General features: G+C 47.2%; 1 protein-coding gene across 2 annotated transcripts; it reads right to left on the reverse strand.

Annotated features, from left to right (window-relative positions):
* Positions 1-1,554: 1,554 nt before the first annotated feature.
* VIPR2 (vasoactive intestinal peptide receptor 2) lies at positions 1,555-68,025 on the reverse strand (the record flags this gene model as incomplete). Of its 2 annotated transcripts, XM_079710854.1 has the most annotated exons (13): positions 67,899-68,025; positions 65,424-65,523; positions 46,947-47,054; positions 43,383-43,480; positions 24,744-24,841; positions 14,086-14,227; positions 8,795-8,945; positions 8,089-8,149; positions 7,095-7,164; positions 6,439-6,530; positions 3,310-3,439; positions 3,190-3,231; positions 1,555-1,731 (listed from the first exon to the last, which is right to left on the reverse strand). In XM_079710854.1, exons 1-13 carry the CDS (start codon positions 67,959-67,961, stop codon positions 1,555-1,557), a joined length of 1,332 nt encoding a protein of 443 aa, XP_079566980.1. In that variant the 5' UTR covers positions 67,962-68,025. The 2 variants fall into 2 exon arrangements, with proteins under 2 accessions (XP_079566980.1, XP_079566981.1); XM_079710855.1 differs by lacking the exons at positions 14,086-14,227; positions 24,744-24,841.
* Positions 68,026-144,179: the final 76,154 nt, after the last annotated feature.

Raw genomic sequence — 144,179 nt, forward strand, 5'->3', positions numbered from 1 at the left:
TGGCACAAATGCAGTTAGGGGTTAGCTCACAGAAGGCACACACACATACGTGCACATATGCGAGCACGCATGTGCTCAGCCCTGGCCCTAGTTAGCAGGTTCTCAGGTTCTGTGGAGCTGTGGGGTGGGTGTGTTGGGAGCCGCAGGTGCGCCCCACCCTTGCAGGGCTGCCGGGCGCCCCGTGCATCACCTCCACCGCTGACCGGATGCTGCAAGGAGCACGTCCAGGCAGGCGGCTAAGTGCCCTGGGGAAGGTGGCTGCTTCCAAAGGCCGCAAGCTGCCACGTGCCCCTCTCCCCACCCCATAAGCCATCTAGGCCCCGCTTTAGGCACAGGAGGATTTCCTCCAAATGTCCTCAGTTTGAGGTCCTGGGGCCTCAGCATTTGCTGGTCAGAGTCACCCAGCGAACAGACACGAAATGGGTTTTACTCAAGCGGTCACACGTGGCGGCTTGGGGACATTCCACACACGTTTACAACATTTTATTTGGTCACCCCCTCCTCTGCTAACAGTGAGTGGTATTCACTCTCCCCTCTGCTGTCGGTCAGGCCAGACCGCCCAGTTCCAGGCCCGCGGCCTTGGCTCCCGGCAGCTGACGGACGTGCAGGTGCACATCTGACGCCCGTGCTCCACCGATGGCCCCGGGCACCCTGGGAGCTGGCTCTTCAGTTGGTCGTGCAGATCTGGTCGCAGCAAATCATCTGAGCTGGGGAGCCGGGTTGCAGGGGGCTCCGGGTGGACGCTGCCACTCTTTGACCAGGCTCCTCTCACAAGGGGCCTGGGTGCACACCCCAGAGGGACGCTGCAGGGCGACGGCCTCACGGCGCCCACCCCCCGTCCTCGGACGTCCAGCCCGCCTCCTCAGCCCGGCCCTGCCTGCCAGGCCCCGCTCCCTGGACCCAGTCATCCCGATAGCTGGCACCTGCGCTCAGGTCTGTGATGCCTCAGGACGAAGACTCTGTGGCCTCATTGTTAAAGGGGACCAGTGTCACAAAGGGGTTGGAGAACCGAGTGCAGCGGCAGAGAAAGAAGAGCCCGGATGGCGGTGTGCGCAGGACTGGGGCAGGTGGGGCCCACCTGGGCTTGCGGGAGAGTTCCACGGAAGTCCTCAGCGGGCGCCTGTGTGTCCTGCACACAAGGGGCTGCCCTGTGGGACCTGGGGGCTGAGGCCGGCGATGCAGGTCATGCAGAGGAAGGGTGACCATGTCACTCAGGACCATCATCCCAGCTCAGGCCTGTGCCCCCTGAGAACAGGCACTGAGATCAGAAAATCCCGCGTTTTCTTCCACAGTCGCTGGACCCAAGTCCTGGGCTACTGCCACCTTGATCTTTCCTGATCTCTTTGAAAATGGGTCTGTCTGCACGGCCAAACAACATAAAGAACAAAACTACCTAAATGCTGGAGTGTAACAATCGTTAGATTTAAACCCCGGGCGGTTACAAGGTAAGCCGGTTCCATGCGTGGGATAAGCCAAGCCCAGCTCCAGTAGGTCCAAGCTGATTCACCCCAGGCACTCCTGGCTGGGGGCTCGGGCTGCGGTGTGGTGGCACCTCTAGATGACCGAGGTCTCCGTCTGCAGGAAGGACAGGGCGCGGGAGCCGCGGGGGGCCTGCAGGGTGCCCTCTGAGCCGTTCCTCGAGATGGACCAGCTGTGCAGCCTGCAGTCCCGGCCGGAGGGCCGGCTGGGGCACAGAGTCCGCCGCCACATCCTCCTCAGCTCGCTCTGCACCTGGGGCGGGGGCGAGAGCGAGAGCAGGCGGGGCTCAGGCGGTCGGGCAAGCCGGAACCGAGATCCCAGCTTCCCCCTAGAGCGAATGCCCGTGGATGAGCGCTTCCCCTTCGGCCCTTTTCTGGGTGTCGAGGGTGTGATATCCATGGGCGCGGGGCGGGGACAGACGGGCCTGGGAATGAAGAGGCGGAGAAGGATGCGGGACCAGACGAGGGACCAAGAGAAAGGTTGTCAGACTACGGAGCCCAGGGCTTCAATCCAGAGGCAGCGGCTGCTACACCCAGAACCCGAGAGGGCTAATTCGGCTTTCCAGAAAAGACCTCCCGTGGCAGCCGGGACCCCGGCGCTTTGCCCTACAGTCCTGGTTCTGCTCCCGGTGGGCGGGGGTGTCAGGGGTTCCGGAAAGAACGAGGGGAGGGAGTGCAGGAGTCGCTCAGACGACATGGGACAGGGAGGCACGGAGCGCTCAGCAGACGCTGGCTCGGCCTGGGGAAGCCGCGCCTCCTGGGGAGCGGAGAGGGCTGGACACAGCCGGGGTGGGGCCCGGACGGGGGACCTGGGACGCCCCGGCGCAGGGGGCGGGGCCGGCTGGGAGCCATGCGTCCCCTGTCCGCCTCCGCGCCGCCCTCGGTCCAGAGCTGGGGTTCTGGGCGCGGAGGGGTCTCCAGGCTGACCCCTCCCCTATCTGAGGACTCTCTGTGCGGAGCTGCTGCTTAGGGACGGGAAACGTTTATTTACAGAGCAGAGCCGGCGCTTTTCCTCGGCTGGGAGTTTCCTGCTACTCCCGCCACCGATGCTGGCTGGCGCTCCCGCTTGGCAGCCCCGAAAGAGGCGAGGAAAGCGATGGAGTGAGGGGACCCTGAGGACCGCGCGGGGCGACAAGGAAGACGCGCGAGGCGCCGGGCGAGCCGCTGGAGAGGCAGCCGCGGCCCAGGTGAGGCGAGGGTACGCGGGGCGCGGGCGCCGGGGGGGGCGGGGCTGGCCGGGGGGCGCAGCCGCCGGGGGCGGGGCTGGCCGGGGGCGGGGCTGGCTGAGCGCTCGCTGGCGGACAGGCTCTGGGACGCTGCGGGCCGGCGGGGGCGGTCGAGGTGTGCGGGAAGACGGAGCCGAGCGCCGCGGGCGCCGGGCGAGCCGCTGGAGAGGCAGCCACCGCCCAGGTGAGGCGAGGGTATGGGGGGCGCGGCGGAGGCAAAGCAGCGGGCGGGGCTGGCCGGGGGACGGGGCGCGGGCGCCGGGGGGCGGGGCTGGCCGGGCGCTCTCAGGCGCACAGGCTCTGGGACGCGGCGGGTCGGCGGGGGCGGCCGAGGTGTGCGGGAAGACGGAGCGGAGCGCCGCGGGCGCCGGGCAAGGGCACTGACCCCACAGCAGGGCGGGCCCTCCCCAGGGGTTTCAGGGGCGTTTCAGGGACTCCCTCACAAGCCGAGAACCTGTGCTTCCCGAGGAGGTCAAAGGACTTACTTCACTGTTCAGAAAGCAGTAGAGGACCGCCACCACCAGGCCCTGCAAGCGAGAAGGGCGGTGGGTCAGAGCTCACTCACACGCACCCCTCCCCGGGACGCCCAGCCCCTTCCCACGCACCTGGAAGGATCCGATGCACAGTTCGAACAGTATCTGGTATTTGGAGGAGATCCCGATGGGAAGCACGGCAAACACCATGTAGTGGACTCCAAAGAGGGGGATGAGCAGCAGGGTGGACTTGGTGAGCCTCCTGCACCGCAGAGGAAGGGCCTGAGCTCCCGTGGTGGCCCGATGGTCACTTGCTGGCCAGCCCAGGGCCCCCCTGACTTTAATACCACCCCACCCCGTTATGGGCAGAGCGTGCAAACGCGATGATGACCACCACTTTGCCTCATAAAGCAGCAAAACTCTTACAAGAAATCCTGACGAGTTTGCCAAGGATGACATTGGTTTGAGCAGGTCTGACGGCCCCGTGTGCCACTGGTTTTAATAGCAGAGACCCATCCCCAGCCTTTGGAGGATGGGAGCAAGTTTTACTTTCAGATCAAAAGAGCAGACGCAGCAGGGGTGGCCCCCTGAGCACAAGCGTGACAGAAAGTGTTCCCACAGACGGCTGTTTATAGGTCCTGGCAGGCGACCCTGCTCTGGATCGCACAGAGTCTGAGGAATCGGGGAACCTGGACCAGATCTAATTTCTCTGCCTATCAAAGAGCTCTTACCCTCCCTAATCAAAGAGCAGATTTTCTTCTCACTGCATTGGTGTTGAAAATAAAATAGCTCACCTCAATCCCCCCTCCCCGCCTTTGAAGCCCCTCCCGCTCCCCGAGCAGGTACAGATCACATTCTTTTAACTCAGGGCTTCTCAGGCCCCACCTGCACCAGAACCACCTGGAGGTCATGTTAAAACGCAGACCTGAGAATTTGCTCTTCTATCAGGTGCCCAGAGATGCTGAGGCTGCTGTCTGGAACCCCACTTTGAGGACCACTTCTATAAGGCACTTCTGACTCTCACGGCTGCACATGAGAATCATCTGGGGGGCTTTTCAACCTCTTCAAGTCCAGGCTGCCCCTCATCCAATTAAATCAGGTCTCTGCAGGTGGCCCAGCATCTTCCCAGGTGACTCAACCTGGCCATATTCAATGTAGCAAGCCCAACATGTTCTGAGGATCAGGAGCTCTGGGATCACCAGGGGGCTGGTCAGGAATGCAGGGGCCCCCAGGTGGTACGTGTGCATGTCCAGGCCCCTGGGTGACCCCAGCAACCAGCAGCCACTCCAACGACCCGCCTCATCCTGGCAACTCTGAGCTGTGGAAACTGAGGCGGGAGGCGCCTCCGTGCTCCTCCTCCACCTCCTCTGCTTGGTGGACCCCAGCCCACGCTTGGAAAAGAGTCACCATTTGCTTTACATATTTTTGAGGCACCGTGGCATTTACAACAAGATTTCCTCTGTACTGGGCGATCTGCACAAACTCTGAATCCCAGCCGCTCTGCACCAGATGTGAGCATGTCCTGGGCCTTGGTGGGCAGGGAAGGCCTCACTGACCACCCAGCCGCCACCACGTGCAGCTTTGAACATTTGACTTTGCAACACCCACAGTGCACTTGCTGCCTTCACCACCTCGGGCCTCTGTCAGCCCAGTGAGTGAAGGATGGGATTCTGCAGGGAGCTGCCCTTTAGTTAAACGTTAGAGAGAACCTGCCTGGATTCTCATTATTGATCCATCTGGAATTTGCTGTTGTGCTAGTCTCTAGAAAAGGGATTTAGAAGCTGGACGCCTGGGGCCCTGTGCCTGGAGATCTGCCACTCCTGTTACGAGACAGATACACAGAAAAGATGTGCTCTGCCTTTTTGTTATCCTGGAAAAAGGACAGATTCTATCATCCCCACTTTATTTTGTTTCCAAAATAAAAGCATCCATCTCTAAGATCACTCCCAAAAAGCCCAAAGGAAAGGTCAGTGTGGCCCTGAGTGAGACGTGCAGAAACTGCAAGTGCAGCTTGCAGGGCAGCCTGAGCTGCAGGTGTGGGGTGAGTCCAGGAACCAGCCCAGCTTCTCACCTGAGCAGTAAAAATGCTACTTGGAAGGTCTGGCTGAAACCACTTTATCCTTTGTGGTCTGACGTGGATTCCTATCTCTAGGCCTGACCTCTAACGTGGGCTGGGCAGAGACTGTCACACCTCAGGGCACAGTTATATGTATATGTTTACCAAACGCTATCGCAACACTTGCTGGTGCCAGCCACTGAATGTCTTTTGAATATTAACTCTATCAATCCTTATAACCTTGTGACAATTATTATTATTATTTCCACTTCACAGGTGAGGAAACCGAGGCAGAGCAGTGCAGTTACCTCCCCCAGGCCTCCAGCTGGCACATAACCCAGCACTGGGCTGCTGACCACAGGGGATGCCACCTGTCTGTCTCCCCAGGTCCACCCTGCTGTCTAAAGGAGGGGAGGGAAGGAGACAGCTGAGGGGGGCCCGCCCTGCAGGGGCAGTCAGGTAACCCGCCCCGGGTCACGCAGCTTCTGCAGCTGCAATTCCAACCCCAATCTGCCTGAACCCAAGGCTCCTATCAGCTGGACCAACCACTCCACACTAAACTAGCTTTATTTTATACTCGAGTTGTGGGCTTTATCTTTTCTTTATACATTCTTGATAGAAATTTATATGATCTTCGAGTTCCTTTACAGAGTTCTCAGATCCTTATTAATTAGCTGGATGACCGTGAGTGATTTACTTAACTTCTCCTCCCATGAGGGAGATGATGATAACTGTCTTCACGTTATCATCCAGGCAACAAACATCAGCTGAGTTATTATTATTATTAAGTACAAGGCCCGACACGAGGTGTGTCCCCTGGACCCCGCGGTCTGATGGGGAAGAAAGAACTAAATATAAAATACAAACAACGTGTGGCCAAGGAGAAAGAAGTCAGATTACAAAACAGGAGAGTGGGCAGCACACTTCAATAAGCTGTTCTCTAGAGGACATCCACGCTGGAATGAAGGAGAGGAACACGGCTTGAATAATTGCCATGGCAACGCTGGCCCTTGGACAAGACAGTCCATCTCTGGGGGTCCCTGTAAAGTGGCCAAGAGCACACTCCTGCAACTAAAGGAGAAAAGCTGGGGTCATTTGCAGGGTCCTCGCACCCGTTTTTGTGCTCTCCACACATATACTCAAAGTTTCCAGGCTGCCTGAGGTTGGTGAGGGTGGCTCAGAGCTGGATCTAAACAAATACTCACTTGTACTGTGACTGGTCATTGCCGCCGACATCTGGGGATGTCAACTTCTGCAGTAAAATTCGTATAATACTAACAAAAAGGATGAAATTGACCTGCACAAAAAAGAGACGACACGTTTGTGTGTGAAGTCCCCCTGCAAGGGAGGTGGTGTGGCCGGGATGTGTGTGGCTCAGCCCCGCCCTAAACGGGGCTCCAGGCACTGCTGTTTCAGAAGCACCAGGGCCCTGCCCCCCTGGTTCTGCTCTTCCCTGCCCCGCCCCCCTGAGTCAGAGCCAGACAGTGTCTCTCTGCTGCATCACATACGTTCAGACCCCAGGCTGAGGCAGCTGAGCTGAGAAAATTAATTTTGAGACATGAAATCCGCAGGTGGAAATCCAGTCCTGCTCTAAGGCTGCACACCTGGGGGACCTGACTGTGACTCCCCCCAACACCCCGAGGTTCCCCTGGAGGACTGTCTCTTTCTCGCCCTCCGCTTCACTGAGACTTCATCCTGAAGCTGGGCCAAGCCCACCATGCAAGAGCTCAGCCTCAGGGTACTCGTCTCAGAAGACCTAGTAGAACGGGCCCTTTATATTTACTACCAGACAGCGGGCTCCCTCTCTGCCCAAGTGTGCAACCAGGCAGGCAATTCGCATTTCAATACAGAAATGACTTACTATAATAGAAATTAAAATTGGTGTTCGTATAACCCACCAGGGAACACTGTGGTCATTGGTATCCCAGCAACTGTTGAAAAGAGAGAAGGAAGATCACGTTACCACCAGTTCCATCTACAAACCAAGCACACTGCAGACTCACCCTTTACACGGGGGCTTGCCAAACAAAGCGCCCCCTGACTGTGAGCCCTTTCACTCACGCGGCTGGTCAGGTGGTCCCTCCTGACTGCCACGCGCTCTCTCCAGCAGGAAGCTGGGGTGGGCGGCTTGTAAAATGCCTCCGGCTCACTCCATCACCCACAGCCCTTCCCAGCAGGCGCAGAGACCCACCCTCCTCCTGGATCCTAGCTGGTTCTGACAGCAGGATGTGGAGTCCTTGGAACCCAGCATACGCCGTCTAGACCCACGGCCCTGGCTGCCCCTGCAGGTGCCTGTGGCGTGTGAGTGAGCCAGGCTGAGGCCAGGAGAACTGCCCCAAGTTCCAGGGACAGAAACACACCAAATCAACTGGGACTATGTGAGCTCCCAGCTTTGGGTGGTTTGTTACCGGTAGTGGACAACTGGTAGACCCTGGGGTCCTGCATGAGGCACAGCACCGGGGGTGGGAGCTCTTGGTGCTTGAGTCTGGGCCGTGGTCTGGCTCACTGTGCACACAAAGCAGAAGCGCTCTGGGCCCTGGTCCAACTGCACTACCTCAGAGAGCTGCGCCCCAGCTGGCCGTCTCAACCCGGCCTCCTCGATGGGCTGGCTGCTCCATCTCTGCCTGGTTGACCCCAACCTCAGCTCAGCTGCCAGGCCCAGCTCAGCCCCACCTGTCCCTTGGCTCTTCTCCAAGCACTCCAACCCGTGTTCCTCCCCATGAAGTTCAATGTCCTCCCCATCGGTGTCCAAAGGCTGCCTTTGACCAGATACGAAGCTTTTCTCTGGTTTCCCAAGACCAGTGATGCCAGGACCTCAGTGTTGCTCGATCTCTCTTTACAGGCATAGCACTCACCCTGTGTCTTCTAGTGAGAGCCTGGCCGCAGTCCACGCACCTGTGCAGACGGTGGGGATGCCTGCAGAAAGACACCTGGTGACCACAACCCCGTGCTGGGTACTTGGACCAGCCCAGCAGGGGCACACGTGGGAGCTTTCATTAGCCTGATGGTCAAGGACAAGGGCTTTCTGATGAAAAGATTAAGTGGAAACTCTTCATAAATACATACAGGCTTATGCTCGTGCCTTACTAAGCAGTGAAGATAACTGAGTATGTGTTTGAAGGCTTCATGGTCCTGAAACGCATCTCTGTGTTTCTGGGTGTCGGTATCAACGTGCTGGAGAGGCTGTGTTCAGACTTGGCAAAGACCTGAAGGGGAGTCCCTCGCTGTGAAGGTGGGGGTCCTGCAGCTAAGGCAGAGCCCTGCTCATGGGCACGTTAGTGGGACCTCATGAGGGACGGTCTCCCTGCTTCTTCTCCTCCCAGGCCCCTTCCTTCTGACTTGCCCACCATCAGGGTTCACCCCAGGAATGACAGAGCAGTTTTAAATCAGGTCCTGGCTCCCAGAAATACTAAGCTGTTGGCTCTAGAAAAGCTCTTCCTACAGGGGCGGCACAGCGTTTTTCTGAGCTTGAAAGCATCTGCATTTATAGGTCAGAGAGGACAGGAATCAGGAACCTGGTGGCTTTGGGGGTGGCAGTGGGCTGTCGGGGGGAGTCCTTACCCCATCCGATCAGGAGATAGGCCACAAAGCGCCGGCTGGGGGAGAAGATGGCCACCAGGAGGGTGTGGAGGTACAGCCCCTCCACCAGGAGCCAGTAGAAGTTGGCCATGATGCAGTACTGGAAGAAGACCAGGCTCAGCTTGCAGCCCACCTGGAAGCCACAGACAGAGTGAGAGAGGACACTGCGTTTGGATGAGGACGTTCAGGGCAGGCAGCCCGCTCCGGGTCCCAGCGGCAGCCCGTGCTGCACGAGGCGCGTGGATACTCAACACAGAGGTGCTGCCTGGAGACGTGTGCTTGTTCAGGTGAGGCCCTGGAACTCGCTGGAAGGTAGCATGGGGCCCAGGCAGATGCACACAGTGTCCCTGAGGGTGACATGTAACTTTGAGAGTGACCATGTGGGGCCTGGCACGCTTGGCTGACCTCCCTCTCCTTCTTCCTGACCCCTCTCCTCCCTGCATCCCCTCTCCTCCCTGCATCCCCCTCCTCCCTGCATCCCCCTCCTCCCTGCATCTTCCTCTCCTCCCTGCATCCCCTCTCCTCCCTGCATCTCCCTCTCCTCCCTGCATCCCCTCTCCTCCCTGCATCTCCCTCTCCTCCCTGCATCCCCTCTGCTCCCTGCATCTCCCTCTCCTCCCTGCATCCCCTCTCCTCCCTGCATCCCCCCTCCTCCCTGCATCCCCCTCTGCTCCCTGCATCCCCTCTGCTCCCTGCATCCCCCCTCCTCCCTGCATCCCCCCTCCTCCCTGCATCCCCTCTCCTCCCTGCATCCCCCCTCCTCCCTGCATCCTCTCTCCTCCCTGCATCCTCTCTCCTCCCTGCATCCCCCCTCCTCCCTGCATCCCCCTCTGCTCCCTGCATCCCCTCTCCTCCCTGCATCCTCTCTCCTCCCTGCATCCCCTCTCCTCCCTGCATCCTCTCCCTCCCTGCATCCCCCTCTCCTCCCTGCATCCTCTCTCCTCCCTGCATCCCCCCTCCTCCCTGCATCCCCCTCTGCTCCCTGCATCCCCTCTCCTCCCTGCATCCCCCCTCCTCCCTGCATCCCCTCTCCTCTCTGCATCCCCCCTCCTCCCTGCATCCCCCCTCCTCTCTGCATCCCCCCTCCTCCCTGCATCCCCCTCTGCTCCCTGCATCCCCTCTCCTCCCTGCATCCCCTCTCCTCCCTGCATCCCCCCTCCTCTCTGCATCCCCTCTCCTCCCTGCATCCCCTCTCCTCCCTGCATCCCCCCTCCTCCCTGCATCCCCCTCTCCTGCCTGCATCCTTACCCTCCACTCACTTCCACTTTTCCTCCTCTGTTCTTCCTCACTGTGCACTCTTAACAAGAGATGAAAAAATAAAGGAATAAACAAGAGAAACCCACCAAATAAATTATTTCCCCAGGAGTTTTGAAAGGGAAAAATTATGTATTACATAAAATAAATGCATTTTTAATCTCTCAGACCTTCATATAAGTAAACATATCAGGTATTTCCACGTCATGAGCAAACATGAAATTGAGGCTTTAAATCACTAAGCTTTTATAAGTGAGCTGAAAAAAAGAACAGTACTTTTATTTCTATTCTTCTTCTATACCTTTGCAGCCGCCTCCCCTAATATGTGTATGTGGATGGATGGGTGTATGTACTTCCATATATGTGGACATACTCTTATACGTGTATGGGGGGGACAGAGTTGCAGGAAATGCACGGCGGCCTCTCAAGCTGGCTCCCCGGGGTCGTGAGGAGCTTTGACTCCCAGTGGCTCCATCCTCTCCAGGACGCTCCAGCCCCTTACCTCGCACCAGGTCTCTCTTGCCTAAGTGGAGTGTGGTTCCGTCTCTTTCTAAAGTGGTTACGGTTTACTGACGCTGCGGGCGGGGAGGGGGTCTGCATGTGGAGGCGGCCCACTGGACATCGGGGCTGGGCCGCCGTAAGTGGAAAGACGCCCATGACAACACTGCTGTGGAGACAGGAGAAGCGAGCCAAGACCTTGTTGGAACAGTGACAGAGGTGCGTGCTGGGTGTCGAGGAGAAAGAGCTCCACACCCACGGGTGGAGGGAATCTGTGGTGAGCCCTGCTGGCCGGCGCGGGAGGGCACGCCCTGCACACGCAGCACCCGTGGCATCTCTGCCTTTGGAAAGCTGTCTAGCTCTATTTGTTGCAGTTTAAACACACGTGCCCTTTGGTCCCTCCAGTCTCTCTCCAGACCCACCTGACTGAGGTTAGAGCACTTGTGCACGAAGATACACGTACACTGACGCTTCTGGGAACAGAAGATACAAAAACAGGGTGTGCCTGTTATTGGTGGGACGGTCGCACAGATTATGTCACACCTGCACGGTAGATTCAAAGCAGACCCTGAGACACCGCTAGACTCAGAGGATTTCCAAGATATCCTGTTGGAGGAGGAAGGAGGGCACAGTGTGTTTAAGATGATTCCAATTCCATTTTCTTGATAAAATGTTGAAAACGCCATGTCTGCGTTTCTTTCCTGTTGCTCATCCACCATCAACACACTCTGAGGACAGGAGGTTTTGGGGTTGACGGGCTGTCAGCTGACCCCGTCTTCTTTAGCGTGGAGAGGTCGATGGCCATGTGGCCGGGACAGCGCCCCGCACAGACCCCAGCAGGATCTCAGCCAGCCCCATCCCCTGTCTCAGAGCTTCCATCACTGCTCACGGCCAGATGTCCAGGGGGCCGATCTCTGTTGTCTGGGGGGGTCCTGAAGGTCGGCTTCAGGTGGCCCTCTGGTCGCTCATTTTCTCTAGACTGGAGCACGGTTTCCACAGGTTTAGATCAAACCCAGACCAACAAGTGCAGAGAATGAGGCGCCCACACATGTGCAGGCTGGCCTTGGTGGGGAAGGAGGCAGGGTTTCTGTCTCCTGGTCCACGTTTTGATCCAATAAAGACACTGGCTTCTTTGAGGCCCAACTCCTTGAAAAGGACGAGAAAACAGCACCTACCACAAGGGTTGTCAAAGGCAAAATCAGGTGTCACACCTGGAAATACGTGTCCTCTCAGGCTCTACGGGGACAGATGGCATTTCCCTAGAGTGCTGGGGAGACTTACAGCATCTGTAGGTGCTGGCTAAGACCAAGTCAACAGGATATTTTATTTAAACGTGTGAAGATGACAGCTGCAGGGCTGGGGATATGGGCCTTGGTCCCTCTGTGGGTCTGATGCCTGGAGCCCTCAGTGCGCAGCGAGCAGCAGAGGTGATGGCCATGGTGATGTCCACGTGTGCAGTTTCACTCGTCCTGTGTCCACAGCTGCTCCACACTCGAAGACATGGGCTCCCCCAGCACCACGCAAAGCCCCTTCCTTTGGAGCCGTCTTTCCAGGGACGGAGCCAAACTCGTGATGGGACGGAGTCTGAAGGGTGTGTGTGCGCCTGGGTCTGTGCGCCTGTGTGAGCGTACATATGCCTGTGCATTTCTTTTTTTTTTTTTTTTTTTTTTTTTTTTTTTTTTTTTGCATTACGTGGGCTTCTCACTGCTGTGGCCTCTCCCGTTGCGGAGCACAGGCTCTGGACATGCAGGCCCAGCAGCCATGGCTCACGGGCCTAGCCGCTCTGCGGCATGTGGGATCTTCCCAGACCGGGGCACGAACCCGTGTCCCCTGCATCGGCAGGCGGACTCTCAACCACTGCGCCACCAGGGAAGCCCTGCCTGTGCATTTCTGCGTACCTCTGTGGGCATGTGTTCTGCGTGTGTGTGCACTTGTGCACCTGTGTGTGTTGATGCGCTCTTCTCACTTCCCCTTCTCCTGCCCACTCTGCCATTCTGACCTGGGCTGTGGGCCTACATGGCAGCTCAGTGGGCCCAGGACCCTCTGCAATGTGCAGACCCCCAGCCCAGCCTCCAGCCCTTGTCTCTGGCTCTCCGCCTCCCCACAACCCACCCGGGACAGCAAGCAGCAGCCTGGTCAGCATTCAGCTTTGGGCCGGGTGCATCCCTGTTTAGATGCTTCAGCCTCACTGCAGAGCCCAGGGCCTCCGAGTTTACCCCTAGGCAGGTGGGACTCAGGGCAGGGACACCCAGGTCCCTGTTGCTCTCTGTCCCTCAGCCAGATCCTCCGTCTACACAGCAGGAGAAAGTTGAGAGCACTGCTCCAGGTCAAGGACCTGCTGTCTGTGGGTCCGTCAGGGTTACTACATTCTTTAATGAAGAGCTAAGTAAGGAGGGCTTCTTCGAGCAGAGCTTTGAGACACACAGAGACGGGACCGAAGGCTCCTCAGCGGGAGGACAGCCAGGCACCCCTGCTCCAGGCCTGCGGGTGCACCCCCAGCTGTGCAGCGAAGGCTCGATCTAGGGACGAGAGCCCAGGGGCCGCACTTCCACCTGCGGCTGGGACTTGCCAGGTGGAGGATCTTGTTGCTAATTTCTTTATTATATTCAGTCCACATGCCTCCTGGTCAAGATTATCCCAGGAGTATATTGATATTTATTGCACCTGCAGACCTAAGAAGCAGCTGAAGTTCTTCGGTGTGATAAAGCCTTTACTATGTTAAAACGACGTTGACTCAAATCTGCTCGGTCCAGAGCAACGGTGCCAGCACATGAATCCATCCGCTTGGGATGCGGGTGGAGAACAGCACTCCGGCTAGTGTGGAAGAGCTGTGACCAGGACTAGGGTGATGGGTAGAACCCAGGTGGAGGGTGCGATTGGGTGTCGGAAGACTGGGTAGAAGGACTTGATCTCAGAGGAGCTCAATATAAACGCACTAAACTGAACTATGCCCTAAAGGCCCACTAATGTCCACCACAAGCCAAGCCTGCACTGTAGAAACTAACAGTTAAGGTGATTCATCCTCGTGCAAAGAGCTGGGCCCGCGGGTCATGGGCGTGCACTGCGCTCCCAGCAGGTGCCGCGGGGACGCACTCACCGTGCAGGTGATTTCCACCCAGCAGTCGGGGGAAGCATCTACTGCTCAGAATCCCGGACATTTGCGGAGAAAACCGCGTCGTGCATGCCCACCCGTGCCAGGATCGTCCGGCTCGAGCTGCCGCTGGTGCTTCGGGGCAGCGGCCTCATGGGAGGCTGGCTCTGCCCGGGGTCAGCACTCCGGCCGTGACCTCCCACCGGGCAGTGCTCACGTGCCCACCTTGTGTCTCTGGCCACCGTGGGCCTGCTCCGAGCTCAGGCCCGCTCCCGCGCCCTGACGGGGACCACCGGCTCTGGGACTTCTTCCCGATGCCAAGTGGAGATGGAGCAAAGGGATGGGCGGTGGGGAGGGAGGTCGGTGGGGCTGGAGTTCACACAGGCACCCGCCCCCCATGAGAGGACCCCGCCCACAGGGGCAGCCTTACCCAGGAGGACGGCTGGTCGGGGCAGTGCAGAGTCCCTGAGCTGGAGTACAGAACGTCGTCCTTGACCAACACCGAGATGGCTCGCAGGATGAAGGAGAGGAACAGGTTCAGGTGGATGTAGTTCCTGGTGCAATGCAGCTTCCTGCGGAGGGGGGAGGCGGTGGTGGGAGAGGAGAGGGGAGTAGAATGGCGGGGAGAGGGTGATGGGGGAGGGGGGGAGGCGTGGATGGGGACAGAGGGGAATTGGAGGGGGATGGGAAGGGGGAGGAGATAGATAATCAAACACTGATTTGGGGCACACTTTCATAGTCGCCTGTGTGGCTTTAATCTTAAGGCTTCTTTTTTATGGAAGTTAATCATTTATTTAACTATTCCTTATTGTATATATAAGATGTTTACAGCTTTGCATTATGATAAATATTTTTGTGCATAAACCTTTTCCCTTAGTTCTGACTTAGCGCCTTAGATCAGAGTCCTAGAAACAGGATTTCAGCATAAAAGTATGAAGTAAAGCCGTGCTGAGTCGAGCCTGCAGTGGCATGCCCCCACTTCACGGATGTGCAAACCACCCATCTTTGCAGCAAATTTCCGGCAAGACCCACATCAAAGGACCTGTCTCTGAACTTAACTTTATGTGATATTTTGCTTCTCTAAAAAATGCTCAGAACATTTTGTTTACAGTTATTTTACAACACTTAAATTCTGCTTTGGAGAAGACTTAATTGGATATTTGCTTTAACTCTGACTTTTAATTGTTTGGAGTCTTTAAGAAACAAGCTGTTCCACACAGATGCACTTCCAACGTTGTTAAACATTAACTCTTTAGGTTTTAGTAAAGTTTACAATTTTTGAAGAACATTTAAAAATGTATACTAAAATAGATTTCCACCTGTGGCTACGAAGAGAAGCTTATCTGACTTTCCTCCCACTAGGGGGTCAATGTGATTTAAAAAATTATCTACTTGGAGAGCAGCGGAAGCAGCTAGGACTCGAAGGACAGGGCACTGGTGAGGAGGGAGGCACTGAGGCTCTTTGGGCACCCACCTCCTCTTGTCTCCTGGGCTGTTGGTCAACCTATGTCTCAGGGCACAGCAACCAGTTAGAGAGCAGGGGCCCAGAGCTTATAACATCATCACTGGACGGAATGGACAACAAAGGAAGTTAAGGTCTTTCAAGTTAACAGACTCCAGGAGCAATGATTCTGGAGAAAAGGAAAACACAGAGAGCCCAAAATTCAGCAGGCAGTTATCTACTGAGGTTTTCCTTTCCTTTTTCCATTTCCTAAGGTGTTCATGTGTTGGATGAGTAGAAAGATTCCCAGGTCTTCATCTGAAACCCCTAAAAGGCTATGACGTAGGAATAATGACAAACCAGCCTTCACAGAGCCTGAAATACGGTCTCAAGTCAACTCAATCCCTGCCTGGCTCAGGCTGGTCTGCCCATCTTGCTAGAAAAATTAAATCCCCTCTGTAGTAAGAGATCATCTAAAGTCTCTACAATTTAATTATATGTAATTTCAATAAATTAATAAGTATGCTATAAACAGTAACAAGTGATCAAATACAGTTAAAAAGGAAAAAACAAAAACAAATATAAACAGAGAATAGAAGGAGATCCAGATGCTGGCATTTTAAGACATGGACTGTAAAATTACTTTGATTAATATATCCAAGAAAATTGGTGAAGATATGGAGAACCTTATTAGAGGATGGAATTAATTGTAAAAATCAAATGGAAAATTGAAAACTTAATAACGCTGAAATTAAGAATTAAATAGCTGGGTCTAACATTAGATTAGACACTGTAAATCAGAGTATTATAAGTTGGAAAATAGGTCAGTAGAGTACATCTAGATGAAAATAGAGAGAAACAAAATAATGTAAAATATAAAGAAATAGGAAATATATGGGAAATGATGAAAATGTTAAACATACATGAAAATGGAGTTTCAGAAGGAGAGGAGAGAGAATAAGGTAGAAGCAATATTTGAAGAGATACTAGCCAAGGATTTTTGAAATTGATAAAATACAATAACAGATTAAAGAAATTCCACCAACTCCAAGAAGGAGGATTACAAAGAAAATGACACTAAAGCCCATGATAGTATAACTGCTAAAAACCAAAGACAAAGAAAAAAATCTTCAAAGCACCCAGAAAAAGACTCATCCTTCAGTGGAATAATGGTGAGACTGGCAGCTGACTTTTTCAAAAGAACTAATGATGTACATCTTTAATGTGAGGAAAGAAAATAACTGCCAACAAAGAATTCAATACTCTCAAAAATATCCTCAAAAATGAAGGTAGGGCTTCCCTGGTGGCACAGTGGTTGAGGGTCCACCTGCCGATGCAGGGGACGCGGGTTCGTGCCCCGGTCCGGGAAGATCCCAATGCTGCAGAGCGGCTAGGCCCGTGAGCCATAGCTGCTGAGCCTGCGCGTCCGGAGCCTGTGCTCTGCAATGGGAGAGGCCACAACAGTGAGAGGCCCGTGTACTGCAAAAAAAAAAAAAAAAAAAGAAGGCAAAATTAAGATGATTTCACGCAATCAAAAATCATGAGAATTCACTCCCGGGAGGGCTGTGCTGAAGGAAACACTAAAGGGAGATCTTCAGGCAGGAGGAAAATGATCCTGGATGGAAACACGAACATTTAAGAAGGAATGAAGAGCACCAGGACAGACAGACAGGCAACTGTAAATAAACACTGACTTCCAAACAACAACAGTAATCATGCCTTGTGGTACATATAAAATGCTGTGAAGTCTTGAGTTGACTGGGAAGCAGTAAAAATAGTAACTGGAGGTTAACACCTATGAGACAATAATGATGTTGTTAATATGGGGTGAAAACCAGAAGAAGAACAATAGAATCTATAACTAACAATCTGAAAGGGGAAAATTGGAATAATAAAAATACTTGACAATTTAAAAAGAAACACAAAGTGAGTGCAGGAGCAATGAAGCAGCTGAGACAATTGAAAGCAAAGAGATAGAAGACGGATTGAAACTCCAAGTTGTCAGTAACTAGTCTAAATGTGAGTATAAAATACTGTATGTAAAAATAAAAACAGACTGGAAATAAAAAGCAAATCTCAATTAAATGGAGCTTGTAAAAAAAAATAAATGGAGCTTGAAAAACACTCAAATTAAAAATAAAACAGGGACTTTCAAAGTAAAAGCACAGAAAATATATCTTGCAAATATCAAATAAAAGAAAGCTAATATAACTACATTAATATAAAAGTAGATTTTTTTAAGTCAAGGGACATTACTAAACATGTACAGTTTAATAGGAAAATAAAACATTAAATGGGTATGCCCCTAATAACATAACCTTAAAATATATAAAGCAAACAGTGAAAGAAATAAAAGAAGAAATAGACAAGTCCACAATTATAGTTGGAAATTTTAATACATGTCTGTCAGTAACTGATAGAACAAGTAGTTAAAACAAACAGTAAAATTTAGAATATTTAAATAACATGATTGACAAAATTATGTAAATGACATATGTAGCATACAAACCAATAACTGTGGAAATTATATTGTCTTCAAATGAAAATGAAACTTTTACTAAAATAGACCACATTCTGAGCATAAATCAAGTCTCAACAAATTTTAGAGGATTTAATTCATGTGGTATGCTCTCTGATTACCATGAATTAAGCCAGATTACCATGAATTAAGCCACAATCCAACTTGTTACTAATTTTCTATTCAGCTTAGAAATTAATCTATAGTCTTCTATAGCCTATGAGTTAAAAAATAATTTAAAAAAGTTTAGAAAAATTAGAACTCAATGATAATGGAAAACACATATTTAAACGTAAAAGATGGAACTAAAGCAGGTCTGAGAGGGAAATGTGTAGGTATAAATAAATGCATTTTAAACAAAGGAAGGCTGAACATACACCTAACTTAAGAAGCTAGAAAAAGCATACCAAATAGAAACCAGAGAACGCAGAAGGTAGGAAACAATGAAGATAAGAGCACAAGTCAGTAAATTAATAAATAAGCATACAGGAGAGAAAATTAAAGTCAAAAGTTGGCTCTTGGAAAGCACTGATAAAACTGATAAAGCTTTATACAGTAAGATTCATCAAGATACAAAGAAGGAAAATAAAAATTACCAATGCCAGGAATGAAAAAGGAGATATAAGTATAGCTCTTACATACATGAAAAATATAATAAGAGATATAGAAATGTAGATGAAATGAATAGATTCCTTGAAAAATACAACTTATAACTAACATAGGAGAAACAGAGAATCTGAATTGTCATATGTCTGTTTTAAAAACTTGAACCTAAAAAGAAAACCTTCCCACATGACAACTCTCCGCCCAGATGGCTTCACTGGTGAATTCCACAAATGCTACGGAAGAAATAGCACCTTATCTAACCCACACTATTCCACACAATAGGGAAGGGGGGCACTTTCTTATTCACCTATGGACCAGCGCAACTGTCATATCAAAGCCTATCTTACGAGAAAGGAAAATTATATCAAATTCACGAATGTAGACACAAAAATCCTCAACAAGACATTCGTAAACTAAACCCAGTTATATAGTAAAAGGATAATATATCACAACCAACTAGGGTTAATTTTAGGAATGAAAGGTAGATTTAATGTCAGAAAATATCATAAATTCAGCACCCATTCATGATTAAAAACTCAGAAAGCTGGGAATTGAAAGGAATGCTCTTCATCTGGTAAAGAGTATCTTCAAAGTATCTGCAGCAAACATCATGCTTACAAGTGAAATATTGAGAACTTTCACTCTGAGCTCAAAAATAAGAAAAGGTGGTCCTCTATCATCACTTCTATTCATACTGTGCTTCACAAAAACTTGAGTTGCATATAAGAAGAATCCAGATGAATTTACAGAATAATTATAAAATTCATAAATAAATTTGGCAAGTCTGCTGAAGCAAGATCAATAAATTTGGCAAGTCTGCTGAAGCAAGATCAATATATCAATATCAATTCCTTTTCTAAACGTTATGTATACACAAATACATACAACAGCATAAACAAATACCTCAGCATGACTATCAAAAGACGTCCATGATGTTTACTCAGAGAACCGCAGAATATTATTGAAAGAAATTAAGGAAACCCAAACCAATGGAAGGATCTGCTATAATCACTGATTGGATGATTAAAAACTGTAAAGAGGTCCAGTCTATCCAAGCTGATCTACAGATTCAATGCAATCCAAACTGAAATCCCAGAAGAGTTTTTTTTTTTGCGGTACGCGGGCCTCTCACTGTTGTGGCCTCTCCCGTTGCAGAGCACAAGCTCCAGATGCGCAGGCTCAGCGGCCATGGCTCACGGGCCCAGCCGCTCCACTGCATGTGGGATCTTCCCGGACCGGGGCACGAACCCATGTCCCCTGCATCGGCAGGCGGAGTCTCAACCACTGCGCCACCAGGGAAGCCCCCAGAAGAGTTTTTTTAATGGCTACTGACAAGCTGATTAAAAAAATTCACATGTAAGTGCAAATGACCAAGCTCTTCCTAGTGAGAAAGAAGAGCTCACAGATTTACACTGCTGGAAGTCAGGGCTTATTATAAAGGTACAGCAATTACAGCAATGTAAAAATGGCACGTGATAGATAAAGAGGGAAATAGGACAGAACAGGGCATCCAGTCCCTTGATACACAGTCACAAAGATGCCTTTGCAACGCACTGGCACAGGTGGGCTTTCCAGGTAATGGTCCTGGAGAAACTGAATACACATACAGAGAAAGCAAATGAACCTTAACCCCTACCTCACACCATACACAAAAATAAATCACCAGTGGATCATAAACCTATACATGAGAAGTTACAATAATAAGAATTTCTAGATGATAACAAAGAAGAACATGCCAGAGATATTTTAAACAGGCTCAGGAAGCTCTGACCATAAAGACAGATGGTCAATAGGCTTCATTAAAATGAAGAACTTTTGGGCTTCCCTGGTGGCGCAGTGGTTGAGAGTCCGCCTGCCGATGCAGGGGACACGGGTTCGTGCCCCGGTCCGGGAAGATCCCACATGCCGCGGAGTGGCTGGGTGCGTGAGCCATGGCCGCTGAGCCTGCGCGTCTGGAGCCTGTGCTCCGCAACGGGAGAGGCCACAGCAGTGAGAGGCCCGTGTACCGCAAAAAAAAAAAAAAAAGAAGAACTTTCGCTGATCAAAAGACTCATTAGGGGGGTGTAAAGTCGAATCACGGTGCTAGAGATAAAATCTGTGATACCCGTATCTGATGAAAGGCTGCTTTTACAGGACTCCTAAAAATTAACTTTAAAAAAGAGAGACAGCTGAATAGAAAAATGAGCAAACACTTGAAATGGTCCTGCAGAAAAAAGTTTCCAAACACATCATATGATTATTCACCAGGGAAATGCAAATTAAAAACACAATTCTATATTATTATAGACAATGGGGGTGGGAGGTGGAGTGGAAGGAATCTCCGCAAGGCAGGTGAGCACGTGCAGTACCTAGAGAGACTACACCTGTGCATGGCCTATGACAGGAGAGACATATAAACATAAAATAAATGTGAATATAAATGTAAGTGTGCACACATACACACACACATCTGAAGAACTGTGTACACGCGTGCAGGAGAGAACTCACAAGAATGTTCACAGCAGTGCTGCTTGTGGTCGTCCCAAACCGAGAGGCACCCACGTCTCCGTGGACATCGAATGAATAAATGAGTTGTGTTATCTTCACACAGCAATAAAAAAGAACAGGGTAACCACATGCAAAAATTCGGATGAACCTCCCTGCAAAACGCTGAACTGGGGAGACTGGGGCGTTCCTTCTGTAAGATTCTAAAATAGGCAAAAGCAACGTGTGGTGTCAGAACTCTGAATAACGGTCACCTTCTGGGAAGTGGGTGCTGACGGACACGCAGCGGCCTGGAGATCAGCTCCTGGTGCTAACCCTGCTGGATGGCGACCTGGGCACTGTGCTCTCTGGGGACAAGCATCGCGCTGCACGTGGAGCCCTGCCCACGTCCCTGCACGCACACTTCACTCAGAAAAGTCTATTTCTCTGTATTCAGCATGGCCCCGGACCTCAGTAATGACGACATTAAATACGACACAGGAGCAGTTCTGAAGCTCAGTGACCCTGCACTGTGGTCCGACGGCTGCAGGCTCGACGCTGCCTCGGCTTCGTGTGCTTCTCGTGCTGGGAGCCCTCGTCTCTCCAAACCCTTTTCTTTCTTTTCTTCTTTTCTCTGCTCCTCTTCCCTCTTTCCCCCCACTGAGTGGGGCTGGGGTTTGTTGCTGTCCCCCAGGTGAGCACAGCCTCTCCAGCTCAGCAAGCTGTCCAAACGAGTCATGTTGCCGGGTCTCTCAGCAACGCCTTCACCACACATTTAAAGTTTCACTTCCAGGTACAGATCTAACGGATGATGGATGTAACTGAAAGTGTGTCTCCAGACGAGCCAGGCTGCAATCCGCCCCCTGATGGTGGCATGAATGGACTCCCGAAGGTGAAAGGGGTGAAGGTGGTGGTGGATCAGGGCCCTGCGCTCATCCGCTCAGCAGCCTGGGACACATGGCACCTCCAAGGCCTCCTTCTCTAACTGGCAAAGCTGGGACGTGACAGCACTTACCTGGTGGAGGTGTCGTAAGGACCAAATTACAAGCCCCTATGAAATGCACGGCACAGTGTGTTAGCAATTACTGCTGCTATTCCTGGGCCTGTGAGGACCGGGGCTGCCTCGTCAGTGCCTGGACCACAGGCCGCACTCGAGGATGCCAGCAACAGTGACCACCCATGACTCCCACACAGAACTAGGCCCTGCGTTTGATACCCAAGTCTGCATGACCTTCGGGAAAGAAAGAGATGAAGAAATGAGATGCTCCATTTCTCCGCTGTAAAGTAAGAACCTAAGTGTCCATTGACAGATGAATGGATAAAGATGTGGCACATATATACAATGGAATATTACTCAACCATAAAAAGAAACAAAATTGAGTTGTTTGTAGTGAGGTGGATGGACCTAGAGTTTGTCATACAGAGTGAAGTAAGTCAGAAAGAGAAAAACAAATACCGTATGCTAACACATATATATGGAATCTAAAAAAAAAAAAAAGCTTCTGATAAACCTAGGGGCAGGACAGGAATAAAGACACAGACGTAGAGAATGGACTTGAGGGCACGGGGAGGGGTAAGGGTAAGCTGGGACGAAGTAAGAGAGTAGTATTGACATATATGCACTACCAAATGTAAAATAGACAGCTAGTGGGAAGCAGCCGCATAGCACAGGGAGATCAGCTCAGTGCTTTGTGACCACCTAGAGGGGTGGGATAGGGAGGATGGGAGGGAGGTGCAAGAGGGAGGAGATATGGGGATATATGTATACGTATAGCTGATTCACTTTGTTATACAGCAGAAACTAACACAACATTGTAAAGCAATTATACTCCAATAAAGATGTTAAAAAAAAAAGAACATGGTTGCTTGATGCTTTCTTAGCTTAAGGGCTATATTTTGGAGAATAAATGTTCGATGACTGCAAAGAATTCTGTTTCCTGGGTGTAATCACCATGACAATGGAGCATGTTATTTTTCCCCCTCCTCCCTGGAGCGTGTTATTTTTATAACATGGATTTTAGAATTAACTCAGTCTCTCAGCTCTCCAGGGAGGTGGCATCAGCAGACGGAAGTGGGAAGGGTGCCCGAGTTGAAGGCAGAACCTGGGACTGTACTCCATCCCTGGGCTCTGGGCACTTTTTCCTGGGATCATTACACACTGAACCAGCAGAATGACAGCCAATGCAGACACGTCTTTTTTCTAACTAAGAAGTGTCACCTGCAGGTGAAGAATGACGTCCATGTAAAGAAGACTGTGATATGCATAAAACCATTTGAGATTCTCTTAATGGATCATGACCATATTTGTAATAATTCCAAAATGCTATTGCTGGCTAGTTAAATATGTCATGAAGTACAAACCTGAGGAAAATTGCTGTGTCAATAACATGGATTGCTCAACACAGGAGCTCTTTAAAAACAAACTGAAATTTTTCTAATTCAAGTTACCCTGTGCTGGCTTACCTCCCTAAATGTTTCCTTTCTTTTTTATATTTAACAATTTCAAGATTTAAAAATGTACAATAAAATACAGAAGATAGCAGAACAAATATTAATATAATACCGGTGTTTTTTTAAGAACCTTTTTTTTAACATATAAAATATTATACATCTTCCCCACACTTTTCAAAGTGCAGTTCTGGATTAAAGGCATTGCCTCATTCTTTCTGAGAATTATCAACTACCTGACTCAGCCGAGATGCCTGAAACTAGAGGAGCACCACTTAACGTCTGCTGAGATCTCCACTACCTGCTCCATCACCTCCACTCACTCATTTTTCTTCCAAGTACGGATCTCCTAATGTTCTAAAAACACTCCATTTGTTATATCACTGATTTTATATGAAGACTGGCCAACATTTGAACTATATTTTAGCAAAGGGAAATAAGATATGTGGTGTGTGGGAGGGAAATAAAAGTGGAGTCGGTGTTGCCCAGAGAACCTCCAGATGGAGCCAGAGGCCGCGAGGAAGTGAGGCCACCACGTCTCAGCCGGACCACATCTGAGCTCTGACCACTCACTGTCCTGATGAGGCGTCCAGAAGGTCTGCACAGTGTTCCAGAAACTCAGATACATATCAGACCCCACCCCCTGAACAACTTGTGACAGCCTGTCCCTTAAGGACAATATTTCCTTTTGCATCAGAGCCAATCCTAACTCTTGCCAGACAATTTTAACAACCTGTGGCTTTTGCCTTTACAAGCCCCGACTCCTTCTCTTCCCTGGAACCCTCTCAGTTTTACCTGAGTCTGTGTTTCTCGAATTGCATTTCCTGAGACCCCCAAATAATGCTCTCTCTTCCCTACAGATTATTTTTGACAGGTGATCAAAACCCTGTTAAAATAAGCTGGATATCACCCATTTTACTTAAGGCTAGTAATGCTTAAGACACAGATTTAATCCTAAAAACTAGAACCTTTTCCCAGATAGAAGTGTCGACCTCCCCCCTTGAATCCTGACCACCAGCCACACAACGTCTGTCATTAGCTCCCAGAGACCTAGCACAGACCTAGGAGGGTCCAGGAGCAGGGGAAAAACAGGCGCCATTCAGAGAGCACCTCCCACATGCCATGTAGGCTCCATCAGCCTCCATGTAGATGCACAGAGAGGTTAAGCAATTTGTCCAAGGTCACACAGCTGCTAAGAGACTGACCCAGGATTTGAACCTGTCCTCATGCTCCTGAACACATGACAGTGTCTCTTTAACAGAGCACCCACTGTGAAGCCCAGATGTGGGTGCTTCTGAGTGGGAGGGGAAGGCCAGGGTGCCTCTGTATTTTCAAAGCATTTGCATATTGCTGTTTAGTAAATAACAGTTGAACTGCATTCTTATCCATGGTCAGTACTGTCTCCTCATATGAGAAATGCAGAGTATTTAAATACAAATGTCAACATTAGCATCATATTTCATGTTGGCATTTTCCCAGGGAGTTTGGTTGGCTCAGCACAGAGGAGGGCTTGGAGTAGTGGTTTCTGCCCTCCTCTGATGGGCCGAGACAGCTTAAATGGATGATTTCCTGTCTCACGTTTTTGGCAGGATTGCTCATTTCTGCCACTTACCTGAAGAGGCAAAGAATTATGCTTCCGGTTGTAAGGGAAATCAGAGAGACACTGTAGCCCAGGGTGTAAATGGTCTTCACCAGAATATAAAACGTGATCTGAAAGAGAGGAAAGTGCATCTGTAAGCTACTGGTGGCTGGCACTGGACAACGGGCCGGGTTCCTGATCGCATCGTGCGTTCCCTTCAGGTCGGGCTATGGGCTGCTGATGCTGGAACACAAGAGGCAGCACTGTCTTGAAGTTCCACCTCCATCCTGAGCCAAAAATGGCACTCTAAACACCAACCTGTTCCCCTATAATTCATTGTGAACAACCTGGGATGGTTTCCATAAAGCAAACCTGCATGGAGGGAGCCGCCTGGGGAAACAAAGGAAGCAAGCACCTGGGGACCACATTCAGAGGAGGCCTCGAGGCGCCGCCCCGAAGCCGCAGGTTGGATGCGCTCAGCCCTCCGGGTGGGAGAGAGGAAAACCACTGAGCTCGTCTTAACCTCCAGGAGCGAGCAGCCCGCTGAGGTGGGCGCTGGCCCAGCCCTGCGGTCTTCCCCGAGGCCACCCTGCCAGCTCCTGCTAGAACCAAGCGGGTCTGGACCAGGAAGACAGCGCCCTACGTAGGGACTGCCGCCTGCCTCCCGCAGGGTGCGTTCTTGCTCCCCCAGTGAATTCCTGGTGTGATCTGGGTCTTAAGTCAGCGAAGACGGTGGAGCTAAGTGTGAAGAAACAGCAAATCCTGCCTCGAGTGACCCTGTCTGAGGCCTCGCAGGTCGGCATGTGGGATTTGTCGCTTCGTGGCTTCCACCCTACGGGGGAGAAAGCAGAGGGCGAGCTGGGCTTCTGAACCGTCTTTGGAAACCCTGATTTTAGGTTCTGTCCCTCTCCTGTTCTCCTCCTGACTCAGGATTACAGGCAGGACTGGCGTGTTCGGAGCAGCTACCACCGCGTCACCTGAGGCAACAGTTCAGGTTAAACAGTTGGAAAATGAAATATTTCAAACCCACTGAAAGCACAGGAAACAACGTGATGACCACACACGCACCTGCAGACAGACGCCAGAACCAAACCGGCAATTGAGTAAAACCATGGGGGGCCCACTGCCGACCCTGAGGCTTGACCCGCCCCCCGTGTGCCTTCACACCTTCACGCGTGTGTCTGTGCTGCGGTCTCGATGGGGTTATTGGGTGGTTTCTGCACACGCACCTCCATCCTCATCAGCTGCGCTGCTTGCTGTCCTGCGCCGTTTCACCCTGTTTTTTAGCTACCTGCCCTTCATTATTGCTTTAAATTGTCTTTGCTGGGTTTCCCCATGTTTACCTTTTTTTCTCACATTTTTCTTGATTCTCAGTTCTTCCTTCTGGTTTCTTCTTTTCCCTGAAGCACACTCCTTATGCACGTTTAGTGGGGGTCTGCTGGTTGTGGACCCATCGGGTTTTGTTTCTCTTTCAATTCTGAGCAGCAGCTCAGCGGGTGGTTTCTGGGTACCGACGAGTCCCCCACTTGGGAGGCGGCTGCGTCTCCGCAGTCTGTGGGTGGGCAATCTCTCTTTAAGATTCTCCGCAATTTGGTATGTTCTAGTTTCATCACAGTTGCCTGGCTGTGGATTTTCTTTTATTCACGGTGCTTGGGGTGGTCAGGGTCTCCGTTTCTCCTGCTGAGACTGTGATCAGATTGATGCTGGGCCTCCACCTGATGCCCAGAAACTGCTCTATTTCCCCCCGCCCCCTCGTCCCTCTGCTGCATCCAGGCAGTTTCTTTGGATCTACCTTCCCTGTTCCAGAATTCTCTTTTCATCTGTATCTGATTTGCTGTTTGATGCACCTACTTGATTTTCATTTTTTTAAATTATAGTTGATTTACAATGTTGTGTTAGTTTCAGGTGTACAGCAAAGTGATTCAGTTATATATGTGTGTGTGTGTGTGTATACACACACACACACACACACACACATATATTTTCTATTTCAGGTTCTTTTCTATTATAAGTTATTATAAGATACTGAATATAGTTCCCTGTGCTACACAGTAGGACCTTGTTTATCTATTTTATATGTAGCAATGTGCATATCTTAGTCCCAAACTCCTAATTTATCCCTCCCCCACTTTGCCCTTTGGTAACTGTAAGTTTGTTTCCTATGTCTGCGAGTCTGTTTCTGTTTTGTAAATAAGTTCATCTATATCATATTTTAGATTCTACATATAAGTGATATCATACGATATTTGTCTTTCTCTGTCTGACTTACTTCACTTAGTATGATAATCTCTAGGTCCATCCATGTTGCTGCAAATGGCATTATTTCATTCTTTTTTATGGCCGAGTAGTATTTCATTGTATATATGTACCACATCTTCTTGATCCATTCATCTGTCAATGGACATTTAGGTTGCTTCCATGTCCTGGCTATTGTAAACAGTGCTGCTATCAACATTGGGGTGCATGTATTTTTTCAAATTATAGTTTTCTTTGGATATATGCCCAGGAGTGGGATTGCTGGATTGTATGGTAATTCTATGTTTAGTTTTTTAAGGAACCTCCATACTGTTCTCCATAGTGGCTGTATCAATTTACATTCCCACCAACAGCATAGGAGGGCTCCCTTTTCTCCACACCTTCTCTAGCATTTATTGTTTGTAGATTTTTTTTTTTTTTTTTTGTGGTACGTGGGCCTCTCACTGTTGTGGCCTCTCCCGTTGCGGAGCACAGGCTCGGGACGCACAGGCTCAGCGGCCATGGCTCACGGACCCAGTCGCTCCGCGGCATGTGGGATCTTCCCGGACCGGGGCACGAACCCGCGTTCTCTGCATCGGCAGGCGGACTCTCAACCACTGCGCCACCAGGGAAGCCCTGTAGATTTTTTTAAATGATGACCATTCTGACCATTGTAGTTTTGATTTGCATTTCTTTGATAATTAGCAATGTTGAGCATATTTTCATACACCTATTGGCCATCTGTATGTCTTCTTTGGAGAAATATCTATTTAGGTCTTCTGCCCTTTTTAAATTTTATTTATTTATTTATTTATTTATTTATTTTTGCGGTACGCGGGCCTCTCACCACTGTGGCCTCTCCCACTGCGGAGCACAGGCTCCGGATGCGCAGGCTCAGCAGCCATGGCTCACGGGCCCAGCCGCTCCATGGCATGTGGTATCCTCCCGGACCGGGGCACGAACCCCTATCCCGTGCATCGGCAGGCGGACTCCCAACCACTGCGCCACCAGGGAAGCCCTGCCCTTTTTTAAAAAAATTAATTAATTAATTAATTTTTGGCTGCATTGGATCTTCATTGCTGTGCATTGGCTTCCTCTAGTTGTGGTGAGCAGGGGCTACTCTTCGTTGTGATGCACGGGCTTCTCATTGTGGTGGCTTCTCTTGTTGTGGAGCACGGGCTCTAGGCACGTGGGCTTCAGTAGTTGTGGCATGGGGGCTCAGTAGTTGTGGCTCATGAACTCTAGAGCATAGGCTCAGTAGTTGTGGCACACGGGCTTAGTTACACTGTGGCATGTGGGATCTTCCCGGACCAGGGCCCGAACCCGTTTCTCCTGCATTGGCAGGTGGATTCTTAACCACTGCGCCACCAGGGAAGTCCCTGCCCATTTTTTGATTGGGTTGTTTGGGGGTTTTTTGTTGTTATTGAGTTGTATGAGCTGTTTGCATATTTTGGAAAGTAAGCCTTTGCTGGACGCTTTGTTTGCAAATATTTGCTCCCATTCCGTAGGTTGTCTCTTCGTTTTGTTTATGGTTTCCTTTGCTGTGCAAAAGTTTATAAGCTTGATTAAGTCCCATTTGTTTACTTTTGCTTTTATTTTTATTGCTTTGGGAGACTGACCTAAGAAAACACTGCTTTGATTTATGTGAGAGAATGTTTTGCCTATGTTCTCTTCTAGGAGGTTTATGGTGTCCTGTCTTATATTTAAGCCTTTAAGCCATTTTGAGTTTATTTTTATGTATGGTGTGAGGGAGTGTTCTAACTTCATTGATTTACATGCAGCTGTCCAGCTTTTCCAACACTACTTGCTGAAGAGACTGTCTTTTCTCCATTGTATATTCTTGCCTCCTTTACCAAAGATTAATTGACCGTAGGTGTGTGGGTTTATTTTTGTGCTCTCTATTCTGTTTCATTGATCCATGTGTCTGTTTTTGTGCCAATACAATGCTGTTTTGATTACTGTAGCTTTGTAGTATCATCTGAAGTCTGGGAGGGTTATGCCTCCCCTTTGTTCTTTTTCCTCACGATTGCTTTGGCAATTCTGGGTCTTTTATGCTTCCATATAATTTTTAGGGTTACTTGTTCTAGTTCTGTGAAAAATGTCATGGGTAATTTGATAGGGATGGCATTAAATCTGTAGATTGCTTGGGTAGTATGCCATTTTAACAATAATAATTCTTCTAATCCAAGAGTATGGGATAGCTTTCCATTTTTAAAATCATCTGTAATTTCCTTTACCAGTGTTTTATAGTTTTCAGCATTTAAGTCTTTTAACTCCTTGGTCAGGCTTATTTCTCAGTATTTTGTTCTTTTTGATGCAATTTTTAAAGGGATCTTTTTTTTTTTACTTTCCCTTTCTGATATTTCATTGTTACTGTAAAGAAATGCAACAGATTTCTGTATGTTTTAATTTTCTTTTTTTTTTAGGTCTATTTTTTCCCCCAGATCAGGTCCTTTTTAGAGTATCTCATTTTTTTTTTTTTTTTTTTGCAGTATGCGGGCCTCTCACTGTCGCGGCCTCTCCCATTGAGGAGCACAGGCTCCGGACGCGCAGGCCCAGCGGCCACGGCCCACGGGCCCAGCCGCTCCGCGGCACGCGGGATCCTCCCAAACCGGGGCACGAACCCGCATCCCCTGCACCGGCAGGCGGACTCCCAACCACTGCGCCACCAGGGAAGCCCTAGAGTATCTCATTTTTGGTTATTTTCAATTTCCTCTTTTTTTAAAAAAACATTAAAAAAATTAATTTATTTATTTTGTTTATTTTTATTTTTGGCTGTGCTGGGTCTTCGTCACTGTGCACAGGTTTTCTCTAGTTGCGGCGAGTGGGGGCTACTCTTTGTTGCGGTGCCTGGGCTTCTCATTGCAGTGGCTTCTCTTGTTGTGGAGCACAGGCTCTAGGTGTGTGGGCTTCAGGAGGTGTGGCTTGCAAGCTCAGTAGTTATGGCTCATGGGCTCTAGAGCACAGGCTCAGTAGTTGTGGCACACGGGCTTAATTGTTCCATGGCATGTGGGATATTCCTGGACCAGGGCTTGAACCCGTGTCCCCTGCATTGGCAGGCAGATTCTTAACCACTGCGCCACCAGGGAAGCCCTAACAAAACATTTTAAACGCACTTATTTGTGTTCTTTGCCTGATGAATCCATTGTCTCCAGTTTCGAGGATGTAATTTCACTGTTCATCATCTGCTGACTGGTTCTTTGTGTAGTTTGTATATTTAGGTGTGAGCTCATCTTTGGGGTTGATCTATGGGAATTTGGGAGGCCTGGGCAAGGATTTTCTTCCAGAAGAACCCGTGTTTGCATCTGCCAGGCTCCCCAGTGCTACCAGTTCAGGAATGCTCTACCTGGATGTCTCAGCTCAGAGTTTCCATAGTGGGCAGCATAACAAGAAAACCCAACTTGGAGGAAGGCACACCTGTCATGACAGATTCTCAGGAAAGCCTGGTAGATGGGAAGGAAGACATCTCAACAGGGGAGCTGGCAAAGGAAACAAGTTAACCATAACCTAGGAAAAGCCTGAGCCCATTAGCAATGAACCAGGTGCAACTAAAATAATAAGATAGCATTTTTGTTTGTTTTACAAACTTGGTGATAACTGAAAAAATATGAAACTGCTGGTGAAGGTATTAGCTAAATGGGCATCACATCTGTTCCTAGTGGAAACATGCATTGGCACATTTTTTGGAAAGCCGTTTGACAGTATAATTAAAAACATTAAAAATATCCTTGTCTTACTTCACATCCTTTAACCAGAAATTTGAGATTTGTGCACAGGTTTATTGATTAAAATAACAAGATATTAGAAAAAACCTAATTTGAGAACAATTGAGTAAATTCAGCTTATTCATAAAATAGAATATCACACTGCCCTTAAAAATCTTGTTTTCGAAGGATACTGACTGATTTAAGAAAATGTTCATGATATATTTTATAAAACAAAACAAGTAGAGTGTACATTAAGTACAATGGTAATTTTGAAGTAACTACATAAAAATGGGGAAGAGACGGGGGTGGTGTACTGCTCATGTGTTCCTCTTGGAAGGTCCCCTCTTTCCTGTTCACACTAGTGCATGTATGATCAGAGGGGCAGAAACGGGAGCTGGTTACGCACGCACCACACGAGAACAGTGGCTGTTCACGGGTTTGTAACAGGGCCTTCATCTTCAGTTCCTGGTAAAATTACTATCAAGTCCCTAAGGGAGAAAATACCTATTTTCTTTATCACCTGTAACATCCATAATCTGCACCACAAACTTCACAAAACAGAACTAAAGGTGCAAATCCTTGGGGGAAGCGCAGTGATTCCAGTGCTCATCCTCCCCTCCTAACTTCTTTGAGATTAGAATGTGCTGCTCCTCTTCAGGGTGAGGGACTTATTTAAATGATCCATTGTAATAATTTTTTTGATACACAAAAGATTTATTCCAAATGTCTGGCTGAATTTAATATTCATTTTTGACCCTATCAGGATAATAGGATGACATCCTCCCAAAACTCATTCTTATGAGCTTTATGAGTTTATAGAAGTCTTAGGACTAGACATCTATAAGGGCTTGTTTTCCTTAAGCCAACAAAAGGTGATCACAGAACATGTAGGACACTCTGCAGGTTTTAACTCTTTTCTTGTAAGTATTTTGGGCATCCACCGTGCTTGAGGTCCATGAAAAGGAACCTGCCATCTCCTTTCTTATCCTGAATAAACATTCACTTTTATATTTAAGGTTGTATTCTTTTTCTTACAGAAAGTCCTCATACTGTTGAAGCGTGAGGCCCACAGGACGATTCCTGGGCTTGTGGCCTCACTCAGTGTGGAAAGCAGAAGAGAACCTGGGTGGGGGGCACTCGCGCCCGAAGGTGATTAAATGACAGGTGTCCACGAACACCGGTCCGCACAGGTGGGCCTGAGAGTGTCGCCAGTGGGACGCCCAAGGGGCAGCCGGGGGACACATTTCCAGGGCTTCGGCATGAGCCCCCCACCGACACCGGATGCACACGTACCAGGATTCCTGTCACCGCGAGGTTTTACCAGGGAAGATGCTCTCAACCAGTCACACGTTACAATTGCAAGTTTGAGACTGGATTTACTTGTAAAAAAGTAGTTGAATATGTGTTGCCATCATCACATGATCAGGCAGTGAGGAAAACAGGTCAGGAATGCTCCCCTTCCTCAACGCTTCTGAGGGGCCTGCGGTGGGCAAGCACAGGACCCGCCACTCTGAGCCTTCCGTTGGGGATCCTGCCTGGGAGGAGATGGCGGCCCTTCCCCACTGGCTGTTACCCAGGGCGGCTTCCTAGTCCCCAGCAAGTGTGTGGGACCGAGTGACGTGCAAGTCCTCTTCCAGCTCTAACTTTCCATAATCATACATCGCCCTGGAGCTACACGGCAGAGCCCTTCTCAAGGAACACCGCGGGCCGGCCAGTGTTTCCAAACACTGAGTCATAACTAGGCGACTGAAGCCTCCGTTTGCCTGGGCCAGGCCTGGTTTATGTCTGCTGTCCTGGAGTGACTATTAATAGCTCCCCTTTTTCTCTTGAGAGGCCAGGTTTGGCTGACCTTTTATACCATAACCCTATTTATAACTCAGTAGTGGGTCATGCAATCAATTTCCTAGGTAACAACCAACATTTAAAGAAGGTAGCACAGAAAATGTGGCTTTGTGAAATGTTTGTGTTGGGTCACAGTGTGAAATGCATTTCTAACTGTGGATTTTAATTTTAAAAAGTTGAAAGCCCCTTGGCTAGACCGGAGGCTCCTGATTCAGGAAACTTTCTGATTAGAACCTTGCCTGGCCCGTCGCCTCACTCTTCGGCTGATGTGAAACACCCTGACGTGTTCTCTTCTGAACCTGCTGATGCCACGTGCATCACTGTCTGGGAAACAGTGGCTTCTCCCAGACCTTTTAGTAAGGATTAACCTCCACATGAAAGGCCGAGGGAATGCAAGTGAAACCACCATTGCTACCCGGCATCTGTCTAAGGACGGGTCCCCCTTGAACAGAAGGCACAGCCCCTGTCTCTGGGGTATGTAGGTCTTGTTGGGTAAATAAGACCAACACAGACCCCGAAAAATGCTGACCCGTGTCTCTTACTCTGAACTCAGAGCGAGTGGTTGAGGCATGAGCAGGGCCGGAGGGCAGGTGGTGGAAAGGGCAGCACGGATGTGCGGGTGGCCCGGAGGAGATGTGCCAAGTGCTGGGGACCCGGGTGACATCGCTGGCCGGTGCGGCAGGGTCGTCTGGGCTCCCCGTGGAGACATTAGTCACGGATGATGCTCACTCTGCTTCTCCCCGGCTCCCTGACTTCCCAGGGCAGCACCTCAGCTCTGATTCCTCGGCCAGGTCTTTGGGCTCCTCGGAGAAGGCGCTGCAGGGGCCCACACACGCCATGTCCTGTGTGGCAGCAGGCAGAGGGCCGAGCGGGCAGCGTCTGCTTCACTCAGCACAGCACACTGAGTGGAGTGGCCAGTCCGGGGCCTTTTCTCGTGGCAGCTTTGGAGCAGGGCTGCGAAGGATCTCAGAGCCCGTGGACCAGCAGCCTTCGCCAGGGCCAAGGGACAGCCTCTGTCTCGGGTGCAAGGAGGTGCCTGTTCTCACCTTAAAAATGGAAGGCTGAGGCTTCTTTGTTTTAAAGCAAATGTTTTAGAGACCATCAGAAATGACAGCCTGTTTTCATGGGAATGTGGTCCAAAGCGCACGCAGGTCATCAAAGCTACTCCCCAGACTCAGGCACCATCTCAGATTCAGGATGAGTGAGGCTCACTGTCACACTTGCAACAATGTTATGAGTTGAATTTTTCTGCCTGAAAGTGGTTGGCAAATATCTTTTAAGACTCACCTATTCTGCTTAGGAGACTGTAATGATAACCTAACAGTGCTGGGTGCTTTGCAATTTACAAAATATAACACAAAAGTTAATTCATTCACTTCTCCCAATGGCCTGTGAAGCAGCAGACGGAGTATTTTTGCCACGTTCCCCTTATACAGATGGGGGACCTGAGTCTGGGGGTGACAGGTCAGTTTAAGAACATGAGGCCACCAAGGTGCAGGGCTGAGAGTCCACCCGCACCCCAGTGTCCCCTCCCTCAGAGGGCGCCCTCCCTGGGAGACGTTACTTGTCTGTTTCAGCTTCCTTCCTTTAAGAGGAATTGGTCAGTTTTGCATGTAAGGAGCGTGGACATCACCACTGCATCCTAACAATGAGTAGAACTCTGAAAGGACTGGAACATCAACCATCTCCTTGGGTCCACGAGAGAAGGGAGGACACAGGACAAACTGCTGCCCCAGGACAGTGGGGGGACAGGCGGCCGCAGGAGCTGGGGGCTCCCAGAGCAGAGTCACGAGACTGACTGTTAAGCTGCAGGAATGAAGACACTGGTGTGGCTGAAAGGACAGACAAGCACGTCAACGAACAGAATAGAGCAAAGAAACAGACTCATGTGAATAGTCACTGGTCTTCGACAAAGAAGCAAAGGTAATACAATGGGGCAAAGACAGTCTTTTCAACACATGTTGCTGGAACAACTGGACATCCACATGCAAAAAAATGAACCTAGACACAGACCTTACACTTTTACAAAAATTAACTCAGAATGGGTCATAGACCTAAATGTAAAGTGCAAAACTATGAAACTCCTAGAAGATAACATAGGAGAAAACCTAGATGACCTTGAGTTGATGATGCTTTTTACAGCACCAAAGGCACCACCATTCGTGAAAGAAATCATTGATAAGGTGGACTTCAATAAAATTAAAAAATTCTGCCTTGTGAAAGAAATTCAGAGGATGAGAAGACAAGCTACAGACCGGGAGAAAATACCTGCAAAAAGGTACATCTGATAAGGATTGTTATTCAAAACATACAAAGAGGGTTTCCCTGGTGGCGCAGTGGTTGAGAGTCCGCCTGCCAATGCAGGGGACACGGGTTTGTGCCCCGGTCCGGGAAGATCCCACATGCTGTGGAGCGGCTGGGCCTGCGAGCCATGGCCGCTGAGCCTGCGTGTCCGGAGCCTGTGCTCCGCAACGGGAGAGGCCACAGCAGTGAGAGGCTCACATACCGCAAAAAAAAAAACAAAAAACAAAAACATACAAAGAACTCTTAATACTCAACAATAAGAAAACAAACAACCCAAATTAAAATGGGCCAAAAACCTTAACAGGCACCTCGCCACAGAACAGACCGGATGGCAAACAGGCAAATGAAACGATGCTCCACACCAAAGCACAGACCGTGGTATCATCAAGCTGGACTAACGCAACCAAGAGTAAAATCCACAGCGGACGGGAGCACGGGGACTCTGGGGCTTGTGGTTTAAATTCTATTCGCTGATGAGATTGTGGATTAGTGTCCTTCAACCATAAGAGGCTGATGAAAAACAGCGCGTTACCTCATGGGCTTGTCGGGGGATTAAATGAGGTAATCCATGTAAAGAGCTTGTAAACACTCTTAGTAAATGCCCCTAAGTGACTCACGTGACTGGGTTTGATTTTATAATGAAAACCACTTTTATGATGGAAGAGACCTTCAAGGTTATTAAGTCCAACGACCCGAGTCCTCCTGAGTCAAGCCTCTTTGTGCACAGTCTGCTTCGCAGTGGACCTGGAGCCCCCCATCCCTACGCTCAGCGTGGTTCCCGCTGCCCGCGCGGCCCTGACAAGCACTGCGGCGGAGGGTGAGGGGACGGGTGGACTCAAGGACAGGTGGACGGGCAGAGCTCCTGCTGACGGCGGCGCCCCCTTCAGCCTGTGGATGGTCAGAGGCACTGCAGGAACCCAAAGGGGAGACGCAAGCACGCTGGCTTCGCGCTGGGGCCTCCTCCAGTCTCGCTGCAGCCCTCAGGGCCGTCTGAGGAAGCGGACTGACCCCAGGGGGGCGCTGGGCTCTCAGGTCAGAGAGCGCTGGACGGCACTGCCCTGGGCGGAAGCGACCAGGCGCCCGTCACAGCCAGTCTGGGTGACACACAGGTGACATAGCTGTCCTTGTCCCCGATATCACCTCTCTCCTGAGCGCGAGCGGAGACGTCGGGAAGGTGTCTGATACTTCGTGGAGGGGCAGGAGAGGGCGGCGTCCGGATGGTCACCACGACTGATGCCCACTCGCCACAGCGCTGATTTCCCATGGGAGCTGCACTGCTGTGTAGCTGGGAGCGGGGCACCTGGCAGCTCTGGCCGTGGGCCCAGCGGTGACATCTCAGAGGAGGTGGCGCTGGGGGTGCCGGTCTGAGCTGTCGCACGGTCGCCAGGACCGCGTGACCAGCTGGCGAAGAGCCCCTGTTTTCAGTCGCTACGGGGAGCAGTCCTTTCTTGGTGTGAACGTGTTAGAGGAAAATGGATTTTCTTTTAAAAACACAAATACGACGTTTCTGAGGCAAAGAAACATCCACAGATATTCTGGAGCAGTTTCTCCCACTGAGACCTATTTACAGCCCAGAGTTTATGATAAAGAAAAGGCAACTGACAGAGGGATTGGGAGCCTTTGTTTTGCTACCAAGCGTCCTCAACTTTGGCAGATAACCTGCATCTGATTCTAGAAACATCAGACAAAACCCTCAGAGAGCCTGTGAGGTCTGTGAGGTTGAGGCCGATGTTCTTCAAACATGACACATGAAAGACAGAGCAAGGCTGAGGGGTGGGAAGAGGCTGGGTCACGTGCGCCAGTGCCGCCTGTGCTGGCAGACATGCCCTGAGAACTGTCCTGGGACCGAGACGGCGGGTCAGGTGACAGCTGTGTAAAACTCGAAAGCTCCCAGGTCTGGTACCAGTGCTGAGGCTACGTCACAGCACAACCCCCTTGAGGAAAGCCGGCCTCGCCGTTCACGAGCTGAGGAGGTGCACGTGTGCAGCTCGGGTGCCGTGTCCGCGTGCACGCCCACGCACTGATCGCAGAGCCGCGGGGCGCCCCGGCCAGTCGGCTGCCCTGCCCCATCCCAGCTACTACATCGCTTCAAAACAGGTTTCAGGAAACGCATGACAGAGGGAAGTTTCCTCGCTGTCCTGTCGGCGTCCCTGGTGGGAAGCAAATGTCACTGAGAAATGATTTGTCAAACAGCATAAATTTAAGTGTTTTGGGGGGGACCTAAAATTTGATTTTATTTGAACACAGGAGTAAAGTATTTGCTGATTTTTGAGAAGGTAGAAAATATAGCCAAACTGTTAAAGGGAACCTGCAGTAACGAGGCCACTGTTTGTCCTTCATCAGCACATTTCCTGGCTTGCGGCCTCTCCAGGGCCATGTCCAGCCGCTCAAATTCCCCAAATCACACCCATGTGACAGGTGGTGTCAACCTGACAATTGGTAGGTGAGCCTTTCCAAAACTCTGTCTTCTTTTTTCTAGGTTTTCAACAGAGATTGCGAGTACCCAGTAAAGCAAATATTGCTAATTTCCATATTTTCTTCAATTATCTCTTAGGACCACAAACTTTTAGTCCTGAACTTGTACGTCACATGGAGAAACTGACCGGATTGTCCAGTGAATGTCCTGGTTGCCCCCAACCTGCCCCAGAAACGGTGCCTTCCCTCCCATCCCCACCTCGAGGGCTTGGCTGGGACGGCCGGTGTGCCCAGCTTTGCCGACTGCCAACCGCCTGGGCCCCAAATGTCTGTTTCCCCCAGGCAAGGATGTCATGTACAAGCCCAATGAAGGGGGGTCATCAGGGAGATCGGACCCCCCCCAGAGACCTGTTCCTGGCTGAGACCGGCCTGGTGCCCCCAGCCCTCTGCTGGGGCCCAGCCCCGAGTCCTGCCTGATGCCCCAGCCCTGTGGACACGGCTGGTCCCCATGGTTGTCTTACAGAAACGGCCTGGTGTCCGCAGTGGGGTGGGCTCGTGGCTCGGCCCCTCACCCCTGCAAGGCTGGAGCTGCCTGCCTCGCAGGCACCCTGCGTCTCCTTCCCTGAAGACGGGTTGTTTCTCTGTATTTCCCTGGACACCTGTATTGCTTCCTACGCGCTCCTGAGCTTTTTCTCCATTATTCGACCCTAATTTCTGTGCCCTCATCTCCTTTCTTGTAGGAGAACCTCCCGGAGCCAGGCACCTACCCCGCTTCTGTAGATTTCCTGGCTAACCTCCTCTCCCTCACCCTGTTTCTCCTTTGGCCTTGGAAAGACTCACTCCTTTATCGGGCAAGTGTTAAGCGTCACGCTTACAGGTTCAGGTGAAACTGGCTAATAATCGTGTCTGTCTCGCGAATCTTCTGATCACGCTTCCGCCGGCAGTCAGACCTCTGCCTGGACCGTCAGCAGGCGGCATGGTGTGTAGCGCTGGTTACGGCTGCTGCCCGGTCCCGCTGGCACTGCTTCCCCCGTCCTGAACCCCCAGGTCCTGCCCTGCCTGCCTTGCTGCCGCTGACCCAACCCCCCACGTCTTCAGTCCCTGTGGGGAGCACTCCGTTGTTGGTGCAGACGGGTCAGAGGAAAATGGATTTTCGCCATCGTTTGACGAGTGGTCCACGCGGGAGTGTGGCCCTCACGGGCCCCTGAACACCACGGCGAAGCTCCTTCCCGCAAACTGAAGCGAAGCCACCGCCCTCGGTGCTTGTTCGGAAGCGGAACGCCATCGGCCACCGCGACGGAAGTGAGTGTGAGGCCCCCCTGCACCTCCAGATGCTCCACTCCTGGTCCACTCCTGGCCTCCACCTCCCACAGGCTGCTCAGCATGTCCCTGCCCGACCGTCCTCTGACATGGGGACATCAGGGGTCCTGCAGGGCCTGGGAGTGAGAGGTCGAGGGCGCCTGACATGGAAGGACTGAGCACGCCAGGGACGGGGACCCTTGGGGAGGTGACATTAGCGGTCAGTGGGAAAGCGTTACTGCAATGGTCTGAAAGCTGAGAAGAGACTGCAAAAATATTTTTAGGAATATGGCATAACATGGAAGAAATGTGTTCACTCGAAGCATGGGAAGGTTGAAATGCCAAACAGTTCTCTTGGCTAAATTTAGCGGAAGTGCTCTTTATTTAAGAACTATAGTAGCAAATCCATAATGCAGGAGACGTATGGACTGCTTTGCTTGGTGTGTCCACACAGCACAGGGTGCCTGCGTGTCACTGACGCTGCTGTCCTTCGGCAGGGCGGCGGGGCAGCAGGCCGGGTGCAGAATCCTATGTGCTGACTGAGTCGTGGGTGGTGGCCATGGAGTGGGGACAGCCCTGGGGTCCTTCTAGATTCATCTGGGAGACTCCCATAACAGGGGAAAGGAGACCACCCTGGGCCCACAAGACTTGTCATGGGTGCTCATTTCTAGCACTTTTCATGTTTTGCCAACTCTCAGCATCCCTGGGAGATCAGAGAGGCAGGAACACTGGGCAGCGGGTGGGACACTAGGCAGGGAGGCTGGCCAGGGGGCGCTCTGGCCAGAAGCCTCCAGACAGCCATCGGTGGAGGAAGGAGGTCAGGACACCAGGGTCTACCCGACGGGCTGCAGCAGGAGCCACCGGGTCAGGAGAGCCCCCGGGTCTGGGGCATGATGGGTCAGGGGGCCTGGGGGGGCAGGTGACCAGGCAGACGACACCAGGTGGAACGACCGCCCGCCTGAGGCTGAGACCTTGATGCCAGGACAGCCTCTTCGGCTCGGGAGACCTGTAGGCTCCCATGATAAGGGTGGGGGCAGTGAGAGGGGCTCGTGGTCTCCGGCTGGCCTGCTTCCCCCGCAGGCTTCAGCAGGCTGGGACAAGGGAAAAGGGGGAGAGGAGCTGCCGGTGTGGCCCCTGTGGGTCTGGGGTTGGCAGGGGGGTCCTGAAAGCCTCTTAATGGGATTAAACCCTTTATCCAAGGATTGAAAGAAGAAAGGCCTAAGACGAAGATGCGCACACCTGAGGCAGGTTTTGCTGGGAGAGCGACACAGACTGGGGAGACCTTGCTTTATGGAAAGCGGGATGTGGTGACGGGGCGCCCCGAGCTGAGCCTGGCTGGCGTCAGGGTTTCAGTGCACCAGGACACGCAGGCCCGGGCCACCGCCACCACCACCCCCATGACTCTGCGGGCTCCCCTGGTCCAAACGAGGAGCAGCTTCGCAATCACGGCTCCCGCATTGTCCAAGGGGTCCTCTGGGATCTTCAAACTCTTTTTTCCTTCACAGGACTCCCATTCCCGACTGCTTTGTCTCTCAATTCCCTCACTGTATGTGGCTTTTGTGGAAGCTAATTTTTTCCCTTGAACTTAATTAATTTTGAAACCAACAAAGGTTGCACACCTGGCACCCAGGGCAGAGTTTGGCTGCACGAGCACAGGAAATCCAATTAAAATCGTAAAACTGGGAAGAAAGAGAGTGGCTGATGAGATGAAGAGTGACGTGGAAGCAGGAGTCCCCATGGATCGAGGGGCCGCTCCCTCCCTCCCCCCGGGGAAGACCCGTCCGGGCCTCGCTCTGGGCAGCTCAGCGTGCTGCGGTTTTCATCTTCCAAGCGACTCCTTAAACAACCGAGAATTCGAAGCGTGAGAGCAGTGGAAGCTGCAATCAGGAAGAAAATTATTCATTTTGGTCTTGTGCCATTATTTTCTTCGCCTTCGCACATTAAAATATTTTGAGTTTCTAATCCATTAGCAGGGAATATGCATTCATGATAACTGCAGAATCTCTGAAATGTTTAATTGAGAACAAAAATAGCTCTTCGCACCGGACAGAAAAGCACTAGGAGATCACAGATGCTCTGTCCTCATGGGCTCTGAGCTGACATGGTTCCCACGACGATGTCCTTTACAACCACCCTGGGCTCTCTGTAACCCGAGGGTCGGAACGTCGCAGTTCTGGGAAATGTTTACTTGTGGAACAAGCACAGGCTCTGAATGAATGCTGCTGGCGAGGCCTCAGGACGCTGTGTTCTTCGCCCTGACGTGTGTCCTGAGACCTCGGAGGTACGAACGCTGGGCTGGCTGCCGAGGTAGAAGGGAGACGTGGGTGATGGAAGGTGGCTGCCGGGGCCCCACCCCAACCACCCCTACAGAAGTCTGGACACACTCCAGCCGCTGCCCCCGTCCTGCAGGGCCACCTGGGAGGCAGGTGGGATGTGACAGGGTCCCGGCCACCGTGGGGCTGTCATCACCCCTGGTCAGAGTTCAGGGTCTTCAGAACAGGGCCTGGGACGCTTTTCTCTACGGAAACAGCCCTGAAACTGGGGTTAAATTCTACACGAGTTAAGGTCTTATTCTTAGACACCAATAGGATGATTTCCTGGTTTGGTCACATTTAAGTAGCTGAACAGCAGTTTGCTATGAGTCTGGAACCCAGATCCCCTCACTGTCCAATGAAAACGTGCTCGGACCCTGATTCCACGAGTGGCCTCTGACCCGGCTGTGCACCCGGCCACCGGCAAGCGCGTGGGCAGTGGCATTTACGTCCGTCCTCCAGGGAGCGGAGGGGAGGGGGGGAACGGCTGACGGCGGAGGAGGCTAAACGCTGCCCGAGCCTCGGGCTCAGTGGTGGGGGGGGCTTCACCATTTGTGCTGCTGTCATGGGGGCCACGCGAGACCTGCCTCTTGGCCACGCCTATGGGGAGAGGCTGGGCCTTCTCTGTGGGATCCTGTAGAACAAAAGGGGTTTGTGCAGAATGCCCCAGGGGCACAAGTCCACGGGGGGGACAATGGCTGGGAAGGGTCAGCACAGCCCTGGCCTGGCTGCCCGCCCAGGTGTGTCCCAGGCCCATTGCTGCTGCTTCCACCTGTGTAGGGAGAGCAGGGGGGCCCGTGAGCGGTCCCTGAGGAGGGGGTCAAAGGGGCTGGCTCTAGTCAGAATGGCGGGGCCCTTGGCCACGTCACATCATTTCTCTAAACCTCAGCTTCTCCATCTGTAAAGTGGGTTGTCACCCAGACTGAATGAGATGAGGGTGGGCAAATGGGGGGGCATCGGTCAACAAGCACAAACCTGCAGTGATAAGATGAATAGGTTCTGTGTCTCACCAAAAGCAAACGGAGGGGCTTCCCTGGTGACGCAATGGTTAAGGATCCGCCTGTCAATGCAGAGGACACGGGATCGAGCCCTGGTCCTGGAAGATCCCACATGCTGCGGAGCAACTAAGCCTGTGCGCCACAACTACTGAAGACCTCGCACATAGAGCCCGTGCTCCGCAACAAGAGAAGCCACCGCCATGAGGAGCCTGCGCACCACAGTGAAGAGTAGCCCCCGCTCGCCACAACTAGAGAAAGCCCGCGCGCAGCAACAAAGACCCAACGCAGCCAAAAATAAATAAATAAATACATAAAATTTATATATATATATATAAAAAAACCAAAGGGAATCTGTGAGGCGATGGACTGGGGAATCATCTCATATTGTATACACGTGAGAACATCACATCGTGTACGTTAGATATACACCACGTCCATCAGTAAGAAGCACACGACGTAGGGCTCAGAGCTGCACCACAGTGGTCACCCTCACTGGCCACTGGTGACAGGTCCCTTGTCATCCAGTTAGAGGGGTACCGGCTAAAACACAAGGAACTTCCTTTCCTAGGGTTTACTAATTTGGTAGGAAAAGAATCGGCTTTAAATTGTAACTCTTAGTGAGGAGGGCAATGAAAGTCCCTCCGTTACCCAGGAAAAGTGATGGGACGGCCACATCCCTAAGGGCCTCACTTGGGGGCAGGACCCAGAGACAGCGGAGGTGAGGTGGCATGGGCGGGGGGCAGGATACGGGCCTCGGCGGCACAGACACGGTCTGCCCGCACCTTGTGGGCTCAGGCGTTGGGGGCAGGCTCTCCCCAGGGCCTCACACCCGTCGTCAGGGAGCACGTCTGAAACAGCCCGGCTCCCAGCTCCCAAGGCCCTTACCCATCCACACGGGGTCACAGGACGAGTGATGGGCTTCAAGGGGAGACACTGACCTGGCTTCCCAGTGGCAAACAAAACAGGCCCCACCACGGGGTACGGCCAGGTGTGGGTGCCGGGCTGAGGGTGCTCACTGCTTAAAGGACCGCATTTCCGGAGAAGGGCTCTCCTCACACTATGCCTGCCCCACGCCAAGTCCCCACCACGGCCTGAGAGAGGCACCAGCGGCCAGCCGAGCCTGGGCAGCCCACACCAGCGACACGGGCTCTAAGTCTGCAGAGATGCTCCAAGTTTGGTTCCATCCCCGCTGCCGGCTCAGGGCTACGAGAACAGCCGCATGGCTTCTCGACAGCCCACGGGTGGCGAGACCTTAAAGGGAATAAAGAAACCCTCGTGGCAGAAGGGACACTGGCTAAGCTCAGTTCGGCAGGTAGAGCCACTCTCGGTGTCACCTTCCAGATACAGCACAGCAGGTGGAGAAAACCAGCCTTTCCAGCTCCAACACTACGGAACCAGCACAAAATTCCAAAGGCCGCGCGGCTGAACTGAAACCAGGGACCTGGCGGGATTTGGCCAGAAGTGGAAGAACACCTGAGTCAGGCTTGGAGCAGCAAACGGTCGCGGTTTACCAGGCACCTCGGAAAAACGACCAGAAAGGGAGGCCCACGCAGCCCTTACCTTGCTCTCATCCTCGGGGTCATTGTAGCCGCACGCATCCATGAAATCCGGGAACGTCTCTGACCACCCGTCACTGGTGCAGTTCTTGCTTATGTTTCCTGGAAGGTAAAGGCCAGGTGTCTGATCTGCGCGTCAGGACTGGCCTGGGTGACCAGGGCCCCCGCCTGCACCTACGCCGGCTTGAGAGGCTCCCTCTCCCTCGGGGCCGGCGAGGGGCCCGGGCCTGAACCCGGGGCAGCTGCTGCTCAGGGTGCGTCCCCCTCCTTGGCCTCCTCACCCACGAAGCCTGGGCAGCGGCCCCTGCAGCCCCGGGGCCTTGGCGGCTGGAGGGAGTGGATTCTGCGCCAAAGCACGGGCGTGGTGTTGGGGGCAGTTTTGTTGGGACAGAGGTGCCGGTGTGTTCTACTCGCTACGGAGCGGGGCGGAAGCCCACAGTGAGAGGCGTCGTAGGCAGACCCTGGCCGTTCTGCCCTGCTCTGCCCTGCGCTTTCCCGCTCCCCTGGGCCAGTCCTCACCTCGCTGCCCGAGGCACAGTGACCGGAGCAGCCAGGGCAGGCACCACTGGTCACTGTGGTTGCAGGAAAGACCGTGGACGTCAGATTTGCGTGGCATGAAATAAAGGCAGCTTTGATTTTACACCCCCACTGTTTGCTCCTAAGAACCTAACTTGCACGTCAGACTCAGCAATGCAGGGTCCCCTGCACAGGAAGAGGCGCCTTTAGCAGATGACACACGGGGTGGTGAGGGGAAGGGGATGGACCTGCTGGGTGGGCTTTGGGAGCTCGGACCCAGGCTGGCGCGGTGACTTTGGCCCTGCTGTCTCTGCTTCCTGCTGGGACCACAGGCCCAGGGCTTTCAGAATAGCAAATGTTTCCTCACACCATCTCTTTTTATTTGCACACTTGGTGGCATCACTGTTCCCATTTTATAGATGGAAAAGTGAGGCTCTGAGGGTCAGCAACAACTGAGTTTTGGGATTCAAAGTCCCTCATTTCCTCTACCCCAGGGCAGCCCAGCTGTTCACCTGCTCTGACTGATGAATCAGGTGGAATCAACAGCGCAGCGCATCCACACTGGGGAGGAGATAAGCATAAGCCACTCTGCTCACCGCGGGGAGAGAGGCCGGGGGAGTCCAGGCCCCAGTCCACTGGAGAGGAAGTGGGTTGGGTCGGTTTCAGCAAAGCCCTGGAAAGCAGCACCTGGGCTCTCCCGGCCCAGCCTCACTCCCGCACCGCCACCCCCTGGGTTCTCTGATTCCAGACCCGAAACCTCCCGCTCCAGCCCCCGGGGGGGCCTGTGGGCATCTCGGGCACAGGGACTGCAGTGCTGTGGGCAAGACAGAGCCCTGAAAGGGGCAAGGTTGCTGAGGTCTGGCTCCGCTGCCCCACGTTACAGAAGGGAGACTGAGGCCCACAGAAGAGAATGACCTGCCCGTCAGGGTCGAGAACAAGAAAGAACAACTGGTCGGCAGCGTAGGGCTCACCGGCTCCGCCCGGCTCTTCCATATTTAATTCATGCAATCCTGACAGCTACGTGAGGAGGCCCTTTGATGATCCCGTTTTACAGATGAGAAACCTGAGGCTTAAAGAAGCTGGGTCACCCGCTCAAAGCTACACAGATTACAAGCGAGGTGCCCGTGTCAGACCTGGGCAGTCAGCTCCTACCTACCTGCTCTTGGGACCTGTACCCTAAGCTCTGTGGAAGGGCAAGGAGTGCTGAGCTGGCCATTCCTCACTTCTTATATGGCAAACACTAAAGAAGACATTTAAATAAACCTCATCCGATGAAGTCAAGACTCACCCACAGGGTTGTCATCTTGCCTGGCTTCACACTCCTCAGTGAAACCTTAGGCAAAAGTGGAAGGTGGGCTTCCAGGAAATGCTTGAGACGGTAAAGTCAAGAGAGGGGCTGGGGAGGTGATGGAGGGGTCAGGGAGGTGAGGGACGGGTCGTGGATGTGAGAGATGGACAAAGGGGTGAGAGCGGGGCCAAGGAGCTCAGGGAGAAGGGCGTGGGAGGTGAGGGAGAGGGGTCGGGGGGGGAGGGAAGGATCTGGGGGATGAGGGAGAAGGCAGGGAAGTGAGGGGAGGCATGGAGGTGAGAGAGGGACCTGGGAACAAAAGTGGGGCACAGCTTAGGACTCAGAAGTCTGGTCACCTGTTGTGAGGACCCCCGCAATCTCCATGCCTCTCCCCACCGCAGCCCCAATTGAGCTGCAGTGTTGGGGCCTCAGCACGGTGGTGTAGGCAGCCCCACCCCAGCTCCCTAAAGCTGATTGCACACTCCTGTCCTCGGTCCTTAAGTGCATGTTTGAGTGTGACTGTCCTGAAAAGGCCACAGTCACACGTCTGGCCCTGAGCACGGCCACCTGGGCTCAGACCCTGTCAGGAGAGTCCTGGCTTGGGCCGAGGCAGGAGTGATGCGCAGGCTCCAGGTTGCGGCCGGTCCACCGGATGTGCTCCCATTGTGGACCGTTTCAGGCTCCGAGTCAGGGGCGGGCCAGGGCCCTCGCAGCCCTCTGGGGACTGGCCAAGCGGCTTCTGGAGAGGACGGGGAGCAGAACTCAGAACTGGGCTGCCTGGCCGAGGGCACGGGCTCCTGGCCGTGTCGTTGTTGGACGCAGAGCATAGGCGCCTTCTCCCCGGCTGAGAGAACACTAATACTTGAAGGCATCCATGATGCCCTAAGGCTCCAGTTCGTCAGAATAAACCTCCGAGTCCTGGAACCTGGCCCTCCTCCACCTGATGGCCTGATACTGTCTCTTGCAAAGACCTGCTCTCAGAACTGTGCCCAGTCCCCCAGCTCTCCCCTCCCACAGAGGTAGAGTCTCCCACCCGCCTGTTCACATCCCCTTTCCTAGCCCGGCTCAGGGGGACCTCACGTGGGCCCCAGGGCTCACCCGCATGGGGACAGCAAAGCAAGGTGCTGGTTGCCATGACAACATGTACCGATGTGTAGAGAGACCCCCCAATTTCCCACTTATAACTTTTTATAAAAAACAGGTTTATTTCTCGAACATCTGGGTTTCCAGGGCCTGTGTGCAGAGCAAGCCCCGGAAGGAGGGGGCGGCCCATCCCGGTCAGCACCTTCTGAGGCGGGAAGCTCCGCGACTGCAGGTGTTCAGGTGACAGGGGGCCGGGTCAAGGGTGGGGCTGAGAACCCAGAGAGTCGGTCCAGGAAAGGAGATGATTCCTGTGAAGGAGAAAGTGCATTCCCGGCCGGGAAGGGACACCCTGGAGGACGCTCTCTGAGGGTTACGGTGCCCAAGTGCAGCAGGTGTTTCTATTCTCTCCCTGCCTGGTGCCGCGGCCCCTCGTCTGCGCTGGGCATCTGTGTGTCTGGCTCCTGCCCAGGGTCTCCTGTCCGCCCCACCTTGTGTGCTGTAGGGCGGACCACCTGGCCGGAAGGCTTCTGTGCTCCCAGTCTCTAAGGCCAGCTCAGCACAGCCGCTCCCTGACTCACTGGGCCAAGGAAACCGACACCCCGCTCCTTGTGCCTTCATGGAGAAGCCAGCCCCTCATATGCACCCCACCGCAAAGCTCAGAAACAACACAGACGACAGTACCTGGTTTGCTATAAAAATTGCTGAACAGTTTTGGACAGGGCACCGTGACAGTCTCGCCGACATCCGCGGGGAGCCAGCACGTGATGTTGTCCCAGACGCCGCTGCAGGCTGGAGGGGAGACGGGGGTGAGCAAGGCCCTCTGCCCACCACAAGGGCAGCACGCTCAGGCCACACGTGGGGTGCCCAGGGTGGTGGGACTGCATCTGCTCAGAAGCCTTTCAAATAGAAAGCCTGTTAATTAGGTAATTATCTTGCAAATTATGTTTCTGTGAAACTCGCACCACGATATTATTGAGAATATACTTGGCATGGGTTCATTGTAATCAGCTTTGGAGGAATAAGCAGATCTGTGGTAGAACGTTTCTGAGGAACCCAGCATGCACTGCGCACTTTTGAATTGTAGTAGAATCATTACTTTTTCCTCCTGAAGTGCTTCCCCCCCACCCCCCATGTGATAAAATGGGCAACACTGGGTATTGTGTAAGTCTTAGAGGTAAGGGTCCCCTAGATGCACATACACTTGTGCGTTTATGGATTCTGACTTCAAGGACAATTTGCAAATTTAAATATTTGAAAAGATTTAGTGGATTTCAGCAGTCAAGACGACCTATTAGCGGTGAAATCTTCGGTTACCCTCATGGAGTTATCAAAACTTAATTTGCATAATGTTATAGCTTAAAACACTTTCTCTTATTTGGTTTAATAACCACCCCATGACGGTAATTCATACCAACACTGTATTAATCATCTCACTGACAAAGAGCACTGAGGTTTGAATGGTCCAGGGGCCTCTCGACATTAAACAGACAGTAAATGAATCCACGTTTGAACCCAGGAAATTTTTATCACAAGTCCAAGGTGCTTCTACTATATTTTGTGACCTCTAAACTTCTATACTTCATTTAAACTTCAGTATTGGAGGAGCAGGGTGCTAGCCTCAATTAAAACAAAGAAAGAAACAACAGTTCTGCTCTCTGACACGCCACCCACACCTGTACAATAACTGCGCAAACACATCAATGGAGTTATGCATTTTTGGTTCGACCACGGAAATGTTTTACTTCTAAGAACAGAGGTAATGAAAAGTTGGCTACAAACCAAGTTTTGCAAAAAAAAAGATGAAAATAGGGACTTCCCTGGTGGTCCAGTGGTTAAGACTCCGTGCTTCCACTGCAGGGGGATTGGGTTCAATTCCTGGTTGGGGAACTAAGATCCTGCATGCCGCACGGTGTGGCTAAAAACACACCCAAAAATCCATGAAAGTACTTTCTAAAGCCTTTTTTTTTTTTTTTTTTTTTTTTTTTGCCGTACGCGGGCCTCTCACTGCTGCGGCCTCTCCCGTTGCGGAGCACAGGCTCCAGACGCGCAGGCTCAGCGGCCATGGCTCACGGGCCCAGCCGCTCCGCAGCATGTGGGATCTTCCCGGACCGGGGCACGAACCCGTGTCCCCTGCATCGGCAGGCGGACTCTCAACCACTGCGCCACCAGGGAAGCCCTCTAAAGGCTTTTTAAAATAAAATGAAAATACATTCATCCTAAGAACTGAATTACCTACCGAAGATTGAGTACATGAATTCATACTATATTAACATTCTTACATATTTAAAGAAAATGTTGCTTTTTGAAAAATTACTTAGAACACATAATCAAGGACAAAGACATCACTAGAAACACACCTCCAGCCCGGTGGGCAGTGCAGCCTGCAGGCCTGGGAGTGTACGGATGAGCAGGGTGGTAAGGAGGGATGTGCCTATGCGATGCGGGCAAGAGACAGACAACTGGGGACATACGAGCTTCTTGCTCCATTTCCCAAGTCTCATGAAAATGGCAGTTGAGGGCTTCCCTGGTGGCGCAGTGGTTGAGAGTCCGCCTGCCAATGCAGGGGACATGGGTTCGTGCCCTGGTCTGGGAAGATCCCACATGCCGTGGAGCGGCTGGGCCTGTGAGCCATGGCCGCTGAGCCTGCACGTCTGGAGCCTGTGCTCCACAACGGGAGAGGCCACAACAGTGAGAGGTCCGCGTACCGCAAAAAAAAAAAAAAAAAAAAAAAAAAAAAAAAGGCAGTTGAGAAATTTGAAATGGCAGTTCCTAGAGATGTCATAAAACGGAAGACAGACAGCACGTATGTGTGTTAAAGATTCAGGTGGAGCAAAGGGGGCGGCAGCCCAGCCCGCAGGAGGTGAGCAATGGGGGTGCCCTTAAAGGGCACAGGTGGCCTATGTTTGGGAGAATCACGTCGAGTTTGAATTCTGAACTCTGAGAACTCCAGACTTCCCTGCCCTGCTGGGTGTTTCTGGAAGCTCTGTTGGAGGAGCACCAGGGAGCCCCGGACCAACCAGGCTGCCTGGCAGGGGACGGAGGGCGCAGGAGTGGCTCCGAGAACAGCACTTGGTGACCACCCTGTGTACTACATCATCGCGAGTGTCTTGCCATTGTTCTGGTACAAAGTTGATGCTAATGATTGATAGAGACATGGAAAACTAACTTAGAGTTCCAGGAATAACACAGAGCTACACTGGAAAGGAGACTGGGACTGTTACAGGGTCAACTGTGATCACAACAGCGTAAACCACAAGCGTGATGGGACTCTGCGGGCGGGGCAGGGGGGCAGCTTGGAGAAAGGGGAGAGAGCTGACAGGCGGGGGCCACTCCCGACAGAGTTCAGCTGGAGCTAAGGCAAACCGGGGAGAAAAGGCTTGTTTGAAAACTGGTGAATAGTCTAGACTGCGTGAGAAAAAGTGGCGTGGGTGAGGCAAGCAGGGTCTGCGTGAGAATTTATTTTTGTTACACTCTGGTAGCAACCTAGATATTTGAGATGGTGATAATAAAATCAAGGCTCAGTCTGCAAAGAGGAAAATTTTGTTCACATCAATAGACTGAAAAGTTACTTGATGAAATTCAGCAGCCATTCCTAATTTTTAAAAGCTCTAAATAGAATAACGAAATACCGAGACTGCCTTAAAATAGCAAAGACCATTTATTAAAAGAAGTAGCTATTATTAGAAACGGTTAAGCGCAGTGTACAGCCCAACCCAGGAACCTACTGGGCACTTGCTGTCACCTTCATGCTTCAACAATATATTAGCGCTTTAGCTAAAACAATAGATAAAGTGAACTAAACAGATTTGCTAAAATAAAGAAGAGAAAAAAATCCTAGAACTGCATTTTGCAATAAGGTTACCACATGTGGCCGTTAAGTTTAAGCCTAAATCGACTGAAGTTAAATGCAATTGAAAATTCAGCTCCTCAGCTGCAGTGGCCACACTTCTAATGCTCAGTAGCCACATGTGGCTGGTGGCTCTCACCTCACAGCTCAGACACACATTTCCATCATCCCAGACAGCGTCACCCTCGAGCTGTAGCTAAAACGAGCAAAAAATAAAACTAAAAAGCCACTCTTACAAACTATCAAGAAACAAAGCAAAGAGAGAAAATAACAAACCCATCATTACTGTACATAAACTATTGCTGGGGGTAAATTAGCCCAAACAGATGCAACTTTCTTCAGGTCATGGTTTTTCAGCTAAAAATGGCCATATAAATTACCTGAAATATTTTATGAATAAATTATAAATGAGAATGAGAATTTTTTGGTAAAAATTTATCACTTATCACACAAATCTTCTCCGTCTTTCAAAACCCAAAACAAGGAGGAGGAGGTCTCTTATCCAAAGTGGGGGTCAGTGGCTTGGGGAAATGAAAAGCACGGTAGGTGCTTAATGCCTTAAATATCTGCCATTAGTTGAAACACAAAGTGTGTTTCTATTACTTCAACATAGAACACAAAGCCAAAGCCTTTCCTTTGCATGTGGGCTTGTTGACTGGGCTCCTCTTTGCTCTTCTTGTGTAAATCACACTCTGACCTGTCCTCGGTGATTTCCAACCTCAGAGCACTGAAAGCGGGCTGACTCAGGCTCCCGCAAAGCTAGGTTTCCAGAATCGATCCTAGCCGCCATTCTCACCTCCAACCCTACGGCTGCTTAGCAACTCACTTTTTTAGTTTTTCCAAAGCACACAAATTGATTTTCCCAGAAACAAGTGTTTTTTTGTACTCCTCAGCTTCCATACTGTTTAATTTAGCACTTGGGTGAGTAACAGACTTGGGAGGCACTGACACGTTGTAAACTTGGCAAAGTGTCCCAGAAGCTGCAGAGAGGAGGTGGCGGAGGAGCCCCGACCAGGGCCTGACCGAGGTGCCTCCGTGAACCAACCGCCAGACTTCGCAGGAAAAGAGCGCATAGGAGCCCAGCGTAAACCGGCGGTGGTGGCTTCCTAAGTTCCTCTTGGGAAGACAGCTTAGTCCCCTGAAAGGAACATTCTAGATCAAAAGGTTCAGAAAAACTGGTCTTAGGCATGGTGCAACCTCCAGACATTTCTTAAACTTCACGGCAACTTGAATGGAACATACTCAGGACATGGATGAGTTGTGCTCAGGAAAGGCTGCTATTAGAACACGTGCCTGTCAATATTCTGGAACTCAGAGGAGACAGCTGCAGTTCACCTGGCCCGATGCAGTCTTACGAAGGGGGAGGAACTGACCACCATGGAAAAGAAACTTGTACCCGAAAAACCAACTCTCTTTCCAAAATATCCCCGGGCAAGTCATACTCTCACAGACGATGGTACACGTGTTGCTTTGAGTCCCGGGTTTATTTTCTCATTATTTCAATGATATAAACAGCAATTCGTTTTCAAGAAAATCAGGTGAGTCACTACTTAGGTGTTACACTTCGTCTAGGGCAGAGCTTTTACAAACACTGTGTTTCCTGCTCTGGGTTTGCAGAGCGAGGTTGGGGCCAGAACCCGTCTTGCTGTCACTGTCCTCTCCGTGGAAGACCACTGTCCCCACTGACCCTCTGTGACCTCCTGGGACGTGGGGAGATGTGTTACTACCACTCCAGTCTTCCACGTTCAAGGTGTTTTATGATGAAAGCCCTGGACACAGAGCCAGAGGCATGAACCGAGTCCAGATGCGCAAGCAGACAAAGGACGGCTCTGAGCACTCATCCAGCGAATGCAGGGCTGATGTCTCAGGTGAGGCTGTGACCACGACTGACGTGGTCTGCCGCCCTCTCTGGGTGAGGTTCCTGGGGCATCCCCAGGATGCATCCCCACAGCAGTGGCTGTGCTCCGATCTGTCCACATTTTTACCAAGAGAGAAATCCAGTCCCCTACCAACACCGACGCACAGAGAGACACAGCACAGCAGTGGGACAGTGGAGGAACCCAGGCAGGCTTGACTCTCGACGATGGACACAGTGTGATGGAGGCGCTTCCCATCGAGGCCAGGAGCTCCAGGGAGGGGTCTCCGCTCCTGCGGCCCGGCCTGCGAGGAGAGGGTGGGCGGACCAGCGCCTGGGCATCCAGTGGTGGGAGGCCTCATCCCCTGGGTCACCTTGCTCAAGATGGAGCGTTGGGGAGGTGCTGCAGGAGCAGGCATGGGGAAAGGAAAAGGAGAAAGAAAACTTTCTGGCACTAACGTATGAGGCCAGGCAACAGCTAACATTACCAATAACACCTTCCATTCAAAAGTTTATTTTAAATTTGAAGTCATAAGTGGCAAAGCTTCTTCCAGAATCAGAAGCTGCAGGGAAGCCCAGGAAGTGCTCTTGGGCTCCAAGGCCAGAGCCGTGCTGGTCACTGGGTCCCCAGCCCGCAGACAGCAGTTGCTGACCTGGTCCATCTGTCCTCCTCTGTGATGGGCTGGTGGGACCTCATCACCGGGTGGGCAAACACCCCTCAAGCTGCAGCTCCTGGGGTGGAGGTCTCACAGTCCCACTTCCTCTGCCCCCGGTGATGAAGCCGGAGCTCCAGCGAAGCCCAGTCCAGTCCCGTCAGAGGACTTTCAACTGCCTGGTTGTGGTGGACACAGCGCTGGACACCGTTTACTTGTTTCCAGGCACTTCTGTGCATCAGCCACGCCTGTGTCGGTGCACAGGTGAGCACAGGCGCAGCGAGATGGGAGGAAGGACCCATCACCTCCTCTCCTGTCTCCCGGCTCCGACCCCGGTGGGCAGGCGGCCGAGTGCAGGGGTCAGTGTGAAGACGACACAAGGGGAGACGGCGAGGGACACTGAACAGCGGCTGCTACTCGACAGCAGGTAGAGCCACGCAGAGGCCTCGGTTTGGGGTCAGCTCAGCTCGCCTGGCCTCCCCACCATGACGAGCACACCCTCCAGGCCAAGTCCCTTCATTATGGAGATTTTGATTTGCTTTTTATTTTTTTAGCCCTGCTCGAGAGGAAGCAGAGAAATGGCACTTCTTGCTCCCTGGTCACTCCTTGTATAGAATTTGCCGTGGCCAGAACGACGCGGTCTCCAAGGCTCACCTGACCAGCAGCACCTCGTGTGCCCCGTGGACGACCCCGTCAGAGGGCAGGTCAGTGCCCCTCAGCCCAGGCTGGTGATGGGGCAGCCAAGCGGCAGTGGAGGGTGTGCCCGGCTCCTTCCTACATGCCCCCGGGGCCCGCTGTCAGTACCCACACCCAGGGCTCCGCTTTGATTCCCCCGGACAGCACTTCTCGGTTTTTAAGATTCTTAGAGGTTCCAACGTGTACCCAGGGCTGAGACCCACAGTCTCAGGCGCTAGACGGGACCTCAAGGATTACGAGTGCGGGTGCTGATGGGGCCCCAGAGCAGCAGCCCCTGGCGACTTGTTAGAAAGTTCCCGTGCCCCACCCCAGGCCATTGCGCCAGAGACCCAGGCTGACCCCCGTCCCTGCAGTGGTGCTGAACCGCTCAGGGGCTCATGGCAGCCACGCCCTACCTGGCACGGGAAGGAGGGTGGGCTCGAAGCCCACAGCTCGCCAGGCCACAGCCCCGACCTCGCTAAGCCTGGCTTCCTCCCGTGCAGGGCAGGTGAGTGCTGGTGAGCCCACCGGGCGGCTCGTCAGGGGCCTGCTTGGCACAGGGAGGCCTGTCTGACCGGCGGGGTGCCTCCCGGTCTCACGCCGCCGCCGAAGGGCCGGGCATCCCTGGACGCCCCACCCGACGGCCCCCAGCACCTCCACAGACCCAGAAGGTAGTGCCGATGACCAGCGCATCCCACGAGCCCACTGAGGAAAGCACTACCCTGGATGAGCAGTGACAGCAGCAGCGGAGCCGGTCCCGCCCTCATGAGCTCATTTCATCCCCCAAACTCACAGGCCTGGGGTGTCCCCAGTCTCATCACACAGACGAGTAAACGAGGCATTGAACGGAGCTTGACTGAGCTGCCGGAGGCTCCCCAGCCCTGCCCACAGCGCCTCTGTGCTGTGGGCTGGGCTGGGTGGGGCACAGACACACAGTGGGGGCCCAGCCCAGCCAGGCCACTTTCTCCCTCGGCCGTCCCTGGCAGCACTGGGCTCGGCCTGGGGGTGGGCAGGATGGAACATCGCCGATCCACCTGCACCTCCTGGGTGGAGTGTGGCCCCAAGGGGCCCCTGACCCTGGAGCCCCTGGTGACGGCTGCTCTCCCCGCTGTGGGGTCCGAGAGCCCACTGCTGGGCCCAGGATGGAGAGGCCACGCACTGGCTGGGCGGTGCCTCGGGAACAGGATCTGTCGTCACGGCTGCTCTTGTTCCCCGTGCTTCCGTCTGGGGTGGTTCAGGCCACACTAATTGCTGGACATCTCTGAACAGGAAAAAAGCACTTTAAGAAGAAATGTCATGTTTTCTCACTCCACCTGTCATCACCCTGTGAGCCCCTTAAATAAGTGCCAGGGCTCTGCCTGGTGAACAAGAGCTTTGGGGCAGAGGGCCAGCTAGGGGGTCATTAAAAAGACCACAGAGGGGCTTCCCTGGCAGCTCAGTGGTTAAGAATCCGCCTGCCAATGCAGGGGACATGGGTTCGAGCCCTCGTCTGGGAAGATCCCACATGCCGCGGAGCAACTAAGCCCGTGCGCCACAACTACTGAAGCCTGTGCGCCTAGAGCCTGTGCTCCACAACAAGAGAAGCCGCCGTAATGAGAAGCCCATGCACCGCAACGAAGGGTAGCCCCCACTCACCGCAACTAGAGAAAGCCCGTGCGCAGCAACGAAGACCCAACACAGCCAAAAATAAAAAATAAAATAAAATAAATTAAAAAAAAAAAAGACCGGAGAACTTCAGAGTCGGGAAGGACCTTCTGGCTCTCGGTGAACTCATTCTTCAGACAACTCCTGGACACCCCAATATTCTAACTAGGGTGCTACAATGATCCCACCCTTGGTGGGATAGAGGCTAACTATGAACCAAGGCCTGGGAAAGGCCATCTGGGGGGACAATGCCACCAGACGGCACCTCGATCAAATCACTTTGGAACTTTGAATATGGAAGTAGCAAAGTTTTACTTCAGTTCAGACGGATTCCATTGGTGGGAGTCATATTTTGGGACTTGAACTAATGTTAAACCAAGACTCAAAACCCAGAACTAACCAAAGCTGTTAACTGAGCAAAAGAATTTTTCAAAGGGACATATGGAGATCCAGTTTGAACCTATCTAAATAATATGCTGAATCCAATAAACCCCAAACATCAAAACGTCCTCCAAAGTGAGCTGAGTGAACCTAGTGCCTGCGGTCAGGGTCCCGGCCAGCACGGCTGCCCGAGAACTGGCTGCAGAGCCCTCCGAGGTGGGCCCAGCACCTTCACGCTCTCTTCCGACGTCCGTACAACGGGGGCCCTCGGGAGTCCCGGTGAGGTCCTGCAGTGGGGTCAGTTTAGGAAAACTGATGGGGAGCTAAATTTGTGCAGATGCTGCGCCTTTCACCCATCAAGATGTCTGCTGTTGTCTTTTGTACAAATTCTCAACAACCTTCCCTCCAATGTCTGTGACCACTTGGGGCATTGTTGGTGGCGCCACATGAGCTCCCAGGCAGGCGGAGCCGAGCCCCGTCCGAGAGGGGAAGTCTGGACTCAGCTGACAGGCTGGGACTGGATGCGTGGGGAGTCCTGCCATGTTATTCCCAGGATAATCTTCCGTGGATCTGTGAGCAGGACTTGGGTGACGTCTCAGGATCGAGTCGGGACATCCATCTACCAGTGCTAAGACAGATCGTCCTCATACAGTACAGCAGCCACACAGCTGCGCGTGCCCCCCAGGGCAGGATGCCTGGCTGTGGCATCCACAGCTCCTGGCCGAGACCAGCGTCGTGCGGGACCATCCTCCCAGGCTGTGTGCGGGGGCTGGGGGCCAGGGGCCTGGTGCGACACAGGGCCCGGGGCCCCTGGCACGTCCACAGCTCAGTGCCCTGGGTCCCATCCTGCTGGCCCCTCCAGCCCCTTCCACCCCGGGAGCTGTGCCAGGCGCTCAGTCCCCTCCTTCCTCCTCCTTCTGGGGCAAGCCCTTCAGGTCTGCCCTTGGCCACTCCCCCTGCCTCCAGGACCTGCTGCCCCAAATGGTCCCACTGGTGGGCAGTCTCCAGCCTCCCTCCCAGCCCTCCCTTCTGCCTCTGCTCAGGCTCCCCAGAAGTGGCCTTTGCTCACCACAGCCCCGAAGGCGCCCTCCCCGGGCCCCAGCTCCTCCTGTGTGCTTTTCTTTCTCCTGCGCTCCTGGGGCGGCTGCCCCCACTGCCATGAGACCGCGGCACTTTCTCAGCCACCCTCTCCCTGCAGCCTGGCCTCTGCTCCGCCAGCCTCCCGTCCTGTCCGTGGAGCACGCCTGCGTCACCTCCACTTGAAACGTGACCCGCCTGCGAGGCCCCCCCAGCTCCTCTCAGAAGTGTCTGCTCCGTGAACCGTCCCGAAACACAGCTCATAGCAGACATCCCGCTTTTCAGAATTCCCCTGGGGCCCAGCTCCAGGCTGCGGGTCAACGCTGCTCTTCCTTCACCCATGCATTCCGTGTTCGCGTCCCCAGCCCTCCCGGCGGCTGGACCCAGCTGTTCTGTGTGCCGACACACATCCCTCCTACCTGCCCGCGTGGCCAGCCCACCAGCTCCAAGCTCTGGAACAAGCCCCAGGAGCAAACGCTCCCCACCCCCCTGAACTTGGTGAGCTCGGGTGCCTTGCACGGGGCCACGCAGGAGCAGAGCGACAGCACTTGCCGGGGGGACACAGGAGGCACGTGCTGTCCTTGTCACCGGGGCCCAGTGGGCAGCCAGGAGGCCTGGCCTCACCCTCAGTGTCCACTCACACAGGCCTCAGTCCTTCCCTTGCAGAGAAGGAAGTAGCTGTAAGAAGTCAGAGATTGCTTGGAAAGCAGTAGTAACACTTCCCTGGGGTGGATAAGAGGTGCCTTGAAAGTGTCAGTTCTTGAGCTGCGGGAGCGCTACCAGGGCAGGTCACAGCCAGGGAGATGTTTAAGGTGCAGACATCTGGGGTGCTCTGGGCCTTGATTCAACATCCTGCGCTGCGGGGCCTCTGCCTGCAGCTGAACCCCAGCCGCCTCTGACGGTTCCTGTTGATACACAGAGAACCAGGCGTGTCGTGAGGAAGCTGACGGCCAGGAAGTCAAGGAGGACTCACCAAATCAACGTGCTGCCCCAAGCCCCAGAGCCCTCGCCGTGGGCCGGAGGAGAGAAGGGGCTGACGTCACAACGTGAGTACACGGGTGGGGACCCTCATCCCAAGGGGAAGCTTCAGTGGAGGTGCAGACAATGAGACGGACATGAGGCCAATCTCCCCGTAGCCGTGCGGTTCAGAGGAGGCCCCTCACCTTTGAAGCAGGCTTTGGAGAGGAAGAAGACCTTCATCTAAAGCATGCCTCTCTTTCTAAGATGCCAAGTATGGCTTTGTGAAAAGAGTGCTTGACTTAGGGTCCAGGGAGCTGGGCTCTGCCACCAGCTCGGATGAGAGACTGGAAAGTCCACTCCCGTTTCCTCACTTTGATGGGCTGACGGCCACCTTCCAGCATCAAGATTGGGACCCCCAACGCCTGCTCTGTGGACATCTCCCGTCCTTGTCCTGAGAGTGGACCCTCAGAGCCTCCCCTCCGCCCTGGGCACCAGGAAGGGTCCGCACATCTGCTCCTGGGTCAACAGACACCGGACAGGAGGGTCCTTGGCAGATGCCTTGGTGCCAAGAGACTGAGAAGTACCAAGATGGGCCCCTACCCTGGAATGCAAGAGGGTGCACTCATCATCATGAGGAAGGCAACACCAAGTGCAGAGGCCAAGGAGGCTGCGGGTCTCGGCCAGGCGGCGGGTGGGGGCGGGTGGTGGTGATCACCTGCAGGCGGAACAGGGCTGCATGGAGCGAATCCACTCCAGGGCCGAGCACAGGACACACATGGAAGCCAAGACCACGGTCCCCGAACACACAGCAGGTTTATATAGTCAATTACCAAAGTACTGATCACCAATTAGCTTATGATCAAAAAGCTCCATTCTTCTTGGTAGTTTCCCCACTCACCTTTTTTCTGCCTTAATCTCCGAGTAAAGATAAAATGAGTCCTTAGCCATTTTTCTGTCACTGTCAGTTTCTGGTTCAGAGTAGACTGATGTTATTCCATGTTCAGATTCGCCGATTTCCCCTCAGAAATCCTTCAGTCCTGTGACTCGAAGCCCCGTTATCCCTGCTCCCCACCCTGTGCATCGCCATCGGGGGCTTGATTTGGAGTTCCCAGAGGGGATGACATGTCCTGCCCAATTTCTCATCACCCTTCTAGCCTGGTATCTGCTCAATAAGAACATGCTGGAAAAATCAGTGAATGACAGAGCCAGCCAAGGCTCCAGCAATGACAGTCCACTCCATGATCCAAGGCGACCCCCTAAGAACAGGCCCGGCTACGAGGGCTCAGAGACAACCACTGGAATGGATGCTTGACCCAGAAAACTCTACAAAAACGTGCAAGTGAATGGGTGCCCGGGAAGGGCTGCAACCGGCCCAAGCAACCAAAACATGCACAACTGAAGCCCCAAGAACCCGGGGGGGCGCATGGCTGACACGTGTAACTCTGCCCCCATCGTGGCAGCACCAGCCATGCGCCCATGAGCCAGCGCCAGACGGCGGGGGCTGCAGCCAGGACAGTGGCTTCACTGGCCACTTGTGACTGAAGTGCAGTGTGCTGAGGAGCCTCCAGCAGGCTCTCCCACCCCAGAAAGGGACCCTGTGCTTTCACATCACAGGACGCGAGATGGTGGACCACAGGAAACCACTCAACAGGCTGGAACCTGCACTGCAGGCTACTCTGGAGGGGGAGCCGCAGCCTCAGAACCAGCCCCACCGGCGGGAAGAGTGACGGGACCTTTTCAGGACACGGCCTGCGTGACACTAAGTCGGGGCACGGAAGGCGGAGAGGTGCTCGCGGGGGAGGAGGTCGCGAGCAGCTGGCTGTGTCTTGGGGTCACCAGCACCTTAGGAAGATGGGCGGGAGAAGTAGCTTGGTCCCCATCAGCAGCAATGCCAAGTGGCACAAAGCTCCTTCCTGTGACCCAGCAGAGCATCGGGTTACAGCCTCCTTCTCACCTGTGGCTTCCAGGTGTGCTGATGCTCTACCTGCTAGTAATTGACTTCTCGTGCATGATTCCTTTCATGAGTTTAAGCATAAAAGTTTAACTCAGAGTAGAATTTTTTTCAGCGAGATTTGTTTCCTATAAAAAGTAAAGTTAAAGCCATTACTTTCAGAAAATCAAACCAATACATAATTATTATTTAAATATCCAAGGCCGGTAGCTGATCTTATTGAGTTTAGAAATTAGAAGAAATCGCATACAAAAAGACCCACCCTAAGGAAAAAGACAGATCAGGCTGTTTGCCTTATCAGCTCGTACCTACATCAGAGAGAAAACTGAAAAGGGAATAATGGGCCTCACATCACGCTGACCTCAGAAGGGCGGCAGGCACCCTCTGACCCACATGGATGTAAGGATGTAAGATGGAGGGAAGTCTGCTCACAAGTCCCACTTGCAGGTCAGCTAAGGACCAGGAACAGATGCTTTTCAGGGAGAGGGACAACCACCACCACCTGCCCTTGGGCCAGAGGCAGCGCTGCCTCAGTGGTGGTGGGGGGTCAGAGAAGAGTTGCAGACAAGGGTCATTCCCCCACGGGACTTTCTGGAGAGAACACGCTCATGAAACTGCCTGGTTTCCTCTGTGACAAAGAGGTGCAGGAAGGAAAGACGAGATGAAAAGTGGGATGTAATTAATTATATTCTGTGTGACACAACCATTACAGAAATAAGCAAGTCTCTTAAAATGATGTTATTTGGTCATATGAGAAGGATGTTCTGATTTCATGCATAGTGGCTTGAAGTCAACCCTCAATTGCTGGTGAAATATTTTATTGTCATGAAGAAATGCAGTCACTAGAGTATTGCTTGTAAGCTACCTAAAAGTCCAGGAGCCTGGCACAGACTAAGGAAATCTGTTAGAACACTACGTAGCTCTTAAAAGGAAAGTATAAACCAATTCAGAACGGTTGCCAAATACATTGCTAAAGTTAAAAAAAAAAAAAAAAGAAAAACAAAGTACAGACCAGAGCTGGCTTCCATCTGCACAGTGAAATGGGGAGGGAGGCACATACACACTGTGTGCACGTGAATTCTAAGAGGGATGGGCACACATGCTGTGTATGTATGGCATTTTTTCTATGTGCATATATCACAATTTTTAATAGGAAGTTTGTCATTAATTTGCTCAGCAAAAGCTTATTTGACACCTTTTTAAATGCCAAGTGCTGTGCAGGATCTTGTGGCTGCAAGGACAGTGGACAACGTGGTAGAGGGACCAACAGCACAGAGTGGGGAGTTATGGCCCAAAGGCCACAGCACGCCCTGGAGAAGAGAAGCAGGACGTCCACGCCTCCTGAGAGTCGCCCTCCTGGAGCTGGGGACACTGCATGGGCGTGTCTTGGGAAAAGGCACTGGCAGCTTTGCTCCGGACTCTTTTTGAGGACATCTGTAGAGCAACAGCCTTGGCAGACAGAGAGTGCGGCCCTCAGGCTGATCTCAATAACCAAGAATGCATCTTTCGCTGGAGCGAAGTTTGGGCAGGACACCAGCAGCCTCCTTGTGACACTGGGGTATCCCACGTTCAGGCTCCTCAGCCAGGACAAAAACGCACCGTGGGCCTCTCCACAAAGGTCCTGAGGGACTTGGGGAAAAGGGAACCCACAGGAGTGGGAACATGACATCCACACTACCCGCTCTGCCGGGAGCAGGTTACCTCTGATGATGCTCTCTGACAGGGCCTGTGCCTTCTGCAGGCATCCAGGAAACTGTGGCAGGGTAACTTGTTAGCTCGAAGGGGGCAAATTCCAAACCCGCCACAGCTCCTTGACAAGTGGATCAAAGTTAGTCCAGTATTCTTTGTTTGAGAAACGTCAGAGAAAAGTAAGTTCTTTAGTCTAGCACCTCCCAGGGCCCCGGTCTTGAGCTGATGTTCACTGTCATACCCACCTCAGCCACGACCCAGGACCGTGGGTCCTTCAGGACCCAGCCCAGACTGTGGAGCTGTCAAGAAACATGGGTACCTCCTTGTCCTTCCGAAATATAGGCCACATTCCAGCACCACCACCACCGCCCCTGCTCCCCACCCCGATCTGGGCAAAAATGATGTGAAGTCACAGGAAAGTTCCCATGTGACCCACGCACAGGCAGGAGCATCCGTGGCCTGACTGCCTCATTGGCAGGATTAAGTTAGTCTTAGCAATGAATCAGTATTAACTCACAAAGCTCTAAATACCTCCTAAGCTTTTCCTTTCTACAAAGTGAATCCCTTCAAGGGGTTTAGAATTAAAATTGGTTTTGTCTAGATTTATGTGTTGGTTTGTTTGAATTTCTTTTGGATTCAACATGTAATAAAAAGAATTCCTTGTTAGACTTATACAAATTGTCTCAGTAGAACTGAAAACTCGTTTTCTTGCGTCTTTGGTGCTCTTTCACACCCATTTCTTGTAGCTCCTACAGACCCTCAATATCTCATCTCACTTTCAATGTCGTGAAGCGGGTGCACACTGTTGCCCCTGGAATTGCCCGCATCCCATCCAGCTGGAAGGCCTTCACTCAGCCCCCAGTTTACTTCACCTATAGTATCTTCATTCTGGTAACTCATCACTATTTATATCCTTGGTATTCGAGCCATGCAGATTTCAAAGAGCAGAAAGAAACACGGGAATTTAGAGCATGAGCTGCCTTTCTACAGAAAGCCGAGGGCGCAAGGCCGGCTACCGTGGTGCCACCTCCTTCCCGAGGGCGGCTGCCACCCACGAGCTCTTGCCACGGGTCAAAGGTGAAAGGGCTCAGGGGCGGGTATTTTTGCTGTCGAGCTAATATTAAAATAAGAGCCTTCAATATAAGAAAATGTCCAAGGACTGATACTTGTCATTGCAAAGACTGAATGACACCTTTCCCCACGGCTCCAAACAGGGGAGATGTTTTATGGCCTTTACCTAAGACGTTCTTTCTGCTCAAGCTGATGCCCAGATCTTCACAGGCTCTGCCGTCCACACTGTCCAGCACGTCTGTGTGGGTCACACACAGGTCACCCTGAGGAACGCTGAACCAGGCAGCAGAGCCTGCGAGGGAGCCCTACTGAGTGTTTTAAACGCCCCGGCCCATCTTTGCACCACGAGGGGCTCCCCAACTGGGGCCCACCTGGCCCAGCTGCCATGCAGAGAGCAACCTGGCGGCTCAGGCAGCGACCACACAGGAGGTCTGCCTGCTCCTGAAGAACTTTTTAAAAGGTACTAGTTGCAAACTTTAAGAACTGGAACATTTTACCTAAAGTTTGCATTTCTGACGTCCTGTGAAAATAGGAAGCTGGGCAATTCGGCGCTTGCATTTCTCCACAGCAAGAAGTAGGTGGTGAGGGACATTCTCCACATCCCTGCGGCCAAACGTCACCCTGCCCGGCCACACACCACAGCTCACACTCGGGCACCGCTGGCCAGGGAACAGGGACGGACCCGAGCCCTTGGAACGAGCAGAACTAAAAGGACACTGTTTTGAGCTAATTAAGGCCACCCTCCATCTACCTGAGCCAACCAGAGATGAAGAGTCTTTTTATTAAAGAAACCTGATCAAGGACCACACATCCTACTTCACAATGGACAGAACTAGCCTCCTTGGACTCGCCCTGTTCCTCCAGGTGCCACGTCTGTCAAGGTGAGTTGTGGACACAAATGTGCAGGTGCTCCACCCGATGCCTGGTCAACCCTGACCCACTGTGAGGGGGTCTCCTCCAAGGGAAAGTCACGGCCAAACTCCATTCCTTAAAAGTTAAGTGTTTCCTGCCGCCTGCTGTGCCAGTTTTGTCTTGTTAACAAAATGTTCTTGGTGAGTACAGGAAGTGAAGAGTGACAAGAAAGAAACGCTAAGATGGTATCTCGGGAGATTTCCCCCAAAACAGCAGCTATGAGAGGGGCGAGCGGAGGGGGGCAGTTCCCCGGTGAACGTGAGGGCCAGGTGGGCTGTGGGCAGAGGAGTTATCAACAGCCATCAACTGACTACAATTCAGTCTGCCTTCCATTACGTCAGTGGGAAAGTTCTCCTCCCTTCCTGCTTCGGGAGTGTCTGCGTGTGTCCGGAGCCTGTGGCTGAGGGCCCGGCAGCGTGTCCGGTGACGGCTGTAGGAGCCGGAGGTACTCAGCCCCGGGAAGAGGAAACAGAGCTGTGAGCCCGCTCAGTGCCCGCAGATGCCCCACGTGAAGAAGGGGCTCTGTTCACGGCTGCCCCCAATTCATGCCAGTGAGTGGATGCCGCTTATGGGCAGCCTCAGAGCCCAATAATGGCGTGACGGGGCAGAGGCCCCCGCCTCGGGAGTCTCCCAGCAGAGGCCAAGGGTCACCCACTGCGGATGTAGCGGACAGTGCCCCCCCCCATTCAGGAGGCCTCGTGGACGGTGTGCTGTGCTGACTGCACCTGGTCCCTGCCACCGACTAGGTGCTCCCAAGGGTTTCAGCCTGTCTCCTCTCGGCATTTAGTTCCCCTAAGTCTCTTAATTTTCTCTGAAGGGAACAGACCTCAGTGGCCATGACAACTGTCTTGTCCTGAGACCCTGGTTGGCAAGACCCGGCCTCGTGGATCCTAGTAGCTGGCTAGTGGTCACACGTGGCTTTGTACAGGGTAGATCCTCAGGCCATGTTTGAGCCACCTTGCGTGCCTTCCTCTGGACAGAGTTCGAGCAGACCTTTCGGAACACATGGCTCTCGGGATCTTGTGTGCATTGCAGAATCACAGATCTTGAAGGCTGGAAGGAACCCTAGGGCCAGAGTCTTCATTTCTCAGCCGAGGGAGTGGAGGCTCCAGGGGCACAGGAAGGGGCACACCAGAGCTGCTGGCCACCTATGAATACCTGAAATGTGTGGTCCGAATTGTGATGCACCGTAAGTGCAAAATGCACACTGAGTTTCCAAGACTTAACGTACAAAAAAGTAAAATTTGGGCTTCCCTGGTGGCGCAGTGGTTGAGAGTCCGCCTGCCGATGCAGGGGACGCGGGTTCGTGCCCCAGTCCGGGAAGATCCCACATGCCACGGAGGGGCTGGGCGCGTGAGCCATGGCCGCCGAGCCTGCGCGTCCGGAGCCTGTGCTCCGCAAAGGGAGAGGCCACAACAGTGAGAGGCCCGCGTACCGCAAAAAAAAAAAAAAAAAAAAGTAAAATTTCTCATCAATGTTTTATATTGATTACAAGTTAAAATGATCATGATTCAGATATATATTTGGATAAATAAAATATATTTTAAAAATTAAAATCACACGTTTCTTTTCACTTATTTTAACGTGGCTACTAGAAAGTTCAAGATCACCCATGAGGCTTGCATCTTGCTTCTACTGGGCAGCACTGGTCTAGAACAACGCCCACGTCTGTGACTTCCCATCTGAGGTCCTCTGCAGGACACCAGACTTTTAACACATGGCTGTACCTTGATTTTAATTTTTTTTCTTGAGGAGAACAAAATAATGACACAGAACAGAGAAAAAGAAAACTGAAGGACAAGAGGTTTTTGCTGTTGTTTATGATCTGGATGTTATCCCAGAACCTTCAAAGTTTACAGACACGAGATGGTGCCCAGGGTGAGTGCACGTTGTCCTGGTATTGCTTCTGGGACGTAGCGAAATAAAGTCAGCAAGCTCACTGTACTCATAACCGGTCTGTTCTTCAGGAAAGCAAAAGTCTCATTTTCCTGTTTGATTTCTGATAAATTCCCACCATTCTTAACTGGATCAAAATCATCTGTGATGTAACTAAGAATTTTAAATGCAAGAAATCGCATAAATACTCATTCCATGGAAAATGGAGTTGCTTTTGCAAAGTGTAACAACGCCCATTAAATTACTTTAGTAACTGCTGCTATTATCTCAGACCATGGGAACTATTACTGTTAAGGGTGAGGCTTTCTTTTGAAAGGTTTGCGTGAATGATCCACCCCCCCCCCCGCCCCAAACACACCCCGCTGCCCATTACTCACAATGCTATGAGTTTTGCCAGCAGTTCATTAAAAAACAGTGGAAGCAGACTTTTTTTAAACCACACAGGTGACCTTAAACACCAGTTTTCCGAGTGAGGTGCAAACTACTTGCATGTCAGCTCATGCACACCATCCGGGGCACAGTCTTACTCGCCAGGCATCTGCCTTACCTTTGAATTTTTCTGTTTGAGCCCTTAGAATCTCTGCACATCTTGTTTCTTCCTCCTGTATTTCCAGATGAAATCGGCATTCCGGGTGAATGCTGTTCACCTGCTCAAGGTTAAAAGAAATAGAAATAACTGAAAATTCTACTATAATGGGGAAGTCAAGCAAAATTTCTACATAAAAGCCCTCAAAATCTCACAGTTCTAAACTGCTTCCAAACTAACACTCATTTAAAAGCAATCACGTTCATATTTTGGCATGGTTATTTGGAAAAAAAAGCTTCACTATTTACTTTGTAAAGGAATTAGTAAACAAATATAAAACCTGATAGAATTTTTTTTTCTGGGCAGGAAAACAAACTCACTAACGTAATCCATTTTATGTCGTTAGTACTAATTTGGTGGCAATAGAGCTCTTTAACCCAATAATCTTTCAATATTCGAGTTCTCCATTTCATAGCCCTTGATTTAATCAAAGTAAATACATGTTTACTCCTAAGCCCATTCTTAATGACTGCACACAACCCCAGACGCCAGCGTGCTTCATCTAAGGCCAGGCTCTGCGTTCACTGGAAAGCCCTAATAGGATAACTTTAGTTTTAGAGGCTGCAGGTCACATTCAAAACTGAACTTTAGAATTTGGTGTGAAGGAGCTTTTCAGAAAGATGAGGGGTGAGTAGGGAGAGGCCTGGGCGAGAGTCACAGCACTGAGGTTTCCACTGAGCAAGAGGTGGGGGACTTCACGTCAGGCTCTATCCCGGAACTAAAGATGCGACACAAATGGTGAAGAACATTGTCCATCAACGTGCGCAAAAGACAAAGCCACATACTGTTTTGGTCTTGGAAGATAATATTCTCTGGTCTCTATTTTCACCAAGGTCCAACTTTCTCTTTTGTTTTGCCACCTCCCACCGCCCACAAATACGCTGTAGGCTGGAGCTGTGCCCCCCGCTCTCATGTAAGAATAAACTTTTTATTAAAGAAAACCATACTCTTGCGTATATTATGGCCATCTATGTTTAATTATCCTACTATTGAAATAAGTCAACAGAATTCTAACCAGGAAGAACACTTCCTAACAAAATTAAGAGAAGAAACTTAATGCTGAATACTTTTGCCACATTTACCCTCATTTTTAAAAAGATCTGAAGCTCGGGTCCCCCCCACCCCCACCCCGGCTCATCACTGGGCAGCCACCACTGTACAAACTCCTGGTTTCAGGCCGTATTTTTCACACCTGAACAAGTCAATAGCTTAAATTTCAGAATTAGGGAAATTATTTTGCCTTAAAAAGAAAAATGAATTTCTGTTAAGGTATTAAAAGACACCATGATATCTGACATTCTTGGAATATGCACAGCAATGACTTATTTGGGGACATCCTAGAAGTTAAAGCAGCATTAACCGTAATAACTCCTGGTACTTTTAACTAGCTCTTTCAAAGCACTAAAATTAGTAGGGAGGTTCTTATCCTCACAGCATCCCTCTGAGGGAGGAAAGACTTGGTTTGCCTTCACACTAGACAAGGGAGTTTGGCAACCCTGCGGGGTGGGCTAGGTTCATGCCCTCCTGGAACCCGAAATACCCTCAGCAATGACAACTTTCCCTAAATAGCTCCATCCTTGGCTTCACAACCTTAAGAGGGGATATGAGTCAATACAGACAGTGATCTGGCTGCGTTATAAAGTGCGAATGTGTACACACGCCAACACTGACTCCAGTCTGTCAGGGAGGGAAGCAAGAAATAGGGTTCACAGTTTTTGTGGGTGTTTTTTTCAAGGGTCTTCAAATAAAAGGAAGAATTCCTGAGAATTAAATAATCTACAAATGCACTCATTTAACAAATTTCTATTCAGCATCTCGTTTCTTCCGGTGCTCTTAAATAATGATAAAAAAAATCAACTTTCTGTAGCTACATCGCGTCTCCCTGACACACACTTAAAGCAAGACAAAAAGCAGCAACAGTACTAGGAGATGGAAGGGGAAGTAGTTAAAGACAAAGCGAACTCCAATTTCTCTCGGAAACGTGAGGCCTGCGGAGGTGACCAAGCCCTACCCACCACCCGACTCGGGCGTCCCTGGACCCGCGAACCGTCCTCGCCGGCCACAGCCTGCGGGAGGACGCGGCCGGACCCGCTCCGCTGGGAAGGGCGTCGAGCAAGAAACTGGATCTTATTCCCAGCGAACCCGGGACGGCGGAGGGGACAGAGCAAACGCATCCTCCCAGCCCGTCTCCAACCCGGCCGGGCGGGGAGATCGGTTCTTCGCTCGGCGGGGAGGGTCCAGAGCGTCCCCGGCGGCCCTGCTCCTTCCCGCGAGCCCGGCGGGCGGGTGGGGACCCCGAGACCAGCCCCGCTCCCCGCGCCCCCGGCCCAGCCCCGCGGCCGGACTCGGGAGCGCAGCGCAGCCGGGCGCGGGGGCGCTCCCTCCGGGGAGGGGCGGCGCGCAGGGCAGGGCAGGCGGGGCTGGGGTCGCACTCACTGGGGCGAGCAGCCAGCCGCAGCAGGTCAGCAGCGCGGGCGGCAGCAGCGCGGGCGCCCTCATCCCGGCTCCGCGGCACGGACATGGGCCGGGCAGCCCGTGCGCAGCGACGCGTCTCCCGCCTCCCGAGGTCCTTGCGCGGCGCCTGGCGGCTGCCGTTAAGTCCCCTGCCCGGGTTGTGCCCCGAGGCGGCCGCTCCGCCCCCGCGGTACCCCGTCCCCGCCCCGCGCTCCCCGCGCCCCCGCCCCCGAGCTCCCTTCCGTCCCGGCGCCGGGTATCCGCCCCACGTCCCGCCCCGCTCCCCGTCGGTATCCCCTCCCCGCGCCCCTGGCCCCTCCCTCGTAACCCCCGTGCTGGGCTCGCTCCCCCAGACAGTTCAGCAGCGGGTGAGGGTTGCGCACAGGTGGGCGTGCTGGGCCCGCACAACTCGGAGGTAGAGGTGGACGGGAGAGCGACTCGGGAGGGACCCACTTTAGGGTCAGAGACCGGCCCTTACTTGTGTCCTTGTTAAACAACCTAAAGACCCCCAAGAAGGTGGCAGGAAGAGCATGTGGGCTGCCTTGGAAGCCACTGGAGTTGGTTGGGGCAACCGAAAACTTCTAAGACGCGTGGAGTGCATCTTGGTGGGGGCTGACTTGGCGCGGTGGCTGGTCTTCAGTCCTGTCCGTGTCTCCCCCTGCTGCAGAGGTGGGCCATGGGTGGTGCGGGCTGCAGGGGCCTTGGACCCGGCCTCATCCCACACCTGCCTCGGAACCTCCGGAAGGATAGTGTGGCGTAAAAGCCAGTTGTTTTCCAGCACAAGGAGAAGCGCTGGAAATGAAAAAGAAAACAGGAAATTTTGTTGTGGTTTTAACTTTTTATTTGAAAATAATTTCAAACTAACAGAAAAGTGAGACTAGGACAAAGGACATCTTTTCACCCTTTATTTAGATTCAGCTATTAAGGTTTTGCCTCACTGGCTTTGTCACTTGTATTCTCTCTGACCACACTCATCCCCCAATAGATCCATCAATAACTTTGTTATCTGTCTGTCATCTCTCTCTCTATCAGCTATTAATCATCTATCTATCACCTATCATCTGTCTTTCTGTCTGGTGGGGAACAGTAGTAGAGACAGGATTTGGACTCGGGGTGAGATCTGGACTCTGGGTATGCAGCTTGGGATCTGGAAGCTTATTGACTCTGGATCCAATGTGACAAATATTTCTTTTTTTTTTTTTTTTTTTTTTTTTGTGGTATGCGGGCCTCTCACCGCTGTGGCCTCTCCCGCTGCGGAGCACAGGCTCCGGACGTGCCCACTCAGCGGCCATGGCTCAGGGGCCCAGCCGCTCCGCGGCATGTGGGATCCTCCCAGACCGGGGCACGAACCCATGTCCCCTGCATCGGCAGGCGGACTCTCAACCACTGCGCCACCAGGGAAGCCCACAAATATTTCTTTTACTCACTATTTGAAGCCGGACAAGCAATGAACTTTGAGCCAAGTGCCTGTGTAAACGAGAGTGGTGATACCTGCTCCTCACCTGAGGGTCGGGTCGCAGTGAGAATCTAGATTCTTTATGTGTGTGTAAATACTGTGCTCTAGTCCAGCAGAGGGGGGTGTGTGATGCGGAGAAAAAGTGTGGTAAGAGCAAGATACAGGCAAATGGGTGGGGAGGAGGGGAGGGGGGAGGGGGGAAAGGGAGGAGGAGGGGGGAAGGGGAGGGGGAAGGGGGAAGGGGGAAGGGGAGGAGGAGGGGGAAGGGGAGGAGGAGGAGGGAGAGAAGGGGGAGGGAGAGGAGGGGGAGGGAGAGGAGGGGCGGCAGAGGGGGAGGGGGAGGAGGGGGAGGGGAGGAGGGGAGGGAGGAGGAGGAGGAGGAGGAGAAGTCCATTTTTCCTGGGAGGAGCTTGGAGGAGTGAATGTCTAAATGGGACTGAAAAATGGTTAAGAGTGAGAGATCAGAATGGAGGGAGAAGGCATCTCAATCAGATGGAGCACCTGGACAGAAGCCCAAGGGACAAGGATTGTGCTGGGAGCATCAGAGTAAGAAAGATGGCCAACTCCGGAGGCCTGGGGCCCTGAAAGACAATCTTCACTCAGTGGAGAGCAAAATCTGAATTATACGAGAGTAGGAATTCTAACACACTGTGAATGCGCAGCACAGGGTTCTTTATAGTCTGAATGTTCTTTCCTTGTTCGTAATGGATGTTAGGATGGATGGTACTTATATTTGTCAATTAAAGGTTACTCTGTTTCTTTTGGGTAAATGGCCATTCTTCCAGGATTTTTTCCACTTCCCCTTGCAGGGAGTGTGGTCTGTGTGTCCTCAGGGCTTCTGGGAGAAAGGATCCTCTGTGGGTGCCTGATGTGGTGGGACTGGGGGTCTTGTCTCTGGACCTCTGTCACTGGCCCCCTAAGGTGTGGCAGCCCCCTGGCTGTGCTGTGCTGTGCTGATGCCTGTGGAAGCGTGGGCCCCTGCCCCCGCTTTGGTCACAAGGACCCCACTTCTGTCTCCTGCTCCTGCTGCCTCTTCTGACCCGGACCACGCGGCCCTGGACACCAGCCCCTGCCTGCCTGTGTTCTGAGGCCCCAGGTGGGGCGGACCCTGTGAGGCACTTGTCAGTTGCCCTCCTCACCCTCCTGCCTGGACACCCTCGCCCCTCTCTGCTCCCACACCTGCGGCTTCCCCGGATTTCCAGGCTGAGCTTTGAGGGGAGAGAGCCAAATCTCTGATGGTGGAAGCTGACCCCACACGTCAGAAGCCTGGAAACCTATGGATTCAGTGAGAGAAGCCTTGGGCCTTCGTGATCAGGAGAGAGTGAAATCGCTTCAGAAATAAATGCCATGCTGGTACTTTATACTTTGTCCAAAAGAGGACGGAAGCCTCACATGACTCTCTGAGGTTCGCCTGGTCCCTCTGCTCTGTCTGGATGAGTAATTCTGGGACCACATCTGCTTGGAGGGAGGGGACATGCCCACAACCCCCAGGTACATTTTTAACTTTTACCTATGAAGAAACGCAGCATTTGCCTGTGTCCCTCTTTTCGTGTCTTTTGAAAGCTGGGAGACCAGACTTCAATGAAAACTTTACTTCTTCCTCCCCCTAAAAAAGCCAGAGGAGTTGGAGCTTTAAGTCCTTTGCCCACTCACAGCTGTGATTGGGGGGATCCACAGGCGGTCAGGGGAGAACTCTTCTGAGCTTGGACTCTGGCCTTGTGCCTCGTGGGTTCCTGGAAGAGAACTTAGAGCATGCCTTCTCTGGCCGTGTCCTGGCTCCTATAGGCACAGGGCATCCTGGCCCCTCAGTGGCCCCAGCACTCGTGCTACTCTGTGGCACAGAGCTGGTGTCCCATGCGTGCTTGTCACATAAGACTGAATTAGATCCCCAGGCCATGGAGCAGAATTCCTAATATGTGCTTGGCCTACTTCTCAAGATGATTATGAAGATAAAATCAAATACCAGCCATGGAAAGCCTTCACAAACATTTTTTAAAGTATACAGATGTGAAGTGCTGCCTTGGGGATGGGCCCCTCTTGGCCCACTGCCTGCTCTGTGCCCGCCTTGGCACTTGCAGGCCGAGCCCGGGCTCTGGTCTCAGGACAGGTCAACGACACACTTGACCTGCTCATCTGCCCTGTGTGGGGCTCATCAGCCCCTTCTGTTTTCAACTCTAACCGACCTGTCCAGTGAGACAGATTCGGTGGTCCTGGGCCCTTTTCTAGTGATAGTCTTTCTTCCAGACATGAAAAAGCCCAGTACTCGGGATGGCAAAGCTCTTGACTGCCTTAAAGGTAAAAGCTCTCTCCCCCCAACCCAGTCCTGCATCAGGCCCTGAAACTGTGGTTAGGAGCTGTGGACAGCGGTGTGAGCATGACGTGGGGCCTCTCTCCTCTGCCCCCTTCACTGCCACAGGCTGGGCGTCCTCCAGGGTCAGAGGGAGGGTGGGAGGCATCAGAAAGCCCTACTTACTGGTACAGCTGGGGTTGCTTTTGTGACTTCCTCAGGCCTCTCCTGACCCAGCATCCTGCAGCCCCTCAATGCAGAGGGAGGATGCCTCTTAGGATGCCTGCTGCCCCCAGAGGTTTCCCTTCTGTCGGGATCAGCCCCCCTCCCCAGACGGTCCTCTCAGGAGAAGACTTTCAGATGGTCCCCGGTGCTGGCATCTGGCTAATGAGAAGAAAAGCGCATCCTTTGCTTTGCCAAACGGGAAGCGGGCTGCGGCAGCTGGGCAGCCCGCCAGCTGTGGCCTCTCCTTCAGACTCCCAGGCCAGAGTCAGAGCCATCCCTTCCGCCCGCAGAGGACTCAGGCCGAGCTCCCCAAATGGATCTTGAGGCCCCTGTACTTGGTTTGAGGGCGGGAAAGTACCCCCAGCACCTTTATGGAGAAGGGAGATACTGAGCCCAGTGGACACTTGCTGCCGAGAATCTCCCCCTGCCAGAGCCTTCTCTAACCAGCCTGGAGGTAGGTCCCGAACTGGAGCTCACAGACCCTCGGGTTCACGCCCCTGGCAATACCCTGTTGATGGTCTAGCCCCTCAACTTGGATGTGGGGGACTTGACCATAACTGTGTTGGCCTTTGGGCTTAAACACTGACATAACTGGCTGAGCTGTCCCGATGTCTGTTACATTAACTCTCAGGCCCGCGGCCCGGAGGCCTTCAGAAACATCTGGAGAGAGACCTGTCCTCAGGGGTTCCCAAGAGGAAAGGAAGCAAGGTGGTTGTGTATGAGACGCATCTGGCAAGTTGTGGTTTTGTAAATAGACTTCATTTTTCAGAGCATTACATGTTCACAGTAAAACTGGAAAGTACCGAGTTCCCATATCCCTCCCCCTTCCACACACATTCTCCCTTTATCAACACCTTCCTCTACCACGGCACGTTGCTAAGCCTGATGAGCCAATGTTATTATTAACTAAAATCTGTGGTTACCGTCGCCGTAGGTTTGCCTTTTCCACGATGGCCTGAAGCTGGACTCAGTGTGTCGCCTTTTCACATTGGCTACTTACACTTAATAAAATACATTTAAGTTTTCTCCATGTCTTTTGGAGGCTTCACAGCTCATTTATTTTTAGCACTGAATAATATTCTAGTATCTGGATGGACCAGTCTATTTATCCACTCCCCTACTGAAGGACGTCTGGGTTTCTTCCAATTGTGAATAAAGCTGCTAAGATAAACAACAAAGTCCTACAGTATAGCACAGGGAACTATAGTCAATATCTTGTAATAAACTATATATATGGAAAAGAATGTGAAAAAGAATATATATATGTATGTATAACTGAATCACTGTGCTGTACACCAGAAACAAACACAACATTGTAGATTAACTATACTGCAAAAAAAAAAAAAGAATAAAGCTGCTAAAAACATTTGTGAGCATGTTTTTACGTGGGCAAAAGTTTTCAATTCATTTGGGTAAAACCTAGGTGGTGTAACCGCTGGATCTTATGGTAAGAGTACATTTAGTTTTGTAAGGAACTGCCAAACTCTTCAAAAGTGGCTGCACCACTTTGAGTTCCCACCAGCAATGGATGAGAGTTCCGGCTGCTCCATATCCTCACCCGCAGTTGGTGTTGTCAGTGCTCTGGATTTTGGACATTCTAATGTTTGTATAGTGGTGTCTCATTCTTTTAATTTGCATTTCCCTGATGACATATGAGGTGGAACATTTTTTCATATGCTTATTTGCTATCTGACTATCTAATTTGGTGAAATGTTTATTCAGATCTTTTATTGATTTTTAAAAATTGTGTCATTTGTTTTCTTATTGCTGAGTTTTAAGAATTTTTTGTACGTTTTGGATTCTAGTCTTTTATCAGATAAGTGGTTTGCAAATATTGTCTCCTAGTCTGTGGCTTATCTTCTCATTTTCTTAACAGTGTCTTTCTCAGAGCAGAAGTTTTTAATTTTTTATTAAAATTAAATTGTTAGTTCCACTTACCAATTTTTTCTTTCCTGAATTGTGCTTTTGGTGTTACATCTAAAAAGTCATCACCAAACCCATGGTCACCAAGATTTTCTCCTAGGTTTTCTCCTAGGAGTTTATAGTTTTGCATTTTACATTTAGGTCTATGATCCATTTTGAGTTAATTTTTGTGAAAGGTATAAGATTTGTGTCTAGAATCACTTTTTTGCATGTGGATGTCCAGTTGTTCCAGCAACATTTGCTGAAAAGACTAACATGAATTGCTTTTGCTCCTCTGTCAAAGATCAGTTGACTGTGTTTGTGAGGGTCTATTTCTGGGTTCTCTATTCTGTTCCACTGACCTATTTGATAATTACTTTGTCAATATCATATGGTCTTGATTACTGTAGCTTTATCGTAAGTTGTGAAGTCTGGTGGTGTTAGTCCTCTGATTTGGTTCTTCTCTTTCAGTATTGTGTTGGCTATTCTGGGTCTTTTGCTTCTCCATATACATGTTAGAATCGGTTTGTCCATATCCACAAAATAATTTGCTGGGATTTAAATTGGGATTGCAGTGAATGTATAGATCGAGTGGGGAAGAACTGACATTTTGACAATATCGAGTCTTTCTACCCATGGACATAGGATATCACTCCATTTGTTGATATTTAGTTCTCCTTTGGTTTCATTCATCCGAATTCAGTAGTTTTCCTTATATAGATCTTGTACATATTTTGTTTGATGTACAGATTTATATCTAAGTAATTCAAGATTTTTTGTGCTAATGTTACTAGTATTTTGTGTTTTTAATTTCAAGTCTCAGTTGTTTGTTACTGGTATGTAAGAAAGCAATTGACTTTTATATACTAAGCTCCTTTCCTGTAACTTTGCTGTAATCACTTATTAGTTTCAAGTGATCTTTTCTTCTTGTTGATTCTTTGGAATTTTCTACATAGACAGTGATGTCACTTGTGAAAAATACAGTTTTATTTCCTCATTCCTAATCTGTATACCTTTTCTTGTCTTGTTGCATTAGCTAGGACCTCCAATATGATGTTAAATAAGAGTGGTGAGAGGGGACATCCTTACCTTTTTTCTGATCTTAGCAAGAAAGCATCTAGTTTCTGATCATTAAGTATAATATTAGCTGTAGGTATTTTTTTCCCTAGATATTCTTTATTAAATTGAGGAAGATCTCCTCAATTTCTACTTTGTTAAGAGTTTTCATCATGAATGGGAGTTGGGTTTGTTAAATGCTTTTTTGGCATCTACTTTATGTGAGAATACAATTTTTCTACTTTGGCCTGTTGATGTGAAAGGTTATATTAATTGATTTTCAAATGTTGAACCAGCTTTGCATACCTGGAATAAACCTCATTTGTTTGTGGTGCATGTTTCTTTTTATACATTGTTGAATTTGATTTGCTAATATTTTGTTGAATATTTTTGCATTTGTGTTCATGAGCGATATTAGTCTGTAATTCTCTTTACTTGCAATGTCTTTGTCTAGTTTTGTCATTAGGGTAATGATGGCCTCATAGAATGAGTTAGCAATATTCCCTCTACTTCTATTTCCTGGAAGAGATTGTAGAATATTTGTATACTGTCTTCCTTAAATGATAGGTAGAATTTACCAATCAACCCATTTGGACCTGGTGCTTTTGTATTGGAAGGGTATTAATTATTGATTCAATTTCTTTAATAGTTATAGACCTATTCAGATTATACATTTCTCTCTCTTTTTTTTTTTGCGGTACGCGGGCCTCTCACTGTTGTGGCCTCTCCCGTTGCAGAGCACGGGCTCCGGATGCGCAGGCTCAGCGGCCATGGCTCACGGGCCCAGCCGCTCCGCGGCACGTGGGATCTTCCCGGACCTGGGCACGCACCCATGTCCCCTGCATTGGTAGGCGGACTCTCAACCGCTGTGCCACCAGGGAAGCCCTATCCATTTCTCTTTATGTGAGTTTTGATAGATTGTGTCTTTCAAGAAATTGCTTAATCTCATCTAAGTTATCAAACTTGTGGGCACAGAGTTGTTCATAATATTTGTTATCCTTTTAATGTCCATGGAATCAATAATGATAGCCCCTCTTTCATTTCTGATATTAGTAATTTGTGTCTTCTCTCCTTAGTTAACTCACAGAGTTAACTTGCCTAGAAGTTTATCAATTTTATTGATCTTTGCAAAAAAACAGCATTGGGGTTTCATTGATTTTTTTCTATCAGTTTTCTGTATTCCATTTCTTTGATTTTTGCTCTAAATTTTATATTTATTTTCTTGTGCTTATTTTGGGTTTCATTTGCACTTCTTTTTCCAGTTTCCTAAAGTGCAGGCTTAGATGACCGGTTTTAGAGCTTTCTTCTTTTCTAAAATATGCATTCAATGCTGTAAATTTCCCTCTAAGCACTGTTTCCCCTGTATCTTGAAAATTTCATTAGTTGTATTTTATGTTCATTTAGGTCAAAATATTTTTAAATTTCTCACAAAACTTCTGTTAGATCTACATGTTATTTAGAAGTATGTTGTTTAATCTCTCCAAATTTGGTGGTTTTCCAACTATCTTTTTGTTACTGATTTCTAGTTTAATTTCACTGTGGTCTGAGAGCACACACTCTATTTCTATTATTTTAAATTTGTTAAAGTGTTTTTTTTTTTTTTGTTGTTGTTGTTGTTTTTTTCGGTACGCAGGCCTCTCACTGTTGTGGCTTCTCCCGTTGCAGAGCACAGGCTCCGGACGTGCAGGCCCAGCGGCCATGGCTCATGGGCCCAGCCGCTCCGCGGCATGTGGGATCTTCCCAGACCGGGGCACGAACCCGTGTCCCCTGCATCGGCAGGCAGACTCTCAACCACTGCGCCACCAGGGAAGCCCTAAAGTGTGTTTTATGGCCCAGAATGTGATCTATCTTGGTGAATGTTCCAGGTAACCTGGAGAAGAATGTGTATTCTGCTGTTGTTGAATGACATATTCTATAAATGTCAATTAGATCCAGTTGATGTATGGTGTTGTTCAGTTCAACTATGTCTCTACTGATTACCTGCCTGCTTGATCTACCAACCACTCACTGAGGAGTATTGAAGTCCAACAGAAATAGCAGATTCAGCTACTTTGCCTTGAGGTTCTATCAGTTTTTGCCTGATGTATTTTGGTGCTTTGTTGCTATGCACATACACATTCAGGATTGTTATATATTCTTTCAGAATTTACCCTTTAATGATTACGTAATGCCCCTCTTTATTCTTGATAATTTTCCATGTTCTGAAGTCTGCTTTGTCTGAAATTAAAATAACTACTCAAGCTTTCTTTTGATTAGTGTTAGCATGACGTATCTTTCTCCTTTCCTTTCCTTTTAATCTAGCTGTATCTTTATGTATTTATTTATTTTTAATTTATTTATTTATTTATTTTTGGCTGCGTTGGGTCTTCATTGCTGCACATGGGCTTTCTCTGGTTGCGGCGAGCAGGGGCTGCTCTTTGTTGCGGTGTGCGGGCTTCTCATTGCAGTGGCTTCTCTTGTTGCGGAGCATGGGATCTAGGTGCGCGGGCTTCAGTCATTGTGGCTCACGGGCTCTACAGTGCAGGCTCAGTAGTTGTGGCGCACGGGCTTAGCTGCTCTGAGGCATGTGGGGTCTACCCGGACGAGGGCTTGAACCCATCATTGGCAGGCGGTGCCACCAGGGAGTTTCTTGTACACAACCTATAGTTGGGCCTTGTTTTTTAATCAACTCTGACAATCTCTGCCTTTTAATTGGTGTATATTAAGATCATTGATATTTAAAGTGGTTATTGATACAGTTGGATTAATCTACCATTTTTGTTACTGTTTTCTATTCCTTGCCTTTTTTGGGTGTTTTTGTTTGTTTGTTTTTTGGTCTTCCACACTATTCTTCTCTGGGTTTAATTTAGCATTTTATGTGGTTTCATTTTATCCTCTCTTAGCATGTCAATTATACTTTTTAAAAATTACTTTTTAGTGGTAGCCCTTGAGTATATAATATACATTTACAACTATTCAAGTCCACTTTCAAATAATGCTATATTATGAAAGAGGACACATCCCTGCATAGGTGTAACCACAAGACAGTCAAAACACAAGGAAAGAAAACTCACTGAAGTCAAGAGCTTTGGGTTTGCATCCCAGATGGGGACTGGCTTTACTATGTGGCCCTTCTCTCTCAGGCCTGGGAGTCTCCATCTGTAAAATAATAAAGTTGGCCAAGACAATCTCTCAAGCCCTACTCTGGTTCTAACACTGAAATTTTAACAAGTCTTTTGGGGGAAACTGTTAAAGTATAGAAGTGTCCTTTTGAGTAAGTTTTATTTCACAAAGTTATAAAAAAAAAACCAACAGTAAACCAAAAATAACACAAGTACCTTATAATGAAGTATCCCACACAAATCCTTCTGTCCTTTATAATTTGTCATTCAATTTACTCATCCATCAGCTATAGCAAAATACACTGTTTCTTTTACTATTTTGAGCAAATTGTTACCTGTTAGATCAATTAGAAATAAAAATAAATAAAAGATTTTATTTTACCTTCAGTTGTTCCTTCTTTAACACTATTCTTTTCTTTATGGAGATTCAGATGTCTAACCTATAAGAATTTATTCCTTGCCTTCTTTGAATAATTTACTTTAACATTTCTTGCAAGGCAGGACTGTTTCCAACAAACTCCCTCCATTTTGCTTGTCTGAGAAAGTCTTTATTTCTCCTTTACTTTTGAAAGTTAATTTGCTGGAAACAGAATTCTAGGTTGATGGGGTTTTTTTTTTCTTTCAAAACTTTAAATATTTCCCTCTACTTTCTTTTTGCTTGCATAGTTTCTTTTTGTAATTGAAGTATAGTTAAAATATCATATTAGTTTCAGGTGTACAATATAGTGATTCAATATTTTTATAAATTATACTTCATTTAAAGTTATTACAAAATAATTGCTATATTTCCCTGTGCTGTGCAATATATATTTATTGCTTATTATATTTTATACATAGTAGTTTGTGTCTCCTAATCCCCACCCCTATATTGCCCCTCCCCATTTCCCTTTCCCCACTGGTAACCACTAGTTTATTCTCCATCTCTGTGAGTCTGTTTCTGTTTTTTGTTTGTTTGTTTGTTTTTAATTCATTTGCTTTACTTTTTTAGGTTCCACATATAAGTGATATTATATACTTGTCTTTTTCTGTCTGACATATTTCACTAAGCATAATACCCTCCAGGTCCATCAACGTTGTTATAACTGGCAGAATTTCATTTTTTTTATATAACTGAGTAATAGTCCATTGCATATATATACCACATCTTCTTTATCCATTCATCTGTTGATGGGCACTTAGGTTGCTTTCATATCTTGGCTATTGTAAATAATGCTACTATGAAGATTGGGGTGCATGTATCTTTTCGAATTAGTGTTTTCATTTTCTTTGGATATATGCCCAGGAGGAGAATTACTGGATCATACAATAGTTCTATTTTTAGTTTTTTAAGGGACCTCCATACTGTTCCCCATAATGGCTGTACCAGTTTACATTCCCACCAGCAGTGTAGAAGGGTTCCCTTTTCTCCACACATTCTCCAGCATTTATTACTTGTAGACTTTTTGATGATGGCCATTCTGACTGGTGTGAGGTGGTACCTCGTTTTAGTTTTGACTTGCATTTCTCTAATAATTATCCAATCAGCCACCCTATGTCTTTTGATTTGTGCATTTAGTCCATTGACATTGTCAACTACAAACTGGCATTTTCCATTGGCATTTGCCACCTTCATCTACAAGGATTAGATCGTGTGCTGCTGCAGCTGCTGACTTTCAACACCCCCTGAAAGGAGTTCAGGTTGGACAGCTGAAATGAGGCCCTCTGTGCTTGGGAAAAACTGGCAGAACAGGCCTTCAGATAGTTAGATATTTTCAGGAGCCAATTTTATGAGCCCAGTTCTTGTATCTCCTCATACCTAGAAAAGCACTAAAATTCTTCATGGTGATGCCTGGTCCTCATGACTAGCAGTAACCTGCACGAGACTAGCAGAAATCTTCTGTAAAAAATATGTGCTTGATTGCATGTATTCCCCCTTCACCAAAATCACGTATATACTGACCTTCTCCCTGCCTCTTTGGAGCGGTTTCTCAGAGCTATCTGGGATGCTGTCTTCCGGGCTGCAGTCCTCATTTTGCCCCAAATTATACTTAACTCGCACTTCTCACGTTGTGCATTTTTTTAAGTTGACAACATTTAAAGTAATTATTTCTAAGTATATGCTTATTACCATTTTGTTAGTTGTTTTCTGGTTTTGTTTTTCCCTTTTCTTTTCTTCTTTTTTGTTTTTATTCTTGTGGTTTGGCGGTGAAGTGGTATGCTTGTGTTCCTTTCTCTCTTGTTTTTGTGTATCTATTATAGGTTTTTGATTTGTGGTTACCATGGGGTTCATATATCCTGACCTATAACTATTTGTTTTAAACAGGTCGTCCTTTAAGTTCAAACACATTCTGAAAGTTCTATATATTTTACTCCCTTCCCCCAGACTTTGTGTTTTTGATGTCATTTTATACATCTTCATGTTTATCCCTTTACAGTTTATAGTTATTATTATTATTTTTTAATTTATTTGGCTGCATCGGGTCTTAGTTGTGGCACGTGGTATCTTCATTGCTGCTTGCAGGATTTTGTTGCGGCATGTGAACTCTTAGTTGCGGCATGCGAACTCTTAGTTGCGGCATGCATGTGGGATCTAGTTCCCTGACCAGGGATTGAACCTGGGCCCCCTGCATTGGGAGCATGGAGCCTTAGCCACTGGACCACCAGGGAAGTCCCTGTAGTTATTCTTGATTTTACATTTTTTTGTCTTTTGATCTTCATACTAACTTATTTAAGTGGTTGATTCTCAGCCTTTGCTCTATACTTGCCTTTACTGGTGGGATTTTTCCTTTCCTGTAGACACTTCTTCCTATAGCCTTTTCTTTTCCACTTAGAGAAGACTCTTTAACATTTCTTTTAGGATAGGTTTGGTATTGACGAAATCTTTTAGATTTTTTATTGTCTGAAAAGTTCTTTATCTCTCCTTCCTTTCTAAATGATAATCATGCTGGGTAGAGTATCCTAGGTTGCAGATTTTCCCCTTTCAGCACTTTAAGTATATCATGCCACTCCCTTCTGGCCTGCAAAGTTTCTGCAGAAAAACCAGCTGATAGCCTTATGGGGGTTCCCTTGTATATCTCTTTGTTTTTCTCTTGCTGCCTTTAGAATTCTCTCTTTAACTTTTGCCATTTTAATTATGATATGTCTTGGTGTGGGTCTGTTTTGGTTCATCTTGTTTGGGACCCTCTGTGCTTCCTGTACCTGGATATTTGTTTCCTCCTTCCAGCTTGGGAAGTTTTCAGCCATAATTTCACTAAATAAATTTCTGACCTCCTCTCTCTTCTCCGTCTGGGACCCTATCATGTGAATGTTGGTATGCTTGATACTATCCCAATGACCCCTTAAACTTTTACTTTTTTAAAACTTGTTTTTCTTTCTGCTGTTCTGATTGTGTGATTTTCATTATTCTCTCTTCCAGATCACTTATATGTTCTTCTGTATCACCCAATCTGCTGTTCATTCCTTCTAGTGTGTTTTTCATTTCAGTTATTGTATTCCTCACTTCTGATTGGTTCTTTTTAATATTGTGCTAGCTAAAAAGTTCGTTTGGGTTTTAACATCTTATGGAAAAACTCGAACAAACATTTTGGCCAACCCAATATTTTCTACTCCTTGTTAAAATTCTCACTGTGTTTATCTAGTCTTTTCCCTAATTCACTTAACATTCTTCTTACTAATGCTTTGAATGCTTTATCTAGTAAATTGTTTATTTCTGTTTCATTTGTTGTTTCTTCAGAGTTTTTTTCTTGCTCTTTCAGTTGAGGCAAATTCCTCTCTCTTCTCATTTTGCTTATCTTTCTCTCTCTATGAAATTAGGTGAAACAGTTTCCTTTGGCAGTCTTGAAGGGTGTCCTTATGTGGGAGCATCCCTATAGAGTCTGCGTGTGCCCAGTGGCTTTGGTGGGAGAGCTGGATTTGATGTGAACACGTCATGTCTTTCCTCAGGGTGTGCTGGCAGCTGTCCCCTTGGTAGGAGGTGGGGCTGGAGAAGGAGGGGCTAGGGCTGGGGCCAGCTGTGAGGCAGGGTTCTCCCTCTGCTCAGGGGCATCACCATGCTATCAGGGCTAGGGTCAGCTTCCAGGTTGCTGGCATAGGAGCCCTGAGGTTCAGGTCTGAGCTGGCTCAGTTTCCTTTAAATGTATGCTCTTCCCCCTCCCAGCACTGGCACCAGAGGGGGGCCCAGGACGGAGCAGTCCTGGAGCAAGAGGGGCTGGTGTGGGTTTTCAGCGAGGGTCTGGACATGGACTGTGGCAGTCTGCCCACTGATCTGGTCTGCTTCTGGTCACTGCCTGTGCAAACACCAGCAATGGCTGTGCCCCTCCTGCCCAGATGCTGCATAGGGTTTGAGCTTCCTCCACGTCTTTCGGCCAAGCTTCTTCCTTGGTCAGGGCAGCCCTTGCTGTGTGGAGCTGCCATGTGAGGCAAGTCGTGCCAGAGTGTTTGCTGGGCTCGGGCTGGGGCACGCGCCTGGGCAGTCAGCTAGCCACTATTTCAAACCACCCTCGCTGCCCACACCCCAGCCCCGGCTTCAGGAGCCAGCATGCATCTGTTCCCCCTCACAAGCTCCTCACAAGAGTCCAGGCTTCCCACAGCCCTCCCGTTAGTCCCACTGGTCTTCCAACCAGCCAAAGGGGCTTTCTTTCCTTAGTCGGACCCCAGGACTGAGGTGCTCAATATGTGGCTCGATCTGCTCATGCCCCAGGGAGGGTCTCTGCCTGAGTAATTGCCCTTCCCTCTGAGCCTCTCTAGGGGCATAGGTCCTGGCCTGATCGCTTCTCTTCCCTTCCTACCTGATTCCATGAGGATCTTTCTCACAGCCTGGGTTGTACGGTTTCCAGTTAGTTTTCCCTGAGAATTGCTCCACACATAGATGCACTTTTGACCTGTTTGTCGGGGGAGGCGAGTTCCATGTCCTCCTACTCTGCCATCTTGATTTGAGTCCACAATGGAAGCTTTTTCCCTTGCATGGTTTCTGAAGACGTGTCAGGTGTAATTCTTGTCTTTGCTGCTCTATATGTAAGAGAGTTTTTGCCTGTGGCTTCTTTCAAGACTTTTTCTTTGTCTTTGATTTTCTGCAATTGAATATGATATGCCTCTGTGTAGACTTTTTTGGTACACACTCTGCTTGGTGTTCTTGATCTTCCTGGATCTTTGGTGTCCATCATTAGTTTTGAAAAATTCTCAGTCCTAACTGCTTCAAATATTTCCTGTTCATTTCTCTCTTTCCTTTTCTTCTTCTGCTCTTCCCATCATGTGCATGTTATACCTTCTGTAATTGCCCCACAGTTCCTGGAGCTTCTCTTCCATCTCTTTCATTCTTTTTTTTTCATTGCATTTCAGTTTGGGACATTTTTATAGACATTTCTTCAAGCTCACTGATTCCTTCTCAGCCATGTCCGGACTACTGATGAGCCCATCAAAAACATTCATTTCTGTTAATGGTGTTTAATTCTCCAGGCTTTCCTTTTGATTCTTTCACAGAATTTCCATGCTCTGCTTGTATTACTTGTGTGTTCTTGTGTGTTGTCCTCTTCTCTCTTAGAGTCCTTAGCATATTAATCACAGTTGTCTTAATTTCCATGTTTGATAATTCCAGTGACACTTACTTTGCCTCTTCAAACTTTGAGTTTTGTCTTGTAGTTTGTCCTGTAATTTTTTGGTTAAAAGTTGGACATGATGTACTTGGTTAAAAAACTAAGGTAGGGCTTCCCTGGTGGCGCAGTGGTTGAGAGTCCGCCTGCCGATGCAGGGGACACGGGTTCGTGCCCCGGTCCGGGAAGATCCCACATGCCGTGGAGCGGCTGGGACCGTGAGCCATGGCCGCTGAGCCTGCGCGTCCGGAGCCTGTGCTCCGCAACGGGAGAGGCCACAACAGTGAGAGGCCCAAGTACCGCAAAAAACAAAACAAAACAAAACAAAAACCCCCAAACCTAAGATAAACTGGTCTTTGGTATTAGTTTTTAGGATCATGTGGCTAGGAGTTGGGCTACGTTTACTGTTTGCTGTAGCTGTAGGTATTGGAGGCTAAAATTTCCTCTTGTGCCCTTGGTTTTCTCCTCCTCTGTTGTCTCTGGCTTTCCTTAGAGATTTCTTTTTTTAAAAAGGTCTGAGGTGTGCAGGTCTTTCAGTGTATTTCCCCGCTGTTGTACAGGGGTCCTACTGATGAGGCAGAGGTGAGGTGTGGGGAGGGGGCTTACAGGCCTGTGAGAGGCCTCAGTCTTTACGGAAGCCCACGTCCCTGGACTGAACTTCACAAGTGTTTCTGTTTTCTTCTTCCCCTTAAGCAGGATGGGGTGGCCAGAGGGCGCTGGAGTTGAGTATTTCCCTGCCTGCAGGTAGGTCAGGCTCTGGTTGACCAGCTCCCCCAGAGGCAGGCCTTGGTAGGAACAGGGTGCTCTGGAGCACTGACAAATGATTCCTTCTTTCCACCCACTGCTGGAAGCACGAAGGGATTTTCACCGTGAGCACCTGGTCCACTCCTGAAGGTAAAAGTCACAAAAGTGTGAGGCCCCCCTGGTGCCGGGCCCCCCCTGGAGTTTTTAACTCTCAACTTTGTCCACAGTGAACCTTCATCAATTAATAAATTACAGATTAGGTTTTCCCACCCCAGCCCTGGTTCCCACGAAGGTGTCTGCACCTGAGCTTTTGTCTGGTTAGCTGTGGTTCTCTGTACCAGCAGGTCTGTCTCTCATTTGGGGGGCCATGGGTTTGCCCTCTGACCTCAGTTTTCTGATGTGTCAGATGAGTTTTTGATGTCCAGGTTGTTCAGCTTTTTCTTGCTATGAAGGCAGGAGCAATGGCTTCCAAGCTCCCCACACCCCGAATTAGAAACTGGAAGCCAGAGCTGGGTGGAATAGAGCATGATATCTTCATAAATGTACTGGATTACCTTTCACTGTACTTTCCAGAGTATAAATCAGATGGACTCCAACATTTACTCAACATTTGGTTAAGTTCAGAGAAAACGGATCAACTGATTAACCAATCAGCAGATTAAGTGACAAAGCAATGAGATGTTCTGTACTTTTTTAAGACCAGGAAAGCCTTGGTAGTTGTAGCTTTAGCGTTTTACATGGCAGGCTGACTTTCCAGAGCTGATGAATTAAAGAAAAAAGCTGAAGATTAAGAGCCTGGAGAGTGTAGGGACCTCGACTGAATGGTGCCTTTTGCATCCGTTCCACTGACTCCGTTTGGTGGAATCCTCAGGACTAGCGCAGACCGTGCATCGTTCCCAGCGGGAGGCAAGGGGGAGCGCAGAGCAAAGCTTCCAACGCACCTTCTAAGTCCATTTGGCTTCCCGACGCACGCTCTGCAATCTGGACGTGTTCTTGTCACCTCTTGCTCTAAATTACCCCGAACGGTGCCTTGACTGCCCCCGCAGCTGCCTGCTTGCGCCCGAGCTGCCCAGGCTGGGCAGCCGTCAGAGGGGCCCCGGGGGCTCCGAGGGCCTCTCCTGCCTGTCGGTCACTGCCACACGAGGCAGCTGCTTCCACGTTAAGCTGCCATCTCCTCAGCTCTTCTTTCACAAGCCTCTCCGTGGCGGTTAGCGTCTCGGGTGCCTGAGTCACACATATTTCTGTAAAGGGACCGGCGAGGGTTCAGTGCCGCTTCTACCCAGGACGTTGGGTCGGGGTCAGGGGCCGCCTTTCGGAAGCTGACGTCCCGACAGGCAGAACTTGCCCTGCGCGCCTGCCCTCCTCCCCGCACCCTCTTCCTCAGCCCCAGCTCTAGGGTCCACCTGGGAGGCAGTTTCGCTTTCGCTGGCCGCCAGGATGACGGACCGTGAGGGAGGGGGGCGCAGGCCTCAGACCACTGGCTGTCTCGGGTGGAGCCGCCCCCCCCAAGGCTGTGTGCAGCAAGGGCGGGGCTTGTGAGCCTCAGCGCAGTGAGGCCGGGGCACAGCACCCTGAGATGCAGCAAACAGTTCCCCACCGTAAAGACCTACCCTCTAAAACCGTCAACAGAGCCACTGCAGAGGCACAGCCTTCGACGGAAACTCATCATCGGCTTAGAAAGCTAAGATCTAGTGACGTGGGGGCCTTACCCGAGGCCCCCGTGAGAGTCAGGGTGCTGACGGTGTGACCCGGGGGAGGCACCGCGCAGGGCACGCAGGTGGTTGGGGCCGTGACAGGAGAGCGCGTGAGCCCGGAGTCCCTGCAGAGCTCGAAGGACAGCCCTGATGATGAGCTCCTTGCAGGGACGGGGCGGAGGGCGGTGGGGGGAGGTCTGCAGACACAGGCGCTGCTGACACCCGCCAGACTCACTTTCAAAATGCACAGTGACCACGCACGACACCTCCCCGCCCTGCACCCTTCTTCGCTGCCCACCTACACGCCTTTCAGCACCACAAGCTGAGCCAGCGTCTGCCCCTCCCGCTGCCCCAGCACCAGTTACCAGTGCCCCTTGCATTCTCAGACCTGTCCTGGTTTGCACTTATTCCACAGTCACTGTACCTTTAAAGCCACAGGTGATCTGGCCCCTCCCTACCCTCACCGGCTTCTCCAGCGCTGGCCTAACGCTGCTGCTACGTGCAAGCCTTGCTGCTCCTTCTGACTGGGCCATCTGAGGTCCCACCGAGCCCCAGGTGAGCACCTCGCCTTCTTCCCGTCTCAGCTCCAGGGTCCCGGCTACAGGAGAGGCTGCCCTGACCCCCAGGCTTGGCAAGTATCTTGTTTTTCCTTGCTGAGGGAAAAATGGAGACCCTCCACCCATCTAAGCAGAGTTTAGTGCCAGGCCAGGCCGGGGTCCTCACCCAACAGAGTGGGGAGCTGGGCATGAGGGGGCCCAGGGGAGTGTCCCCTGTGCCAGCTTTCCCTCACCAGGCTGGGCGGGACCTGCAGAGGCATAGCCGGCAGCTCTTGCGAGGAGAAGCTGCGGTCTACGCCAGGCCCCGGCTTTGGGGTGCGGGTGACAGGTGTTAAAGCACCCATGTCTAACATGAATTGGTAACTCAGACCCTTCCTCTCTGAGAGGAGAAGCCTGGGCAGCGCGCGCCCTGCCGCAGGGCCCTGGGAGGGTGGGGAGGGAGGATGCTCATCACTCCATCCACGTCCACGGCGGAGCCTCGGCTTGTCACGTGTCTGCTTTGTGCCAGATCGGGGTCCTTCCCTTAGAGCTGGCTGGCGGGGAGGCAGGTGGGGGTACCCAGAGGGCACTGACGGGGTGACTGGTCCAGAGAGGAGGGCCAGAAGGAGAAAAGGGAGAGACCGGGAGGGCAGAGATGAGGGACTGGGCAGTGAAGGGCCGGGGTAGGGTGGGGGGGGGGGCGGCAGAGCATGGGGCTGGGACCGGGGAGCAGATCTGGAGGACCCGGGGGCCACAGCGCGGGGTGGGATTTGCTGAGCCCCATGGGCAAAGGGCTGGAAGGTTTTGAGAAGGGCCCCGTCTGGTGTTTCTTTCACAGAGGCAGCCCTGACCGCGGCGTGGACAGACCTCACACGCACAGGATCTGAGAGATGGTGCTGCCTTTTGAATGGCTTGTTTCCGTCTTTTTTTAGGGAGAAGAAAAGAACATGAGTAAGTTTAAAGGAAGATGAAATAAAGAAATGTTTTTAACAGTATATTCAGCAGAAATGAGACTCTGGGGAGGAAACTGGCAAATTTAAAAGTTTGCTTCTAAAGTGAAGAGTGGAGGATAATTAATGACTCAAGGCCCCTTTGGATGGTTACCAATGTTCTCCCAGCAGCATCTGAAGCACCACAGGAAAGTGCAGGATTTTCTTGCCTAATGATTCTCCATCCCTGACTCCTTTTACACACAAAACCAGAGGTATTAACAAAAATATTGGAAAGTTTGGTCCTAGTTCCTTTCATTAAAATATTGCTGTATATTTGCTGTTGTTTATTCTTTTTTCCTATTCTCTAATTTCTGTTATGAGGTCCTTTCCATAATTCTAGATGCACTTTGGAAAAGGGAGGGGAGAGGGTCCTGCGAGTCACACACTGAACACAGAATATTTTGTCAGTCACTGTCCACAACTACATAAGGCTTTCCCGAGACCTCGTACTGCTAGTGGCTACTTAAAGCTTCCCTCTCACTAAGGACAAAGCTGCCCAATCCCTAAGTAAGCTGTGGTAGCTGAGAAAAAAGGGCCTTGGAATCCAGGAATTTTGTCTCGGTCCTGCCACGTGACCACGGTATCATCATTTTACCTCTTGGACATAAGCCTTCCCACTTGTACAGTGAGCTGGTAGACAGGCTCATAGGTTATTCTGGATACCTCCAACACTCTGGAAGCAAGCTAAACCGATACTTAAAATTAGATTCAGCTGCGTTTTCTTATTTATTTATAGTCTTGAATGGAACAAAATGAGGCTTTTTACCTTCTATGCTTTCAAAGCTGGAAAAAACTTCCTTTACTATAATTTATTTTATTATGCATCTTTAAAGGACAAAAGCTCAGGGCTGTTTTCACACCTGCAAGCAGAGAAAGCAGCCTGTTATCAAAGCAGGGTCTTACCCTCACTGTGCAATGTGACTTACAACCTGCAATCTGGTGTCAGCCCTTCACCTGAGAGAAAAAGTATGGCAGTGGCCAGTCACTTCCCCGGGGATACTGCCAGGTGCCAGCAAGGCTTTTGTGTGGCGGGAATATACAAGTTTCCAGAATGAACTAAATGGTGCACGTGGCCGTACTTTAAAAACACCATTTCCCTCTTTACTTTTAAAAATTGAGGCATAAATCACACACAGCTACGGGCACAACGCACAAGTGTCCAGCTGACAAGTTTTGCGTATGTAAACAGCTGGGGAACCAGATCAAGGGCATTTCCAGAACCCAGGGGCTCCGCTGTCCCCCTCCCATCACTGTCCCATCTCACCGCCCCGTATAGCTGTGCAGAAGCTGCAAGGCAGCGAGGAGAACACTGCTAGGACCTGGTCTGACTGACCGTCCAGCAGAGATGATGGCTGGAGTCTGTCCCACTCATTTTGACAGTTAATCACACGCAGATGTGCGCAGCTGTCTGATTGCTTTAGGTCCGCCCCTCTCAGCTGGGTTGAAAAGGCGTCAGGGGCGGGCCGTAACCCACATTTCTGCCACCCACTACGGTGAGGGTCGAGACTTCAATATGCAGTATTTGCTGCATATTGATGTGCAACGTTCCACCCCCACCCCATCTTCGGAGGATCATGAAATTTAGAAAACCTGAATGTCCAACTGGTTAGCAACCAGTCAGTACCCAGTGCGTGCAAGGCAGCGCTCGACCTTTGAGGAGAAACAACCCTGAGAACTGGAGACTTTCATGGGCTTCGGAGGGTTTACCGTCTGCTGGGGGACAGGAAAAGCTGTGCCGTCCTTGTGCTTTGTTCTGGTAAACTCAACCAGCCCATCACAGAGTACTCAGATGATTATACATGAAGTAAACACTGAGCTTTAACTCAAATGCCTTTATGAATCAACAACCAAGTTGGACGTAATGTGACTGCAGAAAACGAAGCTGCGTTAAACCCACAAAGCAACCCACGCTTCTCCTGAGAATGTGCCTTGTTATAACTGAGGGCACTTTAGCTGATTGCTTTAAGGTTTTCATCCCTCAGAGGCTCACATCCTGCTTTGTTTCTTTATGCAGTGCGCTCTCTCTGCAGCTTGTAAAGTACGAGAACGCGGGGAACCGGAAGAGGAGACCGAGAGGCACGGTGCGGGCAGGACGGTTCATCGCCCCGCCTCCGCCTCCGTGGAAGACCGCGGAAGGCGGTTTCCGCACTGCGTGTGGGCGGCTGTAACCGGCTTGTGTGAGACCGGCGGACGTCGTGATGTTGTCACTGGGCAAGTTTCCCCGCGGGTTCCGCAGCAGCTGGTGTTTTCTCGGTACCACCAGGGTGTTGATAGTCCTGGTGTGCAGCCCGGGCCGGCGGAGGGCGGCCTGCTGCAGGGCTGCCTGCCTCGCCCGCGGGCGGGGATGCTTAGCGGCCTCGCAGCCCCCCAGGCCTGCCTCCTAGGCCGTGGCTGTCTGTGACCCGCTGGTCGAACCTTCTTGGAAGGCCACGTTGCAAGGATTTGGAGGCCAAGCCCGGAGGGCAGGACGGCGCTGGATGACCAGCCTCTGTCAGGGCAGGAAGAAGGGAGAGGCCTCGGGAGCCCAGGGCTGTCGTTCAGTCTGGCTCCGGGCTCTGGGAGACGCTGGAGCCGGGCGGCCCCTCCCGAGGGAGGGCTCCGTGCTTGCCAGCCGCCAGGCCGGTCCCGCCCGAGAGGCACAGCAGCCAGGATTTACTGTGAGGCACTTTCGGTGACTGTCTTAGGAAACTCCCTCAGCCCCACCTTAGTGGTCCCGATTCAGTGACAAGGAAACAAAAGTGAGGTAGGCGAGCCGGATGTGGAGGCCCAGCGTCTGATTTTAGGTACCGTAACTAACATCTGCCTCATGCTGCCTCCTCCTGAGGCCCCTCATTTCTGGGGTTCAGAAAGAAGGACCTGGCGATTTCACTCGGCACCAGCTGAGCCTCTTGCCCTTCACGGACCAGAGTGAAGCCGGCCCGGGGAGGAGCAGCATGAGGACTGCGCAGCCAGCAGGCGGACTGGGACGGAGGGGCCCCGCGCTGCCGACCTCGCCTCTGTCCTGGAGGAAAGAGGATTCCCCGGCTCCACTCTCGAGTCCTTGCTTGTTCCTTGAAGAAGAGAACCTCAATTATCCAGAAACGGTCTTTATCGTTTAGAAGCCACATGACTTGTTCAGCTGGAGACAAGGCCCAGGCCAGCCACTGACGCAGATACTGTAGACCCGTTTTCTTTCTTTGTTTTTTAGGTGGAAGAGGAATATATATATATTTTTAATTATTGATTTCGCTGCCAAAGTGTATAGTCACCCAAAAGGCTTGTAGTAAGCCCTTAATTTCTGGACAGGGAATCAGAGTAAGTTAGGACAAATTAAGGAGATAGAAGAATCCATGAGAAACAGGCCCATGTGACCTTTATTAATGCAATTTCACTGCTCTCATTCTCTTCCCTTTGAATAAGAAAATGTTTCTTTTAATTTCCCATTTCCTTACAGTTCTGTTTATGAAATGTTCTTTTGAAAATGCAATTTTAATGCCATCTTCTTAGAATTTAATTCCTAGGAAAATAGAAAAATAAAGTGCCATGTCTCGAGCTGGAGACCAAGGCTGGGGACTCAGGAGGTCGATGTGGTGATGGTGGAGGGACGGGGGGTGGGGAGCCCTGCTGGCTCTTCCTTGAGTGTTTCCCCAAAGCCACATGGCTCAGTGCCAAGAACCACCCTCTTCCCTCTTCTCCTGACTTCTCCACTACACTATGCATTTCTGTTACCTTCTCACTCAGACACTCTGCTCAGTCCAAGTAAAAGTAGTGAACTCCCACCCGGGACAACTTCTCTGGAGCCATTTCCCATGCTGGAATGCTTTCCTCTCTGTTCCTTCCTTAGTAATACTCAGAATCACCCTGTAGTGACCAAGCCCACCTGGCCCCATCGCTTCTGCTCTCGTCTGCCCTCCCTCTGCCCCCAGGCAGTTATAGCCCAAGGAAGTGACGCATCTAGGCAGGTCTGGATGAGCTTGGCAAAGCTCCACACAAGAAGAAATAATTTCACAGTAAATTTAATAACTAATGAAATTGTAACTTATTTTTGAAGTTAAAGTTCATGAAATAATTTTGCTCTTTAAATTTATTTTATTCACTGTATTTTTATATAGTCTGCCAATTTGTCCTTAAAAATAAACTCTGAATTTTTCACTTTTTAAAAGCTGGGTCATCATGGTTTCCACCTGGTTCTCCTGGGACACTCAGTGGGGGAGCCAGCGTGGGAGGCCGTGTGAGGAGTTACCCGTGTGGATGAGGGTCTCTGCTCCGTGCCCAGCCATGCTCCCAGAAGTGAGCCCCCCGCCCCCCCCCGGGTGTCCGGCCCCAGGGCTCTTGGACAACTGCGGCTTCTGCTGACATTGGGCCACAACTACGTGAAAGGCCCCAAGTGAAAACCGCACAGCCACGTTCTTGCCAAATTCCTGGCTCCCCAGTTTTGTGTAAAAGCAAAATAAAGTGCTCGTTTGAAGGCACTAAGTTTTGAAGTATTTGTTCTGCAGAAGTAGCCGAAACAGGTCCTAGTGACATCGAACATCTTGCAGCTGCAAAAGGAACTTCACAGATGATCCCTTTCCTCACCTGATCCTCAGGGAGGGGTCCTGCTCGAGCCACAAACACAGGGCCTCCAGGTGAGCTGGGACCACAAACCCATCACTTTCCTTGAAGGCTTCCGTCAGCCTCTGATTCAGACACAGCCCCAGGGATGTTATCCTTAGGCCTCAAGCTAGAAGTTAAAGGAGAAGACTCGCCCGTAATTAGAGCCATTGGTTACCAGGGTGTCATTTACCAAGCCCTTCACTGCACACGTGCAAGGCTATTCCTAAGGAAGGAGGCTCGAGCCTCTGTCTTCACTTTGCTGGAGGAGCTGACGGATCCCACAGCTGCCTGACCGGAGGCCCCTCTCAGCTTCCACGGTGTCCACTCCTGAGGTTTACGTCACTGAAGATGAGACGGGAAGAGCGCAGAAGACACGATGTCGCTGAGCCCCAGGCAGAGATCTTAGTGCCTTTTCTGGGATGAGATCAGTGGTTGGGTGTTTGCTCCCTGCTGCATCGTGTGCTCAGAAGAGCACGTAGGTGGGCAGCACCCCTCCCCACCAGGGTGTGTTTTGGTTATTTATTGCTCTGTAATAAGCTATTGCAAAACTTAGGGGGTTAAAACAGCCGTTTTCTTTTGCACGTGACTCTGGGTCAGGAGTGCAGGAAGGACGGGGCCGCTGTCTGACCCTCTTGGCTGAGGCCGGAGGAGCCACTCCTCACGTGGCTTCTCACTCGTGTGTCCGCGTCCCTGTCTCTCCACGTGGCCTCTCCTACCTGGGGCCTCTCCCAGCCCTTGAGCGGCAGGGGAGGTGGCGTCGGGGCTCCGCTGCTTGTGACCTGGCGGGTGGTGCCCGGAGGAGTGGGTGCCACCTGGTGACGTGCGGGGCAGGGAAGAGCTGCCAGGGTTAGAGACACGGCCCTTCCACAGCCCTGCCTCCAGGCCCCACAGCCTCATGTCGGCCAGGAACCCGCTCTTCTTCTGTCTCGGCTTCACCATGGAGATCAGCCATGTCATGCCCGTCATCTGTCTCAAAGGTCACCACAGGAATAAATCAAATCATGATGGGGCTGCGTTTGGACAGCACGGTGCTATGGAAATGGGAATCGAGGCTGTTTTCTGAGAAGGGATGGGAGGGGAACGGGGGGCACCTGGATGACCAGCTCGTGTCTGTAGGTGAAGCGCAGTAGCCACGAACTGTGAACTTTCAACAAGGCAGAACCTGTGCCTGCACGTCCACGTGACCCACCACAGTCACGCAGATGACAGGACCAAGGACTCTACAGCTATAGGACCAGGCTGAGCCCCGTATGTGTCGTTTTCATGCAAACTCTCGTGGATGGGACTCAGTGGCTCAGCATCTATGATCATTTAGGCACAGGACAGCTCATTGTCAGCTTATCACCCTAAGAATTTTCAGGAAAGGAAAACCAGAAAGGGAAGGAAACCAGACACAAGAGTCTAGAAAGGGTGAGCCCAACGATACCAGGTTTGAGAACAGAAGATCCTAACTATGGTGATAGAGGTCAGAATCATGAGTGGCGAGGGTGTCAGAAAGGTTCTATATGTTGATCTGGGGGTTGGATACATGGGGTTATATGTGTGTGTAAAATTCATTGACTTATGTACTTACGCTTTACTCATTTTATGTGCTTTTTCCCAGAAGTTTCCAGAAATTTGAAGCAGCAATTTTTTTTTTTTTTTTTGCGGTACGCGGGCCTCTCACTGTTGCGGCCTCTCCCGTTGCGGAGCACAGGCTCCAGACGCGCAGGCTCAGAGGCTGTGACTCACGGGCCCAGCCGCTCCGCGGCATGTGGGATCTTCCCGGACCGGGGCACGAACCCATGTCCCCTGCATCGGCAGGCGGACTCTCAACCACTGCGCCACCAGGGAAGCCCCTGAAGCAGCAATTTTTATCGTCACAGGGAAGCGGCTTCATTGCCCAGATCATGGCGTCCACTCAAGTCCACTTGGAGAAGGACTGAGAACTCTAACATTTAACTTTTTGCACACTTTTCAGCCAGTTAGTTGGATTTTAAGAATATTTTTATATTTTAATACATTCACATGGCTTTGAGAGACAGGGAAAATACTACAAAAGCCAATCAAAAACAGTTCTTGAAGCAAATAGCAGGCACTGTTTCTTAACAACACCCTTCTTGGTTCCATCAGTAGGAAATTATAGCTTTTTCTCTATGTCACAAATGACTCTGCAGCTAACTCTGAGCAAGTGGTTTATTTGGGAGGTGGCCCCCGACTCAGTGGTGGGGCCGTGGGGAGGAGAAGGTCATTAATAAGCGGAGTGAGTATTGCTGTGGATGACTGGGAGGGTCGTCCCATCCAAGGGCCGCCAATGCCAAGGCCTTTCTCCTCCAGTTCTCACATGCCACTGGGGCTCCCCCTGCCCCGGGTCCCAGGTGGAGGCTTGGGGTTGCCTGAGGTGGACATGTCCTGGAGATGGGGATGCTGAGGTCATGAGAGCATTTCCGCTGCACCCTGTGCTCAGACATCAGAATTGCTTCTAAGTTACAGCTGATAAACTCCCTTTGGGACTTCCCTGGCAGTCCAGTGGTGCGGACTTCACCTTCCAATGCAGGGGGTGCGGGTTCGATCCCTGGTCGGGGAGCTAAGATCCCACATGCCTCGCGGCCAAAAATCCAAAACATAAAACAGAAGATGTATTGTAACAGATTCAATAAAGACTTTAAAAATGGCCCACATAGGGCCTCCCTGGTGGCGCAGTGGTTGAGAGTCCGCCTGCCGATGCAGGGGATACGGGTTCGTGCCCCGGTCTGGGAGGATCCCATATGCCGCGGAGCGGCTGGGCCCGTGAGCCATGGCTGCTGAGCCTGCGCATCCGGAGCCTGCGCTCCGCAACGGGAGAGGCCACAACAGTGAGAGGCCCGCGTACCACAAAAAAAAAAAAAAAAAAAAAAAAAAAAAAAAAATGGCCCACATAAAAAAACAAAACAAAACAAAAAAACCTCTTTTTACCTTCATCACTTTTTCTTAAGTCACAAATTTTGTGTTTAAAACTAAAATGAAGAGATAATTACTCAGGTATTTCAGACAATATCTCCCTACTCCTGATGTAAAAAAGTAAGAGATTTTGGTGCAAATGAAGTCCTTTCCTGAATGTTTCATTTACGGGGTGTGTGTGGGGGGGCGTGTAGGGTGCATCTGCCGCTTCTCTCCCCTCAGGGTCTTCCTTCCACACACAGTCCCCAGTGCTTCGCACAGCAAGGTGAAACCGTTAGGACTCTGTGAAGACCTCCCAAGCTCAAGTTTTATTTATTTCCAGGAGAGAGAAACACTTCAGAATTTTTTTTCTATTTACTCTTACAGCCAGAATTCAGTTCAGTCCACAAAAACCTGCTGCGTGCAGAACACAGCCCTCATTGCAGGAGGTCTGGCAGGGAGCCGGACGAACGGCAAAAGACCAGGAAATACAAGCAACTGCTCTGAAGTTTACATCTTTCAGGCCAATTTCCAGAAGTTGTTTGGGTGGCTGGAAACTGTAGAGATGCAGTTGTTGGCCCTGGGAGATTTACCGTTGCCTATTCCGAAACTGACATTGTCACATCCTGGAATAAACTTTGAGGGAACATATAAAGCTCCATACCCTTTACTAAATGAAACCAGGGATCTGATGCTAAGCCTGGTACTTAGGTATACTTTTCTAGCGGTGGAGATGGATTTGCGCATGTCAAATACTCCTTCACCATGCCTTTCCTATGGCATTGGCTGTAACTTGGGATGTCATTGAGAGTCATTTATAAAGATTATCCCTGGGAGACAATAATCCGTGGACATGGCGTTAGGGAAAATCATCGCGTTTGTTTTGCTTTGGCAGTGGAGCGGAGCATAGCTTTTGACCCAGAACGTAACCTGAGTTTATCCCAATGCTATCACTGTGTGCAAGGCAGCAGAGGTACTGGGCTGCCAAATGAAGATAATAATAATATCACTGACATAGGTTGCTTTGAAGACTAAATAAGATGAAGCATAGGTAAGAACGGTGCCAGGCACAGAGTAAGGACCTGGCAGGAGTTAGCAGTTGCTTGTGGTGGTCTCGCTTCTGTTAACGGCCCTGGTCTATCTCCCCACCTGCATCCTCACCACCTGCCCGGGGGCTTCCATGTGGACTGACCAGCCTGGGTCTTCCTCACACTGAGCCTTTTCCCAAACGTTCCTCAACTGGGCAAGCTTCAATCCAACAAAGTATTAAACATCAAGCTGTTAATGGTGGTCACAATGGCAAGCCACTCAGGTGACCTGCTTTTGGCTTTTCATACCACCTTCTAAGGCTTTAACCCAAAGGAGTGAGTTTAAAAAAATTAAAGCTGAAGGAAGAAAGTAAGCGGAGATGGGAGAGGCTAGACTTGCTAATGTGTTAAGCTTTAAAATTTCACTTTAATCTTGGAAAACCTCTCTTACCAACCAGCCCTCCTGAGTCCGACAGTCTCTGTTGGAGAGCAGACGTCTCCACTTTCAAGCCCGTTGGCCCAATTGCTGCTGGAGGGATGCTGTGTCCTCCAGCTCCTCCTCTATCAGATAGAGGGACTGGAGCTGGAACTGGCCCCTCACGCCTGGGGGATCGTCAGCAAATCATTTCACCTCTCTGGGCCTCATTAATAGAACAAGGGGCCTGGGCCCTGCTCTCTTCCATCTTCCCTGAAAAGCAGTACATTACTGGACGCCTCATCTGAGCCAGAAGCTCCTACACACCAAGCCAGAGAAAGTGCTTCTGAACTTCCTGTGGGTGGACTGACCTGCCTGACCAGGATTTATGATTTTATTTTCCAGACAGAAGAAATTCTAGCTTCTTAAAGTTTGCAGATTTTTCATCCAAGAATGCAGGAGACTCTTGATTTATTCGAGTCAATTGTGGGCACAGTTTTGAGCAGGTCATCGTGACTTCTGGCTCTTTTGCCTTTCCTCTCCAAGCTGTCTGGGACCCCTGTGCACACTGAGCTGCCTGGGGCCTTTGGGTTGTCCCAGAGGGAAGCCCACCTTGCCCTGCATGTTTCCTCTTGCCTCTTGGGGGACCTGTCAAAACTCTCATCTGCTTAGAAAATTGAGACTAGCTTACTAAAGCTCTGCAAAAGCACTCGTTGCTGAGGTACAAGCGTCTATAGTGACTTAATATCATGATTTCAGATTGAGCCTCAACTGGCATTGGCCACGATGATTTAAAACTTCTCTGCCTACTTCTCACCATGTTAATGTAGAGACATCTGAGCCATGACCAGGCCGATTCCTCCTGTCCCCCAGGTTCTGTGTTGCAGAGGCTTCATCCTGGGCAGGTTCAGCCAAGCACATGGGCTCCCTCTCCTCCAGCTCCTGGGCTGGTGCTGTGGTTTCATCCTAGGAAGGATGAGCTGCCGCCATTTCTCATCCTCCTCCTGCACCACGTGGCCAAAGCAGGTGCAGCCGAGGGGACCAGTCTCTCCTCTCCTCAGTTCCCATCTGTAGGAGGGAAGTTCTTCCCCAGCAGCTGAGCCCCATGATCTGCACCCCAGCCCACTCGAGGGCAGAGACTCCATGCTGGGAGGGCAACCAAGCAAGAAGATCAGGGCTGCCCCCTCTCCCCTCCTGGCATTCACTTGTAGAGCAGGGGTGTCCCTCCAGGAGAAGAGGGCCCCCTCCCCACACCACTCTGCGGCAGTGGTGCAGAAGGAAGGCAGCACATAACCTGGAGGAGCTCTGCAGCCTGCCTGAGGGCCTGACTTCACTGGGAGCCCCTCGCCCAAGCACCTTGTCAACAATTATAGACATCTTGGTAGAGAGAAACAAAGAAGAAGGCTGGTAGCTCCATGCTGTAAGCAAAATGGCAGAGCAGCCAGAAGTTTCGTGGAGACAACCAGGGACAGCAGGGGCTCTGCTGGGCTCACATCAACTCTGGGCGTCGATGAGGCTGTGCACACGTCAAGAACAGCAGACTTGAAAACACTTCCCAGCCACACACAGACCATCAATGCATGGCAGAGTCATACAGGCACAAGGGACTTGTGACCAAAACTGAGCAAACAGTAAGCTGTTCTGACCCAGTGGTAACTCCTAGGGAGCCAGGCCTATAAGTAATAGCGAGTCAAGCCCTGGCAGCAGGAAGACTGTATTCAAGCCTCATGCAGTGTCTCTCAGGAGAGGTCAGAAAGGGAAAACACAAGCTACTGCTGTCTGGATGAATAGGAGGCAAAGAAGGTAAACTTTCTGAGCTGTGTTAGCTGCTTCCAAGCCCCCCCCACATAACATGTTAAAGGGTGAAAAATCTCCCTAAGGGAGCTTAAACACAGCCTTTGACAAAAAAAGTGACTTGTGCTGACCCAGAGGTGAAACCTAGGTAGCCAGACTAGAAGAAATAAAAATAAATGGATGGAAAATCTGGTTGGAGATATTAGAGGCTGCACCTGATATCAGGGGGGCAAGCTGGTGGGGGGATAGACTTCAGAGAACTGGGTCAGCCAAGGCACTAAACAAATAAACAACCAAGCAAACAACAACACCAGGGAGGGAAAATCAGTATCCAGAGTTGCTACAATGTATTATCTGAAATATCCTGTTTTTAACCAAAAATTCTGAGATATGCAAAGAAACAAGAAAGTGTGATCCATAAACAGGGAAAAAAGCAGGCAAGAGAAATTGCCTTTGAAGGGGCCCAAATGGTAGACTTAGCAGAGACTTTAATGCAGCTATAATAAAGATGTTCAAAGAACTAAATGCCTAAAGACCTCAAGGCAAGTATGATGACAGTGTCTCATTAAACAGAGGATGTGAATATTAATAAAGAGAAGTTATTGAAAAGAATAAAGTAAAAATTCTGGAGATGAAAACAATAAGCAAAATCAGACCTTCACTAGAGAGGCTCAGCAGTAGATCTGAGCTGGCAGAAGAAAGAATCAGCACACTTGAAGAAAGATCAGTAGAGATCACACACTGCAGAACAGAAGGGGGAAACTGAAGACAAATTTGAGGCTCCATTAGGTGCACAACATATGTGCAAAGGAGGTAATTGAGGAGAAGAGAAAGAAAATGAAAAACTATTCAAAGAAACGATAACTGGTAACCTCCCAAACATGAGGAAAACTATTAATCTACCCATCAAAAAAATTAAAGGAAAAGAAAGAAGGGTAAAAGCCAAGAAATCCACAAATAGATACACCATGGCTGAAATGTTGACAGCTGAAGACAGCCACAAGCTTGAAAGCAGCAAGAGAAAGCCGACTCATCCCAAAACATTCAGATTAACATCTGACTTCTCATCTGAAACAGTTGAGGCCAGAGGAGGCAAAATGGCATATTCAAAGTGTGGAAACTAAAAAAAGTCCAGCAAAGCTATCTTTCAAAATGAAGTCAGGACAAGGACCTTGTTGGATAAAGAAAAACTGAGGGACTTTTTTACTAGAAGACCTGCCTGCAAGAAGTAAGTTCTTCAGGCTGAAAACAAGGGACACAAGACAGTAATTCAAATCCATGCACACATGAAAGGGGCACCAGAAAAGATCATTATGTAGCCAATTACAAAATACAGCAACACTGCACATTTCTTCTCCATTTTTCTTTTGACTGATTAAAAAATAATTGCATAAAACAATATGTATATAATACATTTGGGGCCAATAACATACTGAAATGTAATATATTGGCCAATAACTGTACAATGGACTGGGAGGGAACAAAGTGCATTGGAGTAAGGAAATGACACCAGACTAACTCAAATCCACAGAAATAACTTAAGAAAACCAAAAAGAATTAATTAAAAAGGTTAATATGACAGATGCTATAAATGCATGCTTATGCTCCTTTCTTTTCTTAGCTTTGATAAAAGACATAAGATTATATAAAGCAATAATTAATAAAATGTATCATTGGACTTGGAACATATATAACAGTAATATCACAAAAAGGGGAGGGAAAGGAGCTATATAGGAATAAAGTTTCTATACATCATTGGAATAAATTAGTATAAATCTGAAGTAGATTTTGATGAGTTAAGATGTATACTGTAAGCCTTAGAGCAAACACTAAGATGATAACACAAAAATTATATTTAAAAATAATTAAAAAGAATTCAAATGTTACACTATATTCTCTAAATGCAAAAGAAGGCAATAAGGGAGGAATACTTGAACAAAAAATATGAAACATATAAAAACAAAAAACAAAATGGCATATATCAATTCAACAATATTATGATAGCATTCAAACTGAATTGATTAAATAATCCAGTTGAAAGGCAAAATTTGTCAGATTAGATTAAAAAAAAACAAACAAGATCCAATTATGTACTGTCCAAAAGAACACACATTAGATTGAAAAATACAAACAAATTGCAAGTAAAAGAATGGGAAAAAACATACCAGGCAAAGAACAAACATAAAAGAGCTGGAGTAGCTACACTAATATTAGATGAAATAAACTTTAAAACAAACAAAACTAGTTACTAGAGATTAAAAAGGGATGTTGCATAATGATTAAAGTGTCAACCAGCCAGGAAGATATTATAACATATATGCACCTAGCAACATGTCTCCAAACATACATGAAAGAAAAACTGTTAGAATTAAAGGGAGAAATAGACAATTCAAGGATAATAGTTGGAAACTTCAGTATTCCACATTAAATACTAGATAGAATACCTGGGCAGAAGATCAACAAGGAAACAGAAGACTTGAACAACAATATAAATCAATGGGTCCTAGTAGCATCTTTAAGACACTCCACCTTACCTCAGCAGAACACACATTCTTCTCAAGTGAACATGGAACATTCTCCAGGATAGGCCATATGCTCAGCCACAAACCAAGCCTCAATAAATTTAAAAGTATTGAATTATACAAAGTATCTTTGCCAACCACAATGGAATCAAATTAGAAATCATTAACAGAAGGAAATTTGGGAAACACACAAATGTGTGGAAATGAAACAGCACACTTCTAAATAACCAATGGATCAAGAAAGAAGTCAGAAGGTAAATTCGGAAATACTTTGAGATTAATGGAAATGAAAGCACAAGATACCAAAATTTATGAGATGCCACTAAAATGCTCCTTAGAAGGAAATTTATAGCTCTAAATGTCTATATTAAAAAAGAAGAAGGGGCTTCCCTGGTGGCGCAGTGGTTGAGGGTCCGCCTGCCGATGCAGGGGACACGGGTTCGTGCCCCGGTGGGAGGATCCCGCATGCTGCGGAGCGGCTGGGCCCGTGAGTCATGGCCGCTGAGCCTGCGCGTCCGGAGCCTGTGCTCCGCAGCGGGAGAGGCCACAACAGTGAGAGGCCCACGTACCGCAAAAAAAAAAAAAAAAAAAAAAAAAAGAAGAAGGATCTTAGATCAATAACCTTGACTTTCACCATTAGGCACTGGGAAAATAAGAGAAAATAAACCCAAAGGAAGCAGAAGGAAAGAAATGACAAAGATTAAGGCAGTACCAGATGAAATGGAAAATAGGACAACAATAGAAACATCAGTGACACCAAAAAGTCAGTTCTTTGAAAATATCAGCCTTTAGCTAGACTGACCAGGGGAATAAGAAAGATGACTCCAGTTACTGAAACCAAGAATGAAAGAGGGGACATCACTACTGACCTCATGAAATGAAAGGCAGTACAAGGAAGTACTAAGAGCAACTGATAACTTGGGTGAAATTAACACATCCCTGGAAAGACAGAAATCATCAGAGCTGACTGCAGGAGGATTCCGGGAAAATGGCAGAGCAGGAGCACCAGGAGTCTGTCTCCCCACCTAGACCACAGCTGCACTGGCAGAATCTGTCTGATGTAACTATCTTGGGCCTATTGAAGGCTTGAACAGTTTTCTCTTTTTCACTTTTTGGGAGCCAGACATTAAGACTAGGACATTCAAAAACGATTGCATATACAGGGTAAGTTAGAAAGTGACCACACATGCCTGGGAAAGGTGCAGGCTCAGAAGAGACCTGAGAAGATCTTACGTTTACACCTCAGGCTGATCTTTGGCATGGAGACAGCCTATAACAACCAAAGCAAACTAAACAAAAGCAATATACAAAAACAGTAACAAAAAAAGCAAACCTTAGGGAAGGGGAAAACAATCTGATTTCCAGAGTTACCAGATTATTAGACTCAAATTAATTTTCAACAAAAAAATCACAAGACATACAAAGAAACAAGAAAGTATGGTTCATTCAAAGGGAAAAAAAATCAACAGAAACCATCCCTGAATGTACTGTATGTACCTTTACCTGATGGCAGATACACCAGAAAAAGACTTTAAAACAACTGCCTTAAAGGTGCTCAAAGAACTAAAAGAAGATGTGGAGAAAGTCAAGAAAAGAATGTGTGAGCAAGGGATGTGGGAACAGATGTATATGTATGACTGATTCACTTTGTTATAAAGCAGAAACTAATAAAAAAAATTAAAATAAAAAAGGAACTCATTACATGATAGGAAAACATAAAGTCTGTAATAAAGAGTCCACTCTGCTAAAAAAAAAAAAAAAAGAATGTGTGAGCAAAATGGTACTGGAAGTTCTAGCCACAGCAATTACACAAGGGGGGAAAAAAAAAAGAAGGCATCCAAACTGGAAAGGAAGAAACAAATTATCTCTGTTTGCAGATGATATAATGTTATATGTAGAAAATCCTAAAAGATTTTCTTTTACTTCTTCTGGGAAAGAAGAAGTAAAACTGTAACTGTTTGCAGATGACATGATACTATACATAGATAATCCTAAAAAAGCCACCAGAAAACTACTAGAGCTAATCAATGAATTTAGTAAAGTAGCAGGATACAAAATTAATGCACGGAAATATCTTGCATTCCTATACACTAACAACAAAAGATCAGAAAGAGAAATTAAGGAAACAATCCCATTCACCATTGCAACAAAAACAAAATACCTAGGAATAAACCTACCTAAGGTGGTAAAAGACCTGTACTCAGAAAACTATAAGACACTGATGAAAGAAATCAAAGATGACACAAACAGATGGAGAGATATACCATGTTCTTGATTGGAAGAATCAATATTGTAAAGATCACTATACCACCCAAAGCAATCTACAGATTCAATGCAATCCCTGTCAAATTATCAATGGCGTTTTTTACGGAACTAGAACAAAAATATCTTAAAATTTGTATGGAGACACAAAACCTGAACAGCCAAAGCAATCTTGAGTGAAAAAACGGAGCTGAAGGAATGAGACTCCTTGACTTCAGACTATACTACAGTCTAAGCTTACAGACTAAGCTACAGTCATCAAGCCAATATGGTACTGGCACAAAAACAGAAATATAGGTCAATGGAACAGGATAGAAAGCCCAGAGATAAACCAACGCACCTATGGTCAACTAATCTATGACAAAGGAGGCAAGGGTATACAATGGAGAAAAGACAGTCTCTTCAATAAGTGGTGCTGGGAAAACTGGACAGCTACATGTAAAAGAATGAAATTAGAACACTCGCTAACACCATACACAAAAATAAACTCAAAATGGATTCAAGACCTAAATGGAAGACCGGACACTATAAAACTCTTGGAGGAAAACATAGGAAGAACACTCTTTGACATAAATCACAGCAAGATCTTTTTTGACCCACCTCCTAGAGTAATGGAAATAAAAACAAATATAACCAAATGGGACCTAATGAAACTTAAAAGCTTTTGCACAGCAAAGGAAACTATAAACAAGACAAAAAGACAACCCTCAGAATGGGAGAAAATATTTGCAAATGAATCAAAGGACAAAGGATTAATCTCCAAAATATATAAACAGCTCACGCAGCTCAATATTAAAAAAAAAAAAAACCCAATCAGAAAATGGGCAGAAGACCTAAATAGACATTTCTCCAAAGAAAACATACAGATGGGTAAGAGGCACACAAAAAGCTGCTCAACATCACTAATTATTAGAGAAATGAAAATCAAAACTACAGTGAGGTACCACCTCACACCGGATAGAATGGGCATCATCAGAGAATCTACAAACAACAAATGCTGGAGAAAGTGTGGAGAAAAGGGAATGCTCTTGTTCTGTTGGTGGGAATGTAAGTTGATACAGCCACTATGGAGAACAGTATGGAGGTTCCTTAAAAAACTAAAAATAGAATTACCATATGACCCAGCAATCCCACTACTGGGCATATACCCAAAGAAAACCATAATTCAAAAAGACACATGCACCCCAATGTTCATTGCAGCACTATTTACAATAAGCCAGGTCATGGAAGCAACCTAACTGCCCATCAACACATGAATGGATAAAGAAGGTGTGGTACATATATACAATGGAATATTACTCAGCCATAAAAAGGAACAAAATTGGGTCATTTGTAGAGACATGGATGGACCTAGAGACTGTCATACAGAGTGAAGTAAATCAGAAAGAAAAAACCAAATATCGTATATTAATGCATATATGTGGAATCTAGAAAAATGGTACAGATGAACCGGTGTGCAAGACAGAAATAGAGACACAGATGTAGAGAACAAACGTATGGACACCAAGGGGGGAAAGTGGCCGGGGTGGTGGTGGTGGTGGGATGAATTGGGAGATTGGGATTGACATGTATACACTAATATATATAAAACAGATAACTGATAAGAACCTGCTATATAAAAAAAAAGAAAATTAAAAAAAGAAATAAATTACCTCTGTTTGCAGATGATATGATGTTATACGCAGAAAATCCTAAAGATTCCACAAAAAAGCATGTTAGAATTAATGAACTCGACAAAGTAGCAGGACACAAAGTCAGCACACAAAAATCAGTTACATTTCTATGCAGTAACAATGAACAATCTGAAAAGGAAATTACAAAATAATCCATTTACAATAGCATCAAAAAGAATAAAATACTTAGGAATTAATCAAGGAGGTGAAAGACTTGTATAGTGAAAGCTACAAAACGTGCAGAGAGAATTAAAGAAGGCATAAATGCATGGAATTATCATAATAAAATACTTTACATTTTTTCTTTGAAGCCTGGTGTGTAATTTGCACGTACAGCACATCTGCATTTTCAAGTGCCTAGCAGCTGCACCTGGCCAAGAGCAGTCACCTCGCAGCATGAGCTTCTGCCCTGAGAGCCTCGCACACCCAGGACACCTGTGCTCAAGAGTCTGGCGTGTTTGGTGCCTCCTCTGTCCCCCTGCCTGCCATCATTTCTTACCCTGATGCTACTTTCACTTGATGAGTTTGTTGTTGATGCTGTTTTTAAATCTTTTTTTCCCCTAATCATGAAAATAATAAATGTTCATTGCAGAAAACTTGGTAGACTCAAAGACAATTAAAACTGTCTACATTTCTATCTTTCAGGGATCATATCTGTAATGTTTTGATATATATTTTCCTAAGTCTTTTCATAGATTTGTTTACTTTTTATTGATTCAATCTGCATATAATTGTTAGGTGCTTATTATATGAGATGCACAGTAAAGAGTCCAGAGCATTTAAAACTCAAAGTGGCCCACCATCTGCCACTCAAGCTTCCTTGGACAACAGGTGACTTCTGGTCCTTATGAGCACGAGGTGCACCCCACAACAGGACCTTGAGATCACTCCATTAACATAAATAAACCTGATTTCACAGACGGAGAGTGAAAAACCCTTTGCTGAGCTTTGTGTCTGCACTGCCCCACAGGGCACCATCTTCACCTCCCCCGGCCCCTCCCACCATCCAGTCCCAACACCTCAGGTCTCTCTACATTTCTCTCATTTTTCATGCAGAGCATGAAAGACCTCTGCTCTTGTCTCCATCTCTACACTTGAGAACTCTGTGGCATTAGGACTCCACCTAGTCAACTAGAACTAATAAGTCAGAACTTGTGAAAGAACTTTAACTTGTCTGGCGCAGAGTAAATTGAATAAATGTAAGTTGTGGTCATTAGGCTATGTGTCATTAACCAAAAAACTATTTTAATAAGTAATATTGGGACTTGGGAGGACCAATAGATTTCCCTCCAATATTGAAACATCTCCTGTGGTCCAATTACCTATTCCGCATACGTACACCTATGTTGATGCTTCCTGGGGGGTTGGAAGCATCAGGGCTTTTGAAGGACAATGAGAAGACAGTCCTTGTCCTCAGCCTGTGTTAACCCATTTCAGCCACTTTCACATCTCGGCATTCTATGGAGCTTATAAAATAGAAAATACTGCAAGAATAATGGGCCCAAAAGGCACAGTTTCTGTTTAAGTAACTCTTCTTTCCTACCAATCTGGCATAAAATTTCAGATGCTTTTCTTTAAGGCACTCGTCATGGAATCGCCAAGCAAATGCATGTTCACTTGCAGATAAGGAAACTGAGTGATTTTATAAAATTAATAATGATGATAATAAGGTCTTGTTTCTTAACTAAAGAACTTGTCGAGACTTCCGGGGAAGATGGCGGAAGAGTAAGACGCGGAGATCACCTTCCTCCCCACAGATACACCAGAAATACAGCTACACGTGGAACAACCCCTACAGAACACCTACTGAACGCTGGCAGAAGACCTCAGACCTCCCAAAAGGCAAGAAACTCCCCTCGTACCTGGGTAGGGCAAAAGAAAACAGAATAAACAGAGACAAAAGGATAGGGACGGGACCTGCACCAGTGGGAGGGAGCCGTGAAGGAGGAAAGGTTTCCACACAGTAGGAGCCCCTTCGCGGGCGGAGACTGCGGGTGGCGGAGGGGGAAAGCTTTGGAGCCGAGGAGGAGACCGCAGCCACAGGGGTACGGAGGGCAAAGCAGAGAGATTCCTGCACAGAGTATCGGTGCCGACCGGCACTCACCAGCCCGAGAGGCTTGTCTCCTCGGCCGCCGGGGAGGGCGGGGCTGGGAGCTGAGGCTCGGGCTTTAGTCGGAGCGCCGGGAGAGGACTGGGGTTGGCCGCGTGAACACAGCCTGCAAGGGGTTAGTGCGCCAAGGCTGGCCAGGAGGGAGTCCGGGAAAAAGTCTGGACCTGCCGAAGAGGCAAGAAACGTTTTCTTGCCTCTTTGTTTCCTGGTGCGCGGGGAGAGGGGATTAAGAGCGCGGCTTAAAGGAGCTCCAGAGACAGGCGTGGGACGCCGGGGCTGCTGCTGCCGCCGCCAAGAGGCCTGTGTGCGAGCGCAGGTCACTCTCCACACCTCCCCTCCCAGGAGCCTGTGCAGCCCACCACTGCCGGGGTCCCGGGATCCAGGGACAACTTCCCCGGGAGAACGCAGGGCGCGCCTCGTGCTGGTGCAACGTCACGCCGACCTCTGCCGCCGCAGGCTCGCCCTGGATCCATGCCCCTCCCTCCCCCCGGCCTGAGTGAGCCAGAGCCCCCGAATCAGCGGCTCCTTTAACCCCGTCCTGTCTGAGCGAAGAACAGAGGCCCTCCGGCGACCTACACGCAGAGGCGGGGCCAGATCCAAAGCTGAGCCCCGGGAGCTGTTCGAACAAAGAAGAGAAAGGGGAATCTCTCCCAGCAGCCTCAGAAGCAGCGGATTAAAGCTCCACAATCAACTTGATGTACCCTGCATCTGTGGAATACATGAATAGACAACAAATCATCCCAAATTGAAGAGGTGGACTTTGAGAGCAAGATTTATGATTTTTTCCCCTTTTCCTCTTTTTGTGAGTGTGTATGTGTATATTTCTGCGTGAGATTTTGTCCGTACAGCTTTGCTTCCACCATTTGTCCTAGGGTTCTATCCGTCCTTTTTAAAAAAAAAATTTTTTTAATAATTATTTTTTATTTTAATAACTTTATTTTATTTTATCTTTATTTTATTTTACTTTATCTTCTTTCTTTCCTTCCTTCCTTCCTTCCTTCCCTCCTTTAGACAATGAATCATCCCAAATTGAGGAGGGGAGATGGACTTTGAGAGCAAGATTTATGATTTTTTCCCCTTTTCCTCTTTTTGTGAGTGTGTATCTGTATGCTTCTGCGTGAGATTTTGTCTGTATAGCTTTGCTTCCACCATTTGTCCCAGGGTTCTATCCATCCGTTTTTAAAAAAAAATTTTTTTTCTTAACAATTATTTTTTATTTAATAACTTTATTATATTTTATCATACTTTATTTTATTTTACCTTATCTTCTTTCTTTCTTTTTTTCTTGCTTCCCTCCTTCCTTCCCTCCTTCCTTCCCTCCTTCCTCTTTCTTTCTTTCTTCTTCTACTAATTCTTTCTTTCTACTTTTTCTCCTTTTTATTCTGAGCGGTGTGGATGAAAGGCTCTTGGTGCTGCAGCCAGGAGTCAGTGCTGTGCCTCTGAGGTGGGGGAGCCAACTTCAGGACACTGGTCCACAAGAGACCTCCCAGCTCCACGTAATATCAAATGGCGAAAATCTCCCAGAGATCTCCATCTCAACACCGACACCCAGCTTCACTCAACGACCAGCAAGCTACAGTGCTGGACACCCTATGCCAAACAACTAGCAAGACAGGAACACAGCCCCAACCTTTAGCAGAGACACTGCCTAAAATCATAATAAGTCCACAGACACCCCAAAACACACCACCAGACGTGGACCTGCCCACCAGAAAGACAAGATCCAGCCTCATCCACCAGAACACAGGCACTAGTTCCCTCCACCAGAAAGCCTACACAACCCACTGAACCAACCTTAGCCACTGGGGACAGACACCAAAGACAACGGGAACTATGAACCGGCAGCCTGCAAAAAGGAGACCCCAAACACAGTAAGATAAGCAAAATGAGGAGACAGAAAAACACACGACAGGTGAAGGAGCAAGATAAAAACCCACCAGACCTAACAAATGAAGAGGAAATAAGCAGTCTACCTGAAAAAGAATTCAGAATAATGATAGTAAAGATGATCAAAAATCTTGGAAATAGAATGACAAAATGCAAGAAACACTTAACAAGGACCTAGAAGAACTAAAGATGAAACAAGCAACGATGAACAACACAATAAATGAAATTAAAAATACTCTAGAAGGGATCAATAGCAGAATAACTGAGGCAGAAGAACGGATAAGTGACGTGGAAGATAAAATAGCGGAAATAACTACTGCAGAGCAGAATAGAGAAAAAAGAATGAAAAGAACTGAGGACAGTCTCAGAGATCTCTGGGACAACATTAAATGCACCAACATTCGAATTATAGGGGTTCCAGAAGAAGAAGAGAAAAAGAAAGGGACTGAGAAAATATTTGAAGAGATTATAGTTGAAAACTTCCCTAATCTGGGAAAGGAAATAGTTACTCAAGTCCAGGAAGCACAGAGAGTACCATACAGGATAAATCCAAGGAGAAACATGCCAAGACACATATTAATCAAACTGTCAAAAATTAAATGCAAAGAAAACATATTAAAAGCAGCAAGGGAAAAACAACACATAACACACAAGGGAATCCCCATAAGGTTAACAGCTGATCTTTCAGCAGAAACTCTGCAAGCCAGAAGGGACTGGCAGGACATATTTAAAGTGATGAAGGAGAACAACCTACAACCAAGATTACTCTACCCAGCAAGGATCTCATTCAGATTTGATGGAGAAATTAAAACCTTTACAGACAAGCAAAAACTGAGAGAGTTCAGCACCACCAAACCAGCTTTACAACAAATGCTAAAGGATCTTCTCTAGGCAAGAAACACAACAGAAGGAAAAGACCTACAATAACGAACCCAAAACAATTAAGAAAATGGGAATAGGAACATACATATCGATAATTACCTTAAATGTAAATGGACTAAATGCTCCCACCAAAAGACACAGACTGGCTGAATGGATACAAAAACAAGACCCATATATATGCTGTCTACAAGAGACCCACATCAGACCTACAGACACATACAGACTGAAAGTAAGGGGATGGAAAAAGATACTCCATGCAAATGGAAACCAAAAGAAAGCTGCAGTAGCAATTCTCATATCAGACAAAATAGACTTTAAAATAAAGACTATTAGATGAGACAAAGAAGGACACTACATAATGATCAAGGGATTGATCCAAGAAGAAGATATAACATTTGTAAATATTTATGCACCCAACATAGGAGCACCTCAATATATAAGGCAAATACTAACAACCATAAAAGGGGACATCGACAGTAACACATTTATAGTAGTGGACTTTAACACCCCACATTCACCAATGGACAGATCATCCAAAATGAAAACAAATAAGGAAACACAAGCTTTAAATGATCCATTAAACATGATGGACTTAATTGATATTTATAGGACATTCCATCCAAAAACAACAGAATACACATTTTTCTCAAGTGCTCATGAAACATCCTCCAGGATACATCATATCTTGGGTCACAAATCAAGCCTTGGTAAATTTAAGAAAATTGAAATTGTATCAAGTATCTTTTCTGACCACAATGATATGAGACTAGATATCAATTACAGGAAAAGATCTGTAAAAAATACAAATGCATGGAGGCTAAACAATACACTACTTAATAACGAAGTGATCACTGAAGAAATCAAAGAGGAAATAAAAAAATACCTAGAAACAAATGACAATGGAGACACGATGCCCCAAAATCTATGGAATGCAGCAAAAGCAGTTCTAAGAGGGAAGTTTATAGCAATACAATCCCACCTTAAGAAACAGGAAACATCTCGAATAAACAACCTGACCTTGCACCTAAAGCAATTAGAGAAAGAAGAACAAAAAACCCCCAAAATTAGCAGAAGGAAAGAAATCATAAAAATCAGATCAGAAATAAATGAAAAAGAAAAGAAGGAAACGATAGCAAAGATCAATAAAACTAAAAGCTGGTTCTTTGAGAAGATAAACAAAATTGATAAACCATTAGCCAGACTCATCAAGAAAAATGGGAGAAGACTCAAATCAATAAAATTAGAAATGAAAAAAGAAAAGTAACAACTGACACTGCAGAAATACAAAAGATCATGAGAGATTACTATAAGCAACTCTATGCCAATAAAATGGACAACCTGGAAAAAATGGACAAATTCTTAGAAATGCACAACCTGCCAAGACTGAATCAGGAAGAAATAGAAAATATGAACAGACCAATCACAAGCACTGAAATTGAAACTGTGATAAAAAAAAATCTTCCAACAAACAAAAGCCCAGGACCAGATGGCTTCACAGGTGAATTCTATCAAACATTTAGAGAAGAGCTAACACCTATCCTTCTCAAACTCTTCCAAAATATAGCAGAGGGAGGAGCACTCCCGAATTCATTCTACAAGGCCACCATCACCTTGATACCAAAACCAGACAAGGATGTCACAAAGAAAGAAAACTACAGGCCAATATCACTGATGAACATAGATGCAAAAATCCTCAACTAAATACTAGCAAACAGAATCCAACAGCACATTAAAAGGATCATACACCATGATCAAGTGGGGTTTATTCCAGGAATGCAAGGATTCTTCAATATATGCAAATCAATCAACGTGATACACCATATTAACAAGTTGAAGGAGAAAAACCATATGATCATCTCAGTAGACGCAGAGAAAGCTTTCAACAAAATTCAACACCCATTTATGATAGAAACCCTCCAGAAAGTAGGCATAGAGGGAACTTTCCTCAACATAATAAAGGCCATATATGACAAACCCACAGCCAACATCATCCTCAATGGTGAAAAACTGAAAACATTTCCTCTAAGATCAGGAACAAGACAAGGTTACCCACTCTCACCACTCTTATTCAACATAGTTTTGGAAGTTTTAGCCACAGCAATCAGAGAAGAAACGGAAATAAAAGGAATCCAAATCGGAAAAGAAGAAGTAAAGCTGTCACTGTCTGCAGATGACATGATACTATACATAGAGAATCCCAAAGATGCTACCAGAAAACTACTAGAGCTAATCAATGAATTTGGTAAAGTAGCAGCATACAAAATTAATGCACAGAAATCTCTGGCATTCCTATACACTAATGATGAAAAATCTGAAAGTGAAATCAAGAAAACACTCCCATTTACCATTGCAACAAAAAGAATAAAATATCTAGGAATAAACCTACCTAAGGAGACAAAAAACCTGTATGCAGAAAATTATAAGACACTGATGAAAGAAATTAAAGATGATACAAATAGATGGAGAGATATACCATGTTCTTGGATTGGAAGAACCAACATTGTGAAAATGACTCTAGTACTCAAAGCAATCTACAGATTCAATGCAATCCCCATCAAACTACCACTGGCATTTTTCACAGAACTAGAACAAAAAGTTTCAAAATTTGTATGGAAACAAAAAAGACCCCGAAGAGCCAAAGCAATCTTGAGAATGAAAAACGGAGCTGGAGGAATCAGGCTCCCTGACTTCAGACTATACTACAAAGCTACAGTAATCAAGACAGTATGGTACTGGCACAAAAACAGAAAGATAGATCAATGGAACAGGATAGAAAGCCCAGAGATAAGCCCATGCACATATGGTCACCTTATCTTTGATAAAGGAGGCAGGAATGTACAGTGGAGAAAGGACAGCCTCTTCAATAAGTGGTGCTGGGAAAACTGGACAGGTACATGTAAAAGTATGAGATTAGATCACTCCCTAACACCATACACAAAAATAAGCTCAAAATGGATTAAAGACCTAAATGTAAGGCCAGAAACTATCAAACTCTTAGAGGAAAACATAGGCAGAACACTCTATGACATAAATCACAGCAAGATCCTTTTTGACCCACCTCCTAGAGAAATGGAAATAAAAACAAAAACAAACAAATGAGACCCAATGAAACTTCAAAGCTTTTGCACAGCAAAGGAAACCATAAACAAGACCAAAAAACAACCCTCAGAATGGGAGAAAATATTTGGAAATGAAGCAACTGACAAAGGATTAATCTCCAAAATTTATAAGCAGTTCATGCAGCTCAATAACAAAAAAACAACCCAATCCAAAAATGGGCAGAAGACCTAAATAGACATTTCTCCACAGAAGATATACAGACTGCCAACAAACATATGAAAGAATGCTCAACATCGTTAATTATTAGAGAGATGCAAATGAAAACTACAATGAGATAACATCTCACACCAGTCAGAATGGCCATCATCAAGAAATCTAGAAACAATAAATGCTGGAGAGGGTGTGGAGAGAAGGGAACACTCTTGCACTGCTGGTGGGAATGTGAATTGGTACAGCCACTATGGAGAACAGTATGGAGGTTCCTTAAAAAACTACAAATAGAACTACCATATGAGCCAGCAATCCCACTACTGGGCATATACCTTGAGAAAACCATAATTCAAAAAGAGTCATGTACCAAAATGTTCATTGCAGCTCTATTTACAATAGCCCAGAGATGGAAACAACCTAAGTGTCCATCATCCGATGAATGGATAAAGAAGATGTGGCACATATATACAATGGAATATTACTCAGCCATAAAAAGAAACGAAATTGAGCTATTTGTAATGAGGTGGATAGACCTAGAGTCTGTCATAAGTGAAGTAAGTCAGAAAGAGAAAGAAATACTGTATGCTAACACATATATATGGAATTGAGGGGGAAAAATGTCATGAAGAACCTAGGGGTAAAACAGGAATAAAGACACAGACCTACTTAAGAATGGACTTGAGGATATGGGGAGGGGGAAGGGTAAGCTGTGACAAAGCGAGAGAGAGGCATGGACATATATACACTACTCAACGTAAGGTAGATAGCTAGTGGGAAGCAGCCTCGTTAGCACAGGGAGATCAGCTGGGTGCTTTGTGACCGCCTGGAGGGGTGGTATAGGGAGGGTGGGAGGGAGGGAGATGCAAGAGGGAAGGGATATGGGAACAGATGTATATGTATAACTGATTCACTTTGTTATAAAGCAGAAACTAACACACAATTGTGAAGCAGTTATACTCCAATAAATTTGTAAAAAAAAAGAAATTGTCATATTAAGATATTGTACAAAATCTCACTGTCATAGGATAGAGTTAAAAATTTAGATTTGAGAATGTTAAACATTTATATTTGAGAATATTAAAAAAAAACCCTAAAACTATGTGTTGCTCCTGAGTTTACTCTGAAAAATTTAAAGCCAGAGAAGGGTAGAAGTTCCTGTTGAGTTGAAAAAAATAACATTTAAAGTTTTTAATTTTATTGTGATAGGAATACTTAGCATGAGACCTACCCTCTTAAGAAAATTTTAAATGCAGAAGATGTTATTTTTGACTATATATGCGATTTTTAAAATATAGATTTAATTTGCTTATTTTTGGCTGCGTTGGGTCTTCGTTGCTGGGCGTTTGCTTTATCTAGTTGTGGCGAGCAGGGGCTACTCTTCCTTGCCGTGAGCGGGTTTCTCATTGAGGTGGCTTCTCATGTTGCAGAGCACGGGCTCTAGGTGTGCGGGCTTCAGTAGTTGTGGCTCATGGGCTCTAGAGCGCAGGCTCAGTAGTTGTGGCACACGGGCTTAGCTGCTCTGCGGCATGTGGGATCTTCCCGGACCAGGGCTCGAACCCGTGTCCCCTGCATTGGCAGGTGGATTCTTAACCACTGCGCCACCAGAGAATCCCCCATGCAATGTTGTATAGCAAACAGAAAGCATTTTTGCTGAAAGGAAAACTGACTGTACAGCTGAATCAGAAAATAGAGACAATGTTAACATAAATTTAACAAAGCAAGTGGTCCCAACATAATATTTTGTTTTGTTAATCCAGGACCTCTTGTTTTCCAATTGTTTAAAAGAAATGACCCATGAGGTCTGACTGAAGAGTAGCACTGGATGGCTCAGAGACCCCTCAACAGAAACCCACTGTCTCACATGGACAGCAGCTGAAGACTCCACTCCAAGGTGAGACCACCTAAGGAATCTCTAGGCAATGAACTCTATCTTTAGAATAGACATACTCTGATCACCAGTAAATTTTCACTTGAATAAAAATAGAATTTCATTTAGATGGAAATGTAGAAAAAAAGGAGAATCCTATTTCTATTTAAACCATATGCGCTGAAATAAAATGAGAACAGACCGCCTGACAAACTTATGTTAGGAAAATTGAATGAACTGCAAGGGCTGTTCAGCCAACTGGGTTCAGAAGGAGACTAACCTGGGTTGTAGTTTAGATCCTGATGTTCTTTCAGTATTGCCTTCACTGTATCTTCCAACCACATTCCCCCTTCTTTGTCGACCTTCTGTGGTAGAGGGTGTCCAAGCTGCCATCCCCTAAAAAGGGACACATAGAGCAAGTATTGATTTGATTTTTTAAAAATGTTTATTTTGTTTATTTTTTTTGCTGCATCGGATCTTAGTTGCGGCATGCGGGATCTTTGTTGAGACATGCAGGATCTTTCGTTGTGGTGCGCGGGCTTCTCTCTAGTTGAAGCTCGTGAACTCAGTAGTTGTGGTGCGTGGGTTTAGTTGCTCCGTGGCATATGGGATCTTAGCTCCCTGACCAGGGATCAAACCTGCGTCCCCTGCATTGGAAGGCAGATTCTTTACCACTGGACCACCAGGGAAGTCCCTGATTTGGTTTTGAAATAGGAGGATTTTCATAAAGTTCTCATTGTCTTTTGAATTTTTCCAGGCAAACCAGATTAATATATGAATTGCTCTTTACTACCTATGCTAACCCGTCCCATCTCATGAGCAATGGTAAACATGAAAGAGGTCACAGATACCAAACTTGAAAGAACAGCCATTTTTACAGTTCTTTCCATTTTCCAAGTTTCTCCATTTTTACAATTCTCAAAAGGGCTGTAAACTCCCAGGATTTATAGTTGACTGATGAGCGAGTCTCTCAGAGGCCCGTGGAGGACGGGGGGTGTGCAGAGCTCGTTCGGGAATCTTGACTTTTCCATAACCTCCCCTTCCCACTGGCATCATTTTCATTTTATTCTTCTCTCTTGAGGCTTCAGCATTTCTTTCTCTCTTAGCTCTTTACCTCAGGCTGTTAATGTTCTCAAATAATTTACATCCCAGGGGGAATAAATAAGACATCAAACAAGTGTAAAACATTCTCAAATGTACTCTCAACCTAGTTGCCTTCAAGCTCTTTCTCCTCAGCTTCTTAACAGAGCTTTCTAAAGAGGAACCAAAGTGTCTCTTCTCTTCCTCAGCACACGTGCTTCCTCACCCACTGATGTCAACAAGCCCCAAACACTGAACTACCTTACTATTTTGATGAACTACCTTACTATTTTGAGGTCAGCCCCATACATAACTCACCTTTTTATGTCCAGTGTTCAACATAGGACCTAGAGAACATAGCAAGTACTTACAATTTTAAAAGATTTATTTGTGAAAATAGCTGAAATTAATACTGCTCAGTAAATGAAACCATTTTCTACTGTGTTAGGTTCGATTTACCCTTCCCCTCCGTTTCAGACTCTAGTGCTCCCCCAGTGAGAGGAGAAATCCTGTTATAACTCTGGAGAACTATGTATATCCAGGAAAAGGCTAAAGCATCTGGATGATGGTCTCGTTGCAGGCCTGACCTTTTCAATGTCTCCTTTTCCCTGAGGAAGGTGTCACAGAGGAGCCGGGGCCTCCTTCCATCTGGGAGAAGTCTTGCTAACCTCCCACCGGCCCCGGATCCTGGAAGAACAAATGGCACTAAGTGAGGGACTTGGGCAAAAGGAAGCGTGGAGTTGATGCTTTGTTCTAGCAGCCACTGGACTAGGTGGGAGCAGCGTGAGGGGTGGGTCTGAAGGACCAGATGCACAGGTGTTCGCATCACCTCTGCTCATGTTCCATCAGCAAGCAGCCGTCACATGGCCACACCTGACTGCACGGCGTCTGGGCAGCTACAGTCTCAGTTAAATCCACTGGAATAAAAGAAGGGGGGAATTCTGGTGGAAATGGGCTGTCTCAACTGACGGCTGACGGTTTTGGCTGGATTTATTGAAGAAGTTGGCAGTAAGTTTAAGATGGGGTATTTATGTTTACCTCAAAATGTAGTGCTTTCCATAATAGAGTTCAAAATTACATTCCCTTCATAACCCAAGTGAAAATTTTCATATTTGGTATACTTGTCAAAAATTCCATGAAAATAACTGTGGTCTCTGCTCTGTTCCGTCACATAGACCCACACCACAACACACAAAGCCCCACAGGTCTGGGTGTGTAACTGTAAGGTAGTCCCTAAGGAGGAAGGGAAAAGTCTAATTAGTTGAAATAATAGCATTACCTATGTTGATGTGATAATTTCCAAAATAGGCCTTTTCACAAATACCAGCCTTTTTTTTTTTTTTTTTTTTTTTTTTTTTGCGGTACGTGGACCCCTCACTGTTACGGCCTCTCCCGTTGCGGAGCACAGGCTCCGGACACGCAGGCTCAGTGGCCATGGCTCACGGGCCTACCCGCTCCGCGGCATGTGGGATCTTCCCGGACCGGGGCACGAACCCATGTCCCCTGCATCGGCAGGCAGACTCTCAACCACTGTGCCACCAGGGAAGCCCCCAGCCTTTTAAAATATTTTTTATAACAATAAACATTCCAGTTCTTCCTAGTGAATTTTTATTTTTTTTAGTGTCTGCAAGAAAATTTTCTGTGGAAACTATTTAGCATGTTTATATGGAGTGTTGGCTTTCTTCTGGCCCCATTTTCACAGTTGCCTCTAGTAATCAGAGATTATGCTACAAAGTAAAATTTATAAGCAGAGCGTTCTCTGCCTGCATCTCTCAAGCCAGGTTTCCCTTCATGAAATATCCTTCTTGGCAAAAAAATCAAAATTTTGTAATAAATACTTTTCTCATCTGACAGTGTAATGATAAAACCTGTTGGAGGGATAGAAAAAAATGTTTAAATTATCATAATTATCATAATTTTCCTCTGCATCAAAAACTTTGATTTGGTTTCTGACTCCCCTGAGACAAATATTCCACTGACTGTTTTCCTCGCCATTCTCCAGCTCTAAGGGATTCTTATGACCAGTTTTCCACACCACAATCTGGAACTCCTTTATCTCCGTTCTCAAACTCTTGACAAGTGTGTTAATGCAAAGCAGACTAGAATAAGGTGACTCAGGTGGTATTTCATGGCTTGGACCAGTCCTTGGATAACTTCGATTCTCAGAATACTTAAATATTTATCAGGCTCGTTCTTTGTCTATAAGTTTTCAGCAAATAGAATCCAGTCATTTTGGCTTGTTTTCAAGGGTCTGTCCAATCACATACCAACCAATTCTTCCAGCCACATTCCCCAGCTAGAATCCTGTTGTTTGTTCTACCAGTTTGGTCAGCTACCTGGTCATAAATATGTCTTTGGTCTGCTCATTACTGTATTCATTCCTTTTTGCATACATAAATCCTATCCCTCTTTCAAGGTGAAACTGAAATTCTTCCTCTCTTACTAAACCTTCAAGTAACTTACAGGACCCTAATTGCCTCCTGTGAGTTTTAATAGTACATATGATTTATATCACCCATTTGTCACACATCACATGCTATCTTATATTAGGTTTCCTTTTAATTCATGCATATAGATAAGCTCCTTGGGGGCATTCTAGCCACAAGTTAAAGAAAAGAAGAGAAGCTTAAATTAGACAGACCTTTACTTCTCTGTAACATACCAGAAGTCCAGAAGTGGTCAATTTGAACATTGGCACAATGGTCTATTGTGTCAAGGATCCAGTCTCCTTCCATTCTGCTGTGTTGTCTTGAAGGACTTCCATCGCCAAGGTCATCCCATCATCCAAGGTGGCTGAAAGAAGCTCCACCCATTGCTTCTCCATTCCAGACAGAAGCATGGCAGAAGAAATGAAGAAAGTCATGTTCTTTCCTTTAAGGACACTGCCTGGAAATCACACACACATCCCATTGACCAAACATTTCTCAAGCATGCTCAGCTATAAGAAAGGCTTGAAAAATTAGGCTATATTTTGGGTGGCCATATACCCAGCAAAAGAGCCAGATGTTCTATTCCTGAAAATGAAGGGGCAAATGAATATTGACTACCTCTGTCCCAAAAGGCAAGGTCCATCATATTTTTTCACCTCTGCAGTGTGGTTAATGCAGAAGCTTATAACTAACATAATCAATATGTAATACATTTAGAAGTTCAGAAACTCAGAAGTTTCCTGGGTTAAATTTAAAAGTTATTTTGGGGGAATTCTGCTTTTGTTAGTGGTAGACTAGGTAATTCAGAAAAAGGCTACTGACGACAACTAGAAAAGCTGGACAAAGTTAAAAACGTTTGCTTGAAGGCCTCAGAGCACTACCAAAGTTATGGGGCCAAGATTGGGAAAAAGGAGATAATCCAAAGGTGCTTTTCCTACAGAAACATTTACTGATTCCTGAAAAGGCAAAGGCAAATGAAAGGCTCAGAAGCTTAGCATAGCCTTTCAGGGAAAGAGGGATGAACATTGGAATATAGCTTCTGCCAAGAAAATGAGGGACCTGACATATCAGGGATTTACCTAGTACAAAAGAAATTCAGACATATACCAGCCCTTGCAAGGGCTGAAGCCAGATTCAAATCCTCTCAATCCTTAGAAATACATTAAGGTGATCTGCAATTGTTAAAGCTCTTAGCCTAGCTGACTGTTAAAAATAAACAAAATTCTCTCAAGAAATACAATTTCATCCTAGGTCTTAAACGTTCTGGTTTTTTCCATATAAAATATACATCTGTTTAAAAAAAAACCTTGTATCAAGGAGACAAGTAAAGTGATTGAAAAAAATGAAAGAAATAATAGACAATAGCTACAGATACACAAGTTTAAAATAGCCATTCTTAATAAAAAGATAATAAAAGACAAGGCTGGTATTTTGGCAGAGAAATGGAAATAGACATAAGAACCAAATGGAAATGCTAGAACAAAAGAGTACTATAGCCAAAACTAAAAATTCAATGGATGAGATTAATAGAGACAGAGCTAAAGAAACAATTATTGGAATTGGGAGATAGTTTAGGAAAAAATTTATAGAATGAAGAATGAAGAAACAAAAATATGGAATACAGAAAAAGAGATTGAGTCATAGGGGAAATAGTGAAAAAAATCTAGCATGCCTATAATTGTAATTGCAGAAGAAGAGGGGAGAGAGAATGAAGCAGAAAAAATATCTGAAAAAATATTGCTGAGAATTTTCAAAATATGATAAAAGACATTAAACCTCAAATTCAAGTCACTATAAACCCCCCACCAAAACCACATTTACACATATCATAGTATAACCTGTCAAAACTAATGATAAAAAGAAAATCTTTCAAGCAGACAATTATTAAATGGAATAATAATTAGAAGATACTTTACCTCTCAGGAAAAAGAAAAGTCCAGAACAAATAGAATGTTATTGATAAATGCTAAAGGAAATAACATCACCAAGTTAAAATTTTATATTCAGTAAAAATATTATTTAATAATAAGGAAATTTAAAAATTAAAACATTTTTGATAAGCAAAACTGAGAGATTTTGTTACAAGAAGGGCTAATTCTCTAAATGAAATATATGAAGTCTGTTTAAATATTTTAAGCAGAAGGACATTGATACTGGATAATAGAATCCCAGAAATTCAGGGAGAAATAAAGAACAATGAAAAGAGTGAATATGTGTGGTAAATCTGCATGAAGATGGATTTAATAAAGTAACAACAACAACAATAGTGTATGGAGAGTTTTAAAAAATATAATGATATAAACAACATATGATTTGTGAGGTGGTAAATGAAGTTAAATGTGTTCAAAGTTCCTTGAAATTTTAAGAAGAAAAATGTTAATTTAAAATTGAATTTTCTAATTAAAATATGCTTGTTGTAGTCTCAAAAAGAGACTCTCTCTTTCTGAGAGTCTCAGAAAGAGAATAGTAATGAAATCTATAACTACTAATAGTTAAAAGGAAAAAAGAAAAGAACAAAAAATAATCAATCTTATGGAACATGAATAGAGAAAAAGAAGAATATAAACCACATGAGACAAGTTGAAAGCAATTAGTAAGTTGGTAGATTTCAACAAAAATATATCAATAATTACATGTAATTAGATCAAATACTTAATTATAAAATAAATTTAAAACCCAAAACTTATATGCTTCTTCTAAGAGACACATAAATAATGTAAATATAAAACAGGTTGAAAGTAAAAGGATGGGAAAAAATACGATGCAAACATAAACCAAAAGAAAGATTATGTATCTGTATATCAATGCAGACTTTAAGAAAAAATGCTTTACTTGAGATAAAGAGGTAGACTTCTTAATAAAAATACAATTCACTGGACACTCTAGTAATTCTAAATTTGTATGCCCCAAATAACATAGATTCAAATATATAAAGAAAAACTATACAGAACTAAACAAAACAAAACCAAAAAAGCAAAAAAACCCCCAAACCTGTAATAATATTGGGAGATTTTCAAGTACCTCTCTCAGTACCTGATAGAACAATCCAAAAATATTAGAATATAGTTTAATAAACTAGGCCTGATTAACATATGTTGAAAAACTAGAAAATATTTTGAACTAAATGAAAATAAAAATAAGACGTGTAAAAACTTGTGGGATCTGGCTAAAGCAATGGCTAGAGGGAAATTTTCTAGCATTAAATATCTATATTAGAAATAAAAAGAAAAAATTTCACCTAGAGAAAGAGAACATTAAACACAAAGGAAAACAAAGGAAAAAAATAAATATGAAAGCAAAAATCAATAATATTAAAAAGAGAAAAACAATAGAGAAAATCAGTGAACTCAAAAGCTTATACTTTGAGAAACGTTCACAAAACTGATAAACCTCTAGCCAGACTGCTCCATAAATAATGAGAAAAGACAGAAATTATTATTATCAGAAACTAATAAAGGGATATTACTAAAGAAACTAAAGACATTAAAAGGAAAATAAGGGACTACTATAGACAACTCTATGCCCATAAATTTGACAATTTAGATTAAATGGACCAATTTCTTAAAAGATACAAACTACCAAATCTCATTCAAGAAGAAACAGATAATCTGAATAGCTCTATATTACTAAAGAATTTTGTAATTATCAACTTTTCAAGAAAGAAAACCTCCAGGCATAGATGGTTTTACTGGTAAATAGTAGCAAACATTCAAAAGAAAAACAAGCAAACAAACAACTCTACACATTCTTTCCCTGAAAACCGAAGTGGAGAAAAAAGTTCCCAATTCAGTTTATGAGGCCAGCATTATCTTGATGCCAAAACGAGAAAAAGACATTACAAGAAAATGAAACTATGGACTAATATCCCTCATGAATAGACACAAAAGTCCTCAGCAAAATATCAGTAAATTGGATCCATATTTAAAAAGGGATAATGCATGATGACCAAGTTAGGTTTATCTCAGAAATACAAGGCTTGTTCAACAGTCAAAAATCAAACAATGTAATGCATCATTTTATATTATAATCAAAGTAATGCCAAACAATGTAATACATCATATTATGGACAAAAAAGAAAAACTGCATGATCATATCAATAAATGCTGAAAATGCTTTTGATAAAACTCAATATCCACTCAGGATAAAAATTCTTTGCACACTAGGAATAGAAGGAAATTCTCTCAGCTTGATAAAGAACAAAATACCTTAATGGTGAAAGATCCATTTTTTTCCTCCTAATATTGAAAAGAAAACAAGAATGTCCATCTGTACCACTCTAATTCAGTATTTTACTGGAAGTACTAGTAACTGAAATAAAGCAATTAAAAATAAGTAAAAGGCATACAGATTGGAAGGGAGAAAAAACTGTCACTATTTGCAGAAGTCGTAATGGTCTGGATGGGAAATTTCATGGAATTCCCTTTAAAAAGCCACTAGAAATAATAAATGAGATTAACATGACAATTTAGATAGAATGGACATATTACTAGAAATGTGCAACTGAGAAAATACGACCCAAGAAGAAATAGAAAACCTGGGTAGCTCTAGAGTTTTAAAGAAATTTAATCCATAATTAAAAGCTGGAGGTGAACATGCTGGGGTTTTATTAGGGAACATTCTTTGTATCGGCATTCGTGGAAGGAAAGGGAAAGAAGAAGGGTTGTGCAGAGAAAGAACTATTGTGTAAGTTACACCACATCCTGAGAATGTCCATTCCAACGACACATTTGGGGATGGTGAAATCACCACAAGTGTGTCCATGTATCTGATGGGTCCACCCTGAGCTAGACCTGAGCCAGGACTCCATCACTTGGCCCTGCGTACTCCCATTTTAACAGAGGGGCATGATGACATTCTAGATCTTTGGATATCGATGTCAACTTGGACTGCTGTGTTCAACAGTCTTTGAAATATTTGCATTGTTCATCCTTCCTTATTGAATGGTTATCTGAGTAATTGGCTGTAGCTCCTTTGGGGGAAGGACTAAGGAAATCAGTACCGTGTATACTTGTTACAGCGTATCTTGTTCCTTCCTGTTGTGGGCCTGATGACTCCTTCAAATAGTGGGGTTTTGTGTCCCCAAACTGGAGTTCATAAGCATTCACTGGGGTCATGAACATCGTTGGTTTGATTATACAGATTGTTTAGTGCCTTTGTTGACCGCCTGTCTATTTTGCACTTGGGGACACTTTTCTGTCACAATCCCCCTACAGCCTCTCTGGGTCAGGCTCCTCCTGGCTGCCACCCCAGCCTCATCACAGACTAAGATACCTGCACTTGACTCCTGAAAGTGAAGTGAAGCCACCTGGTCTGTACCGTTTAGGTCCCTGTAATCCCATTGCTGTCAGAGAGCCCATCCAGTTACGGCCCCTGCCACCATCAGTCCAGCTTGCACAGAGGGCCACCACTTTTCTCTCCACCAGCAAATTCCACTTTGCTTTGGTCAGTGGTGTGTCCTGTGGGTGCTTCTCCACTGTAGCAAGCCCACCTCTCTGAGCCCATCAATCCCTCACCATTCTCCATGGCAATTCTGGTATTTCCACCTCACTTAAGGCAGGATTTGGCAAAGGACAAATCTGAGCTGGGACACAGTCTCAAAAGAGGCCTCAGCTGAACCTACAGAAAATGCTGAGGCTGGGATGACCCTTTGCAGTGGCCCTTCATTTGGGACTTTGACCCCCACCTGGACCCATCAATGGCTGTGAGGTGCCCTGGGGAAAAGATGTGACCTTGGACACGCCAAGCAATCCCTAAGCAGAGCTGATGGCTGTGGGCCCCCTGCTGACAGCACTTCCAGCAGCTGGAAGAATCAGGAAAGGAGATCTCAGCTGATCATCACAGCAGACGCTACTTGGGCCAACAAAGCCAGACCCAAAAGAATGCATGGTGTTCCATCCCACAAAGTTCAAAGCCAGGAAATGCTGGACTGTTGTGCTAGGATTAAAGAGCGGTTCCCTTTGGGGAACAGAGCAGGATTGGTTGGGCGAGGACACAGGATATGGCAAAGGTCCTATTTTTTTATGTGGGTGGTGTTTGCTTTGTGATAGTCCATTGGACTGCACATCTGTGTTTCATGCACTTTTCCCATTTGTGTTATACTTCAAAAAATGTTAAGTTATTTGGGAGAGGACAAGTGTGTCTGAGATCTGGGAAGCATGGTCATCTGAACTCCTGCTTACCTCTTGTGAATATTGACACAGCCTGGAATTTCCTGGTTTGCTGGTTGAGGAATACTTTACCCAGGTGCAACCCATCTGCCTTCATTTTCCAGTCATTGAATTCGGAAGATTCAGATACTAAGTTGGACTCCTTTCCTTTATTGTTTTTCTGGTTGAAATGAGTAAAGCAATGTGTGTGCTGTTTTTAGCATGGAAAGCTTTGACTAACTGAAACCAAAATTATTCCTTTTGAATCACAGTGCAAGTTGCCTGCATTTTGTAATAAACTTACTACTAATGTTAGGGTATGCATCTATGTAGACTAATTTTGGTTTTGAGATGAATCAAGATAATGCCTTGTTTCTAATATTTTAAAAAGCTCTTCACAGCAAGAAGGAATTTTGCTGATTTTGGAACATGAGCAGTGAAGGTGGGATGATTGAAAATCATTCAGTTTTAGTAATTCTGAGAAAAAGGTTTCTAGTGCAAGGGAAATAAAGTCCGTACCAAGCTCTTCCAAGACACACCATGGGAACCCATGTGCCCTGTGCATTTTGAGGATGCCCGTTCTATGGAATCTGTCTCTTTCCCCAAGTAGACAGAAGAGCATTGCAAGGAACCCTGTGAGACAGGGTTCTCACCCACAAGTTGATATGTCAAATCACATGATTGAATCCAGATATTCCATTCCACATTTAGGAAAAATTCTTTAAAAGCCAGTGACCTTGGTAAAGCTAACACGTCAGCTGCTGTTGTGCACAACTTGAGAAACAGCTGAAATTGTGAATGTGGTGGTACTGCTCAGTTTTATTAAAAAAGTGAAAAACAGGGAGACACCAGTAGAAAATACAGATGAGTATCTTCCAGACCTGGACAATAAAAGATTTCTTAAATGAGCCCACAAGTGTTGTTGATAATGGAAACTCAAGTTACCTTAAGGAAATTGAAAACACATCACAAAACGGGAACAGATATGTGCAACACATAATTAACAAAGGATTAGTATCTGGAATTCCAAGAACTATTATAAATCAATAAGAAAAGGACTAATAATAAAATTTTTAATGTCCAAAAGCCACAGCACATGCTTCACAGAAAATGAAATACCTAACCAACAGATAAATGAAGAGTGGCTCAATATCAGGAAAATGCAAATCACTATCCCGCCGAGATGACATTCTGCTCCCCTTCAAGCAGCTGATGTGATTGGTCTGATGAAGCCGTGGGCGGGAAAAGATGTGGCTCAACAGGGTCTGTACACATGGCTGGTGAGGGTGGAAAGTAGCTTGTCTTACACTGTCAGTTTGAACATTTGTAGTTCCCTGCCAGTGTACACAAAAGACATGATGAATGAGAATGCTTCACGTGATAGCAGAAGTCTGGAAACAACCCAAATGACCACCAACAGGAAAATGGGTAAATTGTCCTATATTCAAACATGAATTATTTTTAGCACCCCAAATCAGAAACCACAGCTACATGCAATAAGATGTATGAATCCTAGTGATTTGATTTTGATTGCTAAATGAAAATCCCCAAAGAATTAAAAACAACTAAAACTGAAGCCACATGATTTTTAGGCACATGTGTATAGGCTAGGAATATATGGACCGAAAGGCAAGTAACACAAGATAATGCCGTCTAAGGAGCAGAATGGATTGGGGGCTACTTAGGCAGAGGTAGTAGTTTTATAATGTCCTCATTTTTATTTTGGATAGTTCTTTTATAGGTGTTTGCTAAATTATTTAAGTAAATTGATTTTAAAAAGCAGGCTTTGCATAAACAATAATGAGAGTATGTTAGAAACTGAAGTTTCAATTAGAAGAAAATAAACAGGAAAAGAAGACCATGTAATTGAAGTAGTCAAGAAGGGGAAAGTTCATCAAAAAGTGGGAAAGCAGTGAAAAACAGAAAAGTGTAAATGGGACAGTGTGAGGTGAGTATAAATTTGCCTCTGATGTTCAGCTGAGGACCAGCTCTGTGAAGGATGCTCACTCTAGTCAAATTCCAGGGAAGCCGTTTCTCTAAACAACTTTGTTTCCTTCTGAGGGGGACTTAAGGCAGCAGGTTCCACCTGCAAAGATGTATGTTCTCTGCCCATAACAGAAAAGAATAACCAATAGAAATTCTCCCTAAGTAATCAGAGACATTAGACTTAATAGGGAAAGACATTAAATAAGCTATTACAACTATGTCTAGGAACTAATGTTAGACCTGGTTTGGAGTCTAAAGAACTAAAGGAGAGCACATGAATGATGTCATACCAAATAGAGAATACTAATAAACAGATCAAAATTATAAAACAATACCAAAGAGAACTTCCGAAGTTGAAAAATAGAATGACTGAAATGAAAAAGTTCAATACAGTAGCTCAATAGCAGGTTGCGTTGGCAGAAGAAAGGGACAGAAATCTTGAAGATAAGTCAATTGACATTATCTGGTATGAGAAAAGAAAGAAAAATAAACAGTCTCGGAAATCTGTGTACCAATGTACACATACTAGGAGTCCCAAAGAGAGGAGAGACAGAAAGGGATAGAAATAAAATTTAAAGAAGTAATGGCCAAAAACTTCCCAAATTTGATGGAAAACATTAATCTACACATCTAAGAAACTCAAACAAATTCCAAGAAGGATAAACTTAAGGAGATATACACCTAGAAAAATCAAAGTATCAAAAGACAGAGAGAATCTTGGAAGCAGTAAGAGAGATGGGACGCATCATGTACAATGTATCCACAGTAATGGTAACAGCTGATTTCTCATCAGAAACAATAGAGGCCAGAAGACAGTGGGATGACATATTCAAAGCACTGAAAAATATACCCCAGAGAGTTGAAAACAGGTATTCAAAGACTTGTAAACATATGTTCATTATTGCTCTATACACAACTGCCAAAGTGTATAAACAACTCAAATGTCCATCAACAGATGAATGGATAAACAAAATGTGGTATATCCAAACAATGGAATTATTATTCAGCCACAAAAAGAATGAAGTCCTGACATACTATAACACAGAAGAACCTTGAAAACCTTATACTAAGAAGTCAGACACAAAGGGCCACCCATTCTATGATTCCATTATGTTTGTCCAGAATAGGCAAATGCACAGAGACAGAAAGTAGAAGAGTGGTGCCAGGAGCTGGAGGGAGGAGGGATGGCGAATGGGTGCTAATGGGTTAGGAGTTTCTCTGCGGGGGGTGATGAAAATCTGCCGGGATTAGATAGTGCTGTGGGTTGCAAAACCATGCAAATATACTAAAGTCGACTGAATTGTACACTTTAAAATTGTGAATTTTGATTTTAAGAATGGAATTGGGTCTGGAAAGAATATCTGACCCGACATCCTATCATTAAAAGGGACACAAATATTGTCCTTCTTTATAAACTCTTTAGAAAAACAATAACCATTTACTTATCTAAGTCCTTACCTCATCTATACAGAACACAGCTGATAACCAAGTGAAAAAAGGCCAAACAAAAAAATTCAGTTCACACACTCAAGCCCACATACTTTGCTCATCAAGTATGCTTTGAGTCCTTGCTCACTTCTACTTGCATAACATTTAACAAGTTTGGGTATCTAGTTTTCCAGCCAATAAGAAATTTTGAAATAAATAAATAAAATAGTGAATGTTATGATATGATAATTACATCTCAATAAAAAAGAAGGTTGCAGAGATTGGTTCAAGATGGCAGAGTAGAAGGACGTGCATTCACTCCCTCTTGCAAGAGCACTGGAATCACAAGTAACTGCTGAACAATCATCAGCAGGAAGACACTGGAACTCACCATAAAAGATATCCCACATCCAAAGACAAAGGAGAAGCTGCAGTGAGATGGTAAGAGGGGGACAATCACAATAAAATCAAATCCCATAACTGCTGGGTGGGCGAGTCACAAACTGGAGAACAATTATACCACAGAAGTCCACTGACTGAAGTGAAGGTTCGGAGCCCCATGTCAGGCGTCCCAACTTGGAGGTCCAGCAACGGGAGGAGGAATTCCCAGAGAATCAGACTTTGAAGGCTAGCGGATCTGATTACAGGACTTCGACAGGACAGGGGGAAACAGAGACTCCGCTCTTGGAGGGCGCAAACAAAGTAGTGTGCACACCAGGACACAGGGGAAGGAGCAGTGACCCCATAGAGACTGAACCAGACCTACCTGCTAGTGTTGGAGGGTCTCCTGCAGAGGTGGGGGGCGGCTGTGGCTCACCATGGAGAAAAGGACACTGGCAGCAGAAGTTCTGGAAAGTACTCCTTGGCGTGAGCCCTCCCAGCATCCACCGTTAGCCCTACCAAAGAACCTATAGGCTCCAGTGCTGCGTCGCCTCAGGCCAAACAACCAACAGGGAGGGAACTCAGCCCCACCCATCAGCAGACAAGTGTATTAAAGTTTTACTGAGCTCCGCCCACCAGAGCAGCAGCCAGCTCTACCCATCACCAGTCCCTCCCATCAGGGAGCTTGCACAAGCCTCTTAGATAGCCTCATCCACCAGAGGGCAGGCAGCAGAAGCAAGAAGAACTACAATCCTGCAGCCTGTGGAATGAAAACCACATTCACGCAGGCAGCTGCGGTCATATTGACTCCCCAGAGCTGACTGGTCTAAGATGGTCTCATCCACATTATGGCGTTGATGTTGGCCACCGGTTGGCCAGCTCTCCTTGTGGTTTCTGTCCTCAAGGAGGCCAGCCTGGCTTTCTTCCCTTGGTGGCCTCAGGACAGTATTCCAAGAGAGCAAGAATGGAAACTGCACAGCCTCCTGATGCCTAGATGTGGAGATTCACAGCATCACACTGGCTGGATTCCATTCACCAATGGAAGTCAGATGACCTCATCAGACTTAGGAAGGTGAAGACAAACTTCAGCTCTTGATGAGAGGAGGAGCAAAGTCATACTGCAAAAGGGTGGGCGTACAGGGATGGGAGGAATTTGTCTCCATTTTCTTGCCATCTACAACAGCATGTACGTGTGTGTGGTTTTTTTAAAATGATTCCTTGCTTTAATCAACTTTTATATAACTAGCCAACTATCAGTCCCTACCATGTCTGATAAAGGAGTTCCTACTTTGAGCTTTGAGGAATCTCTTGTTAAGGGTTAGAAGGAGGTGGTAAAACCAGCAAAGAAGCAGAGGGCTGATTGAAGAGGTAGCAGGAAACCTTTTTAGTAGTGGTTCTAAAACTTGGCTCCATATTAGAATCACCAGGAGAGCTTTAAAAAATACTGATGCCTGTTTTTTTCTCCCAGAGATTCTAATCTTATTGGTCTAAGCTCCAACCTGATTCTAATGTCCAGCCAGGGTTGAGAACCACTGCTTTATAATATAGCCAAGGAGAGGCAAGGAAATGCTTTTCAAATCAGTCATATTTATTTCATGTATCTTTAGGCTTTTAAAAAAGTGTTGCTTGGTTATTTTAGACACTCATTTCTGAACTTATCCATATTTATGCCTTTCAGAAAGTACAGCAAGAGTTGGGCAAGGATGAGGTATTGAAAACACCACATGGGATACACCTTTCTCACAGCTTGACTACTTGACAAAAAGATTTAATTGTACAAAGTAGAGAAATTTATTCATTTACCTATTCAACAAATATTTATAGAGACTTAACTATGTGCCAGGTACTATTCAAGGCACAGGAAATATACTAGGGAATAATAAATTTCCCATTTTCTGTAGGTTCCATCTACCATGCAATTCATTGGCCTTTAGCATTTATATTGCTTTAAGAAAAATCCAAGATTGTGGTAGATTTGGGTTGTGCTGTCTCCCAGCTGCCACTCAAGCTAGACTTTGACCTCTCAGGGAGTCATTTTACTCGTGAATTTAAAAATAAATAAAGGGGGCTTCCCTGGTGGTGCAGTGGTTAAAATCCACCTGCCAATGCAGGGGACACAGGTTCGAGGCCTGGTATGGGAAGATCCCACATGCCGCAGAGCAACTAAGCCCATGCGCCACAACTACTGAGACCACGTGCCACAACTACTGAAGCCTGTGCGCCTAGAGCCTGTGCTCTGCAACAAGAGAAGCCACGGCAATGAGAAGCCTGTGCACCGCAACGAAGACCCAACACAGCCAAAAATAAAAAATAAATTAAATGAATTTAAAAAAAAAATAAAATAAAATAAATAAGGGTGAACCAGACAATTTTTAAGATGAATGCCAACTCCCATCATCACTGATCCTAAAAACATGTGAACAAATCTTGTACTGGGGATTGGGGTTGGGTGGAATTAGTGAGGTGAAGGAAAAGGAAGAGCATTAGAGGAGGAGCTGCATGTGCAAAGGTGCTGAGTCAGAGAAAAGTGTGCAGCTCCAAGGGAGGAGAGGCAGGAAGAGGCTGGAGACGTGGGCACGGCCGGATCTTACACGACTGTGAAGTTCATGTTAAGGTTAATCCTAGTGGCAAAGGACCACCACTGAGGGCTTTACTTATGTGAATGACGCGATCAGACTGATATCTCACAAAGGCCACCGCGGCCGCTTGTTGAGAGTGGGCTGGAGTGCAGAGAGGACACGGGAGACGAGCTGGCGGCTGCTGCAGTCGTGCAGGCGAGAGGGGACAGTGGGACCGGGAGGGCAGTAGCATAGAGTGCAAGGGCGTACTTAATAAATCAACAGATTTAATGATCGCTTGGAAATGAGGGGATGAGCCCGTGGTTTCAAATACAACGTTCAGGTTTCTGGAGACAAGAGCTAACTGAACGGTGGGTGAAAAAACAATGTTTGTTTATATGTTCGGGATTGACATATATACACTAATATGTATCAAATGGATAACTATAAGATCCTGCTGTATAAAAAAATAAATTAAATTAAAGAAAAGAAAAGAAAGCAATGTTCGTGATGAAAAGCACTTTCTGAGTGCGGGAAAAGGAGAGGTGACTGTGGGCTGTGCTAATAATAGAAATATGGTACCTAGAACCACGGCTAGCAAGTTTTATGATTTTGTTGCTTACAGTAGGATCACGTGTGCTTGGATTAGTTTTTCCAAAGTAGGAATATATTTATGCTGCTCTATGAATTCACCTTCCTGAGCTTCCTCTTTGGTTTGCAGCGGATATGTGGGTGGAGTATATGAACAGGAAGCAGTCCTCCTATCATTCTACCCGAACAACTCTGTGCAGAACCTTCCTGATAAAGGAAAAAGATAACTTGACCAGCACAGTCTAAACAGATGCTCCGGGATGAAATGCAGTTCATTTCAACCCCTCCTTGTGAGACTTGGGACCACTCACAGAGTCTTTATTCTGCCCGTGAATGTCTATGCAACACTGTCCAGCTTGCTTTCTTTTAAAGTAAATTGTATGTATGGCATCTTAGCAGTCATTTCATTATTGTTACACAATGAACTTAATATCCTTCATTATTTAGAAATAATTAGCATAGAAATAATCATAAAACTTACTATAAATGTTGTATTGTTATGAAAGTAGCTTTCCAAGGGCCTCCACTACCAATACTATCACTGAATTATGCACTTATATGTAAGTTTTATTTCTTTCAAAATATTCTATAACATACATTGGGCCTTCCCCAGTTATTCCAAGTTAAAAATGTGATCTCCCATAGCCAGGGAACCCTTCAAATATCCAGAGCATCACAGTGTCATTGAAGAAGATAACACTGCCTCACATTTGCACTGTGTCTGTAAAGTGAGCATCTTACTTCATGCTGCATTGTGAATAGTTTTGGCAACCAAACTAAAAGCATTTCTGAATGGTTTTAGAAGAACTGTTAGGTCATTGTGCCAGAAGGGCTGTAAGACATTAAAGAAGAGATCTCACGTAATTTCATGAAAAGTTACCTGCTACTAAATGCTCACTAAATTATAGTTTAATATAAATACCATTTGCAATTCTCAGAGGCTTACTTGCAAAAACAATAAGAAATTTGTAAATCTTTGTCAGTTCTGTCATTAACTTTCCAGATGTGTTTTATGTTTCATGAGATGGAGTAGATGAACTCTCTTACAAATGAGATTCATAGCATCTGTTACCATGTTCAAGAGAATCCACAGGCATCCCATGAGGCCTAAGTTCACTTGCCCTGATGTGACTGTTCCCAAGTAGTTTGGATGGAACTTGGGTCTTCAGAGGAGAGTTATATTGTGTTCTTTCCCATTAAAAAAATTCTGCTACTTTATTTTATTTAGGCATGCCTAGTGGTCTAGGGAAAGCAAATGTAATAAACTCCTTTAACTTAGCCAGATTTAGCAGGAACGCCCTTTCAAAAAAATCACTCATGTCCAAAACTAAACTAATTTCCGAGATCTTTCATTTTGATAATCCAAACAAACTTACTAGAGGCCTAAGCACATGGAGAAAAAGGTATTTGCCCTCTCTTCAGCCTCTCTGCCAGGATTCTTCCCGGTTTCAACTCTTCTCACAAACAGATACACAGTGAGGAAGTGTAATTCTGGCAACGGCTTTGATTTCTCTGCAGCTTCAGATCTGAACAAGACCAAACAGTGTCAGGGCAAATTGTAAAAAATTCTGAGTGTGTTTCTCACTTTTTCTTTCTGTGAGCCTACCTTGTAAATTATATGAAACATGTTCTGCTTCCACTCAAGACCCCTGAAGCTTTTTGAAAATTATAAATGTAGTTAATACTCTGACTTATAACCAGAAAGTTTTCTAAGGTTTTGATTTTGAACAGGGATCATTACAGTGTTAAATTGTGTAATTCTGTGTAACTCTGTTGAAGGGTATGTCTTTCAGCCCTTAAGATCTTCCATACTCAGTCCAAAAGCTTCAAATCCAAAGCAAGATCTAGTCTGACTGACATTTCACAGGGACCACAAATGATAATGCAGTCCAAATAACAATATTTTTCAACCCTGAAAGTCATATTCGAACCAGTCAAAAGAAAAGCCTTGAAGGGCCTTTAAGTTTTTTTAGGGATTTTTCCTAATTTGGAAATTCCTCCCTGGTATTGAAGTAAGCATTAAGGTAAACACAGAATTAGAAATTAAATTTTGAAATACATAATGGATTATGATTTGTAAATAACTAGTAAGAAAAATTCAAGTACAATAAGCTCGCATTTTCATATTCACTAGAGAATGCATTGTTATTCTAGGAAATGCTGAACTGAAAAATGTATACATAAATTTTATATGTATTATTTATAAATATTTATGATTATTTGTTATATATGTGTGTGTGTGCAAATAGATAGAAGATTGGACCTCAACAGTACTATCTTTCTTTCATTAATTATTTAATTATAAGCATACAAATAACATGTGAATGCTATATTTTATAAAATCTCAAAAAATATAAAGCCAAAATCTCCTTTGATGAGGAAAAATTGCCTTTTTGGCTTTTTTGGCTGTGCCTTGTGGCTTGTGGGATCCTAGTTCCCTGACCAGGTATTGAACCCGGGCCACAGCAGTGAAAACACCGAGTCCTAACCACTGGACCACCAGGGAACTCCCCCAAATTGCTTTTTTATGATCATAAACTTTCCATTCTCTGGACCTTTCCTCCTATTAGCTCTGCTTTCTCCCTCCTTCGATGCCCAGGTACTGAGGTATCTTGGAGTGTGAGTTTAGGTGTTACCAGCAGCCGACAGTGACTTTGGGGGAACCAGGGGCTCAGAGCCCTCATTTCTTTGTTGTGGAGTCACTCTGCACCTGTTTCCTAGCAAGTTTGCTTCTTTTTAGGGCTTCTACTATGTACGTGGGGCAGGTATACACGCAATGAGGGCATTATCTAAGGTATATTTAGAAAATAATCCCCAGGACCTTCTCCAAATACATGTACTAGTAATGCACATTCTGAAATTATACCATTATCGATTATTATAAATTTGTTCCTTTTGAACTTTAAGATATTTTGTGTTTAAAAATTCGTATTTCAAATCCATGAACTCCAAGAAAGAATAATACCTTAAGCCATTTATCAGCTTCCATATTAATAAGTTTGATTGAAAGGTAGCTGGGAGGCCAAGGAATGGGAGTATGGGTCTGAGGAAGGCAGAAGCAGCCCAGAGAAATTCCCTGCGTTTTGGTGTTAATTAAGGGTAACCCTTCATGGGACCCTCCTGCACTGTTGGTGGGAACATAAATTGGTGCAGCTACTATGGAGATCAGTATGGAGGTTCCTTAAAAAACTAAAAACAGAGCTACCATGTGATCCAGCAATCCCACTCCTGGGCATATATCCAGATAAAAACTTCATTCAAAATTATACATGCACCCTGATGTTCATTGCAGCACTGTTTACAATAGGTAAGACATGGAAGCAACCTAAATGTCCACCGACAGATGAATGGGTAAAGAAGATGTGGTACATATATACAATGGAATACTACTCAGCCATAAAAAATGAAATAATGCCATTTGCAGCAACATGGATGGAGCTGGAGATTATCATACTAAGTGAAATAAGTCAGACAGAAAAAGACAAATATCATGTGATATCACTTGTATGCAGAATCTTAAAAAAAAAGTGATACAAATGAACTTATCTACAAAACCAAAACAGACTCACAGACTTAGAGAATGAACTTATGGTTACCAGTGGGGAAGGGTGGTGGGGAGGGATAGACTGGGAGTTTGGGATTGACATGTACACACAGTGCTATATTTAAAATAGATAACCAAAAAACAAAAATAAATAAATGAATAACTGGAAAAGCCAAAAAAAAAAAAAGAAAGAAAGGTAACCCTTCATTGTAAGATTTCAGGAGAATCAGGTTGTAGAACTGTAATCATAACATAACCATGCCATCTTCCATTACTATTTACAGCCTGCAAGTGGCTCCACGGCACATCTCACTTCATCCTAGATATTCTAGGGCATCTCCAGAGCTGTCACATGGTTCTCCTTTATAATATTCACCAGGAGCACCTTACTGTTGTGTATTGATCTCACTAATCACTGTAACCTCAGCACTGTGCCTGGAAAATAACGCAGTAGTCAATAAATAATAGACACAAGACAAATGGCACAACAGTGGATCCCAGTTGTTCAAAACAGACAGTCAAGCCATCAGTCAGTCATCCTGACTTGTCCCTTTTACATTTATCACCATTATATTCCCTGCCCTTCACCTCAGTTGCCAACACCATGGAACCAGGCACCGTCATGTCTTCATGGAGCCAGGGCATCACTGTTTCCCAAGGACAATGATAAGAGCCTGTCTTCTTGCTACTACTCCTGCCCAGTTCTAAGTCCACCCTCCAGCTGTAGCCCACAAAACTCAGACAGCATTGTTAGTTGCCTAAAGCCTTTCAGTGGTTTCCCTTTACTCTTAGAGTAATAAGCTGATGGTTGCAGCCTGTGAGGCCATGTATGTCCTCTTCAGCCTCCTCTTCTGCCACTTTCCCTTTGCCCACTGAGCTCAAGCCACACTGGCCTTCTCTCCTTTCCTTGAGAGTTCCCAGCCCTTTCCTTTCTTTATTCATTCTCTTTCCTCTGCCCAGGAACCCCCCACCTCCAGAAGGTCATTTCCCTCTCACCTTAGTCACTCTTCTCCTGAACATCCTCCCTAATAGGGCCCCAGTTCACTACCCACTCTCACTGTGTTCTGTTGGTTTCACTGAGATATTTTTCATGTTTTTAATTATATGTATTTTATAATTATTATATACCATATAATAATTATATATATTCAATTATATATTTAATTATTTAAGTATATATTTAATTTAATTATATTTCACATTATAAATTATATAGGGCCTCCCTGGTGGCGCAGTGGTTGAGAGTCCGCCTGCCGATGCAGGGGATACGGGTTCGTGCCCCGGTCTGGGAGGATCCCATATGCCGCGGAGCGGCTGGGCCCGTGAGCCATGGCTGCTGAGCCTGCGCATCCGGAGCCTGTGCTCCGCAACGGGAGAGGCCACAACAGTGAGAGGCCCGCGTACCACAAAAAAAAAAAAAAAAAAAAAAAAAAAAATTATATATAAGTCTAAAATAATGTATATAACTATGTGCATATGTAATTACATATGCACACAATTATAGAATATGATCAGTGTCTGTTTGTTTATACTGCTGTCTTCACCAGTAGACTGTGAGTTGCGTGTGTGGAGACCACGTCTGTTTTGTTCTGTAGTGTATCTACATGGTTTACATCAGGGCACAGTAGGTGTTCAATGAACAGTTGTTGAATGGGCTGTTTAGAGAATGGATGGAGGGGGGATGAGAGGTTGTCTGTGGCAGGCAGGCTTCTTCTGCACAGGCTGCACCTCAGTTGTTGTAAACTCTGATAGTTAGAAAATCCTTCCTCACTCCAGGATTCTGGGGATGGGATTCTTCCACATGACGGTCCTTCATATTTGTAGTGATAGCTGTCCTCTGAGCCCCAGGTACCCTGCCGGTAAATGCAAACAGAATGAAGGACTTAACACATGGGGTTTCCTGCTTCTAATCAAGGTGGGAGTGGGATTAAGTTACTGATAGTATTTGGATCAAATTACCTCATGCTGACTTTTCAAGATTAGGAAATGTACACATTGAAGTGATTCTCTAGGACTTTATGCAACACTCTTGCATGTGGTGAGATTTTTAACCTTAGGAGACGTTTGTCTTAACTATACTTGGTCTTCTGTTCTTTCATATACATTTTAGAATTGATTCACTAAAGACCACCAAAGAAACCCTCTTGGGATTTTGATTGGTATTGAATTAAATTTATAATTCATTTTTATGGAAAATGTTAATAATATTGCCTTCCTACCCATGAACATGGTGCATTTTTTATTAAGGTCTTTTTAATGAATCTTAATTAAATTATATCATTTTCTCCATAAGAATTTTGCACATAATTTGTTAGATTTTTTCCTCAAGAGCTCATATTTTTATTGCGATTATATATGTAGTTCTTTGTAATTACATTTTAACTGCTGCTGGTGTTTAGAAAGACAGTAAGTTACATGAAACGTCAAGTTTAAACCTGGGGTCTTTTTGAAAATCTGTATTGGGGTTCCAGCCTTTCTCTGAAAGACCTTCTCTACCTGCCCCTCTACCTCTTAAGTAAGCACTAAAAATACCTCTTGGAATCAAAGTTCAACAGTTAATGGTAGGTACATGTTTCGGACTTAAAACAATGCATCTAATTTATGACTGTGGCTATCGAATCTGAGAAAATAGTACAAACGTGGAAATAGTAAAAATGTCTGTTACCGCACATGTTTTCAAAGGTTGTCTTCTGGGAATACAGCAGGGCCCTTGGGAAATAGCACAGGAAAAACCTCTAACGTTTTTCAGTGCCCGTCTCAGTTCCAAGTCACTTAAGGCCAGTGGAGATCACAGCAACATCTTATTTATTGACGTAAGTGCAGCAGATTTAGAAAACACAGAAAAGACAAAGAAGAAAACAATCTTCAGTAATTGTACACTCCATGGAGAACCACCAATAACTTATATGCATTTTTATCAGTTAGCACTTGCTGTTTGAAACAGCAATCATTCACTTCCCGTAGCATGTTATTGACTGAAAGTCAATAGATCTGGGCTGTTTAGTTGGTTCCAAGTTACAGGTGGGTCTGGGTCTGCTCTACCTGTCTCTTACCCCACCCATCAGCTGGCTGGGTCAGCAGAGGCATGGGAGGATGAGCCCCATGTCAAGCTTCTGGTAAGATCACCTCTGCTGCAGTCCTCCTGGCCAGTGCAAGGCACGGGCCAAGCTAACATCAATGTGGAGACAGTACACCTGGCTCTAATGGAAGGAACTGCAGAGTCCCATGGCAGAGAGCTCGCACACTGAGGGAGGCGGTGGTGTGAGGCCAGGAGTTCAGTCTGTCATCGTGTATTTATGATTCGTATTCCAACAACAGGATGCTATCGCACCTACTGTTAGGTTAAACAGTTACAGTATCATTATTTGAGTGTTTTACTGCTGTACAGGAGCAGGAACATGGATAAATTTTAAAAATTCCACTTGGTAGAGTAATGAACCTGTATATTTGCATGTGGGTAGGGCCGATTTTGCCAGACCCTACCATGACTTCCTCAGCCTCATGGAGGCTCCATAAACGATTTTAGTTGCTGTTTGTAGAGTGAGAATAGCCATCTACTTTCATGCCTGAGTACTGATGGCAGATGTAAGATTTCTTACTAAGTGCATTTTCTGAGATGGTATCTGAAATTCCATCCCTTCTAGCCTCATTCTGTTGGGCCTTAAAAATTTCTAGATATTCATATTAAAATAAAAGTAGTATACTCAGGGCAAATCTTTAAGCCCTAAGCTACCAACACCCTAGTGACAAGAAATGGCTTATGAGGAGCTGACGGCAGCCCTGCTGGAAGGTTGGGCTTCCTCACTCTGTCTCGTGCTGGGTGGACTTGTCTTGTTTCAGCTTGAACAAGCACACATTTCTCCAGAGAGATGCTATCTGTTGTACAAATCAATAGACCAATACCAGGAATTGGGGGTTTAAAAAATAATTGTGGATTCTTGGGCTTCCCTGGTGGCGCAGTGGTTGGGAATCCACCTGCCAATGCAGGGAACACGGGTTCAAGCCCTAGTCTGGGAAGATCCCACATGACGTGGAGCAACTAAGCCCATGCACCACAACTAATGAGCCTGTGCTCTAGAGCCTGTGAGACACAACTGCTGAGCCTGCCTGCCACAACTACTGAGCCCGTGCTCCTAGGGCCCATGCCCCACAACAAGAGAAGCCACCGCCATGAGAAGCTCGCGCACCACAACGAAGAGTAGTCCCCGCTCGCCACAACTAGAGAAAGTCCGTGCGCAGCAATGAAGACCCAACGCAGACAAAAATAAATACATAAAAAATAAATTAATTTTAAAAATTGTGGATTCTTAATTGGAACAAGTGCTAAAAAGGTCAAACAAGGTCACTTGGCTGGGAAATTCTCACTGCGGAGAAGTTGCAGGATCCATCTTGCCCAAGTGTTGGTCTGGGTTGAACCATCATGTCATCTGTCTCATGACTTTTCCACTCTCGGATGATGATAAAAGAAGCAGGATGATTTGAAATATCAGCAGCACTGTTGAGGTATCACCCACACTAACAAGATAATACCATCTTAAAACTATTGCAGAGGGAAAAGAAGTCAGGTGATTTTTTGGTGGCTGTGTCCAAGTTCACTGGGACAACTGAGTCTTTCCAGATGTTAAGTGATTCATAAATAAAGCAAGTCTGACAGAGTCCAGACTGTGACTGAGGAACTGGTAATTTGGCAGAGAATCTAGTCTCACATTATCACTTATGGATATGATTTTTAAATAATCTTGGAAAACACTTATGAGTTAAGCAACTGTTTATTCCCTTGAAAATTTTGTACTATTCTTAGCTGCCAGTAAGTGTATATGTGACAGGGGAATGGAGCTTGGGGTGTAAGTGGAGTGGATAGGAAGCAGCAGATCTGAGCCACAGTGGCACTGAGAGCAAGTTAAACAGGGAAAAAGAGAGAGAGTCTCTTTCTCCTTGTTTTAAGCCCCAAACAAATCTATATCATACTCTCTTTAAAATTATCTTTTTAATCGATTGTATCTCCCACTAAATTGTAAACTTCATTTGTTTTGGTCAGCATTGTATTCTCAGAGCCTGGCACAGTTCCTGGAATATAATGGGATTTCTTGGATGTGGAAGTGGACACAAAGCCTGGGCAGAAGGGTCTGCTATGGACAGACAGAGAGAAGTGGGGAGAGAGGGTCCTTCACGGCTTCTCAGGTTCCCTTTCACTTGGGTCTTTCCTAAAGAGGCACAGGGCTGGGGCAAAAAACTATGGATATCCTGTAAAAATAAGCAAGGAGACAGCCTCTGTCTGAGGAGATGGGAATGGAGGTCTGGGAAGGTGAGAGCTGACCGTAGCAACCCTCCTAGACACTGTGTTGCCACACTTCCTCCACCCCCCAGGCCCACGGATACCTCAGCTCACTGTCCCATCCCAAGTAATGAGCCCTCTGACCTCTTATTTACCCACAGGGTAACCATGCTTTCACCCCCTAGATCACCCCAAGCCACCCAGATTAGAGAGCAATATGGTAAATTTACACCTGTAATCCAAGTGAGCAGGAATTTGAAGCAGTTCTTGCTTTAACTCAGGAAACCCAGAAAGCTTTTTCAGTCCAACAGAAATCTTAAAAAGTTTACTTGACTGCTTCTCTGCCTTAGTTTAAAAAGTATAACATGGGCTTCCCTGGTGGCGCAGTGGTTGAGAGTCTGCCTGCCGATGCAGGGGACACGGGTTCGTGCCCCGATCCCGGAAGATCCCACATGCCGCGGAGCGGCTGGGCCCGCGAGCCATGGCCGCGGAGCCTGTGTGTCCGGAGCCTGTGCTCTGCAACGGGAGAGGCCACAGCAGTGAGAGGCCCGCGTACAGCAAAAAAAAAAAAAAAAAAAAAAAAAAGTATAACATATTTGAATTGTGTTTTATTTTTGAGAAAAATAGTTGTATTCATTTAAGAGAATGTTTACAATGCTGTTAGCATAAGAACATTTACACAAAGCACAAACCCCAACTCACTGTTTCTCAAACTTTTAAAACCATGTCCCACTTTGACAAATGCCACTATTTATGAGCTCTCTTAATGATGTTTCAAATTTCCAACTAAAGAGCATAACTAAAACCAAATCAAAGCAGGAGACAAAGCAACCCATTTTCCCACAAACATTCTCTCTGACTCCGTTGAGAAGTCTGCCCTGTAGGATTTGATGCCGCCCCCCACCCACCGCCCCTGCCAGCAAACCTGGGAAGTACACTGAAGCCATGTTATCATTTCTGTTTTTCAGAAGAAGAGTAGGAACAAACCACTTGAACCGAGCAAAGACCCACCACTGGGGCACTGCATGGGAGTAGGACCCTGGCTTATAAATTCCTGGTCCAGCCTACTGTGGTTTCTAATAACTGAAGTTGAATGTTATGGGGTTGAATGAATCCCTACCACTAAAATTACAAGGTCAACAGTGAGATGTCTCTTGGAAACATCTTTTTACTTTTAAAATAAAGAATTCCTACACTGACTTTTTTCTTACCCTCATTATTTCTAATTCAGGTTAATGAAGGAACATGAGTACTTACATTTTCTACTGTGTATATTTAAGAACATTCTTTTCAAAAGAGAAGAATTAATCCTTTGTGTTCATAGCCAGCAATCAAGTTAAGTCTAGGAATATGAGGATAAGTTACCTTAAAGAAGTGGCTTTTTTCTCCCAAAAACAATGATTAGGAACACAGAGAAAAACTGTAAACAAAATCATTGAAGCAGATCAAGCAGCTGAGACTCATGACGAGGACCACATACATGGAAAGCAGCCCAAAGTCCCCATGAGAGGTTTTTTTGGGGGGAATCATTGTCCTTGTCCCTCAGAAGCAGAGACTATGGTGAGCCCCAAATTAAAAGTTTATCTCAAAAGAATCTACAGCTTCCTGCTAAATAGCAGAATCACATTGTTTCACCTCTGGTGAGGAATCTGTATTCTGCTTCTGCAGAGTGTGAACCGGTTCTTCCCTGGGGCTGCCTGGGCTCCAGTTCTCACAGCTGAGTTAATCCCAACACACAATGTCCCGTGTGAGTGTTCTGAGTTATCTGAGACAAAATGTCAATATGTTGGGTGAAGGGAGGGAGAAGGAAAAGATGGGCAAAAAGATGAGGTTGGAAATATGTTGACTGAAAAAACTATGGAGTTAAGAGTGGAACAAAAATTTCCAACACCAAGTTGGAAAAGTGTCAGAAGAGAGGAAATTTCTCTTTCAGCTTTTCTGCCACATGTCTAACTGCATAATCTCTCAAAGAGACCTTCTTAGAAAACCCTACTTCATAGAAAAATTAGCATTCCCATGATTTATTCCATTGTTTATATGAAGGAAGCGTAATGAACATTGCTGAATAATAATACAAAAGTGATGGGCAATATTTACTGAGCACTTACTATGTGCGAGATACTATGCTAGACACTTTTCCTGCATCACCTGTCTCATTTAATTCCTACAATAAATATGAGGGGCAGGCATCATTATCCCCACTTTAGGGACAGAATAAATAGCATCTCTGGAATTCAGACCCTGGCTGACCTGACTCCTAAGGTCACTGTTTTCTCTCTACACTTATGCTTCTCAAACTGTTGTGTAGGGGTCAGGATCAAACAATGATATACAGAGGCTGTGCATTAAGGTAGGTGCATCTTCCTGAAACAGTAATTATCTTTAAGGATTTGGTGAAAAGGTTTTGAACTTTTGAGCTCTTAAAAAGTTATGTCAGGGGGCTTCCCTGGTGGCGCAGTGGTTGAGAGTCCGTCTGCCGATGCAGGGGACACGGGTTCGTGCCCTGGCCCGGGAAGGTCCCACATGCCGCAGAGCGACTGGGCCCGTGAGCCATGGCCGCTGAGCCTGCGTGCCCGGAGCCTGTGCTCCGCAACGGGAGAGGCCACAACAGTGAGAGGCCTGCGTACCGGGAAAAAAAAAAAAAAAAAAAGTTATGTCAAACAAACTGCAAGAAAAATCACAAAAATTCTTGCCTTTACATGTTGCTCGATTACATTTTATCTAGTAAGACTCAGAGAGTTGAAAATTTTGTGTGCAGCAATCATAAAACTGGCTGTTTCAGGTTTTTAGTAAATTTGGTAGTAGCTGTGCTAAGAGCCACTTAGCTGTTCCTGGGGTGGGAAGGGCTTGTTGCACAGTCAGTCCACTGAAATACATGAGCATAAACCGAAATCCTTGGCAAGTCTGGCCAGAATTAAATGTCTGTTTTTTCGAAGCATTGAGTTTTCTTCTTGCAGATGAGTGGGACTTTCTTCTTTTATTAAACATTGGCTGCCCGCTAGAACATAATCTCCCTGAAAACATGAATTTTGCCTGTTTTGTTTCACTACTCTATCCTCAGAACATTTCCCAGCATGTACCACATATTCAATAGACATATGCTGAACAAATTAAATGAATTAACATTACACAAAATGTTAACAGTTCAACTTCCTGCCACGCTGTCAGCTCGGCGCTTTGTGACCACTTAGAGGGGTGGGATAGGGAGGGTGGGAGGGAGATGCAAGAGGGAGGGGATATGGGGGTATATGTATACATATAGCTGATTCACTTTGCTGAATCAGCTCTATGAACATTTCAGTACCAGCTATTGGTCCAAAGTTTTTTGGCTTAAGATGCTGTGTCATTTTAAGTGTATACTGTATGAGAAAAGGGTGGGGCAGCAGAAGCTTTTTATAGGGTTTCAACTCATTAACATTAACTTTTAAAGTAATATTTTGAGAATTTAACAGGGAAGTAGAACTTGTATATTATGTTTCTTTAATTCTAACACATATTTAAACTGACAGGGAAGAAGGAGAGAATTTTATTTTTAAGTGATATTTTCCATTCTTTTTTTTTCTTCCCAATAAAAAACTGGTTCTTCAACTTTCAGTGCCAATTAAGACATGCTATAAGAAGCATTTTACACTCTGTCCTGCTGTTTGACTTCGGGTGTAAATGGGGGTAGAATGTTTAGTACCTGAGCATGCATAGTTAAACAGCTAGAGATCTGACATACAGTAAGTTTGGTGTGGTATTTGGTTTATATTTCAGCATAATACTGAAACCATGCAGAATTCCTCCTGGAAAAGTGTTCAACAGGATGCCAGAAAGGCCATGTTACTGATAAGTTTCTCTACTTCAGTAGGTTTTTTTAGTGTGTTTTGTTCCCCACTGCTGTTTTATTCTTTATTGTGGTTCTTAGCAGCTTTGTTCATAGCAGCTTTATTCGTAGTAGCCAAAAGGTGGAAGCAACTCATGTATCCCTCAATAGATGACGGATAAACAACATGTAGGACATATATACAATGGAATATTATATTACGTATAAATGATATGAAATCCTATATGTCTTGTTGTGTACATAGGTTTTCAGTTCTCTTTGTTCCATATCAGGAGG

This window comes from Hyperoodon ampullatus (genome assembly GCF_949752795.1).
Source record: "Hyperoodon ampullatus genome assembly, chromosome: 9".
NCBI lineage: Eukaryota > Metazoa > Chordata > Mammalia > Artiodactyla > Ziphiidae > Hyperoodon > Hyperoodon ampullatus.